We start from the raw sequence: 144179 nt of genomic DNA, 5'->3' as shown, positions 1-144179 counted from the left end.
GTGTCATGATCCCACCCATACCTGTCCCTGTTTGAGGCGTCAGTGGAGGTAGAACATCAGATCTCCTCCTCTAAGAAGGTCACATGTCATCCTCTATACCACCCACCGATGCTAGCACTGCACCTATCCTACCAACCCCACCAACACAAAGAACAAGTCCTCCTCCTCTCCCTCCATCTCCCCCTTGTCCTCTATCTAATCCGCCACCTCCTCTATCTCCTCCTCTCCTTCTATCTCCTCCTCTCCTTCTCCCTCTATCACCTCCTACACCACCTCCTCCACCACCTCCTCCACCACCTCCTCCATCATCTCCACCTCCATCTCCTACCTCCTCTCCCTCCTCATCTCTTTGTTTGACTCTCCCTCGCCTCTCTGGCTTCTCATCCTCACCATCATCAAATTCAGGTAGCATCTCTGCCAGATCCGATATCTGTGCCATCGCATGTGCCATGAAGTATGTTGCAAATTCCTCTGTCATCCCAGCATCAACGACCCCACTTCCATAATCCCAGATCTGGCTTGCCAGTGTCATATACTCCTCTACCATTGTTACACTATCTGCAATGGGTCCCCACTCTGGCACATCCTGTCTTCGGTGAGCATACAAGTATGCTCCTTGTGGCATCCCCTGTTGTCTCCCATACTATTGTTGAACACGACTGTGCAAGAATCGATCAATGATAAAGGGCATCTACCCAATCGGGCATCTTTAGTCCGTCCTCAACCCACACCTCACAATCCATATACAGTTTCCAAATGACTGTATCGATGTCATCCAATACCCTCTGCCAATGCTCTAGTGTTTCCAACTTTCACTGGACAACAATACTTGTATAACCATAAGCATACGCTCCCCCAACTGGCTTATCCATTTCTATAAGTGGCCTCGTTGCAGGAATATGCTCCCATGCCCACACCTGTAGTAATGTTACCCCAGCTGATAAACTCGTGTATCCTCGATACACCACCTGGTGAAGCTCTCTGTAAAGGTGGGCTAACATACAAGACCCCCAAACCTGCATCCCTACGTGACCATATCCTCCAACACCAATCCCCATCCCACGACTAGTCCCTTCCACCTACGGTCGGGACACAAAAATCCACCAATGAAACCTGCTAGTACTGAGGGAAACGAAGCATAATCAAAATCCACAAACTCCTACCAGGGGATCTCATATCCACTGATATGATCATCCTGGAAGATTCGATGGAGAGCCTCTATCCCACCCTCCTCAGTCTGCTTGTATGGAAATAAGGCCCCAACAATAGGAATCCGTAGAATGCGATAACAGTCCTCTAATGTGAGTGTTATCTCGCCTGTAGCCAAGTGGAAGGTGTTTGTGTCACTGTGCCACCTCTCCGCCAAAGCTGTCAGCAAACCCTGGTTAATAATATACCGAGGCATGTCCAATAAAGATGATAAATCACATCTCTATCAGCCTATAATAAGCGAGGAATCAATGACCATGGTCTCGGAAACCTCTCTCAAGAATAAAGCACGCCAAGCTATGCCTGCAAAACAATAAATGTCCATCATCAGTTCCCACATCTATCTGATATATCCAATCAAAAAAAAATCAACTTGAAACAATGAATTATCTCAAGCACACAACATCAATCAAAGACCCATATCAAAAATCAGGACCCATATCGAAAATCTGACCCATATAAAAAATCAGGAACCATATCACAAATCAAGAACCATATCAAAAATCAAATACTCATAACACAATCATCAAATCAGGACCCATATCAAAAATCAAAGACTCATAATGCAAGCATCAAATTAGGACCCATATCAAAAATCAGGAACCATATCAAAACTCAAAGACCCATAACGCAAGCATCAAATCAGGACCCATATCGAAAATTAAAAGACCCATATCACAAGCATCAAATCAAGAATCATATCGAAAATCAAGAATTGGAACTCATATCAGACATCAAATTCATATCGCAAGGCCAAAATCACAGATCCACATTAAAAGAAAATCAGGATCCTCATCACAATAATCAATTAGCTTGGCACTCCATATCGAAAGCGATTTCAACAACAGACTCCAAAAATCATCATATCAGAAATTGGACATCATCACAGCAGGAAAAACCATTAGCTCAAGACCCATCTCAAAACACTCAGTAGGTGCATATCAACCCCTAAGCCACCTATCTAATCTATTCAACTCACGATGATTTCTTCCAAGCCTTTTTTCCCCATTTTGGACCCTGCGTGCTAAACCATGACTCCTACGCGCTAAGCTACTACTTATGCGTTATCCTTTTCCTCCAATGCGCTAGAAACTTTACCCTATGCGCTAAAACTCCCGATGTGCTAACTGGTTCCACCACTGCGCTACCCTGCTAACCGTATGCGCTAATCTACTCGACACGCTACTCTATCTACCCCATGCGCCAACCTATCAACAATCTATGCGCTAACCTAACCTACTGATGCACTGCAGAAAGCTACTTGGACGCTAACCTGCCTAGGTTTACCCTACGCACTATCTTGTCTATTGTATGTGCTATGCAAATACATCTACGCGCTAAAACAACAAATTTTAAACCAAAAAATCCAAAACGTGATCAAAACAAGCAAAATTAATCAAAAACATGGAAAGTTTTGGATCACTTATAGGTGGGCCATACGCGGCGGGCAATGAACGCGCTCAAATCGGTGTGAAGTATATGGAACCGACATCTTCATCAGATCTCAAATGTCACAATCACAAGGAGACAAATGTGCAAATGATAAGAATCAAATCACTTTTTACCTTTTTATAGGGTAAAAGTCAACAAGGTTAATAAGTGGGGGCATGTATTTTCCTCACTTTTTCATTTTTTAATCTTATCAACATCATTTTCGAGAGATGAATCAATTAAAATGCATTCAACACAGTCAAAATATTTAAAATGCAATTAATTTTAAAATGCTCATCAAATCAACAAATTTTTCAAATCCTTGATTCATCTCCCGAGGGGGCATCATCAATATCGTTCATCAAATCTAGGGCATCATATCAACATCTCGACACACGACATCATATCAATCAAAATTTTGACAGCATATCCGACAATTTTTCTTTGTACCAACATGTGCACGCACGTCACTTTAAAGAGGGCAAAATATAGACGTATAAATCTGACCACTTTTCTAACTGAATATTTAATATTCATTTTAACCTCATTCCTCTATTTAATTAATTTCTCTGCATTCATCTATTTGATTAAATAAGTTACTCAATTTATTTTATTAAGTTCACCTAAGCCTTTTCTAACCTTTAATTAAATAAATCACTTTATTTAATTAATTCCCCTTCCTCCCCTTTTGATTAAATTTACATTTAATTAAAATTGATCCTTGCAAATAAATAAATCTAATTTAATTAGTTGAATCCCCCAGTTGTATTTATGCAAGTTGCATCTATTTGATTGAAATAAAGTAATTTCATTTTAATTAAATTCCTTTTCCCTCCACTTGCATTCCCCTACATCTCCCACTTGCCTCCTTAACCCCCTTCTAGATTCTTCTAATCAATTATAATTTAGCCTAATCCATCTCCTAAATATTGTCACATCCCTAAGCAAAGAGAGGTCACTTCTCAAAGCCTCCAAATTCTTTGAAATCCATTAAAAGCTTTATGTCTTCAACAAGTTAACCCTCAAAGTCTTCTAAACCATTTAAGGCTCTTACATAACCATTAATGGTTAACTCAACCTTCTTGCATGATTAGAGACTTTCTCTCTAACTCAACCCTCATCTAACCCAAGAGTCTCATCAAGCATTCATGGCTTTAACCTTGGTTATCCCTTTAACCTTTGCACAAGAGTTTATCCCTTGGATAAAAGCTTTATCCAATGGATGACCCTAACCTAACCTTAACCCTTACCTCCTAAGGTAACCTTCATGTCTTCTCAAGCATTTAATGCTTCTTACATCTCATCTCAAGCAGTCTCTTGTTGACAATTGTCACCATTTAATTGGTGAGAATTGTAAATATGGATTGATTAACTTTCAATCCTGGCCCTTGATAAGATTATCCAATCTTGACCATCCATTGCCCTATTTTCCCTATAAATAGAGCTCTTATTCTTCATTTTGGAGAATCCAAGTTTCATGCATCTAATTTATAGTCATTTTACTAAGCATCAAGCCTCTCTTTGTTAAAACACATTAAACATTTAGAAGCATTTTTAATATCATAGCATATCCATGTTAGACTAGTATATCTTGTTAGGATAGGATTACTAATCTTTATCATGGCATCATATTCATACTAGTTTAAATCACTCTAGTTTCAATATTATGCATGTTATAGGAATGTATTCATACTTATAAGCAAACATCACTCATTCTTGGAGTTGTCATTCCTAAGTCACTTTGCTCAGTGATCTGAGAGCAAAGACATTGACTTCAAGGATCCTGTGAGATAGAGAACAATGGAACACCCCTTGGGAAGTTGAGTTATTCAATATAGCTCCTATAACTTGCACCAAGAGTCTCATTAGTGTGTGGACACTTTGAAACTATACTTTTATGTTTATGTTGCCCGCATTTCCCGCACACATATGTATGTATATGTATATGCATATATGTATGCACATGTATATGCATGCACATATGTACATGTATATATGTAGAAGTTTTTAGAGGTGACTACGGGAGAGGAGTCAGGACGTGCACACCCTAACTTCGATCCAAGTGGCATGCCACGTGGATGCAAAAACCAACTTTTGGAGATCCCCATGTAAACCGTTGAGTTGGTTGCCCCAATTCAAAACCCTTTGACAATAAAAGCGAAATTGAAACCCTAAATCAAGTGAAACCCTCAAACCCATTGGACGATAAAAGTGAAAATGTGAACCCTTCTCCTTCCTTATCACTTATGTATATAAATCAGGATGCCACAATATGCATATATATATTTATGTATATGTTTGGTATGTATAAATAATGTGTATGCGGGAAAAGTGGGCGAATAAAACTTAATATGTGAAAATATGTGATAATACTAGTCCACACACACACACAAGACTTCTTGATGCAAGCTATGGAGTAATAACGTATTACTCAGCTTCCCAAGGAGGGTCCCATGGTTCTCTATCTCACAATGTCCCTCAAACCAACATTTTTGCTCTCAGATCACTGAGCAAAATGGTTTAGGGATGGCAAATGTAAGAACGAGGGATGCACTGATAGTTTTTAGAATGAGATGTGTTAAGCTATGTATGATCTTAGAAATGCAATAAACTAAATGATAAGATGACGAGGTTAGTATGAATACTATCCTAGCATACTATATTTAGTCTATGATTGAGCTAAAATGATAAAGAAATTATTCTAAACATGCATATTTAGTCTAATTCCTGATCTAAAAGAGGCTAAATGATGAATATAAAGATGATATGAAAGCTTGAAAGTATTTGAGCATAAGTATGATGCTTCAAATTTGAAAGATGATTGTTGAAAATGGAGGAATGAGAGATCTATTTATAGCATAAATAGGGCAATGGATGGTCAAGATTGAATGGTTCAATCAAGGGTTGAGTTTGAAAGTTGGGGATCCATGTTTGCAATTGGCACCAATGAAATGGTGACAATTGTCAACATAAGACTGGGTTGAGAGAAGGGGTTGGAGACATTGAATGCCTGAGAAGACCTCATAGTTATCTAAAGGCTAAGGGTCAAGTCTAAGTTAAGATTACCTACTGAATTAAGAGTTAATCCAAGGATAAACCTTTGTGCAAATGATTAAGAGATAATCATGGTCAAAGCATTAATGGCCTGATGAGACCCTTGGGTTGGATAGAGGTTGAGTCAAAAAAAATGTTTTAACCATGTAGGAGGGTTTGAGTTAACCATTAATGGTTATTGGAGACTTTGGGGATTAAGTGGTTGAAGGTTGGAAGCCTTCAATGGTTTTCAAATACTTTGAGCCATTTAGTGGTTGAAGGTTGAAAACCTTTAATGGTTATCAAAGACTTTGAGGTTTTGAGAAGTGACTTCCCTCTGCTTAGGGATGTGACAAAGTTTAGAGGAGGGGTTAGGTTAATTAGAAGTGTTTAGAAGATTCTAGAAGGGATTAGAAAGGGGTTTGGGATTTTGCAAGTGGATGGAGAGATAATAGGATTTAATTGAAATAAAGTAATTTAATTCAATTTGGTTGCAATTAAATAAATTAGATTTATTCAATTTAGGATAACTTTTTAATTAAATTTGAATTTAATTAAAAGTGGATAGGGGGGATTTAATTGAATAAAATGATTTATTCATTAAATGGGTATAGTGAATTTTATTTAAATAAATTGAGTAATTTACTTAATAAAATAGAGGAATGTAGATAATTTAATTAAATTGGATTTAATTAAATAGAGAAATGAACATAAAATATTCATTTAGGAATATGGTCATTTTTATACGTCTTCATAATGTATATGCATATAAGTATGTACATTTATATGCATATATGTATAAACATTTGTGTATGTAGATATTTTTGGTCCATGTTGTTTAGAAGGGCAGAATATTAGTAAAAATGTGAACCCTTCTCCTTCCTTATCACTTCTGTATATAAATCAGGATGCCACAATATGCATATATATGTTTATGTATATATTTGGTATGTATAAATCATATGTGTACGTGTATATGCATATTTGTATGTACATGTATATGCATATATGTATAAACATCTATGTATGTACATATTTTTGGTCCACATTGTTCGGGAGGGTAGAACTAGTAGTAATCAAAAAACATGTATAAGTAGCACATCCAAAATTGAAAGGTCCACAAACTAGTTTATGAGAGGACTCTTATGTTAGATTCAATCCAATTCACATGTAATGTGATTATTGGGCCAAGGTCTCAACAATTGGAACAACTACATTAACTCGCATGATAAGAAAATGTCATCCTCATAATTATACACAACGAGGACATGTTATCATTTGAAATCTTTGTAGTTGTGATTTATGTTGCACTTAAACGTTCACATTGAATGGTATGTGTATCACAATTCACAAGTACAGAGGTATTCAAACATTTATGTGTCCTCGTTGTAGTCGATTATGGAGGTGCAAGTAAGGAGAGGTGATGCATAGTTAATGCCTTTGTAGATGGAATTTGAATGTGGCAGTAGGAGTATTGGGCGGAGTAGATGGTCGGTAAGTTGTGCAAGTGATTGATCACCACAAGGCCACCCCGTTTGATGCAGATGGCAAGCATGACAGGTTTTGGGCGTGGGCCCGCTAACGTTCCGGTCGATGCTCCGCAATGGCATTTTTTCTACCACTTGGAGGACAAGTCAACGTTCACCTGGCAAAAATCCAAGTTGGCATGTCAACTTTTGATTATGGGTTGCCAACTTGGTTGTAGTTGTAATATTTTTTCACTTATCCCATTACATCTTCTGAATTGCACTGACATATAAAATTTTCATCTTTGCTCATTCATCCCATTACATGTATGTAATTGGAGACAAAAAAACATGCAATTGCTGACATTTTTGCTCAATCATCTCATTACATTAACTAAATTGCAAAATCATAGAAAAAAATTTGAAATGGACATAATTGTAAACTAAAGTTCACAACTTCCTCAATCATCTTTTCTCAATCATCCCATTACAAGTTCTCAATTGCATTGACATGTAAAAAAAATGAAATATAGAACAACTTCCTCAATCATCCCATTAATTGTTATGTATTGCATCAACATACAAAAAATATACCATATGAGCATAATTTGAAACAAAAATCATGTCAAATTCTTGTCTTCAAAAGACATTTTCGCAATTCTGGTTTGTCCTGATAAATATGAAAGACAAAAAACTAAGCATATATGTTCATGTAGAGGTCAGTTAAACCAAGAGGAAGTGAACTTCTTCTAACTTCAGGTGCAATGCCTGAGCCTACCACAAGTGTCGTGTTCTCCTCACCTTCTCTTGGGCTGCAATACCCAGGGCTACTTGTAACCCCTTGCATGTGAGTTGAAGGAATATAAAAGGTCACGGTTGGGGAAGTTGGTTGACAAACTGAAGGTGGTCAAAATTTAGGGATCATTGTGTTCAACAATTCTCGCATTATGGGATGGCATTCAGGCAACAGACTTGATGGAGTGGATGGACTGTTTAGCATCCTCTTTCTTGCCAAAGTCATTCTCTTCTCCTCAAGGGACCTTTCCTCTTCCTCTTGCATCTTCAATGCCTTCACTCAGTTCTGTCTTTCCCCCTTCTCCTTCTTCTCTATCTCTTTTAGTCTTTCCTTTTCCTTACGCAATATCTCTTTTTCTTCTTTTTCTCCCAATCCTTCTTCTGCTTTGCCAATATGCTTGATGCTTTTTTATCTTTGGCCTTCTCTTTCTTTCTTTCTTTAGTCTCCTCTACTTCCATCTTCTTCACCTCTCAAACCATTACTTGTTCCATGAACTCATCAGATGTAATCAACTGTGCATCATGGCACAACCAGAGTCCATTATCTACATCTTTCCCTTTTATCTTGTTCACAATGTGAACAAACAACTTTAAAAATCTCGATTGTTGAGAGGTGGGTGTCTTACTGACTTGTGATGTCTTATTTCAATTCAACATTAGGTTGGCTATTTGATATGCCACAATCGACATAGTAATCCACCACATCATCCATGGTAGTTAAGGGTGGTGAAGGGAAAGTGAATGTGGAGTCTTCTTGTTGCCCTTCCAAGTCAAATCCTAGAGCCATTGCCCCATCAACCACCCATGTCGGTGCTATTAATTGTGATGGAAGAGCAAGACTGTCTTCCACACTCTCACTCACTCTTTCAGCAATGTTTTCTGCAACAACTTCACTTGAAACATCCACCGGATAGGTTAAGCATGTTTTGCAATATTGAAACATCCTCGCCATTGTGAATGTTGAATGTGGTGTTGGGCTGCATGTCCTCCATGAGGGTATCAGGATTGATGGGCCATATCCATGTCCTTTTGAAGCTTGCTATGATGTTATAAACTATCAATGCCTTCATCAAAGACTTGCTTCTTATTTCTGTCAGTTTTGCCCTCCTGATCTCCACATTTGCAAACCTTGCCAACCACGATGCTCTTTTTTATTTGAAGTATGTTTTGAATGGAAAGAAGACACTCACATCCAGTAGTTGTAGTTTGTGAGAGGTGTGAGCCAAAAATGTGAGTAAGTCTATACCCAACATCCGTGCCTCTTGGATGGTTGTCACTAAAACATGGTTTTTCATGACCGTCAAATATAAACAAGTGCATGTTGGTGGGAAATACACCCCTTGGAACAAATCGCACAAAGTGGTGCAACCAATTAAGGAATAGTTCCTTTGTCATCCATGCATGTTTTTGTGCTGCCATGCAAGCACCCGGTTCGCATTTGGTGATGTAGTTTTGTAGGTGCTTCTTCCCTTTGAACAAGTAGAAGCCTAGAATGCTTTGCCCGAAAGTGTTCACACAACACAGAATGGTAATCCATTCACAGCTCTTTGGGATTATGTATGAGACATTGCAACTTACTCTCCTAGAGAGCACCCTCATAGCACCATTTATGTCTGCCATAACCCCAGTTCCATATCCAAGAAGGACCATACGGATTTGTTGCATAGGCCTTTGATAATGTCTCGTAGAAAGCAGCAACAACGACAGGTCTCAGATTGAGTGTCGTGTCTTTTTCAAGGCCTTCAATTGTCCGCAAGGTGAGTTCTAGATGTCGAGCTTTAAAACCAGCCCACCATGACTTCTCGGGCATGCCATCCTTGAAAGGGTTGGGTCTACCCTCACAATTTTGTGCCACAACTGCCTTCAAGTTCACGATCTCCATGACATGACCAATCACTACCATTTGTTGGCACCACTCAACAATCTCTTCTTCCTCTTTAGTAGTGAGGATGGTTAGGGGACCTTTCTTCGACATGGTTGTTAGACCACCCAACCATTTTATCACTATTGCAGCTAGGATGCCCCACTTCTTTGATGCAGACTTGATAGACATGTCATTTTCCTCTACATCATTTATTGCACCCTCCATGGCGGAAGCCAACCACAACTTTTGTGGCCTTGTAAAATTCCTTCCAGTTGAAGGAGCAGTTCATCCACTGTGGGTGGCAGGACAGGTTCTGGTTCTTGATCCTCCAGTGATGGGGGTATAGGCTCTACTTCGGCCACATTAGGAGGCGGGGTCTGTGGATCAACTAGGAACTTCACACCTCTTTTATGTGATGGAAAACTTGTTGACACTTTGTTCTTTGCACCATGGGTAGTCATCTTATTTGTCTTTCTCATTTATAAAGAATAGTAATAAATTGTGCGTTAGTTGTATTTCCATGAAAAATATACCGATCAATATGAATTGTATAGTACATATGAAATATTTTTGTAATTTTAAATGTAACATACAAACATATATACAGTACAACATGGGTTACATTGAGATGGAACCAACTAACCAAGTGATTTTGTAAATCGATACATGCTTAATGATATTAACTTTGATGCTTGACATGGAACCATTGTGCAAGTAAGGAGCGAATGAAAAGATTGTGTAAGATGACAGTAATGCTTGAACAGTAGAAGTATGGTTCCCTATGTAAAGTGCTATCTTTTTTGGGCATTTGTGCTTGGAGATGCTTTTCTTTATTGGAGACTTATATAGTAGGGGCTTAGAGCTACTTGTGGAAACTTACATTGGCAAGGATTCATTATCAAAACCTTTTGGGTCAACTAGATGTGGTAGTGTAGCTAGAATGGCTTCCTTCCAAACAATTTGTTGACTATATAGTCGACAAGGTAGATTAGAATGCAACCCAGTTTGACCATGATGCGGTTGAATGTATACTATGGTAAAAATCCATGATTGGATGTGTTCATTGACTACTCTTTAAAGTGTCTGTTGCCATGAAAAATTTATGGAGCTTTGACGAACTTATGGATCGTAGTTTTCTAAGAAAAATCTATTGAGATAGTTGGTTTTCTATGATTCCTGATTGACCTTGAATAATTTTGAATATAAAGACAATTTGGTTGGAAAGCGATGATCATCACAGGGGTATGGATAGACAAAGAGCTCATGAACAATATGAGCATGCTTCACAATCCACTCTAGTTGTGCTCGAACACATGGAAATGGGATGTGAACTGGCCATTCCGTGGGTGAAATTTCTTTGTGCAAGGAGGGGTAAGATTCACAAAGGTAAGTTAGAATTTCATCATCTGCATCATTTGGAGGGAGGGTTGCAACAACACCCTGGTTTGTAAGGGTTTCATGGACCTTCAAATAGTTTTCCCTATCGTGTTCATAATTTTGAACTATCTGATAGCGTTCATCTTTGTTTGAGACATACATGCTCATTTGTGTCCATGTCCAATGTTTGGAATGTATCATTGTGACTTCTCCATTGTAATCTTCATCATGGTATAGATTACAAATATATCATGTGACCTGAAAGTTGAAGTATGGAATATAGTAATGAGTGCACTACTATATGGTGCAACAATGAGTGGTGATTTACAAACTGGGACATAACAATAACCATTAGTAAGACGGTTAAAGGATAATAAGGTTTTATGTGGAGGTAGTGAAACAAACAGGGTATAGAGTTTGATCCAAAATGCTTTAAACAACAATCAAATTCATGTAGAAACATACACATTTGTATATACATATATGTACATATAGGTAGATACCAAAATTTCCATACATGAATGCACGTATATGTATGTAGAAATATTGTATGTAGAGATATGTAGATATTTGTATATACATTTGTGTACAACACCTGTATAGGTACATTTTTTTATATGCATTTATGTACATTAGCTATGTATGTACATATATGGCAATACAAATATGTACAACCGTTGTGGGTGTATATGTATGTATGTATAGATATGTATTTCCAATTGCCAATTAATTCAATTATGTTTGTAGATACGACCGTGTAGACTCAATGTTTGGATTTTGATGTTTTGTTGTCAATTGAATTGAGTTACTATTTTATTGATTGTTTCATTGGTTGTTTGAGCCCACGATTGAATGTCTGATCGAATTGGCATGAAGGCACTGATTTTCATTGATGGAGGGTTCATTTTCAGTCATGTACACTTATATGTTTGTTCAATTGTGCATTTCAATCTGGATTTCGATGTTTCAATTGGTCTTATATGTATGTTGAATTGGTTGTTTAAAAATAGATTTTTTTGAAAGTTCAATGCATATATATATTGGAGAGAATGTGTGTGTGTGTGTGTGTGTGTGTGGTGCAGGAGCACCTAGAACTTAGACTATTTAGCTTTCTCATTTTTGGCTTGTACTGACCCTAGCCAAGTCAGTAGTGAATAAGGACTCCAGGAGGTTCCAAGTGTTATTTTTTTGAGTCAATGTAGGCCTAGGTTGAGTTCATTCTTCGTAGGTTTGCATTTTTGTGTAAATAGTGGGTTTGAGTAGGTAGTTGACCTTCTTGATGGTCAAAAGTGTCAAAACTTGGTATACGCATTAGGGAGGGTTAAATTAGTCTTAGACATGTTTTAAAATTCATGTGTGATGACTTAGAATAGGTCTTATAGGTTGAGAAGACCAAAAAGTGAAAAAGTGCAAAGTTGCAAAAAGTTGCATGACAACTTTTGAAAGTTGTCATGACAACTTTTGTCCTAAATTGGTTAGCGATGGAGTTAGGGATTGTCCAACGCCCTAGGATGACTCCACGCGTGGTAAATTCTATAAGTACCCTCTCTTGCATTGTTACCAAGGTTGGAGAATGTGTTTTGTAAGTTCAACAATCTGAAACCACTCATTTTTTAGACTAGTTGACAACATTTTGGCTTGTTTTTACTCATTTTGCAAATGAAAATGGATTGAATCCACTTATCCAGAAATGGATTGAGTTTCTTTAGTGTGTTATAGATTTTTTTAGTTCCATTTCAATCTTTGTAGATAGTTTTCATTTGTATTTTCTTGTTTTGGTTTGCAAACAACCTGTTTTGGTTTGCAAACAACCAGTTTTGGCTTGTATATAGCAGTTTTATGTAAAATGGTTGCCCCATGAATTCCACACATGCTACCATCACGGTCTATTGGGAAATGAATGGAAACCACTTTTACAATGTACATATGTAGGGAAAAGTGTTGGAGGTGAGTTTCAATATGACTGTCAACTTGTTTTAGGTGAGTCCCGGAGCAACCCGACTAGAGGAAATAAGGTGAAATTGATGTGCAAAGTGCAGGGGTGAATTCCAAACCACCATCTAAGATTTTGGAGGGGTCCATGAATTTGGGACAGAGTTTCCAATGCAAGGAGGAGCCTTGACTAAGTCATTTATTGCCCAAACCCCAACTTGACCTGTCACTGTTGGCTAGAAGGCCTAAAAACCCTTCATAACCCTTATTTTAGGGTTAGCATATTGTACGGTGGAGTAAGGAGCCAAAACCTCAAAAATCACTTGAGTTTAGATGAACCATTGAAGGAAATCCAAATTTGTTAGGGGGTCTTTTGGACCGTTTTCACTCAAGCCCTAAAAAACCGGATTTTGGAGGCCTAATTTGGGCTCATTCCTTATAGCCCTTTGCTAGGCAAAATATTGAATTCAGTAAGAAAACAAATGGTTGAAAACCTCAAATGGAACCTAAATACATTCAAAACATATTAGAAGACACCTCCACACCTCTGCATCAACTCATAATAGTAGGAGGTCAATTTGACAAATTGAAGCCAAGACAACCATAATGAGCACATGGGAAGCATTGCAAATGGGTAGGGTTCCTAGCTAAAACACCTGAAGAAAACACCTTGGATTGGTCAAGAATCAATCCCTAGGAAAGTATGAGGACTTGGAGGTCTAGAGAGAAACTAGGCCTGGTGAGTTGGTGGAATTGAGCAACACCAACTAGGTGAGGTGGTGAGCAAACTAGGTGAACCCCATCAATATGTATATATACAAAGTGAAATATATGTATATATGTATATATACATATATACATATACATATATATATATATAAATATACATACATATACATACATATATCTATATACATGTATATATGTATATATGTATATATGTATGTATATATATGTATATACATCTACATATACATACATACATACATATGTATACATCTACATATATATGTATGTATATATATGTATATACATCTACATATACATACATACATATGTATACATCTACATATATGTGTGTGTGTGTGTGTGTGTGTGTGTGTGTGTGTGTGTGTGTGTGTGTGTGTGTGTGTGTGTGTGTGTGTGTATACATATATACATACATATGTACATATGTACATGTATACACACACACACACACACACACACACACACACACATATATATATACATACACACACACACACATATACATATGTATATAGATATGTATACATATGTATATATGTATGTGTGTGTGTGTGCACGCACACACATATACATATGTATATATACATGTATATACATATGTATATATATATATACATATGTATATGTGTGTGTGTGCTATACATATATATACATATACATATACACACATATATGTATATATACATACATGTATGTATATGTGTGTGTGTGTGTGTTGCCTCACACGTTTTGCATTAAATGTTGACAAAGTGAGAATTGAAAATGGACAACCTTTTTTATTGCCAAAGCATTTAGCACCAAATTGTTGGCATTATGTGAACCAATATGAGGACATAATGACATTGTGTGTTGTCATTGATGTTAATATGGTGAAGAGAAGAGAAGCGGTATAACACTGTGAACCAAAATTTGTGTCAAAGTGAAGCGGTGTGTTTGTTCAAGGTGAACCGGCATATGGTTATGGGAACTGGCACATGGAAGCATTGTATGACTACCGGTTGGTAGTCTCAACTTCAAGGTTTCCGGTTGAAGTGCTTCAAGCCTGTGTGGCTCAACCGGTGACTTTGTGTGATGAATTAGCATGATAACAAAAAACAGATCATGTTGCCACGTATGCCTTGTGTGCGTGAAGGATCTTGCATGAAGGAGATTGTTCCTATCTACCTTGGGAATGTGCGAAGTCTGTAAAATGGTGATAACGTGTGATGGGTTATCAGCCGCCATGAAATCTGTGGAAAACGAACGATGGAGAATGTCTTGAGATTGGATCAAAACTGTTGCATTTAATGCAGTGTGCTCAACGGTCAGGATTGAACCGTTTGAATTCCTTAACCTAACAAGTTTAGGGTTTAGGGTTTATGCTACCGACCTATCTATTTTCCTATAAGGTCGATGTTGTGTCTCTGTCTAAGGTTGTTGGCAAAAGTTGTGTGTGTGTATCCAAGAGAAGAGATACGTGATTCTTGCCAGACCAAAGGAGAGAAGTGATACCTGCAGAGTGTAAGTGCAGAAGGTGAAGAGGAGCTTAAGCGGATCTGCATTAGCATTGAGTGTTGTTACCAGATCATTGTAATACCTGTTGATCTCTAACCACTTCAACAGTTGAGAAATCCCTTAAAAAGGAAGCTTTAACCGGCTTGCTGTAAATCCTTTAACAGGGTGACTCAAAACCATTGAGTTCTTAAAAACCTCTAACAAGGTTTAACCCTTAATCAGGTATTCTAACCATCCCTTAACCGGGCGATCCCTAACAGGATCAGTTCCTAACAAAACCTATTGTATCAGTCTTTAACTGGACAAGGCTCCTAACAGAGCGGACTTCTAAAGAGTTCAAAACAAGCTTGTGGGTATTCATTCCCACCGTGGTTTTACCCAATTGGGTTTCCACGTGAAAAATATGTGTGTCATGTGTGATGTCTTCTTCATGTGATGCTTTGTTGTTTTTTGTCAAGCGGTGAATCATGTTGATCTAGTTGCTTATATGTATATCTTTGATGGTATATTCCCTGTTCATGCATAAGGTGAAATGGAAATGAAGTATTAGATTGTATGAGAAGATAAGTGTCAACCGGTTTATGCTTGTCTCAGTTATTCTGGGTTTTGCAAGTTGTACTCTGTTTAAGGACCGGTGTTACTGTTTGTCTTTCAGTGCATAGTGTCTACTGACAAACTGGTTTAAGAGTGTGTTTTTGTCTGTACTGATTCACCCCCCCCCCCTCTCAGTACCGGTTTGGTACTATTCTTTCATCATTGAGTTATCACAAATGACATTATTTTTGGTAATATAAGGTGGCAGTTTTTTAATGAGAAGGGAATGTTGCCAAAATCTTAGAAGATATTTCGGTGACCATAATTTGTAGTTGGCATTTATGAGGATATATTAAATAACCTTCATATGGTTCTATTTATATGGGTGAAGTAAGCAATGCGTGAAGAATTTAGTTTATTTTAGTTAGTGTGTAGGTGAAGGGAAGTAGTTGGGAGGTGGAAGTAACTGTGGAAGCTACTTTCACTCTCTTCACAACAAGGCAGCAACTCGCATTTGTTGGGAAAATATCTAACAAGAGATTGAAGTCAATTTTCAAGTACAATGATGAATAATTTATTACGACATTGAAGGTTCATCTTGGTGATTGTTTCATGAAAACAAAACACAGGTACTGCACCAATGTAGATATTGTGAGTATGGCAGCGACATGGGGGCAGGAGATTGGGAAGAAACCATAAAAAAAATACATGGTTGTATGTCATGTAGTCTTTGCTCAATAGGGCCATCCCTAGAATGGGTTTTGATCTTCGGAATGAGGTCAAATAGGGAGGAGTGAGTACCATATTCCCATTCATTAGGTGGAGAGTAGGGGAGGACTGAGAAACCAAAATTTTTGAAGCGGCTATGGGATGGATATTGTTGGATCAATATGTGAGTGAGAAAGAAGGTGGTGCAAAGGTTGGAGGTGGGGGTGGGGGTGGGGATGAAGACAACGAGCAATGGCCACCGAAGCCAAAGTATGAGTTGGCAAACATCTGATGTAACGGGCCCATGGGGGTCCCCAAGAAATAGGAATTGTATGCCAAATGTTTTTTGAATTCAATTTTGGTAAGGTTTTGTTTTGTTTTTTGTTTTAAAATAGACAAGATATTTGAAAACAAAATTTTTGTTTGTTGAAGATGTATAATACCTGGAATAGTCAATTTCTTTGCCTGATTTTGTGTCTTCTTGTACCTTTGCAACGTGTTCTATATTCTTGCTCGTCTTCGCTTCTTTGCGCTCTGTCTTCTTGCTCCACTGAATGAAATAGGATGATTGAATGTATAAGTGTTTATATATGAGAATTTGAATTTGAACTGATGTTCTTTAATATCTTTACCAACTGCATTGCATTTGGAATTTGAATCTCCATTTTTTTTCATTTATGGTTGAGTTGATTGTTTTTGTTGTTAAATTTATGGCCTTACACAATCGATGTAATGGATGTAGGTGATATGACTAGTGACGACACTCAAGTGATCATTTACGACTCGCTCGAATTGGACAGATGGGATGGCGGGTGAGGAAAGGTGGTGAAAGGGTCCCATGATAATATGCATATGTGGACATACCATGACCATCAAGAGACCTTTGTATGGCCACATCACTCTGAATGGGTTCTCGTGCAACATGGGGTTGTTATCTTGTTAATCGTTTTTGGTGGAACGTGGTTGTCTGAAGGGTCGAAATGTTATCGTCTTAATGTTTAATGCAAACACTTAATGCTTTTATTTTGGTCCCATTATTGGGCACATATTGTTTAATGTCTAAACACAAAACCATTATTTTGACAGACTATGTGATGTTTTAATGTTTTATTATGTACTTAAAGTTTTATGTTTGGAATACGAATGAAAATTTGGGTTTAAAACATGTCTATTTTTTATGGTGTTATTATTTGGCTATGTATTGTAAATATGTTGGGACACGTGTTCACATGTACTAGGGTAAAGCAGTCACTTGTGAGCCCCTAATCGCCTGGACGCAGCTATTGTGGCTCCAAAACGTTAGCATTGTACTGATGGCATGCATACCCATGTCCAGTTGCAGGTAGGCCCCTGCACGGGCTGTGACAATGTGGACATAGCAGAACATCGCATGGGTCGGGGTTGCGACGACATGGAATCACTGGAAAGGACATCCACAAAGCACGTCATGTCACCGGCTTTGGAGGGGCATATAACACGCAATCGAACAAATCGCCAGGAGACCGCAGAGTGCTTTGTTGGGCGGGCAGGAAAGTAGTGGGAGACAGTTGTCTCCCACGACTGATATCGTTCTATGACACACGGTTAATTAACTTAGAGAGTTGCATCAGGTCAATAACAATGCATTTAATATATCTCTTCATATGTTGTGGTCAATAACATGCCAAGCCATTAGCTTGGAAGGCAAGAAAGAGAAGTCATATATTTGTGGTCAATAACATGCAAAGCCATTAACTTGCAAGGCAAGGAAGAGAAAAACAGGAGCAGAGAAGATATATGGGAAGGTTAAACACGCGTTATATGATCATGATCAGCAGCAGCAGCGTGCGTGAGGGCTTGGATGTTGTCGAAGCTACCAGGTATGCTAAGAGAATTATTCATAGGATTTTCCTTTTCCTTAGGTGTTCATACGATTTTTCTTTGCAATTTTTGTTCATACATTTTTCCTTTGGCTTTTTCTTGCAGAGGGTTGGAAATCGAAGACTAGATGTGCGTTATAGGAGTGGTGGGAGCAGCGGGGGGATGGTTTGAAGAGGAAGTTAAAAAAAGCTGATTATAGGAGTGGCGGTAGCAGCACGGGCTAGGGTTATGTTGGATCTGTGAAAGGTATGCGTTCTCATGGTCAGCTCTAGTTTTTATTGATGCATATGTTAAAACCCACGAGTTTTTATTTATGCATTTATTTAAATACACATTTTGGATGTATTTGTGGGTCTGTATTTGTGTGTGTCATTCTACAAATCAGGTCATCACGTTTGGATCATTGAAACAAACGAATGACTTAAATAATTGTTGTGATTAAAGGCCAATTTTTTAATCTGTCTAAATCAACTATTTGGTTAATTGGTCTCTGCGATTAACATGCATTGTTTATTCCGTGTACAACTTGGATTAAATAGTGTGTATTTTGATGTATTTATCTTAAAATCTATTAAAATTAAGTTAATAGGTTGGTATTAACATAAAAGAATTGAATGATCATTGATTTCAAAAGCTAGTCATCACACAATACTTGCAAGGAATGCATTTGGATCATTGAAACAAATGAACAACTACCAAAACTAGAGCACCGGTTGCCATTAACCAAATTCTCGTCTTCCATTTGGTTAATGGCATTATTGAAAAAAAATAAGATGTCAACAAAGAAACGAATGCAATAACACGAAATACACGCAACATCAATAACATGCAAAGTCAATAACACGAAATACATGCAAAGTGGCTCCAAAAAGGTATGTCAATAACACACACAGTCTATAACACGAAATAACATGCAAAGTGGCTCCAAAAAGGTATGTCAATAACATGCAAAGTCAATAAGCAGATATTTTTCTAAGATTATAGATCGTGATCAAAATCAAAGCCACAACTAAATCTGATGGCCATGATCAACGATCTCTAATTTTTGAAATTTTTTGTGTTATTGACTTTGCGTGTTATTGACACACCTTTTGGGAACCACTTTAGCTACAACCCAGATTTAGCTGTGGATGTGATTTTTTTATTTTTTTGGGAAAACTCAATAACACGCGTTTTATAACACCTTTTTGGACTACATGTTATTGACCAAAATTGAAGCGAACTACTTGTCGTGATTATTGATTATAATGTTTTTTATACCCAACATTAGCGTCTGCATTTTGATATGTTAATGTTTGTTTGTTATCACCGATTATACAATATTGATAGTATTTTCTTTTCGGTTCGTTCATTTATATTCAAGTCGATTCATGAACAACTAAATATGATTTGTTAATATCAGTTATGAAACTAATTGTATTAATCATCGATTATTATGGCATGATTGATTTAGTTTATCAGTTCTACATAACCGATCATATTATTTTCATTTTGCTTATAATACAATTTGTGTTATGAATCGGTTTGTGATTGATTAAGGTTATAAGACACCTTTTAGTTCTCTAGAGTCACGTTGTATACTTTGCTATCGCTTGTTGTATATTAGTAATGTACATTTCCCTTGGAAGGTTGATAAGTAATAGTGATAATATAGAAAAAATTATATATAGAAATTTGTGTATAAGCAATCCATAATTATTATGAACTGGGAAGGATTGGCAAGTATATATAGCAGTCGGCAGATATAATAAGATAGAGAAAAATATACTACAGTCCATGCACATATAGCAGCTAGTTGATTACCATGAACTTGGAGGAAGTCAATTAAATACAATGATTTATCTTAATGAAGAATTTGTGGACATACATAAACTCTACGGATTGGATCATCTATGTATTTTGTGGCATACTGAATAAACATACAACAGTTCATATTCGTACAATAATTCATTATATAGACTCACCGTGAATTCAATATACACACTGCAGATTGAATTCATACCTCTCATAATTGAATTAATATCTAACTTATATCTAAGTGCAAATAGTGAAATAAAAAATTTAAATTATATGTGTACCCTAATCTGATCCTAAAATTCAACAAATTCCAATTATCTCATTCAGAGTTATGTTGATAAAAGCATAAATCAGGAGAAAATTGTGCTTTTTAACTATATTGTCCATCGTGCTTTATCCCCCAAGCCTCTTATAAATTGAAAGACTTTTCATGAATTATTCATGTATAAATGGTTTGTGATTAGTCACAAACACAATGATGTTGACATCAAAATTCAATATTATTTTGAGAGGTTTTTGTTTACATTGTATGTGCATCCCTGTTGTATGTTTCCATGGACCGAATTTGGCTCTTTACAGTTGTTACGGTGTCTATGAATCTGAGTACGAACCGACTATTTTTATGCTCTGTGTACTTGCAATTGTTTGGCAATTGGTGTGTAATTCAACGATATTGGCTAATGTGTAGTTCACTAGGATGTCAATTCACTGAAAATGGCAGCAGATGTTGGGATTGGAAGTGCAAGATGGTGGTGAAGGTCTCCATCACTTCTCTACACGGGATATTTGGTGGACCAAAATTTGCATTGACGATGATTCGATTAAAGACTTATGTGCGGCAATTCCACTTGCTAGATTGGATGCATTCCTCAAGGGAGAATCTTTGGTTGAAGATTTTGAAACCAATTTTGTCCGAAAGAGGCATACTGAAGATGATAATAGTAGTGTGCATGACAACCATACGACAAAAATGTACAACCTGTTAGTAGTCACATTCTTTGGTATGCTTTGTCTATGTTTAATGACATATCGACTCTTGCTAAAAATACAACAGTTTTTATGTTTAAGGTATTGGTGTTCTTATGAACCAAAAGATAATAGGAATAAGTCGTCGCCTCCGAAGTGGAATCGTGTGTATCAGAAAAAATGAGGTTGTACGTGCCATTTCATTGTCAAGGTGTTATAGGGTAGGGCAGACGTGGCCATCTTGATATACAAGCAATTGTTGTATGTAGACAACAATGGTGCATTTTGTCATGGTGTGCATGATACCAGCAACGAGTTGCGCTCGCAATTTGCACCAAATCTGTTTGACGAATGGAAAGCATATATAGAGAGCTTGTTGGCGATGGACGTCAGTGTTGATGCTGTAATGGAGAGACACCTTGATGATCCTATTTTTTGTAGCATGTTAAGGATGCAAGATTCATTCCTAACACTAAAGGACATTATGAATGAGACAGCAAGAGTCCGCTCCATTTCATCACGAAAGCATGTGAACGATGCTACAAGCATCTTAAAATGGAAAAAATAAGATGAGGGTAATTTCTTTTGTTTCCAACAGCCAGAAGGTACCGACACCCCCTTCATTATGGGAATACAAATGCCTTGGATGCTCAACATGATGGTTTGACACTCACATGAGTCAATCATCTCGATGGATTCCACATTTGCAATGAATAAATATGGGGCAAGTCTCCTTAAAATCCTTGTAATGAATCTTCCACATATTTTGAAGTTGCCCATTGCATTTAATTGTAGATGGAAATAATTATCGTGTTTGTTGCTAAAAATAGTACCAATTGTATTTGTTTCTTGTGTTTGACGAGGAGCAATCAGAGGTGCCTGTTGCATGGGCAGTGACATCGAGGAACAAGATTGAGGACCTTGAGTTGTGGTTGGTGGAGTTGTAGAGACGAGCAAAGGAAAAGAGGCATGATTGGAGGATCAATGCAGTCATCACAAATGATGCGAGTGCAGAGATTCAAGCAATACAGTACGTGCATGTTTCAATTGTTAGTCTACTTCAAATCAAATAGTAAGATATTTTGCTCTACCATTTTTTGTATATTGATCAGGCATGATTAATCATTGACTTCGAAATAGGACCATTTTTCAATGTCATGTGATACTTTGTATCTAGCATGTGCGACGAGCATGGTTGAAGAATGTCTACAAGTATGTGACAAAGGAAAGAGAAATGGACTTTTTTTGTCATTTAGGGTAGATAATGATGGCAATGCATGAAAGTGAAGAGTGCACTACTCAGCAAATGCACAATTTCTTTATTGAATTCACTAATCAGCAATGTTTTCTAGAGTACTTCTACAACACATGGTGTCAAGATGGTTGTATTAATGAGTTTTGTGCTACCCTAGATTTGCCCTCCCTAACTTGTTAACTCTTTCATTGTGACAATTGTCGCATTCATTTGTTCATTGACATCTTCCTTTTTTTCGTCTTTTGGGTAGCAATGTGGGCGAAAATCTTTAGGAATTTCCCTCATGCTAACCAGGACACAAATAATGCCATTGAATCATACCATGGAAAATTGAAGATGCTACACCTAAGAGACAATAAGAAGATGTGCATAAGGAGGATGGACAATCTGTATCACAAGCTTGCGTGGAACCATTCTACAAGAAAAAGTGATTGTTACAATATTATGGATTCATTAAAAACTATAGGTTGTCACATTTGCAAACTAGCATGGAGAGGGCAAAGGAAATTCTTGGTGCCAATTTTATTCCAGATGACACGAATCTTGGTTCGTACCAGGTGAAAAGTCAGTCCTCTTGCAATTGGTATGTGTTTACAAAATGTGGTGATCACTTTGTACATATGTGATTGTATGTGGAGTTTGCAAGCATACTTTGAAGGTTGTTGTAAGGGTGGACAACTCATTTAATGATTCGTGTCTCCCAAGTAAGTCGATGTCAAGTGCAACTCAACTCGTTTGGTTCGTCAATGCTTATGTATGGTGATTTAAAAGATCTGCACTTCACCCTAAGATATTATTTGGTGCAGACCCTATTCCTATGTCAACTCCAACATCTAATAACGTTAATGAACATGCAACACCTCTGTTGGTTGTCGATACCATTTCCAGTGTAGAAGCACATATAGAGGATACTGACATCATGATGTGGAATGAAGCGAGCACAAAGTTGAAGATGGTGTCGCGAACAATTCCACAATCACACAAAAAAATAATGGCATTTGTAGGTTGTGTGTAGAGGTTCATGGTTGGTCTTGATAATTCGGGTGCCATGGCATTTGATTTCAGTCCCCATATCGATCCAGCCACTACAAGCACCGTTCGAATGCGACCTTGGTTCAATGCAAGTAGGGATTGTGGTCGGATTTGGAGGCAACCTAGGCAGAATATGAGCACTGAGATCTTTGATGATGTTATGCACCTTGAGGCCTTTGAGTTCCCCTTAGAGACTACTAGGAGGCGGAAGGGCAAGAGGCTATTGGACGAAGCACCGAAATTGCACGTCCTTGCCACAAGTTTTGTTGTAGTATCTAATACAAGTTGGTACACAATTGTGTCATGTTTAAGTGGTTTCCAAACATGTCAATAATCTATCATGTGTAAGACAAAATGGTCAATAATTTGCCATGTTAAACACAAAATGGTAAATAATCTACCACAAAATGGTCAATAATCTGTCATGATTAAGACGAAAAAGTTCAATAATCTGTTATGTTAAAGACAAAATGGTTAATAATCTGCCATGTTAAGACAAAATGGTTAATACAGGTTGGTACACAAGTGTGTCATGTTTAAGTGGTTTCCAAACGTGTCAATGGTGCGCATGCTTACTTAGTAGTTCCATTTCGTAGTTGGTGAAAGTGGACCACAAACAGGCGTGACAATATTCAGTACACCCTCAACATCTGGGCAGAGGAGTCCTAGTTGATTATTGGCTTTTGACTTTGCTCAATCTGGACAAGTATCACAGAATGTCCCTCGCTAACACAACATTGGTATTATTGGTTTAGATTTGGATATGCGTTGTTTATGTATACCTTCCATATATGCGGATGACTACGTGATGTTTTCATATTCGTGTCAACAATTAAGATGTGCTATAGAGGTCACTTGGTACATTTTTTTGCAACGAATAATGTCCCGTTATGCTGTTTTGACTATGAAACTTTTTTGTTTTGCTTTGTGTGGGAGGTGGTGATCGCTATTTTATCTGTATCGTATTTTAAACCATGTGTCAGTCATTATCTTCGTACATTTTTCTTAGCTCCATGTTTAGATTTTTATCTTTTAACATGTTTAGTAATATGGACTGGATTTGTTTGTTGTAATATTGTTGTAATATTGTTGTAATATTGTTGTAATACTTTGTATTATTGTCCCTAATATTTTAACACATCGTATCTTTCTCAGCACATGTCATTTTAGATATTTGTTCACCTTCTACAAAGCAATGACAAACAGGTACACCAACGGCGATAGGAGGAGGTTGTAATTTTGATTCTGCCACTTTATTTTTCAGTATTGCGCCTTTATGTATCACATTTATTGAATTCTGTGGTTAAATAAGTAATACTCTTACTGTATGAATATGCCTTACAGTTATTGAATGGTTTAGTTAAATAACTGACACGCTTATTGTAGGAATATTTGTTGTATATATTGAATGTCATTGTTAAATAATAAGAACTCTTGTTGGATGAATGTGCAGGTTACACCGAGATATGGAAGAGTGTAGCCAAGAGGCTGCACGACTGAGGATGCATCCTCGCCTTAGCATTGGATGGTGGGTCGATGTACATGAACATGACAATGGCCAGACATACTATAATGCCCATATAACAAACCTCTTCTTTTTGTTTTGTCTTTAGAGATGGAGTGAAACATATAGGGTGTTATGGCACATTTTCAGACCCTTTCTCAACCGGCCCATGGATCTCCTGAGGGTGCACATAATGTGCACCGTCAGCTGAGATTCAGATCCACAGAGGGGGTGAGTCTGACTGCCACACCCAGATGATGACTTTGTTGCCGCTAGTGCCCTTTTTCCCACCAATCTGGTGGTTCTAGATTATACGCACCTCTTCACGAGACAAAATAGTCCCCGCCCACCAATGAGGTTTGCAAGGATTGAAAGAAGATTATCATCACGGAGGAGGTATCTCCCATAAAATTGTATTATCTTTCTTGGTTGTATAACTATGGTTTTTAATAAAACCATTTAAATTTATGTTTATAGAGGGACATGATGGTATATTTTCGTGGACAAAATTTATATTTTTGGTATTTTCCTACAGTTTCTGTGAATGAATATTTATTTATAGTGAGATTGGTCCATTTTTATTTTGTTTTCTTGCATGTGCAACCTACATGTCAAACTTCAATGTATCCTACATTATTAATATGAATTTAAAAATCACTCCATGTATATCAAAAATAATATCAATAGAGAGACCACACCACTGGTCCCTATATTGCATACATCAGAGTAACACGATACGCTATACTACATACATTACACTAACATGATACATTAAATTACATAAATCACAATAACGCGACATGTTATATTATTTCTTTCTATCTTTCCTTTACAACAACATGTTATAATGAAAATTTTGATGAAGTGTGGTGTCATTAACAAACTCGATGTGACATTGATATCCTTGAAATAAGATTTTATGTATGTGATACAATGCCATTACTAATGCATATAAATAGATAAAAATGTGGATGTCCTCTTCTTAAAAATTTGAATACCCACTGACTTGCAAAGTACATTCATTGTAACCATAACAAAACTCATTGAAAAGGGCAGATGTTACATGTATGAATACATAAGACCATGACTTCTTCTCAAGAGGATATTGGGTTTCAGACAAAGGAGCATTAAACTCATACACAGAGAAGGAAAAGTTAATTAAATATAGAAGTAATAATCATTTTCTTATACAATTGATATTGCAACAACAATTAAGTGTTAAAACAATTTAATTTATCAATAGAATGATCAATTAACTCATACACATTATGTTACATTTATTCATACGCATTATGTTACTATGTTATTAACATAATTTAGTTCATTTGTTGCAAATGAAACCCATCAACACACATACATTTTGATTTGAAAAGACAAGTTGAAAATGTTGTAAGAATATGAAACTCATATAATAGATGGACAACCAAATGAGATCAGAACAGAAATGACATTTTTTATTGATCTTCAAAAAATTGAGTTTTGGTACTCAAATCTACAGATTCCCACACTCTAGAGAAATAGCCACTGACTCATGGTTAAGTGGTAGGACTATATTTGGCCAATGAACAAAGTGTAGCACCCTGACTACAACTTTCTACTCTTTAGGATCTACAAAACCTAGGTGGGTATCCCTATAACAACGTCACTTTGATATTCTTACTTGCTTGACAAGACACTATACTTTAGCATATGTTTCAATGAAAATATACCAAGGAAAGACTGAAAAAACTTTGTACTCTTTGGCTCAGACATTATTTTATGTCACCTTTTAGTACATTCAAACTTGTTCTAATCTATGCTATTCCTAAACTTAATTCTAGTGCTGAAAACAAATAAATTTTAATGATTGATTGATTCTAAAATTTGGAAAACATGACCAGTGCTTACTTTCTAGGGAATATAGAGTCAAAACAAGACCATGACACTTACAACAATGTGGATTTAGGTTTTAATCCCGCAGAGATCTTTGAACATAAATGCCTTGCATATAAACATTCAATTCAAGAAACAAAACCTTAACTCGATCTCACACTAGTTCATCCTATGTTGCAGTATTTTTTGATAGAATTTAATTCATTTGTTTCAAATGTAACCCATCAAATCATACACATAATCATTTAGAATAGACAAGTTTAGAACACTCTAAGCATTTGAAACTCATACAACGCATGAACACAATAGGAAACCAGAAGAGAGAATGTATTCTTTATTGATCTTAAAGTTGAAACAAGTATATTCGAAGAATTGTGGTGCAATACTCTTGTAAAACTATGTCCTTCTATTACTTGTAAGCCTTTATTTAGTACATATGATCACAAAATTTTCAGAACAGTACTCAAGGCCCTAAATTCCCTTTTATGACACAAGGGAGAGAAACAAGCTTCAGGCCAATGAGCATAAATGTCAAAAGACCCTAACTAGGAAGAAGTACATCAAAAGGTATCCTTGCTGATAGTGTGGTACCCTCCTTGTTAGTCATTCATTCATTCCTTGTTGCTTGAGAAGTCACTGTCTGGTGTAGCAAGCGTGCAAGGAAGGGAGACAAAAATGGCAAAAACAGAGACTAGTCCTCTTCTTCTTCTTCTTCCAAGACTTGTTGGAGGAAAGCACAATACTTGTTGTACCACCCCTCCATCTTGTCAATTGGCCATTCAAAAGTTTTTAGGCCTTCAATGTGTGTGAAAAGTGGTAACCTGTAAGTTGTAAGGCACAAACACTCCAATAAATCATTGCATGCATGATTAGACAGATATAATCAATGAATATAAAAACCATAACAAATTGATCTATTGCCTTCTAAAAGATGCGAGTATAGGCTTGCTCTCAGATTTATCTAAGCAACACCAGTGACTAGACTACACCAAAATGAAGGATTTAATCTATATGAGCACAAAATTGAGCTAAATGGATGCAAGATTAAGATAGATATGCAAGATTAAGCTATGAATGATTAAACTAAATATGCAAAAAGCTAAGATACAATAATATTCAAAGCACAATATTCTTAATTACTCAAGAGCAAAAATAGTACAATAACAATAAATCTCCAAGGTTTTTGAATGAGAGATGAAAGGTTGGATTTATAGAGAATCCAAAGAGAGACCAACGGTCGAGATCAATTAATGATGAGCGGTTGAGATTCCTTAAGAAAAATCACAATCTAGGTGAATTGAAATAATTGGATGCTTTGATTCAGTTTCAGAGAAGATTAGATTGAGTTAATCTTGAGATAAATTCCAATTAAAGCTTGATTGAATGCATTGAGATTATAAGTCTGAGTTTGCATTGGAGATAAAATTAGTTGATTCCATGCACATTCCTCTTATTTGCTCAAGATTTTTATTACAAAAAGCCTCTTCAATGCAACTAAACTTCTTTCCTCGAGATTTTCTTTGAGTTTTAATTTTAGAGAAAATGATTTTTTCAATTTAATTGATTTTCTTGCTTTTCTAAGATTTCTCTAGTTATCTCAAATTTAGAAAACTAAATATCTCAAGTTGACTTTTTTTCTCAATTTAATTCCTTTTTGTTTTTCCAATTAATTTCTTTTTTTAATTAATTCATTTTTGAGGATTTAATGGCAAATTGATTTATTAATTAAATATACTAGGATATTTAATTGAATAAATAGGATAATTGATTAAAATGATTTAATTGGAATGATTAATTAATAAAATGAATATTTAATTAATTTAAGATGATTTATTTGCCATGTGACATTGATGATTGAAAAATTAATTAATTAGGTGCTCAAGATTGATTTAGTTGCCTTTGGTTAGGACCTTGGTGATGTAGTCGAGATTAGGGGCTCATGGTTTAGATGACCATTTTTAGGGTATTACATTTGCCCCTCTTTGAATTGATGTGCGAACAAGACATTGATTCAAAAAATAGTTGATGTTAAATAGATATCAGTTTTGAACTTGATGGACCACAAATTGATGAAGAGCGAGATGTTCAGCTTGATTTGAAGTGATGAAACTGAACAAATTGATCAAAGCAATATCAATCCTGAACTTGATTGAACTAGGACCGATGAAGAGCGAGATACCAATCTTGAACTTGTTGGATCAAGAAACGAGCACTGATCTAGAACTTGATTGAACTAGAATCGATTGAGCAAAGAGATAAAATTGATTCCAAACTTGATTGAACAAGAACCGATTAGCGAAACAGAATGTCTAGCTTGATTTGATGTGATGAAACTAAATACCTATTTGAGGTTTGATTCAGATGAGGACAAAATTGATATGCCCCTAGAGATTGATTGAAGTTCGATTATGCTTTGATTTGAAAATATTTGTTGCTTGGCTTTTGATGAAGATTTGAATAAAAAATCTTGACTTTTCGATGATGTAATCACTAATAATGATGATGTAATGAGTATGCCCCCTCGGGAGCGAAATCGAAAGATAGTGAGATCGTAGTGATTTTAGGCAATTTTGATAAAATGATTTAGCGATGATAATCTAAGAACGAAGATTGATGTAAGAATTAATTTGAGATCAGAGTTGATTCAGAAAATATTTGAGCACATAATGGTGTAAAGATTGATGCGAAGATGAAACTGTCAAGTGGTCAACATTATAAGAATTTGACTAGAAAATTGATGTTAGATTTTGATTTTGATCCCGAAATTAGCGAAGAAATGATGATTGTTTCAAATTCAGGCTCTTATTCAAAGGATGAAGAGAATAATGTTATCATGCAAAAATCAATTGAAATGCACAAAGATTAGTATGAATGCAACCTAAAACTTAATCACTAGATTTGGTATACTTATTTATCATCACTGAGCATTTTACAATGTCAGAGATAGAAATAAGCACCAAGGCATGAAGAGCCAGGATGTTCTGAATGTCACGTCCTTTTGATCTAGAAAGCGAACATAAGTGCCAAGGCATGAAGAGCCAGGATGACCTGAATGTTCCTTGCGTGCAAACACACTAGATAAAGTAGAGTTCCTTCCTTTTCATATACAATACTGATTATCTTGTCTGCAATGACCCTTTTATCGTTCATATCCTAGGACAGATTAAGCATTCATCTGGATTGCATAATAAATAAATTTACTCAAAAAGATAAGGAAATGATTCCAACCTCCCTGTAACATACAAATAGATGAAGTCGAGGTATGTGTGGAGATCTCACCTTGATGTGACGACACTTATCACAAACACCCAGCTTATGAGATATTTTCAGATCATCAAAATTATTCCTACAAGCAGAAAACAAAGAAAAGTATTATGCCCCTAGTCCTTGCTCCTCTTAGTCAAGATAGACTTCCTTGAGTTACTCAGAGGGAATAATAAATGAAAACCAATTTAAATGATAGCACACAAATAAAATTTCAATCATATCTCAAACAGGTTTCAGCGATTGTTTTTAGTGTTCTTGTTTTGTCTGGTTACTCAGCGGTAAAACTTTGCGATAGTTTGGAGACAGGTGACTGACTCAGATTGGATGACCTGGTACTACCGACAGAAATATGACTTGGTTAAACTGCTTAGGACATTTAGATTGATCAGTCGATTACCCTAAGACTAGGACATTGATCGGTTTTAAGCCATGAGGGTTCTAAGAAGAATTAAGGTCCCACGAAAGCAACTGAAGAATGTGTACAAGCTAAAGCAAAGATGCAGGAAAGTGGGAAATAAAACAAGGAATGCCAAATTTGCATTGATAGATGGGGCACATCAGTATAGGAAATAAGACTAACCTAGACAAAATCCAATAGCCATACTGATCTGTCATTGTTTTGATTTGTGTGATCATTGATAGGAATGTCTAGTTTCAAAGAGTAAGTACCCCATATAAGACCAATCTATCTGGTTTCGAGTGTAGCCTTCCTTGTATAAGACATGTTAATGTTTGATAGATTGATTAACAAGACATGCGATAAGTTTGATTGCAGACATTGAGAGTTTTTATGTTGTTGATTTGGTTTGATGGATGGTCTATGCTTTCTTGCTTTGATTTTTTTGATTTTTTTTTTAAAGGGTTTTTTTTTTAGGGTTTTTTTTTCAGGACATTTTAGGATTTTTAGGATTTTTTCAGCTATGCCCCTAGTATGCAGACCTATATGACATGATGATCTACAAAATACATGTGGAGACAATGAATTTTTTATATGACCTATGTTAATGCAATATGCATGATGAAGATGCATTTCCTATTCGAACAAGGATGACTGTGTTTGTTTAACATTTAATACACCAATTGAATTGGAGGTACAAAACATTTCATAGATAAGTGGTCAATCGATCTTTAAGGTCCCTCGGAAAATCCAAATTAACACACTTAGTGACTACGATTTACAAATGGAGATGCGGAAAACTTCCCCATTTGTTCTTGAAACTTTGATCTTCTTTTGCCCATGTGCATGCAAATGAGTTAATTCATGCTCTTGTGTTCACTAAAGATCCTTAACATCCTATATGATTATCTACATGTATTATCCTAGCTTCAAAAGCATACCGAATAGAGCCTCGTTGCCAGCAAGCTTTTAGAGCTCTGATGAGGTTATAGACTGTAATTTCTCAAATATTGCTCCATTGCCAGCAAGCATTCATAGAACTGATGGAGTTACTTGCATGTTCCCATAGTCAAGATTTTTGTCGCACTTGTATGTGTGATATTTCAGTTATATATCATTGCTCTTTTGCCTTGAGATGAATATTTGGCATATCACTTTTTTCTTTTTTCTTTTTCTTGCCTTGACTTGTAAGTAATGAAACCTACTTGGGTGTGACAATTACAACTGTGCTGAAGTAGAATTTTAGGTTTTTCACTAGTCATATGATCAACTAGGTGTCTAAAATGAATTAGAGATTTTGTTAATGTGTTTGAGATATAGCAATTGATAGATTGTGGGTTAACAAGTCTCAAATAGTGAAATCGCTACCCAACCATAAGTAAAGCATCATCACTGGGTGATCTTGAAAATGAATGACCTTGGGATCTTAAATATCTCATGTCTAAATATCTAAGAAAGGAGACGACCCTTTTTTGTCTTGAATACAAACAAATGATAAACTTGGACAATTGCCTTGTTTTATTAATGTTGCTATATGCAAATGCATCATAAATTTTGTGAATGTGATGCATTAAAAAAAGAAACTATATGTGATGCAGTGCTTTGAATAAAATGATATGCAATGCAAAAATAAAAACCAAAACTAACCCATCCCTTAGATGTAATATCATTTAAGGTGCATGTTGTTCATAGGGTCAGGGAGTTTTGTGCAGGTAGTTTATTGGTCTTTGTTTGAAGAGTCGGATAAAGATGTCTTTTCCAATAGGATATAAGGACTCAGCTAAGTGTACATGTTCAACATCTCCAATGTTGATTTCCTTAGTTTTTGGATTTTATGGATCATCAAAGGGAAATCCAACTCTGGAACCATGAATTCAGCTATAGCCTTATCATTTTCAAAAAAATCCAACAGTGGTAGATTCTCTTGCCCCCAATCTATCTCTTTTCATTTTTTCTGATTTTTTTTTTTTGAAGATAATGGATGCACGAAAGGAGATGGAAGAAGGACTCCAGTGTCTCGCTTCTTTGGATGATACCCTTGGAATATGTTTTATAGTAGACCATGGCTATGAAGGTATACTCAAAGATGTTGGTAGGGTTATGAAATGAAACTAGGGTAAATTCTTATGCAAAGGACTGGATAAGGGGGATGGAAGGGTGAAAAATAGTTGTTGGATAATGGATCAGATATTGAAAGGTTGGTGCATGAGTGAATGGAAATGTTGGCAGGATCAACATTGGCATACATCTTGAGGTGTGGTGTGATGAAGGAAAAGTGGATCTCAAATTTTGACATTTGGATGGAGGCACAACAATTTTGGATGCCAATTTGGATTTTTCTTTAGATTGTTGTGCTTCAAGGAGATGCTTAGGGATCCACATGGTTTTTGATTTTTCATGCCTTTGTAGTTCCTTGGAATGCATTGCTTCTATAAGTGCCTTAGGAACCCATATAACTTTTGATTTTTCTTTTTTTTGCTCAGTGGGCCTTTATGTCCTTTTAGATTTTTCTTCTTCTTTTTGGATCATATTTTGCTTTGTTTTGGCATGTCGATTAGATGGGACATGTTGCTATTTGAATACATGTGGATTACTTGACTTATGACTTTTATGCTTACCATCCAAATTGCTTGGAGAATGAAAAGAATGAGTAAATTAATAGGAATGATATGGAGGTATTTTGGATGGATGGAAGGTGCATGAAGGTATATCCCTTTGTTGATCCTACATAAGGGATGGAGGGATATAGGGTCCTAAAATGGATAGAAAAAATGAAGGGGAAGGCATGTATTTGGATTTTGGTTTAGTATGGATACCAACATCTTGAGGAATGTCACTGAGGCCATGACCCTTAATATTTTATTTAATATGGAGGGGTTCTTGCTTGTGAAGGTCTACCCTTTTGCCTTTATAAATATTTTGACTTGTAGGATACACTTTGCTTTGGGAAGAAGACACGAGTCCATTATGAGGTAGAGATAGAATGAAGGGAATGATAGGATCATGAGAGGGCTTTGTAGGCACGATGGATCCTTGATGTGAACATGGAGGATTATGAAAAGGAAATGAAGATATACTTTGATCTTGACATGTAAGAGGACCATTCGATAGAGTAGGAAGGGTGTTTGACTCTTTATTTTGAATAGGATCATTTGAAAAGGTGGAAGAGGCATCATGATCTTGCTTAGGAAGTGGGTTAGGAATGGGATTTGGAAGTATGATTTTCTCTTGAGATGGAAGGGGTTCATCATGGGATTCTAGGGAGGTAGGACCTTTTTCAACCATTGGATGGGGTGGCCCTTGAGATAGCCCTTGAGGGTAAACACGAGAAGTTTCATCATTAGATTCATTATTTGTGGGATATGGTATGGATTGTTGTTGAGAAGCATTAGGAGATGGAGGCATCATGGAAGATATGGAGGCTACACGTGGGCCATTGCTAGACACAGGTTCATAATTTTGATCATGCTTGGTAATGACATATGATTTCTCCTTAGGTGAATAATTAGGATCTTCAATTTCAATAACACCATCATCAAGGAGGTCTTGAATTTTAGGTTTTAATTCCATACACACTGAAGTCTTATGTTTGTTATTCTTATGATATGCACAATAATTACTCAAAAATTCACATCCCCATGTGGTCTTGTTAGGCAATATGATAAGATTGTGCTCAAGAAGCTCTTCCAAAGCTGACTCAATAGATTGCCCCAAAGGTGTAAACTGTCTATCTAGGGGATAGATGGCTTTTTGTCTTGGTGAAGGTGTCTTGAGATCTTGTATGAGATTTGGCTTTTGATTTTCAGTTACTTTTTGTTCCACCTTATATAATTGTTTTAACATTTCTTGAAGTCTGGTGTTCTTGATATCATGACATTTATCTCAAGGGGGGTCATTGAATCTTTTTGTTGGGCTTGAATGCCATATATTTCTCTCTTGAGATCTTGAATTTGTTGGGCCAAGGTAGCCATCAAGATTTATGACAGTTTTGATTTGCAAGAATGGATTAGTTTGTAATGAGTAAGATTGTCCTTAATTTTGTCAGCTTTCTTATGAGAACTTCTAGTTTGAACATGCATTTACAATTAATGTAACCGAGAGCTAGAAGTGATACAAAAGTCAAGATCAAATCAAAGCTATTTGTTTGTTTGAGGTAATTATTGAGTAAAGTGATTGAGACCAAGTCTGGTTTCAGCAATGATCTATCTTGTATAGGACATGATCCAAGCAGATTAGGTTGATCAGATTGATGTAGGATCGATTGAACTAGTTGAGATATAATTGACAAAATCCTATAACACAACAAAAGGGGTACACTATCAAGATTGTTTATGCTCATGATGAAAAATAAAATATATATTATCATTGTAGACTGATTAGGCAAGTATGACAGATACGAAAAGGCACACAAAAAGACAGGTTTCTGGGCTAATGAAAACATAGGCTTGTACGATAAAATAATATGATTCGGACGGTAATCTTATGATCATGAGACGACAAATTGGGTATTTCATACGAGTTTTTGCCTTAAGTTGTTTAGACTCATACGACAATTTAACACTTCTTAGATGACAATTAGTATTAACTAGTATGACAAACTGTCAAAGGTGAACCCTAGGTATTAAGACTCGTACGATAGTATACCACTTATCAAATGAAAATTCTTGGTAGGTGATATGACAAACTGGCAATGATGAATCCCTAAGGTTATGACTTGTATGACAATTTTTTGTTAACCAAACGATAATTCTCACAGACCAGGACGATAAAGTAGAAGACTCGTACGCAACAGGACTGGACAGGGATGAGTTTCTGACAAGGACAAAGTTTTGACCACTGAGTTTTTTGATGTTTTGATTGTTTTCCAGTTTCAAGGTTTCAGTTTATATTTCTAGGACAAAGACACAACAAACACATAAGATATAAAGAGACTTCAAGCACAACACACTAATCCTAAGGAAGTTGGCTGAGAGAGAAAACCTTTGCTTGTAGACTCAGGTACATACCCAATACCTAATCAGAATACGGCCACTGAGTCTCACGCAATGGATTCTCAATATCGTATTAGCCGACTCCAAACTTTAATGGGGGCATGATATGACAAGTATCTTGGGAGAGTTACTATCTCTCTTGCACAAAAATTATCCCCCCTTCAGAGGTGAACCAGGTAGCTTCTATCTTAGAGTTCTTAGTAAGGATTTATGTTCAAAATTACCCCTTGAAGTCGTGCAAGCGCAATTGAGCACTATAGCCTGACAAGGTACCAAAACAAGATGTAGTCACGCAAGCATGATTGAGACCGCGAGGCCCTACAAAATGTCTAATATGAGAGATCTCAAAGAGAAAACTCAAATAATATCGTCCTCCGAGACTTTAATCCTGAAAGGCCTATTTATTATAGTGAGTTGAAATGATTGGGTGTAGTTGTACTCACTTGGGTTGTTCTCACAGGGTGATTACTTTTTTCCCACTATGAGGGGCCCACTAAAGGAACACAAATCTCAAACTAGAAAAGCTTCAAGGGTCTAGATTTATGATTGTCTATACAGACAAGAGTATTCTCTCCTACCTTTTAGACTTTTCTCAAACGTGAAAAACATATTTGTTCATTAACCATATCACAATTTAAGTGCCTATAAATGAATTAAAGAATACACAATGTTTACTTGAATCTCCTCAGGAAGCCTGCAAAAACAACAAATCAGTAGTCACATTATTTTTTAGCGACAGACGTGTTCTTCGATAAATGTTCTGCAAAAACTAGTTAGGCTGTGAAAAAAAATCTCTCAGGCAGATAGAAAACAAGCCAGGGTTAGCATTAGTACCATCAAAATTCAATGAGAAAACCCTAAAAATCACTCTGCCTTTTGATACAAGAAAACAAAATGTCGTATGAGTATTCAGGTGAACTCACAAAGTTGGTTCCCACTTTTTGGTACGTCCTGATTTTTGTTGAAATCATACATTTATTAAAAAATATAATGATTTAAGCTTTAAGAGGTCCCATTTTAAGTAGTTAATTGACGAGAGTTAAATCAAAGGCTCTTAGATCAAAATTTCTTGGATAGAAGCTCTCTACTTCTAAATCATACTTGCAATGGAGTCTCCTTTGCATCTATCAAATGCTGATAAAAAACCAATTTTACATTAGCTTTTGGGAGGTCAAATTAATTCATTTAAATTTTTTGTTTTTTTAAGTATTTAGTCCTTATTATAAGATTTCCAAATACTATAACAATTAATATATTTAATTTCATTAATATATTTTTATTTTATTTCTTATGAATGTAGGTTTTTCACCGAACATGAACTTCTTTGTTCAATGCATTGGGAAAAATAGTAAACTAATTCAAAAAAAATTTGAAAAATATCAATGCACTAGGTATTGATGTTTTCTTTCCAACAAAAAAAAGAAAATTGAATTTTGATATATATAGAACAAGTTATTTGTTCAAACGTACACCTATATCTAAATTATAATTAGTCGAACTTCAAAACTTAATAAAATGAAAAATATTCAACATATCACTATCAAACCAACTGCATGCCCTGGGTATTGATGTTACAAACCAAAATTCAAAAGAATTAAGTTTTTATCATTTATAGAAAAAAAAATTATGCATTTCGGGATACACATCACTCTTAAAAAATGTTGTTTGGTGTAAAAAACTACTTTTTGAGGGAGATGGAAAAGGCAATAAAATTTTATTCAAAAAAAATTGAAAAAAATATATTTAGAATCTACAAACAAGATGTAAAAAATCACTATTTTATATCATCTTCAAATTCTTAACAGTTTAAAAGTTATAGGTGACGGAAAGTGAAGGTTTTTTTCAAAATATTCATATAAGTGTCAAAGTTGGTCAAAAAGTGGGAACCAGTATTGTGAGTTCACCCATTCTCACTGAACAATACGACAATTTACCACTGACCGTACGAGAAGCCACAAATTATCATGCTACCCCTGTAAAAAATCATACGAGCTTTAGTAGCAATTGTACGAACAAAATCCAAAAAATATAAATGAGCTGATATGCGAGGCCGAAAATTGTAATCTCGAGCCCCACGGTGGGTGCCAAAAATATTTACGTGAAAAGTGGTAACCTGTAAGTTGTAAGGCACAAACACTTCAATAAATCATTGCATGCATGGTTAAACAGATATAATCAATGAATATGAAAACCATAACAAATCGATCCATTTCCTTCTAAAAGATGTGAGTATAGGCTTGCTCTCAGATTTATCTAAGCAATACCAGTGACTAGACTACACCAAGATAAATGATTTAATCTATATGAGCAAAAAATTGAGCTAAATGGATGCAAGATTAAGCTAGACATGCATGATTAAACTAGATATGCAAGATTAAGCTATGAATGATTAAACTAAATATGCAAAAAGCTAAGATACAATAATCTTCAAAGCACAATATTCTTAATGACTCTAGAGAAAAATTAGTATAATAACAATAAATCTCCAGGGTTTTTGAATGAGAGATGAAAGGCTGAATTTATAGAGAATCCAAAGAGAGACCAACGATCGAGATTGATTAATAATGAGTAGTTGAGATTCCTCAAGAAAAAGTACAATCCAGGTGAATTGAAATAATTGGATGCTTTGATTCAGTTTCAGAGAAGATTAGATTGAGTTAATCTTGAGATAAATTCCAATTAAAGCTTGATTGAATGCATTGAGATTATAAGTCTGAGTTTGCATTGGAGATAAAATTATTTGATTCCATGCACTTGAGATAAAAATTAGTTGATTCCATGCACATTCCTCTTATTTGCTCAAGAATTTTATTAGAAAAAGCCTCGTCAATGCAACTAAACTTCTTTCCTCAAGATTTGCTTTGAGTTTTAATTTTAGAGAAAATGATTTATTCAATTTAATTGTTTTTCTTGCTTTTCTGAGATTTCTCAAGTTATCTCAAATTTAGAAAAAGAAATATCTCAAGTTGATTTCTTTTCTCAATTTAATTCCTTTTTGTTTTTCAAATTAATTCATTTTTGAGGATTTAATGGAAAATTGATTTATTAATTAAATATGCTAGGATATTTAATTGAAATAAATAGGATAATTGATTAAAATGATTTACTTGGAATGATTAATTAATAAAATGAATATTTAATTAATTTAAGATGATTTATTTGTCATGTGACATTGATGAGTGAGGAACTAATTAATTAGGTGCTCAAGATTGATTTAGTTGCGTTTGGTTAGGACCTTGGTGATGTAGTCGAGATTAGGGGCCCATGGTTTAGATGACCATTTTTAGGGTATTACACCAGCCTATTCATAGTTGTCCTAGTCGCCTGTACTGGTACCCCTGCTGCTTTCACAACAAACTTGTGGTAAAACCCCTCAACATCCATGATTCTATCCAAAACTATACTATATGAGGCCTCCTAGTCTGGGTCTAATTCAAAGGCTTCTGGAACCCCTGAAATAGCCTTTTCAAATTTTGTACGCCAAGAGACCAAGTTTTTAATGTGTTGCATGGGTGTCAAAATTGAAGGGATATCTCATCGTTGCAATCCTTTGAATGATTCAAATTTATCATTCATTGATTGCTTCTCTTTCTCAATGACAAGGAGATCTTTGATTAATGTATTATAATTCTTCCATGTCACTTCTATCTCTTTAGCTTCACTTCCTTTCCTTTGTGAAGTAGCTAGGAGAACCTCCTTTAGTTGCTGCCCTTTAAGAGTCCAAGTAGCTTTAATGGGAAAAAAGAATGAAAGAACGGAATCTAAATCAATGTCAATTTTTACTAGGGAGGAATAACTGGCATGGATCTCCTCTAATCTATCCATGACTTTGCCAGATAGCTTCAAAATTGTATCTCTCTTGATTTTAAAATATGTGTTGGAGGCTTCTTCCTTAGCCTCTTGAAGCTCTATGGTAGCCCTTTCCAATTCCTCAGGCCTTATTCCCCCCGGGGTCCCCGCCTCTACTTTATTCAATTTCTCCTTTAGTTTACAATTCTCAACGAATAACAAATTATAATCATGATACTACTTGGCCAAAGTATCCCTCAAAATAATATGTTTTGCTTCTAAGTCCTTAACTACCAACTGAGCAAATAGTGTTGCATGGGAAGTCAGAGAAACAACCTCTCCTGTTGTGGTGTCACTGGTTGTCATTAGGATTGCTTCTCCCTGTTGCTTCTCTAGCCCAAAAGAAACAATTGGCCTATTTACACTTGATCCCTTGGACCAAACTGCAAAGGCTTTGATATTTATCTTAACTCCGGACCCATAGTTTTCATATTCTTTCACATACCTTGGGTCATTCTGCCTAACAAATTGGTCTAACAAAAATAGTTTCACGTGATCCCATCCAAGAAATAGAATCATGCCACTGTTGGCCACCATTTCTCTGGCTTCCTCGATGGTGCATTGAATTTTTTTGGGGTCAATATTTGCTTCTTCCCTCGGAGCTGCATTTCTTGGTTTTTATTTAAGCCAAAAAGACATAAACTCTGGGGAATTCACAAAATTGTCATCTGACATGAATTCCCTTGCAGCGACAGCCCTTTCATCATCCACTTCCTCAGCCAGAATAACACTTGGGACCAGAACTCTATCATTTTCATCCAATTGCTCGGCGGGTGCCTCTTCGCGGAAAAAATCCTTTGGAGGGGAAGGAGGGGGCACATTTGGATCATCGGTCTCAGAGATATCAACAAAATCTGAGATCCTAGTTTTACCTTTCTCCACCCTTTTGATCTCTCCCACCACCGGTCCTTTACCCTTGGCACTTAACCTTGAAGCCTCTAGCTACGCCTCTCCTTTGATGACAACTCCCTCCTTGTAAAATGTAGGGATGTCGATGATAGGACGTTCCTCTAGCTTTTTGTCCCTGTTCTCCCACCACCGACCCTTTACCCTTAGTTGTTGTCTTTGAAGACTCAGGCCGCACCTCTTCCTTGATGACCACCCCCTTCTTGGAAAATGTGGGGATGTCTGCAATAGGATGCTCTTCAAATTTTTGTCCTTTTGCTTTGGTCTCTCTCCTTTCGATTTCATCTTCGATGATCTTATCTGTAGACCAGAGAAGCATAATCATCCTTGCAATACCATATTGGAACTTTGTTCTGAGTAGCCCTGTGTAGTTCTTATCTTATTCCATCCTCTCCCTTTCAATTTTCTTCAGCGTGTCCTATTTTTTCTTTCTTTGGACGACTTCCTTGGGCAGAGCATTCCTCAACAAATCTTCAATTTCATATAATTGATGATGATAGTTCATCTCCTTGAACTTATTTAGCCTTAAGTCCCCTATATACCCCTTAGGGTCATAATTCCTGGCAATTCTCACCTTGAATCTGTAGTTTGTGACCAAAAAATCTTGGATCTTTTCCAAGTTACCACAACCAATTTCAATTTCTCTGAATACAATGGCTTTAGGGAGATGCCTCCCCTTCCTCTTTAGGATTTGATCCTTGTCAACCCACATCATTTGCCATGTGAATTCTAAGAATGTAACCCTAGGAGAAACAAAAATGGGCAACCTGTGGGGAGCCTTTTCAAAACCATAACACATAATGATAGTGCAATCCTAATAGAAAAAGAAGTATCCAAAATTGTGGCTAAAAGACTTCTTTGCATATTGTACATTTGGACCTCTGCATGCCTGAATTCTCAACACTTTAACTATATGTCTGGGCAGCCTTCGCAATTCAACACTCAACATATCCAAAATATTCTTGACAAAATAATCAGAGAATAAACAATAATCTCCAAACTGAGATCCCTTGTCCCACATTTGTGTCCATCTTTGAACCGACCATGGCAACCTTGTTTGTGGATCCAACATCCTGATATTCAACTTTGGGGACCAAACTGACCTAGTCTGATACAAAAGGAGATGGCACACCAAAGAATGGTGCTTGAAATTTAGTTCAGTCTTTTCATCTTTTTCTTTAACCAGGCTCTCACATAACTTGGTCTGAACAATTGTTGCAAAGTCATAAAGCACATTGGTAGTCGGATGCTGAATAAATACTGCTAGCATCATGTAATCTGTTGGCATCAATGTGAGTTTGCAATCCTCTCCCAAGACCTGACATAGGGCATAATATGTTCTTATAAAATATGTTTCAAATTTGTCCAGTACAAATGGCTCTGTCTCAGATGGCAAAATGTAGCTGGGGGTGAACTTGGAGAGCTTTCTTAAAAACATTGGCATATATTCTCTTCTTATCCTTCCCTTGTTCTTTTCATACATTTTCAACAAGGCCTGCTTGTTGATCCCCTTGATGGATGTCCCATCCAGCCCAAAACATTATGTGATAGCTTTCTGAGATATGTCAAAAATAACCTACCATTGGAGGTTTCTGATAGAGAGGCTTAGGGTGTCAAACTTCTTGGCCAATTCCCTGATCATCATTGGCTCCACAAACACATTTGGGATCACTATGTTTAGCTTCCATGGGTTGCAGATTGGGCTTGGTTGGTCTCTATTTTCATAGAAGGCGTGAAAAACATCCCACCCCCGTGCCCTATGATGGCATCTCTGCACCTAACCTCCCTGTCTCCCCATCTTATCTTTGTCAACTTTAATGTGCTCGAGTCGAGGAACAACTCCAAATCTTGGCTTAGGACCCGAGTTGCTCTGGTTTTCTTTCAGGCTAATTCCTCTAATCTTATCACGGTGTCCCTCTCAACCTCAACAGTTGTTTTGGGAGGCTCAGCTGAGGCAATTGTTTCTTCATGGGATTGTGGGGTTTCTTCTGCAATGGAGGTAGACTCAGCCTTTTTTTTGGGGGGGGGAGGGGTCTTCTTCTTCACCTCCTTTCTCTTTGGTGTTTCTTTTGCCTTCTTCGCCACCTCATTTGGCTTCTCTGCAACTTCCTCAATCTCAGTCACTAGAGGGGTCTGTTGTACGGGTGCTTCCTCTGCGGAAGCCTTTGCCTCACCATCTTTATTTGATTTTCTCTTCTTGGGACTTTCTTGCCTTTGGGTCTAGGGTTTCCTCTACAACAGAGGTAGACTCTGCCTTCTTTTGGGGAGGGGTCTTCTTTTTCACATCCTTTTTCTTGGGTGTTTCCTCCTCTGATCCCTTCGACACCTCAATTATCACCTTCCTCGAACCCCTCTTCCTTTTGGCTTGCTTTGGGGGAGAACTAGCCTCACCCTCCTCAGTTTGGATAGGAGTTGCTTCAGGATTGGGCTCAGGGTTTGATTCTATAGTGGGGGTATCTTTCAGCTCTTACAATGGGGCAACCATGCTTATAGGAATGACCGCGGTAATTTTTGGGTCACTAGAACTCGCTTCAGCCTCTTGGGCTTTATCAGTAATGGGGCTAGCGGATTTCTCAATTGAGGAGGCCATGACTAAACTTGTAGAGAGCAGAAAATAAAACTTAGGGCTCTAAAAACACTTGTAATTCCTACGGTACTTCAACTAAAAACACACAGAGAAAATTATTGAATTGCACTTATTGGTTTTCTGCTTGTGATTAGACGCCTTTGAACTGGTTGAATTCTCCCTCTACTCGCTCTACAAATGCTCTCTGATCGCCTAAATTATTCATGAAGATGAATGTGACAGAGTTCTTTCTTTTATTGCGACGCCATTTAATTCCTTTGTGTGAAGCAAAGTGGTCATTAGCTCAGAAGTTCAAATTTCCACCATTGATGATCAATCGATCATCCCTTGACTCCCTCTTCATGTCATGTCAATCACCACGTGGGGCAATAAAAGCCTTGAAATTGTCGTGTTTACTTATCTTGCGTGATCTTTTGCAACTTTACTCACTGCTCCGGGATAAAATTTCACTATCTCTGGCTTTGTTTTTTATCCTAGGGCTCTTCTCTCTGTCTTTATCATCTCTTCAAGATAAAATTTACATTAAGTTTCATTCTTTTCTTATTCCGGAGCAGAGCTTTGTCTTTCTTTTCTTATTCTCATTGAAACCCAAAATCCAATCGCCACTACACCTTGTGCCTCCTGGGATAACTTTTCACTTCGCCTTCGTTTGTTATTTTTATCCTGGAGCTTCTCAGGATGCCTTTCTCTACCCCCAGGGATAAGCCTTCTTTTGTATTTCTCTTCACTTCTTTATCCCAGACCATCTTTATTTTATCTACACTACCCTCTGGGATAAATATTTCACTGCTTATTTACTATCTCTCTTATCTCAGAGCCCCAATTACCATATGCATATTCTCACTGAAATCCAAAGTCTGGCTCTGTGTATTCTCACTTCCTCCGGGATAAATTTTTCTTAGTTTTCCTTTATTATTATCCCGGGTCCACCAGAAATGCTTTGCTAACCGCTCTGAGATAAAATTCTCTTTGTCTCTCACTTTACATTTTTTTACCGCGGGCCCCGCTTTCTTTTCCTATGGAACCTTCCTGGATAACCTTTTCCCTTTATATTTTCTTATCCCGAGGCATAGTCTTTAACCTTGAAAAGTCGCCCGGGGCAAGGAATGCACTCCACATCTCTTTGTAAAACTATTACAGGGCCTTTTGGAACCAACTTGAAATCTCCCCATGGCAAATTTTGTTCGCTAACTTAATTCTTAGGAAATTCCACTCTCCGAGGCAAGAAATAAGATAAGCAGAAGTGCATTGCTTATCCCTGGGGACTAGAATGGTTAAAGAAATGGGGCCCGGGATAATAAAGCAGAGTAAAACAAAGAGAAAAAACTTATCCCATGGGGATCATAATGCATGACGAGTCAATAACAAATGGTGTCAATAACATGACGTGTCAATAACATGATGAGTCAATGACACGATGGGTCAATAACATGACGAGTCAATAACATGACGTGTCAATAAGGGTCTCCAGTATGTTGCCTAGGATAAGAAAATAGTGGAGCAGAGAAGGAAAAGTTATCCCAAGGAGTGAAGAACGACATCCAAAGGTCATCTGGGATAAATCTTACTGAGGGATAACAAAGAAGGAAAGTTGCCTGGGGAAGTCTCTAGCCAGTCCCCATAGACCCCGGGATAATTTTACATGACGAGTCAATAACATGACGGGTCAATAACATGACAGGTCAATAACATGACGTGTCAATAACTCGATGAGTCAATAACATGATGGGTCAATAACATGACGTGTCAATAACTCGATGAGTCAATAACATGATGGGTCAATAACATGATGCGTCAATAACTCGATGAGTTAATAACAAGACGAGTCAATAACATGACGGGTCAATAACATGACGTGTCAATAACATGATGTGTCAATAACATGATGGGTCAATAACATGACGTGTCAATAACATGACGTGTCATTAACTCAATGATTCAATAACATGATGTGTCATAAGGGTCTTCAGTATGTTGCTCGAGATAAGAAAATAGTGGAGCGAAGAATGAAAATTTATCCTGTGGAGAGAAGAATGACATCCAAAGGTCATCTGGGATAAATCTTACTAAGGGATCACGAAGAAGGAAAGTTGCCCCGGGGAAGTCTCTAGCCAGTCCCCATAGGCCCTGAGATAATTTTACAAAGGAACGAGGAATGCTTTCCTTTCCCCGGGCAGCTTTTCAAAGTCAAAGATTGTGCTCTGGGATAAGAAAATACAAAGGAAAGGGTTATCCCGCAGGGTTCAAAGAGAAGGGAAAGAAGAGCCTGGGATAAAAATATAAAGCCATTGGCACATACATAAATACCCCGGATCGGGTAGCGAAGTATTTTAAAATGATCCCAGGATAATGGTAAAAAAGAAATCTAAGCAGAGAATTATCCCGGAGGAAGAAAATATACACGAAGTTAGCTTCAATATGCTTACGTTCGGGATAAGGAAAAAGAATAATAAACAGAGAAAGTCTTATCCCGGAAGGCTGTGAAGACTAAAAGCAAATAGCCCAGGATAAGGAAGCGAAGGAAATACAAAGGAAAGCTTATCCCAGGGAGCTAAGAGGAGCATCATTTGAGGCTCCATGGTAAAAATAACGAAGAAAGACAAGGTGAGAGTTATCCCAGGGGATGAAGGGCGTAGTGTTCAATAAATATAAGTGACAAAGATGAAAGCAATGCTTTGGCATAAAAGAACAGTGATTTCCAAAGTAATTCTTATCCCGAAAGGATGCAATAGATAGAGAGGAGGGGCCCAGGATAAGAAGCTAAGCTAGAAATGATGAAAAGTTATCCTATAGCAATGAGCAAAGGTAAAAAGCTAGTAGACATGGAATAAACAAACACAAGTCGAGGCATGTGGATGCCGACTAATTCTCAAAAGGCTGATTTAGGAGGTGTTTTGTTGGGTCGAGTCGTATTAGTGGACAAAGCTGGCAGTACCAGAGGTGGCAATATCAACAAGTTTTCATTGCCACCACAAAAAGAAATTGAGATCTTCAGAGGGATGAAAGGGATAAGGATGACTTATGAGATGGAAGCGAAGTGATCAAGGACCTGTCAACAAGATCATAGGACGCGTACTATCAGAGATTCTCACAGTAAGGCAGAAAATCAAGAAACTATTACCAAGAAACTTTCAAAAGATAAGGACTCAATATCCAAAAAAGGGAGATTCTGAAGCAGAAATTTTGTAGTCAAGAAATCAAGAACAAAATCGTTCACGTAAGGTGAACTTGGTCAGAAGGCAGTGAATTGGCAGTTTGAGTCTGACAATGTTTTTGATTCGATGGATATGATTTCTTGAATCCATTTGCTGGCAAGATGAGTAGAAAAAGCATTGGAATGATGATTTTTCCCATGCATTAACACCACCGAGAAAGGTATTTTCATTATAAATACCATTGGGTGGTGTCTTCAATTGGTAGAAAGAACAAAATATTCATTATCTTCTCAGAAGGCTTTGAAATGGCGAAAATGATTTTTGAGCAGTATCGTGCTAGGAGTTACACTGAGCTCTGTGATATCGAATGGAATTCCTTTGGGAGTGAGTATGCTTATAGTCGATGGAGTCTTGAAAGTAGGGAGGATAGTCGATGGAGGATTGAAATCAATTTCTTATAAGAACAAGCCCTGTAGGACTCATCCTTCATCTCTCCTATGTCACTCGTTGGCAGAGGGTTAAAGGAGATTTACAAAGGAAAAGGAGAAGAACAAGGTTGGGATTGGGGCGGCAGCCAATCATCTCAGCAGAGGCATGGAATCTGCAATGTCTTCCCATCACTTTATGTTCCTCTGCAAGCTCCTCTTTCCACTTTCTCTGATCCTAGGCATGAAAGTTGGAGGTCCTCCTCTAGTTTAGGGGCGACTTTACTTCTTGTTAGGATCTAATTTCCCTTCTCGAAGGGAAATGCTCTATATAACAAAGATGATGCATCTAACGATACATTTGGAAGCATCTACAGTGATAGTGGCACGACTCAAAATGTTTTGTTTCTACCAAAATGTAGTTATGAATTTTGGTTCTACTTCATCATGAACGCTAGCATGGATAGTTTCTTTTGGGAGACTATGAAGAATATTTTGTAACATAATCGCAAGTGACCTTATGAGCTTGTGACAGGTGTCTCCTATGGCCTAAATCTTGTATGCTCCCTTGCTTCTATAAAAGGGAATTCGGGGCCATGAGACAGAGGTCGAGAAATTTGGTCCAGAAGTTTGGATCCAAATGCTTGGTCATGTATAGTAAGTCTAGATGAAGTGAGTAGGTTGTAATAGGAATTTGCAGAGAAAATAAAATGGGTCTTGTGTCTTATTTTATTGCGAGTTCTTGAAGGAGTTATATGTAAGATAATTTGTAACAGAAAATAGCTTATTAAATGAATGAAAGCATAGTTCAAATTCATTTTCTCCAGTGTCTAACTCTGTTATGTTTTGAATGAGTAAGATCAAGGGTTTTGCTCATTCGTTGCATTGTTATGATGTATGTGTTTTTTGTCTTATGCTCTGACCTAAGGGGTCGATTAAATTGCTTAGATAGGATTTGCAGACTGATAGAGCTTATATAGGGATTCTGATAAGTATTTTGGGTTGGGACATATAGATGAGATACATTGTAAGACAATGTTATCTTAAGATCTTCAGTTATTAGATTAATGTTTTGTTACATTTTCATCTTATGTCTTACAATTTCAGTCGCCCAATGGATAAGACACTGGTCATGGCTTGTAGTTATTTCATGTAACAATTCTTTACTCATAACTCATTGACAACTTGTTGCAAATTGCTAATATCAGAATATCTTTTCATTTTTGTATATGTTGCTCCTTGTCAAAAGTCAACTCACGCTCCAAAGCAGGTCAAGGATCACTGAGAGCTAGCCACTATGTAGCATTCTCCCTCTTTGTTGAGTCCCTTCTTAGGAGTGAGACCATCTGCTTTGTTTTAATATCGTCTGCAAGTGTGGTGTAGAGATTACAGAGCCACTAAGGGAACACCCTCCCGGGTTTTGCAGAGCTCGAAGTGTAGAAGGATTAGCAAAAAATCCTTGTCATATGTTAGTCCAAGTCCCTGAGTATTCTAAACAGTCTGGAGGTTGACCTCTCCACGCATGATTCGAGGGGCTGACCTGGTTTTTGTCCCTGAGGCAGTGTAAAACACCACCATGTGCATTCTGGGGAACCAACAGTTCCCTCGTAACAGTTTGATCTCAGCCTTCAAATCATATTGATTCCTCATTCTTTTGTTGTGCAAATCAATTTGGAATGATACATTGAAGAGTTCTTTGCCATTTTCTATTCATTTCCTGTGATTTGGTTTTAAATTGAAGGAGATCAATTTTTGTCAAAACTATTAAAACCCTGATTTAGGGTAAACATCGACATTTAAAATCTGTATCTTTCATGTTTTTTAGCTAATAAGACCACCAATGGGCACAAACCTATATTATGTTGTGTTATATCATTGTCTTGAAATTGCAGAGGTATTACAAACAAATTGCACGTGGGTTTGAAGAGATTTGATGATTGTTCTGCCTCTCAGTCAGAGAAAGAGCAGCGTTGAGAGGGTTTGGTGTCAATGTGTGTGTCAGATGATCATTGTGTGTGGATGATCTGTATCATGATGTAATATAAAAATTCAGTAAAAATATCCATGAAAGATGTTTAAATTCCCTAAATACGATAAAACATTCAAAATGTATAAATCAACTCAATCCGATGCATTGCATATTGTAACCGTTCAAGGTGTTTAAATGAACTCAATCATATTTGTAACTAGTGAAGATGTGTAAATGTAATCTATCATATTTGTTTTTAACAACAACTGAAAATGTTCAAATCAAAACAATCTGTTTTATTGAAAATAGCATACAGAAAACTAGTTAAGGTGTTCAAAAGAACTCAATATGATTTATTCAAAATTACCGTTGAATATGTTTAAATGAAATCAATCTGTTATGTTGAAAATAACCATTCAATTTGTTTAAATTAACTTCAATGTGATTTACATAGAATAACCATACATGACACAATAAACATGGGATTCATTGAAATATAACATTCCCATATCAATTCAAAATGTCTTTTTATTTTTTGGCAAATAGTCTACATCATTTCTGACGTCTTAATGAAGAGAAGCCAACCATATAATCTAGAAAAGTTTTATAGCAGAACAAGCCTCTTATGAAGGAAAATGACAACTAATTAATAATTTTTTTTAGTCCCCCACTCCTCATGGTAACGGGAGGCACACCCTTTTCATCAACTTCATCGTTTGCCAGACCAACTGCCTCCTTGAACCTCCATTTCCAGTGTTCAATGTTTGTCTCACATGCATCCAACATGTTATTAAACTGGTCAGCTAATTTTTTTTTGTTCTATTTCATTATTGCCTCACGTGCTACCTCCACTTTCTCAGTCACCATCTAGTGTTTACGCACTAACATCTCCAACTCAACATTCTTATCGGTCAACTCCATGATATTCTTTGTGAGTTCACTGCATCTCCTTTCTAAATTAGTAACGTTCTCCTCCGGCCTTTCGCTTTCAGCCTCGGTAATTTGAACCTTGTCCATTAGCAGTTGTACATGCAGGGCGTCAAACTTCAGATTGGCCATGCAATGAGGGCTCTAACGATCCTTCAACTTTGGCAAGGGGGGTGTTTCTTTTGTTATCGTCTTCCCTAAACTGTGAGAGGTTAGAACATTGGAGGCCCCATGCTTGGGTGTTTCTTTTGTTGTCGTCTTCCCTTTCCCGTCAAAGGTGCAAACATCCAAGGCCTCGAGATTGGATGAACTCTTTGCAGGCTTTCCATCCACCTCAAGATAGTCTTCAACGACCTTTCTTTTGCCTGCCCCTGCTTTTCCCATTGTCGTCCCTACAAACATTAACAAAAGAAGGCATATTAGTAGACAACAAAGAAAGAAAATGTAAAATACAATGAAAGATGCATGAAATAAAAGTGTAGACGAACATGAAATGACCAAGTTTGTCTTCCATTTTTGTCTAAAAATGAGAAACTACAATTCTGAACTAAAGATGTAATGCTCAGTGGCCCAACAATTGAGGTTGCATCTACTCCGTCTCCAAAATCTTAAAATCGTACATCGTGTTATTGACATTAACATGCAAAAAGTTCAATAACACAATGTACGATTTTAACATTTTGGGTGCTAAATAACTGTCGGGGGGAGGGGGCAGTGGGTGCCATGTTACCTTGCAATTGGGAATGCACTTCTGTGGAAACTGACTCCAACACTCACTATTCCTCCACCTGTTGTTTTCAATCGGCTCATTAAACATCTTTTTCACGAAAGTTTTGTGTTGGTCTCGTAATTTTGTGTATTTATATTGTTAATTTAAATTATTAATTCGTTTCAGATGGTATGTTTAAAAAACAGTTAATAAGAAAAGTTTATTCAACTGTCATAACTTACAATGGAAACAGGACATGTTCGACAATTACAACAAACAAATTCAACATACACTTGGACAAAAGAAGAGACATGGAAAACATGGCAGTAACATATATGAAAACAAATTATAGCAACACGGATCAATTTGTGAAGTACGATAAATTGAGAAAAAGGATATGTTGTATTATATTACAAGGCAGATTAGGATGCCGCACCACGTTATCCCCTAGGATGCATTACAATATACACACAAACAATGAAAAAATGCACAAATAATTATTCACATGTACGCACAAACAAAGAATAAATGCATAAATAATTGTTCACAGATACACATAATGTTTAAACAAATTTTAGCTTCCAAGTAGCTGAGATAGGGTGCAAATGGTTTATGAAGAGTATTCTTCCACTAGAGTATCTAGCTATAATTATTATTGTCTACTTTCAGAGCTTTCAAGCTTCTATTTTGAGTCCCATAAGGGGGACAAACGCAACAAAAATATATTTATTGTCTCCTTTGCCTATTTTGCGCAACAGAGTTGACACTACAGTAGAAGACTTGATGCTTCTTCGGGTTCTTATGTAACTCAAGAGGGGCGATGCCAAGTGTTTTTAGCCTCACACTTGTCCATCTAATCGCAACATTGCATTTAATATCCTGATTTTCTGGCTCATCAGTTTCGACAACTATAACCTACCACATAAAAAGCGACATCAAATGACTGCTACCAATATTGTTGCATTCAAAAAAAGTTAAATGGTCGCATGAGAGAACTGAGGAAATGATCTTGCAATCTTACTGCAAATGGGACACGGACGAGATCTTTAATATCCCATACCTCCCACGACTTAAGGGAGTCTGATAATGACTTGGAGAAGGAATGCAGATAAGGCAGCGAGGCATTGCCATCAAAGACATCCACGATTCGGACTTTAGCACAACCTCGTTGGAATGGATTGTCGTGACATCACACACCCCTCCCAAACCCATCAACAATACCTTTACCAACAACTTTCCCATCGAGTTGAAGGTGCACTTCATCTCCAACACCAAGAGTGTGCCAGTCTTCATCGATATAGTCTTCCTCGTATTGCACAGTTGGTTGTATGAGTAACGTATCCATGTGCTAATGTAAATAACATTTTTGTATACCTGGCCATCAACATAACTAAATTAATTCATGTCAACGCAATAGAACAATACCGAATTAGGTGGTTGACACACATTATCCCCTTCATCCCCATCGCGGTCTGTAGTTGCAAAGTCACTGTCGTTTCCCATGGAACGTTTCTTCCCATCAACATTTCCTTTTGCGACAGTATGCTGCAAAAGAGCGCACATTCAAAAGGAGTGTAACTACAAAATTAAACCATATGAAACCATATGAGGGAAAACTGGCTGCAAAACTGCCCATCAAGAACACGAAAAATATCCAAAAACACAATTTTTTTAAAAAAATAGAGATCCTTGATCGAGATGGGCAGATTTAGCAGTGGCTTTTTTTTTTGGAAAATTTTTGGAAACATTGAATAACAAGAGATTTATAACTCCTTTTGCAACCGGTTTAGCTGCATAAAATTGCATGTTTTACCTGTTGATGTTTGCTTGTATCCTCCAACGTCAACCCCAAATTAGGAGATTGCCCTGCATTCTTCTAGTCTCTGGGTGCACTCAACTTTGCGTTCATCATCTCCTTCTATCGCTTCGTCCTAATGGACATCCAAGGTTTGTGGGATACTTTTTCTCGCCCTCTACATACAGTATCAGCTAGAGCTTCGGACAACTGTGGACTCCCTCCACTAACCCCGTCAACATCAGTCTAACATCATAGGGATGGAACAATCAATGTAGAAGCCTATGGAGTACAAAGAATAATATGCAATGCAAACACATATATGAACAAACAATCACCTTTGATGACAAATTTTTGACCTCACCTGAAGTCAACCTTTTTTTCGTGGCAACCTTCGTCTTCTTTTGCCTCCCCAACGAAGAAGGCGCACAGTTGTTGAATTGCACATTTGTTGCAATCAATGCATACAATCCCATATTCACTTCAATATCGCCTCCGCTATTACAAACCCCACCTACCCAGTAGCCTAGGATAGCTCAATTATGTGTACTTTGGAAAATTACATCCATTATAGTGAAGTATAAAATAAAACAATCACTAGGAATTACCTCTCTTCCAAGTTTCTTTCTTTCCATTAATTGTAAAACCGTCTTCAATCTCTCCTCCCTCAATGGACTGCTATTGTACACCCGCATTGCTTCGTTTATCTCTTCCTTCCCTTTGACAGGAAGCTCATCAAATGTTTCAGTCCCATAATCTCTGCACACTCGATCAGTGAAACACTTTTTTTGCATATTGTATCATACTGTCATATGGTACTTGACATCACCCACCTTCTTATTCACGTATCTTTGTGTTGTCTCTATGCGGCATTGGCTGCGTTTATTGGTAGTGCGCGGTGCATGACCGTGTCTTAGGGCCTCCAATAATGAGAGGTTGTGCACTGACAATCTATGCAGGTTCAACCTCCCCAGATCCCAAAATCTACGACCTTCATTATACGAACATTCGTCGAAGAGACAAAAGTAGAACAACCTGCCATCAACATATTCTCTTTTGTGGTTGGAATTTTGTTGCACATATCGTACATGACAAAATATCATGTTACGAAATATAATAACAAATAGTACACCTCAATACTGCCCCCTCGTTGTCCCTATTCATGACCATCAACACCTTGCCCTTCGTTGTCCTCGATCGTAGCCTCGTAATCACTATGGATGTCCTCTTTTTCGCTATCACCATGATCCTCAACCATATTCTCACACTCCTCTACATTCCCAATGGCCTCATCTTTCCCACCAATAGACACATTATCATGTTGTTGTTGAATAAAAAAACAAACATCAACAGTGCTTTTAACTCCATAAAGTAGTCTATTTTTCCACTTATGAAGCCCTACTTCTAGTAATCACAACACACACACATGTGGAAAATAAATTGTAATACAAACATCAAACATGATTATTGATATGGCTGTGCAATTAGTTTGAAGATCACCTGTCGATGGCTTCAAAATCAAACGGCCAACTGGCGCCTGCTTCAGATTTGAAGCCCCAGCTCCCTCCCAATCTCAAGACTTAAAAAGGATGACAAAATCAAGAAAAAGTACATGTTGTCTCGTCGATTGAATCTCTTGCACTTACATGCAAGCAAGTGTCATATGGCACAACAAATCGGGAAACATGACCAACTCTTGATGTGTCATCCGGTTCAGAGAGAGGTGAAGCATTAGTAGTAACTTCTTTGAACATAGCTTTGAACGCATGTGACATCTTTGATCTGAAAAAGGAACAAAGATCCAATTTATATCAAAAGACACTATCAATTGTAGATGGCTAATAATATCATGTTCATATAAATAAATATTTTATTTATTTAATTATTATATCCCGAGTATTGTAGAAATCATAAATTTTAAATGGCTTGTCCTTTCCAACAATGTGACTTTTATCTATTTTAAAGAAACGAGGTTGCATTTATTGATCTGTCTTGTCAGAGCTAAGTTGACAACACAAAGATGGTTCTAAATATGTTGTCATTCTAAGCCCAACTCACATAGAAGATTGTAATCGAGTGCTTTAGATTTGGGATTAGATTTTTAGAGCTTTGGACAAAGAGTTGCAGAGATTTTTCTTGGATTCTCGGTATGTTCTAGATGTTCATCGACTTTATATAGAGAACAGGTTGGAGAGGACGGGAGCATACAAGTTTTTTATAGTGTAGAAGTCAAAGAGAGCGCATAGAAGATGGTGAACTTTGTAGGGCTCAGTTGCCAGAATTGTGAGGAGCTTCTGGAAGTCCAGATCAGAGACCTTTTTGTCACAGAAGAATATATATATGATGCAATCCGTGGCATGGTGGAAGTCTCTTTGAACATAGATAGGCACTGGTGCGATGGGTTTATATATGAGGTTGTGTTGGTTCCTCTGGTGGATATATTAGAATCAAGGGAAAGGCGTGTTGAGCTAATGGAGGGATTTGTGAAAGGAGTTAACGAAGATGTTGTGGCGGATGCCATTTTTGAGTTGCAGGAAGGGGTTAAAGAGAGTGTCCTGAAAGTATACTTTAACCTTGAAAATTATTTCTCTTTGGATTCAGATGAACATAGTGAATCATGTGGGTTTGAAGAAGGCAATGAGGAGCATTCAAAGGATAGTGAGAAAGAGAGGGTAAGAAGAGAGAAGAGGGAAAGGGAGGCTGAGAGGGAGAGGATAATAAATTTTGGGGAGGAGGCGTGGGAAGTGTTAAGATGTGCAGTGATTCATGAATGACAACCTGGCTCCTTTTCGTAGGTTCAGGAACTCAGAGGATTGGTGAATTTTGGAGGCATCTACAGAAAAATCTCTTCAATTTGGGTGAGTATGCAATGCTGATCCTCCAGTTCATGAGAGGTTAGGAATTGTTTGAATGTAGACGTTCATGTGGGCTTTAAAATGTAGTGGCTAAGGCCTGAATGCAAAGTATTGATGATATGATTTGTAAATCGTGTTATGTAAGTGTGTCTTAGAAGGTTGTGTAGCGAATGATAGTGAGGTTGATTGTGTGTTAAATATGCTTGTGTCTGGTTAGGGAAGGATGACAGGTATTTCAAACTACTAGTATGAGTCAAGTTGAAATATGTAATCTCTTTTTTGAAGCAATATAGGGAGCTATCCCCATTATAGTTAGCACTTATCTCAAAAAATAAAAAAATAAAAAATATTATAAATTTTAATTTATATAATTAATTCATTTTTCCCCTTCTAAGCCTTTCATCATTCAAATAAATATTTTATTTTATTTCAATCATCATTTCCGTAAATGAAATAAATATTTTATTTATTACATTGCTCCCACTTCCTCTATTAAATAAATAAACTTTTATTTGGACAATTAAATCATTTAATTTTCAGTCTATGACACGTAACATTTATCTCTTAATCTTCGTCTGCCCAACCCCTTCATTATTTTATTATTTCTTCTACATGCCAGCTTATTATTTAATCATTTTGTATACGTACCCTTTAATCCTAGCCAACCATCTTAATTCTATCCCTCCATTTTCTAAAAGGTCTTGTATATAATAAGATTCTTTCATCTTCATCCATCCTAATACGCAATTTAGCAATATGGCATTCTAGCATTGGAGCCTACTCTATGCATTCTAGCATATATTTTTTGCATCCACCATATTTCATAGATTCATTGACCATGGATTCTTGTGCATGTGCTTTTCAGAGCATCATTTTTTGAACACAAGGTCTTTGGTGATATAAGTGCAATGGAGTAGATTTTACTATATGCGTGTATTGCTTAGTTCATTTGGCTTTGCATTGTGTGGGTATTGCAGGTTCTCTATTGATGATGATTAAGTAAGTCCATATCTTGTCTCCTAAATTTTTAGATATATTTTTCTCTATACACCTCAATAACACTGCATGTTGAAGACAAAGGTCGGAATGGCAACACAATCGGTTATTCACACATTGCGAATGAGGCCCGCAGATGCCTATGTTATATACGACCAACAAGTAGTGACCCTCCTAAGTATTCGTATGCTTGCCACTCAAGATCATCGTTAACAATAATATTGGATTGTGATCCATCAGACATCTTCTAAAAAAGGGTGCATGTGATGTCCCCATCCAAATTATAATATAGTCACTATACTTCATTAATGATCGATTAAAAAGCATACAGAACACTGATAATCATTCCATCACAACCTACTGCATAGCAATTCAGTTCCTCCCTCTTTGACGCTAATTTTTTTTAGTCAATAAATAGCTGGATAGGCCAACACCTTGTATTGTTGTGTAGGAAAAATTTACAGGAATCAGAGGTGTCTATATGTTGTTAAAACCTCTGTCAAAGCAAAAATGCCCATAGACTCGTCATGCAGGCTGTATCCTGTAGATTAAAAACTTTTAGCAGAGGTGTCTATGTACTGTTATCCCTGTCACATACATGATAAAATAAACAACAAGAAACCATAGCATTTCGCCTGCTCAAAGTGAGCATAGGGAACAAAAAGAGAGCCAGTATGCTCCATATCTACTATTAACTGCTAAAAGTCCAAAGATTACAAAAAACTTTCTAAAACCAAACAACAAGAAACAATAATAGATCTAAACATTGGGAAAGAGAGGGCCAACATCATTCCTTGCTGCTGGAGGAGTTAGATATAGCTTCATGCACCATCTGTCCAGTACGAGCTTCTGCGATCATCGGACAATCCATTTCGCAGTTCACATGGGCCAAATCAACAACAATTTCTTCAATGAGCCTCGTGTCCTCCGGTATCCGCATTTCACCTGGGGCCAAACCCCAATTGTTTCCCTCCTCAATCTGACCATCCTTGGTCACACCAATATCTTGCCTCCCCTGAAGATTTTCATCACGAACAAACTACCCCATATCAAAGAAATCCGGGTGCATCATACAGTCTACCACATAAAGCAGGAAATTCAAATTGCGTTGTCTTTCCATCCTGTTCCGATTGAAATCCTCCAGTTCCATGCTCTAAATTAACCAGAACTTCCTAGCTTCATTTGCTCCCTCACGCAACATGTAATACTGATTAGCCACGGGGATACGTTTCTAATCATTACTGTTGTCCAACATTGAGTCAATTTTCTCCAAAAAACAATGGTGAAAAAGCTTCGGGCACAATAGCTTCGTTTTGGGTTCTCCATCCCCATTTCGATGCACAGAGCCAAAAACATAGAGGTGATATTCGTGTTCACTCGATATCTATGCTTAGCACGGAGAAATTCCTGCCCTAGCACCTTTTTGACGGCATGAAGAACCAGAGGATGATTTGATGCCAGAACCATCAACAAACGCCTGTCCGAAATATTCGCAAGAAAAGATATTTGCTACTTTGTGGATTCCAGCAGAACAAGAGTGTCTATCGCGACAACGTCCAAACTCAGAAAACACTCTTTGACGCTAATTAATGTCAGTAAAGAGCACCAATTCATTATTGGAAATACATGTCTCTTTCGAAATAAGTATCTATTCTAAAGATTCTACCTCTTACTTGCTATGGGGATATTATTAATAATCTGGTATGATTGATTCAATGTAGAAAAATGGAGAACAAGGATGATAGACAGATGAGGAGGGCTCGATCACGAATCTCCACCACTGCAACAAGATGCATATGATATCCCCTCATCTCCCACTGCACTCCACATATCATTTCAAATCAGTATTGGAATGTCAAAAACACATGGTACTCTTCTGTTGAGGAAGATTGCTAATCTATATTTACGCAAACAGCCGGATGAATGTAAACTCTCTTATCTAGATGAATATCATATATACGAAACAACTGAGGTGGAATTCAGATATAAGGTTCATGTAACTAACATTGGTTTCATGAGGCCAATTTCCATAAATAACATTTCTACGGATTTCAAAATGGGGAATAATATCTTATTATCTAAGATGCACATGTACAAAAAAGACTATAAGACAACACACAACTACATTGATCATTTTCTTCATTCACTAACATGTTAAACTAAGGACCATCAATATTACTTGATAAAATACATGAATTTTATTCAAACATTTCTACTGAATGAAAGAATAATATGCATCAATATATATAAAAAATGACCTCTTATAAGAAATTACATAAGCCCTGAACATTATTAATAGGGAGACAGTACAGTGCAAGTAATATCAAAGCACATAGAGAGAGCAAAAACCTGGAAATTTTGGACGTTTCAGTGGACTTCTCAATCGTCCTTCGAAATGAACAACCTGCATGGATAACTAGTGTTAGTGGTAGTCTATAGTGGGAAGTAAATGCAATTCAAGACACATAGAATGAACCTACATGATCAAATCTGAAATTGCATTTAACATTCAATATAAACTAACCCTAAGTAATGCATATTGCCAAAATTATGTGTCAGTTAGCCATAGTGCCAGAGCTATGACGAAGATAGTGTAAAAATATGTTTGTTATAAGTGCTTAAAACATAATACAAATCTAATGTGTCCTAATAAGCTAGCAGTGAAAAAGACAAATATTATTAGTCCATGAACAATGAATACAACAAATAATAAAAAAAGTAAACTCAAACATAACAAGACCACAACTGTCTCTATGCAACCCATCTTGGAATTTCCTTCCCCACTTGCAATGCAGCTAGTTCTTTGCCCCTACAATCATGCAAGCTTGTGCATTGACAATCTATCCACATTCAGCTTCACCAGATCCCATAATTTATAGGCTCCTCAATTTCTAGTCGCAACCCTGATGGTTTGCAAAAGACCGATTGCGTGTTATACACACCCAAAAATCCGATGCCTTGACATATGGTGTGAATTTTTTTTATGCTGACTCCACGTCATTAGGGCCCACGCAATGTCCACATCGTCACTACCCATGTGATGGACATTCTTGCCTTCCAAGTTAATGGCTTTGCATGTTATTGACCACACAACACGAAGAGATAAACATTAAATGCGTTGTTATTGAACTAACCCTAACAAAGTCACGTCTCCAAGTTATTGTCCCCAATTACTTGTGTGTTATAGTACAATATTAGCCGTGGGAGATAACTGTCTCCCACTACTTTCCCGCCCGCCCAACAAAGCACTCTGCAGTCTCCTGGCGGTTTGATCAATTGCGTGTTATACGCCCCTCCAAACCAAGCAACATGATGTGTTGTGTGGACGTCCTTTCCGACGAGACCACGTCATCACAACTCGTGCATGGGCCCACCTGCAACTGGGCATGGGTATGCATGTATGTTATGCATGCCATCGGTACGACACTAATGTTTTGGAGCCCGGATAGCTACGTCGTCCGGGGCTAAAGTGGCTCCAAAACCGCACGTCAATAACACAAACAAATTAATAGTGCACAAAATTTGAAAAAGTACAAATCGTTAATTGTGATCGGCAGAATTAGCTGTGACTTTGATTTTTAAAATAATTTTGAAAAACTCAATAACATGAGTTTTATAACACCATTTTTGACCTAATTCTGCTGATCACAATCAACCATCTCAAATCTTTTGACAAATTTCGGGTTATTGACTCTTCTTGCCTTTTTCGAGCCAATTTAGTCAGGGAGTGCCTGGAATAAGTGGTATGAAACTTCGTGTTACTGACTTTTCCAGAAATCATAGATAGTTGTTTGTGATAGGCAGAACAAGATATTTTTAATGTTCCTAGTCATCCAATGATGCATATGTCGGTGTCTATGTGTTTGTGTTTGTGTCTGTGCCATTCTCCGTATATATAACATGCAACATATAATTGCCTATGTATATATGTACGTTAATGTCTGTGCGTGTCCATGTGCATGACATATAGAGAGAGAATGACATATGCATAACTGGTTGAGTAGAGAAATGAAGCACTAAAAATACGAGTATCAATGGATTGAACATGAAGGTTAGTCAGTTGTTTTGGAGCACACAGGCAATGACAAACACACATTATACGAGCAACGACGACAATAAGGGCAAACATGCATTATACGAGCGACAACGACAACAAGGGCAGACACAGGTGTGTGCATGATATATATAGACAGAGACTGAAAGACATACAATCACACAAATATACACACATACATATGCATAATTGTATGACTATAAAAATAGAACACTAAAAACCATGACACATTTCAACAAGGTTACTAGGTAGACTGAATCATTTTTCGTGTCAAGCTTTAGGGTTTACTAAGTAGGCTGTTAATATGAGAGTTACTTGTCTGTACCGACGAGGGATTATGTTGTATAGGTGAGGAAGAGGTCAGAAAGTTTGATATTTATGTGTATATATGCATGTTTATGTGTGTGTGAGTGCATGATATATAGAGAGAAAGAATGACAGACACATAAACACATATACACACAGACATATGCATCAACACAATTTTTTTGTGGCATTTTGTTTCTTAAGTAGCAAAAATTAAAGAACATAACTTTCGTAACCAGCACAGGGATTGAAGAGGAATGTTTCATTTGTGTATATATGTATGTTTATGTGTGTGTGCATGATATATAGAGAGAGAATAACAGACACAAACACACAAACATATGCATAGTTGGCTGGCTAGAGGAACATAACACTTATAAAAATGAGGCATTGCAACAATTTCAAAGTTATACAAAGCCAATATAACAAATAAAACAACATGTTGGGCCCTATCATCTAACCTTTTGACAAATAAAACAACATTGTTCTGTTTGGTTGGTACAAGGAAACAACAAACATTTAAAAAAAAATTCAAAATTTTAACATACAAAAAACGAAAAAAATGGCATTTCATCTTTCACAGCTCCGCTCACTATGGAAAACTGGCACATGTGATTAGGCAAATATACACACCTTTTATACTCTTCTTCACCCAGACACCAGAGAAACATGCACGCTTGGCTTCCTCACACCTCCACTTCAATGCTGCAAATTACAAACAAAATTCACAGTGAACAAAGTAAATGCTAGAAAACAAAAGAATGTCATGTTATCCATTAGGGTTTCAACTACTTTCACAAAACATGAAATTCACTGTGAACACGGTAAGGCAAATGTTAAAAAATAAAAAAAATGTCGTGTTATGTGTTATGGTTTAAACTATTTTCGCACAACTTAACTGTTACTTGGAAATATTTCGCACAATTTGAATAATACTCTTGTTATCTGTTAGGGTTTGAACTTACCGCCGTCACCAAACCCAAATCGCCGATCTCGACACCTCGTATCCAGACCTACGTTACAATACCTCCTCCTTGCACATGAAAAACAGGCGTGTTAGCAGGTAATAACAATAATCGCACACAACTCGCATTATTATTGTGGCCAACTTTGTCCTCACCTTCCCAATTACCTCCACCAGATACACAGGTCCCTCACTCTGTCAACTTCCTGATTCAATCAAGGACATTCAACTTGTACGAAAATAATCCGAAAATTTCAAATGACTGTGTTATTGACTCTTTCTACCGGTTGGACATTATATTTTTGAAAATATAAATTTTTAGTATACGTGATGCAACGCCCGTAACCGAGAGCGGCGAGGTTCAAATTTTAGCTGCGTACCTGTAACCACGAGAAAGGCCAGCGAAGTAGTACCTGCGTTGAAGCTTTTCCATCGAAACAAAAACGACAACATCGTCCACATCATGGGACCTCAAGTTCCATTCACATCAACGATGAGTCTCGAGTATTAGGCTTATGAGATTCTGTCCGGACAACTGCGATGCACTGTTGTATCATGAAGGGAGCCCAAATAGCTACTGGCCTCAGTAGATCCCCCACACGTTTTGGCTTCTCGTTTAGGTCCCCGTACACGTTCTGTCTCCTTTGGACGCGTCTATTCTGACTCCAAAATGGCAGTACAGATTGACTAACACGCGTGCATTTTACACTGTCGATTTTGCAATAAACCGCTGCGATTGACTAACCTATCGCTAACACGCTGTACGAAAAATCTGTTTTGGAACCAAAATAGCTTCAGCCGCCTCCTCTCCCCTGCTGTTCATCGTCACTAAAATCAATCTTCCATTCATTCATTTATACCGCGGAAAGTCGCATAAAACCCTGACACAGTAAATATGCTTTCATGGCATTGAGTGATGCTTGGTTAGAGAGTAGAAAATTAGAAAACTGAGAATGGAGATAACAATGAATGGAGAAGAAGGGGAGAAGGGAGATGCAATGAGCAGAATCTTTATTGGGGGGCTAGGAGCTTCAGTTACAGGCGACGAACTGGAGAGGATCTTTTCTTCATTTGGTCGAATCCATGGCTTGGACATTATTCGAACAAATAATCGCAGCTTTGCTTACGTGAATCTTCAACCAGCCGACGAGAAGTCTCTCTCTAAACTTTTCAGCTTGGTAGGTTTTCGTGAATGCTTATTCTTTGTTTAGATTCTTTATTTTCTGCTTCCCTAATTTTCTGCGCCAGAATCAATATTTGCAAAACGGAGTAGAGAAGTGTGAGCTTTCTTTTTGGTTGTTATTAATGCATTCATCTTAATGGAATTTAGTAATTTGGTTTACCGTGATACGTTTCTTTTACTAGACGACATATGAGCTATAAATCTCTTATATCGAAGTTTTAAAAATTAAAGCAATAGTATGGGATTGGGCAGACCTGTATCATTTTAATTTTGGATAGTGGAGCTAGGAAGCCGCACTGCGTGTAACCAGGGCAGGCTGGATGTTTTATTCCCTGGATATCACATGAAAGGAAATACAAAAGGGTACATTAATTTATGATCTGGGCATAGTTACTTTGCACTAAAATTCAGCATAGAAGATGTGCATTCGTGAACTTACAAAGTAATTATTGGAAGAAGCCAATCTATACCTTGAAACAACAAAGGCACTGTAAACTTAAGAGGTAGAGCATCTAAGAATGCCAATTATAGTTCTGAGAAGTTTCCAAGTTCATGTCCTAGCTAGTCACAGATTTGGAAACCAAACTCAGAAATGTAGATTGAGTTGAGGTCTGGAAGAAAACAAGTCACACCCTGAACCACAAAGGGGACGTTAGTTGAAGTAGTAGATTATCTCAGCGTGCTTAACATATTTCTAGGAAACTACAAAGTTTGTGCCCTAGCTGGTCCATGGAAAATAACAAGAGTTTCATGTGAGCGGTGTTTCTACAGTGCATCAAATTATATGATATGACAGTGTATTTTCGAGTTAATGGACTTGGACCAAAAGGTTAAGATTTTTTTCAAAATTCAAAAATTTTAACTGAGAAAAAATAAGATTTAAAAAAAAAGAGAGAAAAATCTACTGATTCAAAAATTAAAAGGCACTTCTTCAGGAACTTCGGAAAAAAAGGAACAGAAGAATATTTCAAGGAACAGAAATGCCGGTAGAGTTAATGGTTTCCAAAATCGAGAATGCAATAACAGAAGTAGTTGACAATGCTGCAATAAATCAGAAGTTGAAGTATTCCTTCACTGCTTGTGACTGCGACATGAGGAAATCTTTGTCTGGCTTGGTGGTGCTCCCTGTTTATGGGACCCTGCGAGTTCATCTGTCTGCCAATCCGAGGGCTGAAACACTGTCGATCCATCCCAATGATGGATGGATTAAAACAAATTTATATGGAGCTTCCCATGGGACTTGAGGGAGTTCTGGTGTTGGCTTTGTAGTTAGAGACCACAAAGGTAAATTCTTGGCAGTAGTTGGAAGAGGAAACGGACAATGAAGCCAAATTCCAAGCAGCCCTTCTTAGTGTGAAGCTTTGCAGCAAGTTCAAATTTCGAAAGTTTCACTTGGAGGGAGATTTTTTAATTACTATCAATGCCATTAGATGTAGTAATACCCCAAATTGGAAATTAAAAAATTTCCTAGCACCCATCTGAAATTTCCTTGATGGCTTTGAAGGCTTTGAAATATCCCATGTATACAGGGAAGAAAACAAAGTGGCCAATAAGTTGGCCAACTGGGCAATTAACATGATAGAAAATGAATGTCACTTGGATCTGATTGATGCCTGGCACAAGTTCCCCACCAATTGAGTTGCATTAGAAGGCAAATGAGAACAATGATATCATTTACTGAGTGATTGGTGATGCATAGAAGATTGAGACGGATTTATGACGAATTGGCAGAGAGGCAGAACTTCCATGCTTGGTTGTATTCTGTGCCTCCCCTTTAGTGTGGAGGCCGAGGATGAGGTTGTGAATGGTAGTTTGGAGGCCTCTGTTTCTAAGTTTCGTTGCTTTATTGGCAGGTCTCTTTAATTTCTGTTTGTTATGGTGGGGCTATGTCTGGATTTTCCCTTGCCTATTGTTTTGGGGGCTTTTTGCTTGTTCTGGCCTCTGTATATGTTGGACCTTTTGATAAGTTGGCGCCCTTGACCATGGCACCTGTTGGGAGCATTTTGAGGGCTTTGACTCTAGCTACTGTTTTCGGGTGTGGCCACTTAGCCATTTTCACATATCAAAAAAATAAAATAAATTGTTTAAGGCATTTCAATAGCATAGAGATATCGAGAGCAAATCAAATTGAGATTATAGCCCATGAATTGCACTACATAGATTTTCTCATTTATGTTCATATCTTTGATCACATTGTATTGCACAAAGCGTATTGTATAGTGCATAGATAATAACTACATGTTAATAGTTTTTAAATTTTTAGTTGCAATCTACATTGTAAAGTCACCTACAAACTAAGTACAAATTCAAAAAAATTAGATGTAGCCAATGACTCTTGCTGCTATTACGATAGCGACATTAGAGGGCTGTAGGTCTTGATAATGATGGTCCTAGGTTAGAATTACTCCTAAGTTGTTCAACTAGATTATTATCAAGGTTGGTCTTTGTTAGGATATCAAACTCATTAGGATTGAGAAGGACATTATCATTTGCGATCCACATAGAACCTAGATTGATTTTGTCAAGGCCAATTGGCTGGTCTTCCCCAATGTTACTTGATTTTTTCCATATAAAAATTAGATTGGGCAACTGAAAGTGAAACAAAAACAATGATTACAATTTATAATTACAATTGCAAGTATTTCAAAACTCTATCTTTGAACTCTCTTTAGTTTTGGGTAGAGCTTGTGGTGAATGAACACCAAGTCCTTCATTCTTTGTTGCATTATATGGTTGCATTTTTTTTGGAATGTATGTATTAAAAAACACTCCAAGTATTTTTACAAAGTAGATCAATTGCATGATTGACTTGAAATGCGCATCACCATCCATTGAAATTTTTTGGCATCTTGGCTACAAAAATGCTACCATCGTGTTGAAAACCACAAATTGTTTTGAGATGATATTATGTAAGATCTATGAAAAGCCTAACACCTCTAATGTGCATGTCTACATATAGAGTCTACTTGGTTTGAAGGTTGTCTTGCCTTGCACACTAAGCATGCTTGAAAAAAACCCATAACATGCTTGTATATTGGTAGTTCTACCCGAATTGTATCCAATGCTACTGGGGTAGGGAACATTTTCTCCATGCACATGAGTAGGCCCTATGTTACTTTTGTTAATTTTAGAATCAGACTGTTAAATTTAGATAGCAATGACAGAAAATCAACACAAAGAACACATAGAACACAAGGGTACCCTGGGAAAACCTCCCTCTTGGAGGTGAAAAACCCAGCAATCAAAATCTCAGATTGTATTAGACCAAATCGGTATGATTCTTACAAGTTTTGCTTCAACACTTGAAGCAATATATCAGCACAGTATAATCCAAACTAGGGCATACAGCAGTATGACAGTGCTAGGGCAAACTTATCTGAATATCCTTGCTGTAGATGGTTAGCTAATCAGGTAAAGCAATCTGCTGGTCTGAATCATCCACTTGACAGCGCGCTGACTGAGAAGATGATTTGCTACCCCAAAAGCACCTTCATTGTCCCTGAAAGTGAGTTCGCTGCCCCTTGGATCAGGTCACTTGCTGAAGGTATAAATTCGCTGCTTTGCTGAAGGAATTCGCTTGAATATGTGCAGAGATAATTTGCAGAATAGTGGAGACAATTCGCTGGATCAGTGTGTCCATTTGATGTAAGAATGATCTGTATATATAGGTGACTTGTCCGCCTAGATTGACTTAGGTCAGCCTTGTATACATTCATAATTTTGGCGCCCAAAATTACAAGTTACAACTATAGGGTTGGACCAATATAAATTCCGAGTTACATGTGATAGGGTCTGCCATATTTCCATTTGCAAGTTACAATGCCCATTATAGGGTTAGACTCATTTACAAGTTACATTAGTCATTATAGGGTTAGCCCTATTCACAAGTTACATCGCCCATTATAGGGCCAAACCAAATTACAAGTTACATAATGCGTTTGGGTTCAGCCCAATACAAGTAATACTTATATTTGATCCGAACTAGCTATTATTTCAACAACTTTAGCATCATCTTTGAATGAAGGGCAATAGAATAACGATGGATTCAATTAGTATCTAGCAATATGGGGAGGGGAGTACATTTGTCAATTCCATCTCCTATCAGTTATGTCCCACAATGACATGTACATGTCCTTGTTATTTTCCATTCTACACACCTCCTTAGCTCTATCCATGGCCTCATACAAATAGCCAATGGGATTTCTCCCCATCCACCAATCTTGAAACTTTTATTAGTGGTTTTGAAAATTTGACTAGTTATATTGCATCCCAAAAATTTGTAGGAAAAATGTACTTGCCACTATTCTTCTATCCTTTTGATTGATGAAGCTAGACTCTAACCATTCATTTGAAGCAAATATTTGCTTCAGATTCATTTTTGTTGGCAAAGAGTTTGCAATGCAAAGAAGTACGTAGCCAATTCTTGTCACCCATAGTAGAACTAGCTTCTTGTCCTTTGCAAAGGATCTCATCATTCACAACACCCTCATGTGATTGTAGATGAACTTGGTAATAGTGCAAGCTTTTTGCAGTACCTCCTTAACCCATTCAAGTTAACAATGTACTTTTGGGTTAGATCAAGGTAGTGTGCCATGCATGGGTAAAAACATAGAGGGATACTTGTCCATTAGGAGTTTCCTAGCAACAATACAAGCAACAACATTTTTTGTAATAAATTGAACCACATTTGGTAGCCTTGTGTCCATGATCACCTTGTCAAATAATTTGATCGCGCAGCTGAGATTTTATCCTATTTAATGCAGCCACGGATTTTAAAAAGGTTTTATTAAATATCACAAGAGACAAGGAAGTTGATGAGAGTTTGATTCCTTCTAGTTTTCCATCCATTCTTTGTTCACTCTAATCAATATTTGTTAAGATCTTTAATGTCTTGTATTGTGTCATTGAGCATATCAACCCTCAACATATAATGGCGCTTTTAACCTAGTACCTATAGGGGCAATAGCATCTACTATACCTTGCCAGTATGGAGATTTGGGCAACATGGAGGGAAAAGCTAGGGTAGAATAAAAAATTTGCAATTGCCTTCTTTTCCCATTCATGGACATACCCTCCAATGTGGTTTGTGATCTTAGTAAAGTACAAATGCAAAGAAAGAATTAATATTTCTTCCACTTGTGTTTGGGTTGTTTGTTGTAAAAGTTGATGTTGATTTAGACCCCCTCAAAGATTGTTGTGCACCAATCACCTCATCCAAAGGATTGCCCCTACCTTCTATAGAACTAGAAGCCACTTCTATCCTAGTTATTGCCTTTCTAGCCTTACCATTAGAGATTGCCTAAAGAAATTGTTGTGCTTGATATGTAATATCTACAATGCACTTTGGGAAAGTAGTGGTGTGATGTCTTGATTCTTTTGTTAAATGCCATTTGTAGTGATATAAGCCTCCATCAATATTAGTCAAACAAAAATTGCATTTAACCTTTTTTGTACCTAAGATTGATGCGCAATATGCCTATGCAAAGTCTTTCTAATGTTGCAAGATGACCAAATTTGCTAAAAAAATCTAAATTCAGTTTTTCATATGTTTTGAGTTTATGAATTTTATCTTATCACTCCAAGAGGAAACCCTTATTGCTTCAACCTTATCATGTACTAGAAAAAACTCTTATCACTCCAATCTTATCACTTTTGATATACCTAGAATGACAAATTGCTCATTATATCAATGTGATGGAATGGAAGAGTAGATCTTTCAATAAACCAAACCTCTCAATGTACCAAGCCCTTTAATATACCTCACTTTCTTATATAGCCGAAGTTATGTGGAAGTATGTGGGAGGGAGATATACATGAGAGTAGAGTGGTATGGGAGATTACAGTGGCACCATAAGAAATAGCACGTGAAGGGTCCTGTGGCTGTCTAATTGCGTACCTGCTCAAAAGGGGTAGTCCGAAGCATGTAGGCACAGTTACTCATTTGACATGGTAATCCCCCTTGCATTGGGTAAATGATCAAACGACATATCATCAAAAGAAGAAAGAGAGCTAAGAAGAGAAGAAATGTAAGAGAAGACAATTGCAGGGAAAAATATTTCCAGTCTCCTTGCCACTCGAACATCGTTAGCCCTCAAATGTAGCTTTGGGGCATCACTTCCTAGGGTACAAGAGGGTAATATTGCTGAATGTTGTGTTCAATGCACTATAGAGGGGCATAAGGACAATTTTTTTTAGCTGAGCATATTGGATTCCCTACAAACGTCAGTACATTACAATAAAAAGTCAAGCATGTACAAGTTAAATAGGTCTGCAATAACTTGACAACAATGTAAATTTGATAAAGAGCTTAAAATCAAATTTGTTTTAATTAATTGCTTGAGCATAGATTTCATCTAAAGTGTCCCATTTAGAGGCTCAGTATACAAAAATGTTAATATATTATTTTTTACTGTCACGTTTAACCATGAAAAAGTTATAAGGCACCAAATTGTTAAATTCGTGCCCTAGATTAGTAATCAGATTTGTAATATTTAATCATGCCCTAGTTTATTAATCAGATTTGTAATTTAGTAAACTATAATCAAGTAGATTCAAGAATGAAACAAGGAATCAAGAGACAAACATAAATACCCTGGGAAAATCTCCAAGGAGGAAAAACCCAGCATTAAGGACCCATAGGTCAGATTATGTATTCACTCTTATTGCACAAATACAATACTTAGCTTGCTTTTCTGAATCTGATCTTTATGTATCAGATCTGCCCTTTTTTGCATACTTCAAGTCTGCACCAAAATGCCCTATATCCTCTTGAAAAGTTCAGCCAATCCTTGGACAAGTTCGCACAATCTTCTTTGGTGATTTCGCACCTCTTGTTTGCAGAGCTAATTCGCTGATCTCATGGATGATTGAATTGTATTTGCATGTTCACTTAATTTATATGAGTCCTTAACCTTTATTAACTCCAAGTCGGCCTTCCTCCTTTTGGCACCAATTTATTTATTGTGGTGTGGAGTGTTTAGGGTGGCGTGTAGGTATAGGGCTGGGCTCAACTTGGGGGCACGTTACCCCTTTAGGATAGGATCCAGTCCTATATGGGTTCGGATGTTGCCTTAAGGCAATCCGAACGCATCTTACCTAGTTACAAACAACACTCCCTCTTAACTAGGGAAGAAGAGAATACATAATCTGAACCTTTAGAGTTCCATCTAGCACACAAGCATAGAATGGATCTAGCACACAAGCATAGAATTACATCTCCCACCTAGCACACAAGCATAGGATGGTTCTAGCACACAAGCATAGACGGTGTAATACAAGTAGGTCTTTACAATTTTCCATCTAGCACACAAGCATAGATTGGATACTTTTCATTCTTGCACACAAACAAAGAATGATCAAAGCACAGCAGATAGAGTCACTGAGATTGGAGCTCCCTCTCAATTAGGGTTTCATTTTCCACAATACCAAGTCTGTCTCTGAAGTATTCAAACTTCACCCTGGATAAGGGTTTGGTAAGAATGTCCGCAACCTGATCATCTGTGCTAATGTACTTTAGTTGAATGCCGCCTCTTTGCACCATATCCCAAATGAAGTGATAGTGCGTTTCCACATGTTTGGACCGGTCATGGAACACAGGATTTACTGACCTTTTTATACAACTTTGATTATCACAATGAATGGTGGTAGGACCACTAGCGTGACCAAATGATCCAACAAGGAGTTTGTGAAGCCACACTGCTTCTCTGGATGCAGCAGATGCTGCAATGTACTCAGTTTCTGCAGTGCTCAATGCTACGGAAGATTGCTTTCTACATGCCCAAGAGATCATTGCAGAGCTCAAGTTGAAGCAGATGCCCGAAGTACTTTTCCTGATACATTCATTGTGCAATCTGTAATCTGAACTCAGCCAGCACTCCTTAGAGAGGAACACAACAAGTAGCTAGTAACCATAAGTAATAAGTAACCAAATCACATAATGGTAACTCATCATGGATCCTTTTTTTTATAATATTCATCTTGCCTTGCCTGTAGAGGATGAATCCAGAACTTTATCATGTACATCTGCAAGACATGAATACAAACACAAGTATATATATGCACATCATGGACTCTTTCCATTATATCTATCATGCATATACACCATTCATTGCCTGCTAAGAATGATGAAGAGCTTCCATTTCAATCTTCTCTCAGAGAAGATTGCAGCACCAACTTTATTTGCACACGAGTATTCTCCTTAATCTTCTCCCAGAGAAGAATGTAACATCAGAAAATCATAATCTTTCATCTTGCTCACAAGCATAGAATGAAGTTACATAAACCATAGTCCTCCATTTTGCACACAAGCAAGGAATGAATAAACATAATCTTCTATCTAGTACACTGTCCATCCAGCACACAAGCATAGGATGAAATTCCATCTTACATTGCCCGTAGAGGATGGTAACAATTACTCTTCTCCCTGAGAAGATTACACTACCACCTTACATTACCCGCAGAGGGTGGTTGATGAAGCACAATGTATCACTGAGGTTGAGACTCTTTCTCAATCAAGGCGGTGATCTCCACAACTCCAGGTCTATCTTCTGAAGTACTCAAGCTTCAAAAGACTTGGTGAGAACATTTGCAACACAAGATTATCCTGCCATAAGACATTGATTTTCAGGTATCTCTATATGACTCCGATAATAAATAATTATAAGAAACCATTCAACAAGAATTTGAAAAACCACACAATTTCCTTGATACAGTTCATGCTCCAATGAATTCAGCTTCACCAGTACTCAGTGTCACTGAGGACTGTTTGCTGTAGTCCTAAGAGATCATAGGGTATCCAAGTTACAACAAGAGTTTGAAGTGACTTCCCTTATCTGAGACACTTCAGAATCTGAGTTAGCCTTTTGGGGTGATTACAGTCTTCTGTTCACAATCATTTGAGATTTCAAAATGCAACAAGATATGCTTGGCAGCAACAACATGCTTCAACCTTGATCATGAATTAGCTGAGACATCCACCAATCAGCTGCTTGTCTTCAGATGGATCTGCAAAATCAGACTTTGCTACAGACATCCTCAATCTTTATGTTAGTTTTTATAAAGGTTTACAATCCTTTATTCTAAATATCAAAAGTATACTTGACTTGGAATAATTTGGTTAGATCCTTGACATATTTCTAATCCTAGATCCTTGCGCTAATTATTCCTTATATTCCAATGATGAGAATAGAGTTAAATCATCACATCAAAAACCAAAATACCCTAGACTTAACAAATGATCTTTAATACTAAGTCTTTATTGAAGATAGGGCTCCCTCTTAATCCTTAATCAAATAAGAATCAATAAAGGAACCAGAAATCATATAACACTGAAGATGCTACTTGCTTTTCTCTTACTTTCACCTTCTGCAAGGTGAATTTTCAGAAAACCTTCATCTTTAACCTCGAGAGGCTGAGATACAACCATGCCTGAAAGGATCAGATTTAAGCAAGCAAAATACATAAGCCAAATCATATTTCAAACTGAACAACTGAAATTGAGATTTCTTAGAAACCCAATCACAAGATATAGTCTAACTACATACATATGATTGATAAATATCAATTTGAACAGAATCTTCATACTTTACTGAACAAGATCCTAATTATATTCAGCTTTGGTGGAAGTAGAAGAAATTAACGAGTAAAATGCTTACCTCATCCTGAAGAGATCTCAATGCTAATCACTGACTTGTTCATCTTTCACTCTTCCTACATATGCTATTTACAACAATACATTCTAACTTCTACTATGTAAGAAAGAGCATCATCATAACCAATTAACTGAAAGCAACCTGTCATGCAGTTAACAGATGACTGACACATAATAAAACTGCATTTGTCACAACATTTAATGACATGAGCTCGAATGCAATAGGGATGATATAAGGATGGTAATTCGGGATAACACAGGCACAAACTTGCTTGTAGACCTACAAGGATAAACACCTGTCACAGGGAACCTCAAAACATGATTGGCCCAACACAGGTTAATTCAAAGAGAATATCATTTTCCTTTCACACAACCCAACAGGGGTTTTACAAAACTAAGTAAGCACAAACCCATAAAATATTGATAATGAAACCCTTATTATTACATCTTGATAAAGAAACCCCATATAAACAAATTGACAAAGTTATTCAACAGGAATACTTAACCTTTAATTATCATAAAGTCTCTCATCACAAGGTTTAATAAAGAATTAAGAAAAATACACCTGTTGATGTTTAGATAACACTGACACTGGAACCGAAAGCTTCCCCAAAAGAAACTATCTTTGCAGTCTATCTTCAAAAGCCATTTTTTCGCAATCTCCTCTTGATGTGCCTTAGCACAATCAGCTAGGGTTTGAAGATTGGTGGGAATACAACTGATTTTTGTTAGCAATACAAAATAGTAGTTGCATGTCTAATAAATCTACCATACCATCAAAGATTCAATCATTATTAAAATTAGATCGGATCACATCAAGGGTTAAGAATCATGAAATATATACCTATCTAGGATTTAGACCAATTTTGAAAATCAACAACTCTGAAAGTCTGAATAAGGTAATAATTCCACAGTATACACTTTGCATTCTAGAGATCTGAAAATAAGGTATGTAACAGAAGGAAAGTATTACTGGAAATGGCAACCAGAATTTTAACTACTCAGATTTTCCCAGCCTAATAACCCAATATGAAGTATGCCAATAATATATTTTGCCCCTTTATCTTCCCACCGCAGTGATGCTCAAGAAAGGAATCAATGAACACCTGAATGGAATGTTGCCGCTGCCAGGTTCAAATGAGGTAATCAATTAGTGCTTGCGTTGTGAGGTGCCAGGCACATATAAGTAGCTACAAATAACACACCGGTATCTCACTCTCGTTGCCACTGGACTGAAAGATTTAGATATCCTGTAACCGCTGCGACCATGAAGCAACCGTGCCAATCAAGGAATTGACGACTTCAAGAGAACCCACGAACAGATAAACTATGAGCGCTTCAGCACACATGAATAGTCGATAATGTTAATACTCCTTGTTCACGCTGTGCAAAATCATGACCTTCGATGCCAAATATTGAGAATAATATTTCGTGCAAATCAATTGCAATGAAATCTGAGGGTTAGTATAACCTTAGCTCTGATACTATGTTAAATTCGTGCCCTAGATCAGTAATCAGATTTGTAATATTTAATCATGCCCTAGTTTATTAATCAGATTTGTAATTTAGTAAACTATAATCAAGTAGATTCAAGAATGAAACAAGGAATCAAGAGACAAACATAAATACCCTGGGAAAATCTCCAAGGAGGAAAAACCCAGCATTAAAGACCCACAGGTCAGATTATGCATTCACTCTTATTGCACAAATACAATACTTAGCTTGCTTTTCTGAATCTGATATTTATGTATCAGATCTGCCCTTTTTTGCATACTTCAAGTCTGCACCAAAATGCCCTATATCCTCTTGAAAAGTTCAGCCAATCCTTGGACAAGTTCGCACAATCTTCTTTGGTGATTTCGCACCTCTTGTTTGCAGAGCTAATTCGCTGATCTCATGGATGATTGAATTGTATTTGCAAGTTCACTTAATTTATATGAGTCCTTAACCTTTATTAACTCCAAGTCGGCCTTCCTCCTTTTGGCACCAATTTATTTATTGTGGTGTGGAGTGTTTAGGGTGGCGTGTAGGTATAGGGCTGGGCTCAACTTGGGGGCACGTTACCCCTTTAGGATAGGACCCAGTCCTATATGGGTTCGGATGTTGCCTTAAGGCAATCCGAACCCATCTTACCTAGTTACAAACAACACAAATTAATATTGATATTGAGTTCCTTTAAAGGTTCAATTATTTTAGAAAAAACTCAACAAAGCCCTTTCCATCTAATAAAAGGAATTCCAATTTAGTTTAATAGATTGAGATGGCACTTTGAAGTTTGGATAGTCAATGTTGCATAATTTTTTTATTTTATTTTATTAAAGAGCACCGTGTTGATAGAGGTAAAGGGTATTCCAAAAATGGCTAGAGGCTAGCTGGTGTTAGGGCAGCTGCAAGGAGAACTAAAAGAAAACCATCCCTAATAGTAATTGAAAAAGCAGGTAAGATAGCAAACCGGGCACTTATACTAGGAGTTAGACAAACATAACATGCAAGCTACACTAAAGAAATAACTATCTCTGGTTTAACAAATCGATCTTTGAAAAACTGGAGATGGCATTATGTAGAAGAAGTGCAGGCAACTCCAGCATGTATTTTCATAGAAGTGGAGACATCTCCAATATGATAGATGAGTAAGGAGAAGAAGATGTTTCTTGCCCATTGTGCCAAGATACATCCATCCAATTACGTTTTGTGGTAACAAGAAGGCTATTATGTGATTATCTATGGTTTTCTACTATGTTATTAGGTTCTCCTAAATTGGTTCTCATTCCTGTATCAAACAGAAGTAACCCAAGGCAGCAGGTGTGCTACCTGCCCACTCCCGAGCACTCCCAAACACTCCAATGGGCAGTAAATAGTTTAAACGCCCAAAACACTATTAAAAAATGAATTCTTTAAACAACAATTTGAAAAAAAAAACTATAAAAAGCACCCAAAACCCTAAATGCACACTTATGTTGGTTGTTTGACAAACACAACTCTATTTCACACAAACTCATTCTTCATATGCCACTTTTGCATTTTGAAAGGTAGCTTATTTTTTTTAAAGTAAAACAATTGCAAACTACTTAATTTTGCAAGTGATAAAATTGTGAAAATGGCCTGCACCTTGAAGATTTGTGTGGTTTCAAAGGCCTTAGTTTGGGCTTGGTGGTGGGGACTTTGCCCCGCAACCCAGCCTTGTGTCATGACAGGGGATGCGCTAGGTGTGCTGCCCTCAAACTTCGTGAGGGGTGTTGCCCCCAAACCCCCATGAGGGGTGTTGCCCATCAATTCCATTAGGGTTTTCACTCCCAGCCGCTACTTGTTATTGGGATCCCTTGTCACATAAGAAACTTGATTACAATAAGGGGGTCTGGGATTGGAGACCAAAGCTGACATCTTAGACAATTATCTTTATGAGGATCATAATCATTAATCGATTTGTCACATAAGAAACTTGATTACATTAAGGGGGTTTGGGAATAGAGTCCAAAACTGAAATCTTAGACAATTATCTTTATGATGATCATGATATCATTGATCAGTGATGAAATATCATACTATCAAAGATTTGAATGTCATTATTATTATTAAAAAATATAATATATATGTTATATCAAATTTTGCAATTTTGTATAGTTTTAAATTTGTTTGTATATCTATCTATCTATCTATCTATCTATCTATATATATGTTTCACATCTGGACCCATGAAGTATGAGATTGTAGCCCTTACTACACATTTGACTTACACTCATAAGGTTATGTCTTAGGCCCTTAACATAATAAATATCATCAGTCTTATGCTTACCGTCAATGAAAATATTAACTTTGCTACAAATAGGTGCAACTTCCTCACCTACAAATTTTACAGGTCCACCAACATACTGTTCAAAATCAATGAAAATTCTTTCATCACCTGTCATATGATTTGAACATCCAAAATCAATTATCCACGCTTTAGGCTCTACATTTGCATGCAGTGCATTCTTCACACACAGGTTTTTCATTGATCTTCACATCTTCTGGATTGTCGGACCTTTCATTATTCTTCTATTCTATAACTAAAAATAATGATTCTTCATCTAAGTCATCACCATCTTCTTATTAGGATGAATAGGTATCCATTAAATAGAAATTCTTCTTATATATATATATATATATATATATATATTAAACAGCTGTACCCAAACGTACAGTACCCAAGGAATTTTTTTTGTTGTACCAGCATACCAAAACCCCATACTCAATCCTGCCCTATAACCAGCAACTTAGGTTTTCTAAATTGTGCAACATAGCAAACTATTCATCCCAAAGCATTTACATAATTTTAACTTTCACTTTCTAGTTTTAGGGTTTTGGATTTTTTGCAGTAAGAAAAGAAAATGATAGCAAAAACAAGTCTATATGTTAATTTTTTTTTGGTTTTTCTTTCTTTTAAAATATGTTTCATAAACTGTTTTGTTTGTTATCTGTATAAGTTGTAATTTTATAAACTTATATAATGTGATTTAACAAGCCTCTCCTAAGCTAATTAGGCTTATTCAGCTGGGTAAGTGTTCACACCAATTTTTGGGCTTGTTTTGTAGCAGGATTGGGTTTTATTTTGTTCTATAGTGCATTGTTTGATGGAGCTGGAAAGAACTTAATATTATGGACTGTTTTTTGAACCTATGTCATGAGTTTTGGTAAGCAACAATAAAAAGTGTAACTGTGAACATAAGCAGTTACTGAAAGAGGTCTGTGACTATTTTATCCTTTCTGATTAGCAGTGGTGAAAATGCGAATGCAGATATATGCAAATTCATTGTCTGTTGTCACATTTGTAACTTGAAGTCACAATGAATTTTGAAGATCAGGTTTGCAATATAAAATGTCCTAGCCGTGTCTTCCAAAACGTGCCTTGGAAATGCAAGAAAAACAATACAAAATTCCTTCAAATGTGTGAGTATATTGCTTGGAAAACCCTAGTGAAAAAAATCTCTGCCAGGTGGAAAAAGCATTGAAAATCAGTCATATTTGTAGTCTGGTGTATTAGATGGTTTTGTCACAGTTAAATTCCAAAAAATCAGCCGAACTTAAGGTCAACGATATTTTCAAAAAAACATGGCTTTTAGAGGAAACATTGTGATTGACAGTGATTCTTGACCAGTAGCAATTTCCAAATAATTGCGATTAATCACGATTTATTGCTCCTATGCAAGATCCCATTTCTCATGAATGTATAGTTCTCCAGGCAGTCATTGCATCTTTGAGCATCATCGAGATGCAATGAGTATTGGGATGTATGAACTTGGAAATCTTGGTCCTTCACTATTGTGAGCATCACGAAGATGCAACAAGTGACAAGTGAACCATTTGTGCTCATGAGAGATGAGTTCTTGTTAGCCAATGCTCTTGAAATATGGGTCAGTGTAGTTTGACTAAACATGCAGTTAAATTGAGCCTTTACCAAGGATCAATTTAAGGAATGCAAAGTATACAATGGGAGGTGAATGATCTCAATTCAAAACTGTATTGCATGTATTATTGGTAAATTTTGTGAATGTTCATGGATTTTAGTATTTTACAACAAATACTTATATTTGTTGGCAATTCAACAAGTTTATGTAAATCTGATAGGAAAATTTGGTGAATATTATACTAAAAAAAATTGCTAATTGGTGAATATAATTTTTTTGAAAATTTGTGATGAATCAGCCAATTGACAAAAAAATAGCCCATAAAAAATACTTCGGGGTCTAGTACTCATAAAAATACATTGAGGTCCAATACACGTGAATTAAAAGTCAATGTAATTTTGAGTAGAAAGTATGCAAGTGAACTTAAAAAAATCATATCATATGATATGATCCATTGTGAAAGCATTATATCTATAAAATTAAATGAGCTAGGAGCTTCATGATGAATGGTTCATAAGTTACAACACTTGATGAAGGTTTTACAAATGGGGTGGCAAAAGCTATGTGGGCTTTATTGTGGGGACAGTTTTTGATTTAGGATCAAACAGGTTTTGAAGGGACTTGAAACCCTTACAAAACGCTGCCATCAGCAAAAAAACAGAGAAAGGACAGCCAACCAACAACAAGAGAACTAATTAAGATTCTTTAAGGCCTCAGCAGCTTCAGCTTCAAGCTTGGGACATATTTAAAGCCGTTTTCTTGATATCTTGAATGTCCTGGATTGCTTGATCAGCAACCCTCTTCAAATTGTTACTAGCGCCTTTGCAAGGACCCTTCTCCTCATCAGGCAGTTGTTTTCCTTTGTCCATCACCTGTATCTTGTTCTGGAGCATTTTCTCAAATCTGTCAGCCATGGTGTTTATGCCGTCCGCACTACTCTTGATAACCTTATGGCTGAAAGAAACCAAAGTGGTGGGATTATCATTGATGTGCTTCATTTTAGACTCTAGGCCCTTAATTCTTCCTTCATAATCTAGTTTCATAGTCTCAACATCTTTGACGGCCTTCTACAGAGAAGCAACAAGATTTCTCCCTCATTCTCATCCCAAGGAGCCTCCATTCTATTCTCCTAAGTGCTGGTGATAGCTTGCAACTTAAGGTGGATACCCTTGATTTCTTGAAAACCCCACTTATTCATTTTGAAATAATCCACCACCACATTCCTTGCAATGCCCAAATGATCATTAGGGCTCCCCTGCTCCAGATTAAGAAGGGGGAAATCAACATTCAAGTCTCGAGGGAAAGGGGTTCTTCCTTCTCTATCGGTAGTAGGCATAGAATTCCCAGAATCACTGTGAATAGAGGGATCAAAATCCTCCTTCCTAACAGAGATAGGGGAGACCTTTTTCTTCTTGTTAGCCTTCTTCCTGACTTTAGGAAGTTTTCCCTCTTGCACCAAAGAATTAGGTTCAGAATCAGCATCAATGCTCCAACCATTCTCCTTCGAGAACAAGCTGTCCAACCCCTCATCATTAGAACCCATGGCTTCCTTAGAAGAAGCAGGGGAAATTCTACATTTTGATTTTGAAGGGGTGGTCAAAGATTCATAAATAAGCAACAAAAGCCCCTCATGTAAAGCAAGGTTATTAGGGTTCATCTTGTGATCCTTTATGCTGGCATTCAACGAGGACGAAAGATAGAACATGAAAGAAATTCTAATCTTGTGCCTAAAATGGTTTAGTAGAACAAAATGGTGGCCATAAATTTTAGTAAAGCGACCATCTAGGGACAAATATTGTATTAGTACCTTCAAAACCACCGCTCAAATTGACTTGATGGAATCACAATCGTACCCACCATTGTGATGCTTCACCAGCCTTTCCTTTTCCTTACCCTTGGGAAATTTCTTGATGGCCACCTTAGTTGCGTCCTATCCTTGTAAGCTTTGTCACCATTCATCGACATACTCATAACCTGGGCAATTGGCCTCCTCAGTTTTGTCGAAATTTTGGCCGAAGAGGGTAATGTGGCCGTTCTTCCAGCCCTTAGCAAACAAGGCTGTGACCTTAGGGTCGAAGCCATGGAGTCTCTCCAGAAAAGGCGTAACACCCCCTTTGTCCAGAATCCTCCATAGAGTCACATCCTTCTTCACCTCAAAGCAGTTTATGGGTTTCAAGTGCTTTCTGTCTCTTCCCATGGTTTGAACCCTACTCAACACCTCCGCTGGTCTCTAAAAAAACAGAGGCACAACAGTAAAGGCCAGAATGAAAATAGCCCAGAAAGCGTGTGAGTAAATGGGCAAATTATTACAACACACCTCCAAACACTTCCACCTCATCATATTTAAGAATATCTGCAGGATCAACATATAAATTGATGACATTAGCCTCATCGGAATTTAATAAGATTTGGATTTCACGCGTGTATCCTATCATAGACAATCAATTGTCCAACACCCTCCGGCAAACGGTCATCCTCTTTCCAATACATAATATTATCACTCAATACCCCATAGTTTGCAAAAAAATCGGCAACCCCATTCCCTTCTCTATAGACATGGGAAATATAAAATTTTACAAAAGATTTTATGATTGCCATGGAATCCTTAATCCAATTACATATGATCCAAGAAGGTTTTTGAACACCCTTAAGACATTGGATAATATTGTTTGAACCCCTTCTCTATAGTTAAGTGTGTTTAAACTGGAGTAGTATGGGGATGGATGACCTTCGGTAAGTTACGGTGCTTTGCCTTTGGGAGCATCAACTAGATGCAGTGAGTACCAAATGGACCATTCATGCTCATGAGAGAGTTTTTGTGAACAACTACTCGTAAAATGAGTCGGTGTATATTAATTTGAAACCATGCAGCCAAATCCCCAAAAATAGCAAGCAACAGAAGTATTGGGTAGATTTATCCATTTGGTATTGCACTATCCCATCTGCACATATGTTTTAAAAAATGAGAAATGGGAAATATGGTGATGAGTATGACAACTTGATGGGAAATGAGGACTGGAGAGGGTTGCACATAAGAAATGATCTGGAAATGGTTTCTTTATGCATATATATAATATATTGATGATTTTTTCTTTTTATTTTCTAATTTTTAGCTGTAATATGCAGGAAACATTATATGGACACATGGAATCAAAAGAACAATATTGTTACATATTTTTCAATATGAAACAAGGAACAGCTTCTTTATGTATCAAAAACTTATGGAGTGATGTATGTTGCAAGAATATGGTTCAATTAGTATAGCTCTGAATATTGTTTTTAATGTGTTTATTGTCTGTAGAGTTATTTCAATTTTAATTAAAGAACAAGTTATGAACTATGAATGCTATATATGTATATGAGGAGTTATGTCAATGTCTAATAATTCTGATTTTTATCTGCAGGTCTGAAGGAGAGAGATCATTTAATATTTTCTATGTCTTCTCCAAATGAATTCAATTGGCATATATATTATTTAGGCAACCGGTGTATTGACCGGTCATGCCTTTTAGGCATGACCGATCAATGCACCCATTGATCGGTGCCTTTACAATTATACCATTAACACAATGCTGATTATCGGTTCAAAAACCCCAGATAGCATATTGTAATATCATAATATAATGACTGATCAATTTAATGAATCGGTTCATATAAACACCGATGATTCAAAGTGCACGATGAATATAATCCAACCGGTGCATTTGTTAACCAATGTTAATTCCAAATGAAGCGGTCTATTCATTAAACCCGATAACAAATATGCTCGATATAATTAAGCCCGATAACAGATGTGAATCGGTGCCAATGTTTATGCATCCGATAGCAAGTATGTATCGGCGAATTTAACCCGATAACTTATAGCATTTAATATGCTATTGGGTTAATACCCCGATAGCATATTAATGCCAATTAACAATTGACATTAATATGCTATCGGGTTGTTAGCCCGATAGCATAATGATAAGCAATGTTTGTACAATCCGATAATCATATGCAATATAAATCAGACATGAAGCATGTAGATAAATAACAGAAGAAGGAAGGTTAGGAAGATCTTATCTTGCATAAGCTACCATGCATTAACATTGTCTCGTATCGATCAAATTCAGCCAGTATTGTCAGTCTGTTCTGTTTTTTAATTTTCCAATCTGATTTTTAGAGTCAAAGCTAAACTCTGGACACCAGTTGCTTCACCTTGCAATTCTATTTAGTGACTTGACTGATTTCTTACAATAAATTTTACAATCCTGATGTCACAATTTTTAGTGAGGCTTTTCAAACTAATACCACGTTTGTTGTACCTCTTCAAGGCATTCAATGTGATAACGTATGGTTTTTTACCTCTGATGAATAGCTCAGCAATTGGAAATTTGAATTTTATTCAAGCTAATTTCTCTAGGTCATCTTCTTAAATATTAGCCCCACTTTAGAGTAGAATGATTGAAGCTTGTCTTAAATTAATGTATCTTTGGATTGATCCATCAAGTTTCTATACAATATTCATTGGTCAATGGTAAGTAAGCTATTTTCAATGTATGTTTATGTTTTATTATAAGGGGCTGTGCATGCCTCAGTGAGGCACAATGGTCCAGCTTCTGCTGGTCACAGTGGGTTTGCAGCATTGGGAGATGGCTTGCAACTGTACCCAAAATAGAGCCATTGTGATTCTAGTTACAATAATGTTTCGGTACAGCCAAGAAACAGCCTGACCTGTTGCAATGACCCTTTCTCATTGCAGGTAGGTTGTAGGCCTGGAAAATGTGAAACAGGCCTCTCCTGTTGTGTTTCTTGTTTCAGAGCTATTTACATAAGGACTAATGGGGATTTAGGTGTAGATTCTTGCTTCCGCATTTAGATTATTCCTGTTGACATGATCATTTCAGCTGCTGCATTGTAATTTTCTTGCTGTAATTTGTTCCAAGTAACATTATCAGTGTTAAGAACAATGATTTACATGTAACTATTCGGATGGAAATGCAGTATAATGGATGCGCATGGAAAGGTGGGCGCCTGAGACTGGAGAAAGCCAAAGAACACTATCTAGTTCGGTTGCGCCGTGAATGGGCTACAGATGCTGCACAAATGGTAACTGATTTTGTTGATGCCAACACATCAGTAAAAGTGCAGGAAGAAACAAGTACGGCATCAGAAAAAAATGGATTAAAGATCTTCTTTCCAAGGCAGAAAAAGGTAATGCACAAAAATGTGCAAGTTCACCAGGATATTGACATGAAATTAATTATCAAATTCTTCTTTGAGGGGAATGGATTGGCAGAATTTGAGTCCATAAATATTAAAAAACTCACCTGTCTTGTTTTGTTTTAATGAAAAGAATGCAAGTACCATTTCCATCTTGTTGTCTTAATGATTTCATGTACCGGACAAACTACCTTCAGTTTACAGCAACAGAAGGGCTCCATATAGGCATACATCTACCCAGCACAATTTGCCACTACATACTTTTCATCACAGTACATATGTATGAATGATCAGATGTGACTGTCATCGAAAATTTTGCATTGAATTAACTTAGATTATAATTTTTTTTGGAGAAATGCATCACACTTTCAAACGGAAGTAATATCTTGATTATCTTTGCTTTGATATATCTTTAAGACTTTATCTTCCATTATGTTCTCCATGATCATATAGTAATTGCTTCTAGTAAGTTTTCTGCGTGGTCCAACTCAAGGGGTATTATTCATTAGGCTTATACTCATGAAACACACAAAACTTGACTCTATAACTAATAAAAGTGAGCTGACTTAACTAGCAGTCAACTTGTTGAACATGCCAACGTATAAGATATAACTGATTCTTGATCCTGATTATGGATCTGGGGCATTTTACAAACAGTGTTTTGTCATGATACGTTAATAACTATAAGTCTATAAGCAAGATATAAAGCATGCCGATTTCAGAGAAATGCAACTTGTTAAAATAATTTGTTGGCAATGAGGCCTCCTTGGAGTGCATTTAGACAACTTTGTGATACACATTCCAACCCTAGTTGTCCTTTGCATCGGTTCTTGTTTCACAATGTGATAGTAAGGGTCAAACTTCCAATGGGAATTGATTTGAAGAAAATTGAGGTGGTTGTAATTCAAAGGAAGATAATGTTTTGATGTACAAATTTAAAAAAAATAATGTTTTTGTGGAACAAAATCATCATTGAAAATTGAAACAATATGGACATTAGGAGACGATTTGGTTAATTGATTTTATACCGGATTATGAATTTGGACTTCTAAATTGTCTCCCATAACCACAAATTTAAGTGGTGTCCACTAGTAACATCTACACAACACTTAATGTTAACCCCTTAAATCGGATCATTCTTCATAAACTCCTCAAGCACTGCCCTCACCCTTTCGTCCACTTTACCCAGCTTGACTGGCCACTATAGCAAGTTTTTGCAATGGGCAAAACAAATTTGGCCAAGCAGTCAGCAATCTTAATTATTTTCTCTCAGGTGACAGGTTACTATAGGCATAGCTGATCGGAAGGGTTTGTAGCAGATAGCATGCCTTTGACTAGTCTTCCAAGCTGCCAATTCTTCATATCCTTGCCCAATCTGTTATCAAGATTATTAGCAAGCCTTCCCAAAACAGTTCCAATAACAATTTTTTCTGATTGATGGCTTGAGGTAATACTAAGGCTGTATCAAATGCCAAAAGCTTCTGCAAAGTTACTGGTGCTCACTCCTGAGCAATAGGAAAACCAGAGTACTGGCAGTACAGGTGTTTATGATCATCACGACCTTAGCGCTGAACCCTTCCACCCTGAAACTGATGCACAAAGGGAGTTTGTTAATAAATTTCTTGAGGAATATTTTGTTATGGCAAGGCGGCAAGCTTCTTTACCAAATTAGTAAAATACAGCCCATAGCATTGATTGGAATTTTACAAATTAAATACCCTTACAATTATGGCCCACTTCTGATTGATTTTAAAATTGAAGACTTGAGAAAGAAGAAACTCAAGTTGACTTCAAGTTGGAGTCGGGTCTTCTTCAGATTAAACCTTATAAGAATTTTTTTTTTGAAGGAGAATGTATGAAGAAAATTGGGCTCAGATAAATGTGCCTTATAAAGTTTTTGCAAAAGTGGGACAAGAAGTATTTAGTCTTTTATTGCTAGCAGTATCACGTGTGCATAACACTTTTAACGTTTCATGCTGAAGGAAATGACATGGCAAAATATTAAAATTTTAAATGGACATAAATAGCCGATTCTAGAATGTTGGTCGTTTGAGAGAACTTGAAGACTAAGTTACTGCTGGAATATCTCATTCGGTAGAAGGTTTTGCAGTTGGAGGTGCCATGAAATATTGAAACTTCGATCACTAGATTTGCTGTTTGTCAAAGTATTTCAGAAGGATGGATTGTTAGGATGACAAAAGATAGCTCACTTCTGTATTAGTTATTAGTACTTTATGTAGCTAGTTAGATTTTTATGTGGTAATAGTGATTGTTTGTTTTTGTCCCCAATCAAAATTATTGGCTGTTTGTGATTGGATGTGTTTGTCTCTAGTCACACTTGTTGGGTGTTACGATTTGATGAGTTTCTGCCCAATCATAATTGAGCATAATTGTGTCTTTGTTCATAACTTTGATGTTGGATAGATGTGTTTGTACCTATCTAAACTTGTTGACCTCATTTAGATGTTTTAGTCCTTATCCTTGGATAAAGTCCAGTAAGGTCAATCCTGTTGAAGAATCTTAGTGAGATGAGTAAGGTCAATCCTGTTGAATAATCTTAGAGAGATGAGTTCCACTATTGTTTATCCTGAGTAGATGTGTATGTCCCTACTCATACGTTGTGTTGTTGATGAACTTCTAAATGTGTTCATCAAGTATTGTTGGTCCATTGGTGGTGTTAGGAATATTACACCATAAGGTGTCCTGGTTATGGTTTGTTAGTTTGTTTAGAGTTTGCTTATTACTGTGAATATTTATTATACCATAATTGTTTTCCCAAGTAAGCGAGTTGTTTTAGGAAGTTTCCAATAATATAGGATATGAAAATCCTATAAATATGTAATGTTTTATAAAATGAAAATGTGTGGAATATAGAAGCACTTCTGTGTATAAAAGTTTGCAAATTTCTATAATTCTACCTGAATATCTGATAAATAAACCATGGGCCCAAAAAACACCTATAATGACCTAAACGCACACAACCCCTCATATTTGCTAGCTGGGGCACAGCCCTGAGCTCTAGCTGGCATGGCAGGCTGTAGCACATGCAAAGTATACATGTATCCAACAGATTTTTATTTGTGTTTCCTAAAGTAATCAGCACATAGAACTAGGGGTGGAATTTATAATTCAAAGGTAGAAAGGACAAGAACTTTACAGAAATAATGAATTTCAATGTAACAGGGGCCAAGATGAAGCACATAGGGTGAGACTATTTTGAAACAAAAGAAATTTTCAAGTTAGTAGAGCACCTGGATAACAACAATCGAATAAATCATGATCAGGAATGGTTCAAATTCATTCGTGGTTAAGTTTTGCAAACTGCCAAAACAATTTGTGAAGCCAATAGAACATAAAGCTCAGTAGAATTAAGTGTTTGGAGGTAACAAATGCTACATTAAATTTAATTAAGAAGGGAGCATTTTTCTATATGGATTAGTGTCATTTTAGTTATGGTATAAATACATTGGCAGAATTGTCGATATGCTCTGGTAAAGAGAAGAGTGGATACAGATATTAGAAACACCTATCCTATAAGACCACACATGTTAAAAAGAAAAACATCAATAATAGATGAAGTTAGGCTCAAATTTGATGGGTCCTCTCATGGTGCCATAGGAATGGCAAATAATGAAGGCATCTTTCAAGATCATGTGTGGCCTCAAATATCTGTTTATTTTTTCTGTATAAAAAATCTTAAAAAACAATGAAATTGAAATCAAAACCATGATCTATGGACTCAAATTTGATTTGGAGAAGGAATACCCTATCAAAGAAGTTGAGGGTTTTTTTCATCATTATCAACATGATTTATAGGGACTCTTGTCATTTGGTGTCTTCATGCCTTGCTTTTGAGGCTAGGATCTTTCACTATGCTTTTTGGAAGATTTTCTTTTGTCCATTCCCATAGGTATGTCAACAAGCACGATGATTAGATAACCAATAAGATGATTTCCTTAAAGGGCAGCCTATATCATAACTGTCATGTGGGACAGTATGTAGCAGGACAAATATAGTCAGTATAAAGACTTAATTAATGATAACCCATCCACAGAGAGGCGAATGGGGTTGTAGGCTAAAGTCTTAAGGTTGTTAGGGACCTAATGTCGATAATTTTTCTATTAAGGTGTGGTTGGAGTCTTCATCGTGCGCCCTGAACCCTTAGTGGTTAATGACATTGCATTGATTGAAACGTGGAAGATTAATCGATGATGGAATGGTTGATCCTATTATTTATATCAAATATATTGGGGCTTAAATATCTTTTGGATTGTCGTTTAAGATTTTTTAGCTTGTGTACAAGTGATGCAGAGACAGGTATTCCCCTCCAGCTCTGAACTCACAAAATTTACAAGCACACGATTGCAACAAAACAAAAACAATTTATTTCATTCATCAAATACATTCAAACACTGAATTCTTCTATTGCAGAATTCTATTGCAAATTACAAATAATCAATGTTACCCCGAGTTTCCGGGACGGGGACGGCGGGGGACGGCGGGACGCGTTTCCGGGACGGCAAATTTTTTTGCCAAATTTGGGGACGGCGGGGGACGGCAAAGGGGACGGCTATTAAAATATAGGAAATATTTAAAATATATAGGAAAATTTCAAAATTCTAAATGTTCATATGAAAACATGGATAAAGCATGCATACATACATTATATTCATATGAAAACAATAAAACATGGAAATGGCATGTGTATGATACTATGAAAAGTTGAAGACATTTTAGAATGTAAATTCTGAACATACAACATTGTTAATACTCAATAGACAATATGCAATTATGCATTCATAAATCAGAATTTCAATTCATTCACATTGTCAATATGCATATCATAATAGATATTAAAGAAATAACATACAAAATGTCAAAACAAAGAGGTTAAATTTTCCCTACTTCTATTGACGCGGTTTCCCCCCATATTTTTCAACGGGGGTTTGGGGGCAGCGCCCCCAAGGTGGGGTCAAGGGGCATCGCCCCTTGCGGGGTCAAGGGGTAGCGCCCCTTGCGCGCTCCCTGTCGCGATACAGGGCGGGGTCGAGGGGCAGCGCCCCGCGAGGCCAAAAAAACTTATTCTTTCATAAAGGTGTTGGGTGTTATTTTTCTATTAACTCGCCGAGTTTGGCGATTTTTGGGTGATTTTCTAATCTCTGTGTCAAAATGCCCAAAGGCTACACTACTGCCATATAGTTTCATTGTCAAAATTATGAATTAAATTAATGTTATCTTTTAATTTTTTTATTTTTACTAACAATTTGAATTAATAAGGGGCCTATATTAGAAAATTTTAAAAAAAAATTGAAAATACAACTTTTTTTAGTTTTTTAATATTTTTTAATGGCCTTAGATAAGGGGGACGTCTAGCCGTCCCCGGGACGGATTGGGGACGTCCCAGCCGTCCCCAGCCGTCCCCGGGACGTACGGACGTCCCCCAAGGCTAGGGCAGGCGTCCCCCCGTTTCGGGGACGTCCCCTAAAAATATAGGGCAATTTGGGGACGGGGGGAAACGTCCCCTGGCCGTCCCCAAGTCCCCGAAACGTCCCCGAGACGGGGACGGGGGTTTTCAGGTCGGGGACGCGTCCCCGGGTAACTCTGCAAATAATGGATTCATATCTGCAAAACTAGTGCTATATTGTTTTTAAGATTTTACTCTTTCTCAGAGTCCTCTGCCTAGTTTGCACTCTATTATGTCCGCACCATCCTTTTGTTTCTGCACATATTATCCACTATACACACAATCTCATATTCATGCAGCTCTCCTTGTCTTCCATGCATCAGATTATGCCTCCTCTGTTTCTATGCTTGCGCAGGTCTTCTCTTCTATTCCCACGTAGCACACACACTCACCTGCCAAAAGATGATGCCTTCTCACACTTTCTCTTTTGGCAATGACTACACACTCTGCCTTTGGCCGATTCCTCTACTCTTTCTCGGCCTCCTCAAGTCGAGACCTCCTTCCTAGACAGATCCACACTTAGCTCCCTGGGCCGATGCCAAACTCTATTGCACACATCCCTCATTATGCAACCTCTCTTTTTTGACTTCTATTGTATCTTCTAGATTCTGCAGTGCGAGGCCGTTTCCTATTCTTTTTGGTTGAATCTACACTTGAATGGATGTTTCATCTGTGGTGTTTTGTCTTCCATCCTCGGAACTCTTTTTTATTTTTTCTTCCATTCACAACTTTTTTCCCAACGACTCTATCCTTACTCAGCTGGCTGCGTAGCTTCTTGGTCTTTTCAGCTTACGTGGCCTGTTCTATCTTCTCTCTCTTTGCAAAACAATTTACATCATCTGCAAATGATTCTTCCATTTTTGGGGGCTTCTTTTCAATTTTCTAACTTCCATTGGCTTTTGTTTTATCCTTCATATGACAAAGACCGTGGCAACAACAGTTGTGATGTCAAGTCTGCTGAGTCAAATAAGAAGACAAAGTCAACTTTCTACATCACAAAGCATTGATTCCTTTCGCATCCAGCTGATTAGGCCGATTTTCTTCTCATTCTTTTAACCAATGTCACCTTCTGCAGTTCGATTCACATTTCTCATCGATGCCTTTCACATTCTTTCCATTTGATGTCTCTATATATTTTCTGGAGTTTACTTATTCTGTAAGCTGTTTGTTTCCAAAAACCTTTTCTTTCCCGATGCATCTTCATTCCTTTCATTGTTTCAATTCATGGTAAAAGAAATCTTGAATGGTGGCTATACTTGTGTTTGTTCAAAAGTTTCCATTTCCCTCACATAAGCTGCAATCTCCAACAGACCATGAGAATGCTGGCAAAGGTCACAGAATTTGGCTTTATGCCTGCCAGTTTGATTTGCTTGAAAATATTTAAAGCCTATTTGACGAATCCATTTTGTGCATATCTGCAAAGCTGAGAAGCCAACAAAAATGGAAAACCAAAATTTTGAAGCAAACGAACTGACAGTCTTTCTGGGTGATGCCAATCGCCATTTAGTCCGGGATGCTCCTGCATCAACAAGTTATGGTCAACATGCTATCTGATATACAAAATGTTGAGTAAGCTCAGGGTAAGTTTTCTTTCGCGAATGACATTTTGCTTTCAACCTAAATTATCAGAGATGTCTTAAAGCATAGTTGTTCCATCTGTTTGATGTGTCATAGTGGGATACAGATACACCTATGCCCCTGATATGTATCTGATTTGGTGCTGCATGATATGGAAGATCCAAAGATGACAATGTGGCATCTGGATCATACTCAGATGCAAAGGGTACCTTTGGTTTTCTCCAAACATATCTGTGTTCATGGATATGGCTGCATATATGGCTGGGCAGGATATGGATTATAGTATAATTATGAAAATTATTATGTCTAAACTCCTTATACTTAAATTCACACACTAACCTGACTCCTAACTCAACATCGAAACAAAGAACCCTAAATTTTGTCATTCAATTCAAATTTTCATTGTTGTTGGAATTCTTGTGGCAGGCTGAAAAAGTTAATTCACAGGTTGGAGTGGCACTGAAAATGTTGAAGGGTAGTTTCTCACCAATTATCAGTGGTTAGGAGTGATGGACTTGTAAAGCACTGTTAGGGGGGGGTGAATCAGTGACACCAAGAATAGTACTACTTTAAACATTGATTGGTAGATAAACTTAACAAGTTTGTTAAACAATATGCATGCAATCGAAAAATGATATAACAGAATCCACAATAAGTAAAACATCCACCATAACACAAGTGTTTATACGTGGAAAACCCAAATAGGTAAAAACCACGGTGAGATGGGACTCACAAGTTAACTATCTGCAGTAATAGATAATTGACCGGTTAGGGTCTACAAATGCTCTGCTAGGAGCGAATCTTGTTAAAGATCCCAAAGCTTAGTCAAAAGCTATACCCTGTAAAAGGTAGTACCCTGTAAAGAGTAACCTCGGTGGAGGATTTCTAAATCCAAACTAATGGATCACTCGGTTAGAGGATTTGAACAATGAAGCTTGTTAGAGCTTATCTGGTTAGGGGATTTGACTGTTGCAGTGATTAGAAAACAACAGGTGATGTGATCTAGTGATAGCACAAATTGGTTGTATAGATCCTCTTTTGCGCACTTAACTCCTCTTTACCAACATACTCTGTAACTTAACACTTCTGCCTTTACACATAGCATATCACTTTCGCTTATACAAAAATAATTCATTGTGATGTCAATATATAGACATTTTAGATTTCATGTCGGCCTCTAGAAATCATAACACAATTACCTAGGTGCAGTGTATCTGGTCAAGTGATCATAACTCATCACAAAAAATACCACCAAATCTTGTCGGTGAGGATAACTCATCACGACTTGTGATAACTCATCACATAATCAGCAAATACCAGTTGGAACAATTAATACCGGTTGGAGTTAAACATATAAACCGTTATCCTTGATGCTCCTGTGATAATCTCCGCTGGATCTCCATGTTGCTGCCGAGTTATGTTGATCCACTGGTTGTCTCCTATGCATACACCGGTTGTCACCAAGTATTGGTTAGTAATAAACCTCTAGCATACCGGTTGTAGTATAAACAACTTTGAAGTTATACCGGTAGACAATATGAATATATGTGTGTGTGTGTGTTTCATCAATGACAACATATGATGAATTCATTACAATCATCATCAAGCCAACAATCTCCCCCTTTGGCATTGATGGCAACACTTAGAAAATTTTACAATAATACTGCTAAGTGTGCTTACAAAAAAAATATACACATATACACATACTCCCCCTTACTACATACATCATACAAAATTTTCAAAAAGACATACATATTTCTACTCCCCCTTTGACAACAATGCCAACTTGAAAAGATATATATATATATATATATATATATATATATATATATATATATATATATATATATATATATATATATATATATATATATAAGTTTGTATCAAAATGTTTTACATATACAAAAAAAACTTGAAAAACTAAATCAAGATTCATGCATTCGCAAGTCTCATGAAAATAACATTAAAGTTCCTCTTCAACTGTGATAGGGCATGTTTCCATGTTTCCAGCACGTTCTTAGTGTACTCAAGTGTAGACATAATCTGTGTATGGAACTCTTCCATGGAATCAAGTGTACAGGTTTCTGGAGTAGCTAAAATAGCTTCTGCATTCTTGTAGGCTCTTTGCAGTATGTCCACTTGGGATGTGAGTAGACTCTTCAATTCCTTCAGTGACCAGAGTCTTTTTGCTTTCTCAAGATCATAGGTATCCAACCTGTTGTGCAAATCATCCACAGATTTGCTAAAAGCAAAAATAGAGTCTTGGAGTGGTACATATGCATTGCATATCTTTTCTAGCTCTTGCTCTGTTTCAGTTTACCTTTTAGTGATATCAAAATAAAAGAATGAAACATTAGAAGTAGAAGCAAGATATTTGCCTCCTGTTTCATTAGCTTTACTTCACAAATCTTTATTCAAAGATAGAGCAAGTTTCCCTATATCAATTGCTTTCATAAGTTGCTCTCCATGCCTCTTCCTGTAACCCTTTTTAGCATAAGTTTGTGTTGCTTCTTCAAGTGACTTATTTGGTTAGATGCATCAACAACCAATCGACCAAGTTTGCTAATAGGGGTTGTCAAATGTCTTGTAGAAGTTTCTGGTAGTAGACTTGATAAAATATCTACTACATTCTGAATTGTTTCAGCTTCCATTCTTTGCTCTTTGAGTCTTGTTGTCCTCATTTTTGTTTCCAAAAATGAAGGACCACTACATGAAATTTTTGTAAAAAAATGGAAATTTTTACTCTATGGCACGCTTCTCGAGGCAGAATTTTGACTAATCCTTGGACTGGCTTAATCCTCAGTCCATCCTCGAATTGCGTTTCGAATTTCGTCAAATTCTGGGTTCGTTTGCTATGTCTTTCCTTCAATTTTGGGTTTTAAAATCCCGACTGCAGGTGGAGAATTTTCTTCAAACTGCAAGTTTTAATGATATTCATTGTTTTGATTGTTGTAGGGGAATTTCTAGCTTATTACATGTGCACTTTTATTAAAAGATGTTACTTACAATTTGTTTTAAATTTCCCTTTCTTGTTTTTGTCTTTTTTATTGTTTTTTGGTCTTGTTTAGTTAAAATAGGGATTTTTTGGTTCAATTACAAATTAACTTGTAGTTTGGTCAAAAAACCCCTACTTTAATGGTTTTTGCATGTAATAGGGATTTTAAATCCCCATTACATATGTGCAAGTATTTCTAACTTGTTGTAGGGATTTTATTTCCCTTTTACAAGTAATTAAAACTTGTATTCCTCTCCAAAAAACCTGATTTTGCCTTGCAAGTGCATTTTTGACAATTTTAAACTTGTCATTTATCTAAATAAACCCGATTTTGGCTTGGCAAGTGAAAAAGTAAAAATAAAACTTGTATTTGTCATCTAAAAACCCGATTTTCATTCCCTTATGCAAAATCGAACTTGTCTTTTATTCCAAGAAACCCGAAATGCAAGAAAAAACGGTTTTTGACCATTTCAAGGCAATTTTTGTGGAGAAATTGTTGGAGGAGGAAGGCGTTTTGGCTTGCATCCTATTTTCATGCATTCTTGGACACCTTTCATGACATTTGGAGGTTGCATTGACTGGTTTTTTGCCCTAAATCAGTCATCACGTTTTTCTTTAATGGCACATTTTGGTTGATTAAATCTTCAACAAACTGCAATCTCCTAAATTGGTTTGCCCTCTCTCACCTAGGCATGGAGTTTGGGAGGAGTTTCAAGCTATTTAATGATGCCATCCAAGATGCAATAGTTGCCACGTTTTTTTCCTCCACGTGAAGCATTTTGGCTGCATATTGGAAGTGTTTAACACCATGAATCTTCAAGGACATGAATCGTTTTGGCTTGGAGTACCAAGGCGTTGAGGGCTAAGAAGTATTCAAACATTTTCTATGACATTTTACTCTTGTTTGCTGCTAGGTTTTTCCATATAAGACGTTTTTTGCAAAAACGTGTTAAGGGTTTGGCATTGCGGATTGCTTCTATTTATTGGTTTTCCTTGTTCTTTCCAAGAATTGGTTGCATTTCTTGAAGAGGCATTTTCAGTTTGAAGAAAGGTATGTTCTCTTTCCTTTCTTTCCTTCATTTTGTTATTTTCTTGTTTTCTTAGTTTCCTTTCTTAGTTGCATTTTTGGAATGTGTTGTTCTTCCCCCAAAAATCGGTTTTTGTGAGAGAAATCTTCCCCTTGGTATGCAATTTTCGAATTGCATTGTTTTTCCAAAAATTCCCTCTTTACTTGTATTCGGGATTTTTAATCTCAAATTACAAGTTCGCTGGAAATTCTTTTTCTTCCCCTATGGTTAAGGAATTTAACCATTTTTGGTTGAAATCCCAAGTCGAAAAGTGTGAAATACCCCTCCCTTGCAAATTCAGGTTTTGAAAACCGGATTACATGTTGAAGAGTTCTTCCCATTTTCATGAAAATGACTTTCCCGAATTTTCCCATTTCTATCCATCCATGTTCGCCATATCCGTACTTTCCATTTCCGTCATTTTCTGAAAGTCAAAATCTCATTTTTTCGTCCATTCCTCCATTTGCGAATTTACAAGTGTACTTGTATTCGGGTTTTAAAACCCCGATTGCATGTATGTCCTTTCCAACTTGTATACTTGCGAAAATTTTCCCAAGATCCGAAATTGGTCAAAGTCAAGATTTTCCCATTTCTACATATTTCCCTTCTTCCTCTCACAAAATCATAAAGTTCAAGAATCAAAGTTTTACCCATTTGGAGAAGGAAGAATGATATTTGCAGCTGACTATGATGTTGCCTTAACTCTTTTAAGTCTTCATCACAGTATCCTAGGTTCACAATCAATGTCAGATTTGTCGGCATCTCCAACTCCAAAGAAGATGAAATACAAATATGACAAATACCAGAACGAGGTTGCACCTTCCCAGGTTTCTTCTCCTTTGGATCGCATCAGAGACACGGAGATAGGGCACGTTGATATGTCAGAATTCGTCAAGAGGGTAGAAGATCCACAGGATAATAACTTGCAGCGGCTGTTGGACAGCCATATCCATCATGCATCTTCTTTCCTGGTGGCTGCCCTAGAACCCGAGTTCGTTCTTGCCTGCGCCCATCATTTTGACAAAGAGTCAAGAGTCATCAAAAATGATGATGGCGAATCTATAATTCGTCTCGATGCAGATACAATCGAGAAGGTCGTCAGAATACCTCCTGCACTTGTTTATATGGAAATCTCCAAAGAAAGTGCAGCGGAGTACTATGTGAAGAGGGAAAAAGATTGCAAGTGACACATCAATAGGTGGATCCAAGAGCCATGAGCCTCCTTCTCAAGGTGGGCGAAGTTGTACCGCTGCGATTTCAAATGGGAGATTGGAGACACCATAACCCTTCTCAGCAGGATGATGGGCCTTGAGCATTCCAATGTCTTTGAGCCATGGATGTACCAGTTTATCATGTTCATATGGCAGTCACATCACATTTCATGGAGGGAAGTCATCAGTGATGCCTTGTGCGAACAACTTGCAGTAGTTCTTACCACCATGACCTTCTTCATGAATTCTTATTTGGTATATTTAGCAGCATCACTTAGACACTTTCCAGGTCTTTCTACCAAGGGTGATCGCTCACTTATACCAGTTTGGGAATATTATGACCAGATGCCATTGAGACCCAACAAACTGCATTTCAGAAGGTCCAAGATGCATTCTTTGGATATTTCATGTGTCAGTTTGACAGAAATCTCAAGAACAAGAGAGTATCAGATGAGGCATGGGACAAGGTGTGCGAGTATGGATGTTTGTTTCTGCAGTTTCCCACCTTCACCTATATAAGGATCGGATGCTATGATGGTCAGCCATACATGCTTCCCAGATACCCAACCGATAAGATAATTCTTATGGAGTTGGGAAGATAGATCATGGCTGTTCACACTTTTCAGTCTGCTAAACACAAGGTTGGAATGGGGATCTCTACCACAAACCCATTGAAAATTGGCCGATACTCCCTTGTCACATTTGTGAAGGCTAAGACCATGGAAACTGAATTGCAGGAAATCAAGCTCAAAAGGTTTAAACCTAGAGCTGATTTCGATTATAGGGGTATGAAGGAGAAGATCAAGAAATCCTTTGTGCATGTTCATCGCATTGAAGACATTTGGGTAGATCTCCGCACCGAAGCCGAAGTTCTGAAAATGGATTACTGCAGGCTCACTGTTGAGCAAATTGTTGATTTGAACTTGGCGGATATCCCACAAGGGATGATTGATCCTGAATACACTTCACGGAGAGTGGAGGAAGCTCCACTTCCTTTGATCCAATGGTCACACAAGGAGTGCATCTCCATCCTTGACAGATTTCAGCCTATTTTGGCCAACACCAACGCATGGCTGAAAAGTAATGCTGTTAGACTTATAAAAATCAAGGTTGGTAAAGAAGATGATTCCACGGGGTCTCTTGGACGGAAGTTTGAGATTCAGATTGACAACAAGGAGGGTGCTTCATCTTCAGGCACAAGGATCAAGTTACGAGTCAGTCGTGCAGTAGTGCTTCCTCCTGAGGAGACGACTGTCCGTGACAAGGAAAAATCACGATTCCATTTTCATGTGATTGATCTGGATAATCTGGATGAGGGGCAGCAATCTGATGATGCTCCCAAGTCTCCAGTTTCAGACTCGCCTCCTGAGATCATTCCTTCAGTTTCCATTGAGACGCCTCTTTCTCCTCCTGATTTGCTTGGAGATGAGTCTCCTCAGAATGCAATTCCTATTTCAGCATACGAGCCATCTCCTGGTCATCAACAAGAGACTATGTTGAAAGTTCTTGAGGATAATCCTGCTTGCATTCAGTTGTCAGAAATTGATACTTCCACTTCTGGTTTTGAAGAGTTCATGAGGCAATCTTCATGTCCATTGGTAACTGAGCAAACCGTGGTCACTATCCAAACAGATGTTCCTCCCAGGATGACCACGGTAATTCAAACAGAAACAGCTTTTCCATTGCCTACGACTGCTACTGGAAGAGAGTTGATGACTTTGCCTCCATGGCTTAGTTCTTTCACCCCGAAAAGGAAGAAGCAAGAAATCTCACCTGATGCCTTTGACTATCAGCAACTGAAACGGTCCAAATCTAAAGTTGCTAAGAAGGCCAAGACTATCTTCAGAGTAACTGTTGATAGCAATAAGATGAAGGTAGCTGAAATTGTGGAACCTATTGCAGATAAGCCACTTGATGAAATGTCAACTGCTGATTATAAGGTTACAAGGATAGAGTTGGGCAAACAAACGCATGAGGTCATTAAACATGATGCTCAGTTTTCTGTTGCTTCATTGGTGCAAAGGTGTGTTGAGCTTCTAGCGAAGAAAGACAAGCTAGAAGAGGAAAACCGACAGCTTATGGCAACCATTCATAAAATCACAAAACCTGCTGCTGAAGGGAGTAACTCCATAGGTTCTTCTGGTTCCCAAGAATCAATTCGTGAAGTGGAGAGGGCTGCTCAGAAAGTGCAAGCACTGGATTCCTGGGTTGATCAACTTCATGATCAATGTGTACAGGTAATGAAAGACATTTTTCAAATAATGTCTAAGTTAGAGACCATTGAGGAGAAACTGGATCAGACTTCTAATACTTTCAAAAAGAATCTGGAAAGTGTTGAAGAAAGTTTGACAATTTGGCATACCATGCCCCAACAACAACTGAGTGTTACAGGAGCACGCCATCTTCTCTTCCAGGGTCATGTACTTGGAATTTGAAGAACTCCTGGAAAACAAGACCCTTGTTCTTAAATCTCTCATTGAGGAGATCGGTGATGCAAAGAGATTTCGAGGCGAAGTTTACCGAGATATTATCTCACATTGTGAAAGGGCCTCTTGCAACATAGTAAGTCAGGATGGAGAGCTGATTCCAAAGGAAGAAGTTTTTGCTGATTTACAGATGAGGATTCATAATGAATGGAGGAGCGAACAATTCTCGGCAGCTTCGATTCAAGCATTGATGAAACACCAAGCCTTTCTGCATGAAATCCAGTCTATCTTGGATAAAAACAATTCTGCTCTCCTCCGCTGTCACGACACTATTGTGAAGACTATGGTTGTTGCCAAGAACACCCATGAACGGAATCCCGATGAACTACAAGCGAGCATCCAAAAATTTCAAGGATTTGTGTCTTCACAAAATGCAATTTAAGTGTGTTTCAACACTTAGTTGAATTTTCCCTCTTTTGTAATCTTTAGTTGTAATTTAGTTTTGACAAGTTACATGTAAAAGTATTTTTTGTAAAAAGCAAGTTACACATTACTTGCACTTTTGTAATTACATGTAAGGCAACTACAAGTTGTGTCCGATTAGGATTGTAGTTGGAATAAGTCTTAGTTAGTTGGAGTAACTCTTAGTTAGTTAATGAAGTTTCAGTTAGTTATTGAATGAGTCTTGGTGGTTGAGAGAATCTCTCAAGTTAGTTAGGATCCTCCCACCTTTTTCTCAAGGCTCCTCTTCTATAAATACTTGAGGGCTCTATTGTAATATCTATCTTTTTGAAAGCTAGCAAAAACTTTGCCAAATTTACAGCAAGAAGTCTTTGAGCTTATGTATGTGAATTGAAGGTTTTGAAGAATAATAAAGAAGGATTACTCAAGTTTTGAGTCTTTGAGCTACATGTTTGAGTTTGAATCTTTTTATTTCTTCCACGCAAAGTGTTTCTAAAGGAGCTTAGTCCAATCTGATTTGAAGTCTTTGAGTTGCAAGTAGAGAAGATTAATTAAAATAGGAAAATCTCTAGAAGGAGCAGCAAGTCTTTGAGCTTGCATCTATTCTTGAGGAAAAATTACTGTTTGATAAGAAATAGCAGCAAGTCTTTGAATTTGCATTAGTTCTTGTCTTTGTGTTGAAAGAATAGATTATTCCAGTCTTTGAGCTGTTATCTTTTAGTATAGCAAAGGGTAGATAGGACTTCACATAATAAAGTCTTTGAGCTTGATATTGCTGTCCCGTCCCGAAGGAAGTGATGGAAGTCTTTGTGTTTTCAGGAAACTTCATTTCCTTTCTTTCATTTCACTTGAAAGTGGTTACTGCTGTTCATATTCAATCGCTATCCTTTTTCTTTGAAGAGAAAATGATATTGCCTTTCTTGAAAAAAGAAGAAAGATTGCTGTCCCATCCTATTTTATTTCCAAAGTTGTAGTTAGATGGGGGGAGCCTTCCCTTAATTAGGAGAGTTTTTACTCGTGTGTTGTGGTTGAAATCACAATTTTGTATATTTCCCCAAGTGTACAAAATTTTCAACCAACAAGTCTCTTCTTGTGAGCTCTAGATTGCATGACAGTTGCAATCTTCATCATTTCAGATGCACTCATATTATCAACAATTATAGGCCCTGATATGCCTAATGAGTCATCATCATCTTCATAAGTCTGCTAAATGACTAATGCTTTTGCCGGTTCAAAAGATGTTACCTTAACAATTTCTTTTTCTTGTCCTTTCTCCATTTCTTGTTCAGAAGTTTGTGTGTCAACATTTTCATTAGATTCCTTCTGAATGCTCTGTGAAACCGGTGGGGATTGGGGTTTCTCAGGTTGTTCCTTTGCAGGTGGAATATCCACTCTTGGTTGAGTTGCCGGTTTCTCAACTGAAGTAACTTGTAAAACAGTGATTTCAGGTGGCTGCATATCTGGTACAATGATGTCTCCAGATAGATCGATTGTATCCTGAATATCATCAACAACTTGGATGATAGTGTCATCCTTCTTGATAGGATAGACCACGTTAGCTTGCACAATTTCTTCTTCATCCATTTCAGGTCTATCAACAGTATCTTGTTCATCCTTAGAAGAATGTATAAGATCTTCTGAGTGTTTGATACTACAAGCAATCTGATGAGTCTCAGTCTCAACAGTTTGCACTTTTCCATTGATCAACTTCAATCTTCTTGATTTGTAAGGAAAATGAACTTTATACTTATCAACCAACTCATTCAACTCATCTTTTGATAATTCGGGAAAATATTGTACAAATATATCATCAATGATTCCTTTTTCTTTCTTTATTGCTTCCTCCCATTTATTTAAAAGAATAGTATACAAGGAATTAGAGATGTCTTTTTCAAGATCATGTGGTAATCTACTGTAATGGCACAAATGATTGATTACCTATTGAATGATTTGCTCCTTTTCTTCTTCAGTGAAAGAATCAAAATGTTCTTTGACATTGTCAAATCTGTTTCTCCCTGATGTTTTTATTGTCCTCTCAAAGGTAGTCTCAGGCTTGTAAGTTGAAATATCAAAAGGCACAGTTGCCTTCGACACTTCCTTCATTTGCTTTGCTACTCTACCGGTAGCTTTCATCTTCTTGGGTTCTTCCTTAGTGTCAGTGCCTTCAGATTTTGCTTGGAGGATTAGTTTCCGACCTCTTTTCTTAGATACGTTCTCCTTCTTTGCATAAACTTTAGGTGTCGGTTCCTTTTTGGTTTGGGCACTTCGTGTCACTCTTGTATTTTTCATCACAGGAGGTGCTTGCTCAGCCTTCTTTTTCTTACCTTTACCACTCATGGTAGGAACAATATTGGTTCCGGCTTGTGCAGTCTGATCTTCAACAACATTCAATTTTGCCTTCTTTTTATCCTTTGGAGATGCTAACAGGTTATTAGCATAACCAATTAGTAAGTCATAGTTGACCTCATAACTCATATCTTCCATTTCTTCTTCTCTAGTCTCAATTGCCTCCATTAAACAAAAATCAGTGGTAACTGTAAAAACAATGTCCTTAGCAAAATGTTTTACCACATCCTCAGGCAATCTTAATCTCATGCTCATTTTCTTCTGAAACTCATTGAAGTATTTGTTCGTTGCAGCAGAAAAGGTGTTATTCACAGCCTTGATACTGTTCTTAATCTGGGCAGATACCGGTAGATCCTTATACCATTCAAGATCACCTATTCTCGGTAGGAGATTTTGGAAATAAAAGAATAGACCGATCAATAACTGTCCAAATTTAAACTTTAGACTGTTGTCCTTCTTGATAGACTGAAGATTTAACATTAATTGGCTCCTTATGGCCTCACATAGGTCATACTTAGCATTTTCAGTTATCATCTTGTAAGCAGTATGCATCGTTGCTGATGGAACACTATTTAATCTGCTAGAATAAAATACCCGATAGCTTATAACCATAGCTGCCAACTTTACCGCTGGGTCCCTAATGTTTTTGACAGAAAAAACACGCTTATCAGATGTTGATCCGGTTAGAGTGTATATTGTCTCTTTTGAAATACGCCTCAGCACAGGTACTTCACCGGTTGCGTAAAAACCAGTTACAGCTTGAATAGCTTCCTTGGTTATAGTATGAGTCCTTTCTAGATACATGTTTTCTCCATGAACTCGACTCAAAATAATTCGGATATGTTCTTCAAAATCTTCAAGAAAGTAAGCTGCGTTATGAAAACTTTTTTCATAAACCCTAATATATTCTGTTTGAATCTTCCCATTCTCATCGCAAAGGGATTTTAATTGAGAATATATTGACAATGATCCTAAATCCTCAATCTTGCAGTCAATGTAGCTGGACATATCTCCTTTCACTACAACACCACTCGGAACTTTTGATAAAGCATTATAAGACACAATTTGTTCCGCTTCAACAACTTCCATAGGTTCAGATGTAATCATTAATCTCTCTACTGGTTTAGAAGATGATGCCATTCCAGATAAACTAGATTCGAAGCAGGATTTTTCAAAGAAATACCTTATTTCACGCATGTTGCCTCTTTAACCGGTTGAATGCTGAAAGATCCCTAAATAGGTCTTTTGCTGCCCTGTTTAAATTTTAATTTAATAAACTATATTTTGGGGCTTTTTTGGTGTTCTTAGAGACTAGACAGAAGATGCAGAAGAGTTTGTTTCTTTTGTGTTGTTTATTTGGTGATGGGGTTTGCAACATATGACAAGAAACAACATAAAAATGAACTGTAATCAAGAGATCAACTTCTGATTTTTATATGACAGCAGATTACAATCATCTAGAAGTGAAATAACATTCACATGTACAAGCAGAAAACATACCAAGGATCCAGTGCTAGGGTTTGAGGCTGGTTTGCTATCCAGAAAATGGATACAAGCTGAGAAGGATGGTGTAGGAGCAGATCAGTGGATCCAATCTTCTTATTCTGCCATAAGATGAATTACCAATAACAAATTGGGCAAGAACCCAATTACCAGCTGGAAATCCAACTTTTGCCAGGCAAAATTATACAATTTTGACCTTCTTTTCCCATTGTTTTGCTCACCCTGATCACAAATATTTCTAGTCAGTTGACTGTGATTTCTTCCACACTACCCTTTCTAATCCCAACAATGAGATCAAGCACAAGAAATGGAGTTGGAACCCTCCATTTAATTTTAAATTGATGCACATCCTTCTAGAATGGTACGGCTCTGCCTGGAATGGTACGACTGCAATTACGAAACCCACACTTGCTGCAATTTCAAGACAAACTGCTCTAAACTGATGTATCATATCTAATGGTGATTGTTGGGCTGGTTTTGTTGCTAAATTGACCCCCAATGGGTCTAGACAAGGCACATCCTTGTCCCACGTGGGCAAATTAGTGGGTACACCTCCACTACCAATGCAGATTTGAGGGTTTACGTCCTCCAAACACCTGCAATTTCTACTGCTAATGCAGAGCAGAGAAAATCAGAAATAAAATAATAACATAATACCAATTCCCTCCTCCAAAATGTCTAATAACCTTTTCCAAAGAGTGGTGTAACCCTAAATGGAATATCCCATTGGAATCCAACTAAAAAAACATCTTCCTTGGTATCTTTTGGGTCCACGTAGTTTAAAGGCTTAAAGGCTTTTAAAGAATGACAAGGGTCCCACCATGCCATGTCATTTAAGTGATTTGAGCAAAGGGGTGGCGTTGACATTAAAGGGGCCACTTTATTAAAAGGTACGCATAGCACTTTATTCAAACATAAGCGCCTTTATTTAAAAAAAAATTAGGCTTATAAAGTAACTTTATAAAAGTTACTTTTTCCTTATTAACTTTTGACACTTAGAAATTTTTAAGTGTCTTTATTCATCAAATGCAATGTGGGAATTGCATCAAAAAGATGGGGACATGACAAATGCTCAAGTGCACACCAATTTAGTCTTCTCCAACCTTCAAATTTACTTGATTACTCAAATCACAATGCAGCTTCGACAAATATCAGCCAACAATCCTTTCTCAACTCTGCAAGCACTCAAATTCTTTTTCAAATGCGTTAGGGTAAAAATAACAAAGTGAAAACTCGCTTTTATCCTTTTTACCTACTGCATTAAATGCTCGCCCGTTAGGGTTACAAACCCTAATTACACCGCTTAATGATACATAGATGTAAAACCTGTTGTTAGCCGATTGACAAAAAGTTATCAAAATATCATGCATACAAATTCTCTTACCGCTCATTCATTTTCAGGGGTCCGGAGGTGGATTTACCGTTAAGTTCCCCTTAGTCATATTAAAAGGCTTATATCACCGGTGCAGGATTTTTCACATTTGGTGAAGGAACAGTTTCTTCTCCAGGTGAGTCATCACTCTTCTTTTTCCATATTCGATTCATTTCTTCTCTGGTTTCTTCAACATTAACTTTCTGCTTTCCTTTCTGATCTTTAGAAGGGCTGACCGGTTTGCTCTTTCTAGATCTACAAAATTTTGCCAAGTGTCCTGGTTTGTGACATTGATAGCAGGCCATACCAGATGATTTCCAAGGTCCTGCATTACCTCTCCCGGTTCTTCTTCTGCAATTCATAGCCACATGACCAAAGTTGTTACAGATGGTGCAAATGACATTTGTTACCTTTTCCATCTCAAATGGACTAAACCGATTGCCGTAGGGTCTTTGCCAGTTCATGTTGACCCAGTTGTCAAAATTTCTCATCCCAGTTGCCATTTGGTCTTGAATGCATATGTGGTACAAGATTATTCGCTCCATATTTGCATTCAACTGATCTATGTCCATACATTCTACATGTGAAGCAATGACCTTCAAATTTCTTGGACACATACCTAGCATTAGTATTGTAGCTTGCATTTCTATTAGGTTTGTCTCTACAAACATTTGCAGTGTGACCAGGTTTATGGCAAACAAAACAAACAGGTTTAAAGACCTTACCTGTAGGCTTTTTGACCTTAGGAGCAGATTTATTCTTAAGAGTGTTGCTCTTGGTACCGGAGGATTCACCTTTTTCAGATGTGTGAAAACCAAGTCCAGAGGTATCACCATTCATCCTTTGTGATTGAATTTGTTCTTCCAACAAGATTGACCTTCTGTTGAACTTCTCCAATTTCCCATTTGCTTCAGTGAGCTGTCTGGTGAGATCTTCATTATGTTTTGACAGGTTCTCTCTTAGAGATGATGCTAATTCAGTGACTTTTGAGCTCATCAGTGACTTTTGAGCTGTTTAGAATGTAATCAAACACCCCAATTGCAATAGATTAATCCTTGATGATGACTGGTAGGTGAGGTGGAATGCCTTGTTAGTAGTGTATAGCCCATTATGTAAATGATCTATTTTGTAGATATAGAGAAGTCCAACATGGGCAATAGTTATCTCTGTGTTGTTTGGAGGTAGTTAAGCTTAAAGAAATCCCAAAAGATCAGAAGAAATATTTTTGATGATGTTTGAGAATTTTGAACCTATTCTAATTTCTATCAATGATCCAATTTACTGATACAAACGAGCCCACCTTGGGCAATATTTATGCTGGAATCAACTCTACTGGAAATGCAAAAGAGGAAGATCTCAAAGAAACATTTTAAGATGAAGCAACTAATATTTCAATGGATAAGATACTTACTCCTCGTAGCAATGCTCGAGAAATGTCTGTGGTTGAATGGGCACTGATTCTTCCTGGCAAGCACAAACAGGCTATAACAGAAGGGACCATTGATGAATGTGGTGAATTTGAGAGTTCAGATCAGTTAAGTTCAAAAGAAACACTCCACAAGGACCAGATTGAGCCTGGGATGGAAAACCTCTCATTGACAGAAAAGTTAAAGCTCATTTGCAAAAGGAAGAGTTGCATGTGGAACAAAATGATCGCCTACATCTATTTCCTAGCATCTTTTCCTTGTTGCTGACATAAGTGTTGCCTTGTCCGGAGGAAGTTCCTCCCTTGGCCTTTTCTTCTTTCCTCGGAACCCTGAGGTTCCGAGGTTCTTTCCCTTTGCCTTCTCTCGCTTTTCCTTCTCCGGAAGTTCCCTCTTCGTTTTCTTCTTTCTCCGGAACCCCGAGGTTTCGAAGTTACTTCCCTTTGCTGCCTCTCTTTTCTTTTCTTGGAACTCCGGAAACCCGAGTTTCCGAAGTTCCTCTCTTTCTTTCTCTTTCTCTTCTGTTCTCCGGAACTCCGAAACCTCGAGGTTCCGAAGTTCCTTTCTTTTCTTCTTCCCTTCCCCAGAACTCCGGAACCCCAAGGTTCCGAAGTTCCTTTCTTTTCTTCTTCCCTTCCTCGGAACTCCGGAACCTCGAGGTTCCGAAGTTCCTTTGCGCAGTTCCGCCTTTTCCTTTTCTTTCCTTCTCAGTTCCTCGGAACCCGGAGGTTCCAAAGTTCCTTTCCCTTGCCTTCTCTGGAACCCCGGAACCTTGAGGTTCCGAAGTTCCTTCCTAGCCTTCTTCCTTCCTTTCTCCGGAACTCCGAAACCCCGAGGTTCCGAAGTTCTCTTCCTTTGCTTCCCTTTCTTCCTTCTCGGAACTTCGGAGGTTCCGAAGTTCCTTCCTTAGCCTTCCCTTTCTTCTCTCTGGAATTCCGAAACCCTGAGGTTTCGAAGTTCCTCCCCTCCTTGCCTTTTCTCTCTAGTTCCCTCGGAACTCCGGAACCTTGAGGTTCTGAAGTTCCCGGACTTTTTTCTGACTGGCGACACTTCTGGATGGCGTGATCGACACTCAAAGCTTTAAATGCTTCGACAACTTTGTGACTTGTGTACCTTCTTTTGTGGAGCCACAGGGGTGCATTTAATGTTTTTGGCAGGATTTCCATCAAGGGAGGTACGGGGCCATGCTTGTTGTGGTGACTTATGTCATGTCTGCATACTTTGACTTTGGAAGGACAGTCAATCCACCTTCTCAGGGTTGCCTTTTGTGGGTATGGCTAGGTTGCTTGCATGTACAGAAATCAAGTGCATGCACTTCCTTGCACTCCCAGATCGACATACAGGGGTTATGATCATTCTTGTAACCATTTTTCTATATAAAGGTTGTTAAGCCTCATTGTAAGGGGTTCTCTCCCTACTGGCTTGAGCTATTCTATGCTCTCCCACTTCTCTTGTATTATTCTGTATTTTGCAACTGTAAGTTGGCCATTGGCCTTATAATTAATTGAAATCACCATTCTTGCCTTCTTTCAACTTATGCATGTTGTGTATGTTTCTTACCTTCATCATAGGTGTATGTTTTGTGGTTCTTCTTTCATATATGCTGTGTTAAATTTATTTCTGAGTGTGACTTGTGGGAAACCTTCTCCCCGCTTGACATTCAACGAATTCTAACCTCCATACATGCATCGGGGTCACTCATACAACTGAAGTTTGTGCATCTCATGGGTGTTTCAATTGATTCTTTGTGTCATTTCGGGTAGGGAGAGAAACAATCTCTTCTTGGTGCATCACCTCCTTTTGTTTTAAGCATCTCTCTTCCCTTTATCTTTGCAATTTTTTAGGATAGGCCTAGGAGTTAGTTTTGAAGTGTTGAGTTGGTTCAACACCTGCACCTGGATTGAAAAGGAAGCCGGCCTTCTCCGGAGATTCAACCCCCTTGTGCAAGGTCCCACACTTCGGGGTTGTTTCCATGTTTCACAAGGTGGCTGAGTTGATAGCTCAGCAAGGGTGCGAGCTTTTGTGATAACAGGCACCGACCCACCAAATCTTTCAGTATAAGAGCAACAACTCTTAGGGCACCAACCCACCAAAACTTTCAGTATAAGAGCAACAACTCAAATTTTTTGTGGCATCGACCATACAATACAGTACAGAAGTTCAACTTCAGTATTGTTGCAGATTACAAATAATAATCTTTGAAGCTTTCAACAATATAGATATTGCATGAAAATAACAACTTTTGAACTTCTGAGTTTCTGTAGTTTAGAAAGCATCCAATAGATAATGACACTCTGAAATCAATATTCCATGTATAAATCTGTTCGACTTTGTTCCTAATCAATACATGGCCTTTGTTTTTCTTCTCCCTGTGATTCACCTTGGAGCAGAAGTTAGACAAACTTCATTTCATTTATGAACAGAAAATGTGTGATCTGACTGAAAAGAAATGTATATTTTTCCAATCAAATCTGTGTACAATCCATCAAGCAGACCTTCTCAACGGTATAACAATCTGAATTGCTTATCGTCTGTGAGAAATACAAAATACCTTGATCAAAAATTTGAATAATACTTACTGCACTATTACCAATCTCAGATTTGGACTTGGTATTCACAAATTTGAACACAGCCTTTAAATAATATTTACTGTGTATATCTAGACACAGAAATCCAAATTCTTGGTCACGGCATGATTTCTCTGTATAAACAACTCAGTATTCTTCCTTTTGAATTTAGTAAGTACTTTGAAGAAAAATATTTTCTATCTGAGCCATCCACACATTATCATTCTCAACATCTCTTAATTATCGACTATGTCTAAGCTTTTTAAAACAAAGCTTTGTGGTGGTTCTAACTTATTCAAGTAGTTACAACCGAAGTCCAACTACTTCAACCAAGTCACCTAATCTTCTCAATAAAAATAAAAAAAACATTATAACCAATCAACCGATGAGAAAGATTATGAATAAGGCAAACCATATCAATGAAGACTTTCATGCTGGAAACCAATATGTATCTCCTCTTCAAGCATTTCCAAATCTGAAAATGACTGAACATTAAGGCAGCAATGCAGGTCTGAGTATATTAGTTCTTTCAATCATCTATTATTATCATTTTCTTAATGCTGTATCATATTTGTGGGAATAATATCTTCCATTCATATTTATGTACAGCCAGAAGAATATACAGATCTAGAATCATAAGAATGATGTGTCTGTGTGCAGCCAAAGAGAACGTTGAAGATATGTAATGCATGAAGTTTGCTTGACCATTATCTACACAAACCATTAGTCATTCTTCATTCCAATATCATTGCATCCGCACTATAGTCACATGAAAACAAAATCATTACTGCTGTTACTGTGTTCCTGTGTATAAGAAGAAATGCTGAACTAGACAGTATGACTGAATGTTAATATCTTTTGCCTTCTCTTTCATTAGAAACGATTCACAATATCAAAGGCATGTGTAATAAAGGTGTGTTCTCCAACGCCAAACAACCTGGATTTTCAGAGTAGGATATTTGTGTCGTACTGGATCTTTTGATACATTTTGACATCAATGACAAATAGTCTAACACCTTTGTGCATTTGGTTAAACAGAATTAAATTGGAGTGAGGAAGGAAGAGGACTGAGTGTTTGTACATTCCAACTGTGCCTCTTAATGTACGAGACCAATGATTCCCAAAAGTTCTATCCATACCTTGGGAAGTTGGGACTCTCATTCAGAGTTGCCCGACTTTGATGTGTCCTTCACTTCATCTTCTGGACAGTCGAGTATGACATCAGGTAGTGATATAGGCATTGCTGAGAGAGTTCCATCCAGTTCCAATGTTATTGGAGAGCCTGGGGACCTCAATGATGCAGAGCATTAAATTAGGATTCCATCTGACAATATGTACTACAATATTGTAGGCAGTTAGGGTTTCAACTTTCAAGTAAAAGAGTAAGATCCTAAAGAACAATTTTAATGAAGAGGAGCATTGTCATGATTAGGTGGAATAAAATGATAGCCCCATTACACTCATTGTATATGTTGTAAGTGCCAGCTATTATCATGCTGGTATGGTTGACTTTCTGAACTGGCAGCCACCCTTCAGGGCTGTTTAAGTTTCAGATGGATATAAAAAAGTACTCAAATAAAATGTTTACAAATATGGAAATATCACCTAGGTTCTGTTCACAGCTCATGAAACGGGTTTTTGGAGATTATCATGTGGAGGAGATTGAGGCTATTTATGACAGAAACCTAAAACTGCATTTATGGTGGTCCTATCATGGGAAGGTTGCCACATGTATGCAGCCTGTTGCCATTTCAGTGGTAACATAGAATGTGATAACATTAATAATTCTAAAATCAAAGTTTGTTCTATTTCCAAATTATTTATAGCAGTTTTATTTTGTACAGAACTAATTTAACATTTCTAAGTTCTACAAAGTTACAAACCATCCTCCCATGAGCCTCCAATTGTTCACCAGATGGGGATAATTGGAGTACATACTCTTTTATACATGTGGCAAAAGCTGTTAAACACCAATCTACTTGGAGGAAAGGTGGAGGACTTGGTGTTTGTACATTCCAACTTGTGCCTCTTGACATTCAAGAGCAATGATTACCAGCAAGGTCCATATGCTTTTGGGATGTTCACTCAGAATCACTTGACAAATGTTTCCTTGTGTAGCACGATTAAATCAGGACATGACTTCATAATGATAGAATGATAATGTACTGATATGTACTAGATTGTCAGCTGTTAAGGAATCCATTCGGTGAAGTATTATATAAATCTTAATCACCTAATCTTATGATTTTGAAGCTTTAAATTTATATAAATGGCTTTGCCTATTTTGAAATTTATGAATTTATCGTGCTAAAAACGTTTTTTTGGAAAAAATGCTGTAATTTTAGAATTTTAAATGGATTTATCTACCCCTTATAGTGTCTGGGGGTTCCCCCAAATTCAGCTTTCATTCTTAGAAGTACTGTTTAGAAGAATGAATTAAATCTAGAAATATATATTGATTAAGCTCTCTCCAATTGTTTATTCGATTGTATCATAGTTCTCGGTAGATATTTGTCAGAAATTTTTGCAGGGTGACAAACTGTACTAAAATGATTTTATAATTCATTTACATTATAGATTGTGGGACTGAGTACAATTACTCATGTTGACGTTTGGAAGTTTAAAGATTCAACAGTTCATTAATCTATACATTCTTTTGAGAAAGACTTTAAAAATTAAAATGACAACAATGATTCTAATAGTATGTATTTATTATCTGATAAGACTTTGGAATGGCTTCAAAGTTATGGGTAGATTTGGTATTTTCATTGATTTAGATTTATGGATGGGCAGGTTCATGCATACATTATCAGGTCAATATGAAGAAAAATTTACTTATTTATACTTACATTTGTTGTTCCTTATATGGTTGATGGTTGCATGATGTAAGCAGGTCAAAGTTTTGCCAGGCAAGGGAACGGGAAAGCATAAATACAGTTTTCAGCGAGTTGAAAGTGTGCCAGTGACCCAACTCCTTTTCTGTGGCTGTGAGGAACAAAAAATACATATTGAACGAGATGAAAATAATGAAATTGATGTAGACATGAATAATGCTATGCCTGAAACACGAGGTGTAACTGAGAAGGAACTAAATATTATGAAGAGGGTTATGGACAAGCTGATTGGGAATGAGGAGCAAATGCAGAGTTCAACAGAACTTGGCAGTAGGACTGAGATAGGACATGCTCACATACCTGCAAAGTGGACAAAAGGCAAAGCCAGAATAGGCATGGAAAGGTTTGATGATGAGGGTAATATTGAAAGGGTAGGTGATGGGGAAACTGCGTTTAAAAGTTCAGATACACTTGCTGCAAGTATAAAAACTAAAGAAAGTTCCACAGAGAAGGAACTGGAGAATATAGAGGTAGTCAAAGACAAATTGAAGCTAAACGTTAAGGCATGCTCTAGTTGCCCTCCTTGCTCATCCTATCTTTCTGAAATTTTCTTGCAGTACTTTTATTATATATTTTTCTCAATATGGGGTTCATGAACATGCGAGTCTTGATTGGAGTAAGATTGTTTCTGGATCTATGCTTTAAATTAGAACTTTAGGTGATTGTTTATGGTCATGCTAAGTTTACAACGAGCATAACTAATGCTTTTTACATTTTTTTAAAAATTTTAGTTAATGACTGATTTGTGAGATTTAGTTTGGAAAGACTAACATTTTTTGGCTTATTCTTTTTACTTCTTCAGATTTAGAGCTTCTGTCTAAAGTTACAAATAAAAAAGGACTGCCCTTTTTTATTTTCCTCACAGTACAGTTTTTGTTTCTTTAAGTACGTGGCAGATGTTTTTAAGATTCTATATCTTGCAAAGCTATTTGCTATGATATCCTTTATTTTCTTTCCAAATTTGTGGTATGAAAGGTGATTTAGTGAAAGCAAATTTTTTGAAACCCTAATTCTCATAGAGTTTACCAATTTTAATAAAACTGATAGTGTATTAGAGTGGTGGCTAAAATTCAAAAAGGCTTACGGTCATAGTAAAGTATGGAACTTAGATATTATTTTCTTGTATGGAAGGTGCAACTCTTAAATGGTATTCTCTGTGTGTATTCTCTTGATGAAATGGAACAACTTTTCTTAGATAGATAGGCACCAAGAGAAATAGTGGTTGATGATGATAAGAATGAAGCAAATGATAAGAAGGGATGATGATAGGGAATAGTATGATGAAAAGAAGATGAAGTACAACAATACATGCATTTCAGCTCCAAAGAAGGGACATTCAATTTTTCAATTTCATGAAAGAATTTAAAATAAGAAAATTAGGTCATTGTATCTATGAATCCTAGTAGTAGTTATAATTTCATTAGCATTGTTCTAGCCAAGAAAATACAAGTACAAGCAAAGCATATAGTCAAAAATAGTTTAAGGTATTCAAACTTTTAAAGATTTGAAGCTGTCCGTGGGCAATATGTTTTGCATTTAAATTTTATGTTTTGGATATGGATGTGATAGATGTGGCATTTGGATATCCTTGTTTAGTTACTTTGGAAACAATCAACATTAATGTGTAAAAGAAGTTTGTGAAGCTTTGGTATAGAAAAAAAAAATAATATTGTAGGATATTGCATGTAATGCAGACAATAGCAAGGCCAAGGTAGAGGAAGTGAATGGAGTTGAAAAAGAATCTATAGAAGGATCCGATGAAGAACAAGAGGAAAATGAAGAAAAGAAAAAAGAGTAAATGATTATTTCCTTTCCAGTGCCAAAACAAAAAGTGGCAAAAAGGAATGAAACGTCAAAGAAGTTACTCCATAATACCATATAGACATTTGCATCATTGTGAGAGGCAATCATCATGGAGGCATGGTACTACATAGAATCGAAGGGCCACTCACTATGAATCTACATCATCAAAGGAGCAGCTATGATATTCAATGGCATCAAAGGAGTAGTGGCTATTCAATGCAGAAAAAGGCTTACCATGGAGAAGAATGGAATCAAAGTGGCACAACAAGATGTGAATCAAGGATGGGATCTAGGTATCGACAAGCACAAGCCATCATGAAGATTGCATATGGATTGTTGGATAGTTGAGCATGGCATCATATTTTTACCAATTTACAATGATTCTATTTTCTGACTTATCTTATGTTTTGAGGATTAAACATTTTAAAGGGGGATGGAATGTAATATACCTAGGATTATGATATTATAGTGTATTGGGTAGTAATAAATAAAGGTGTGGTGCATATGCTTTGCAAATCATCCCACTTGTTAGTTAGAATACATGTATTTATCTCACATGTGGGGGTAAGTGTTTGTAGTAGGTAGTTGAGTAGTACATAATGTAGGCAAGAGACTCATGTGAGGGATGTGTATATTATTATGCTTTTGGATCCCATATTAAGGTATGATGTGGAGTGGCTTTCTTCCAATAAGGAGAATTGTATGGTGTTGCCCTATTGCCCTATCTCAATAAATATATTGGAGCATTTCTATTATTTTTTGTAAGGTACTTAATATATAATGTGTTTTGGTAACAAAATTGGTACCCACTATGAAACTTTGCTTACAGTCAAAGTTATTGTCAATAACTATGTCATCCCTCTAATATTGTCAATACCAACTAAAGTTTTCATCTTTGTCGAATCACTAAGTCATCGAGTGTTGGTCTATTCTTGTTAGCTAATGGTGCTTGCAGGTCACTCATGGACAAGGAATGTTGACGAAAGAGAATGATTTTTCAAATGGTTTGGGAGATCCAACAGTCAGGAAGAAGGATAAAATGTTTGAATGTAAAGTTGGGAACAAAACTCCAATACTCAAAGTGTTAAATTGACACAAGACAGAAAATTATAAGGATAAAGGAACGAGACAAGAATAAGGTCATTTGATTTCATCTTGTGGAAAGTGGCAAAATTGCTAAGGAGAAAAGGCTTAATGGAAAGGAGGCTGATTATCAAGGATGTTGCACATCTTTGGATTGTACCAACCAGCAAGAAGTCTATTTCGAAAATGGCAAGAACAGGTCAGGACTCAGCTGGAGAATTGAAAGCCAAAATGACAACTTGTACCTATTAGGTGGTCAAACCAGTCCAAAATGGCAAAAAAATGGTTTAGAAAGGCATGTGTAAAGGGAAATGCATTCAGTTAAGTGTAAAAGTTACACTTTATAAGTGTTTGAATCAGTTTAAAGTTTCAATCAGAAGTTGTAGGAATAATCTAAAATCATGAGAATTAGAAATGAAGTCTAAAGGTAAAGATTGGTGCATAATTTAGATGGCGACTGCAATAAAACAGCAACCAGTGTAACAGCAAACACAGTTAAGTGAAGTTCCCAGTTTTTGGATAGTTACATCAGGCCAGAGCTCTGATTAAGTGGCAAAATAAGCTACTTGTTCCTGTCACTAAGTTTACTTATGTTGAATTGGAGCAGAGAGATCTGCTATGAAGCAGATGACCAAATGTGTTGATGGCGAATAACTTCGCAAAAACCTAGGATTTTTGCAGTCTCATCTTCTTATAGAGGCATGAAGGAAGAAGCCTTGTGATTTGTCTGAGTTATTATCTTCTCCTTCTGATGTAGATTGGTAATTGATGAGGATGCTTGAGATGATGAAATTCAAGACAATTAATGTGGAGAGGAGGCATACCTGCAAACTAGAAATGGCTGAATCCTATAAATTATAGGTACTAAATCCAGTTTGGTCTGGACACTTTGGACTAGCCATATTTGTCTGACTAGTCTGGATTTTTCAATTAGTATATACTTCTACCATTTTTTTTTTAAAATTCCGCACATCTGATTTCTTTTACCTGAATGAATCAAATATTTCAAACCTGGTAATTCTATAAACCATGCAAGCAATTTTATGACTTGGCTTTTGCTAGAATTATGGTGAAGGATTCACACATTATTTTAAAGACATATGGGGACAAGGAATGTCTTTGCTTAAAAACAAAGTCCTACATGGATCCTAAGGGTCAACATCAACTCAGTTGCTTCAGTGAAAAGCTTTTGACGCATCTAATGTTATCAGGAGAACCGATCTTTTATGGTGCTACAATAATATCTTGAACAGCTATGATTCTGTCAGCAATTTGTCACCTTTGGTGAACCTGATGCGAGGCTACTATCATCTTACAAAGTAGAGGCTGAGGCTAGTCTGTGAGGACCTTTGAGATTATATTGTATGCTATATACATAAGGAAATGCCCTAAAAAGCATCTAGTGTATTTGCTTCACTATATTGTATGCTATATTTGTGTATCACATAAGATCTAACTTATTTCTTCCCAAAAATATAAATTATCTGCTGAAGCCATGTGGACTAGAGCTTTTAACCCTTGCAAAGGAGAGGGCTGCCTTCTCCGACTCATCCTTCATAATCAGGGCTCTGGGTTTTTTTTGCCTTATGCAATTATCACCGATGGCATGACTGCTACCAACCTTTCTTGAGCTGCAGATACATCTACGGTAGGCTCAGTGAGCAGGTCCTGAAAGTGAACAGAGATTTAATGTTCTTTATGTTTAGAACTATACTGCCATCAGTAAGCTTTAAACAATGGACACTGTTTAATTACTTCCTCCCATTACTGATTTTTGATGCCACATATGATACCTCCTCCTTTTGAAGATGAGCAAGTTCACCAATTAACTGGTTTTCCTTCTTCTCCTTCAGGGAGCAAAAGAAAAATACTTGATTTATGATTGTAAGGATTGCAATTACTTATTATTGAAAATATTATTCAATTGAAAGATATTACATATTTCCGAAAACTTATGGGCATAGTTTCCAACAAATCAATACATTACATGCCCTTGAATATCTCTTCCTTTTGCCCACCATTCATGGCTATCTTTTTATGGTTACAAACTTACGATGCATCTCCAAGTTTTCAAAAGGAAAAACTGAGGATGTTGTGTTCAATATTTGCTGACAATGTCCATCCCAATGGCCCAATGGTCAGGGAGGATTTTATTATTAATTAGAAGATGACTAATTTCATTGCCATGCACCTAGGCCTCTTTCCTCTTTGCACCTTGTGGATATGCCTCTGGGTAAAGTCCCATATATGAGGGAAATTTTATTCATCAAACTTCAACTTTTGAGCTTGATTGAGACTTACACTGACCTCTCATCTTATCTGCTACCAATTTCACAACTTGAATTTTCCAGGAAAAATTGTGAATTTGTGACTTTCAAGAGTTAGCGAATCATTCATACTTGAAATCACTTTCTACTTTATTGCACTAAGTGGATGAATGTAATAATGAATCTAAAATAAATTTAAGGTGAAGTCATCTGCTAGCTCTACAAAGGACGGGGGAGATGTCACTGCCAGTTTTTCAGATTCCAGAAGATAACCATTTCTCGTCTTGTTAGTAGGATCCACGCTAATGCTTGCAGTAGGTCTTCATTGTATAATGGCTAGCTTGCCTATATGTATCGTCTTGACATTCTGGTTTCCTGAATAAGTACAGAATCAGATTTTTTGGGTCTAGTTGTATCTTTATGACAACTGCATTTATTCCCTAAATAATTCCACTTATATTCCAAGAGAGTAGTTTCATGATAAGATTCCGGTTTTGGTGTGATCTAAAAGATTTTATGTGGCATTTAATCTCTTCCTATGTTTTATTAGACTAGTCGAATTAGTTGAATCTTTTCCTTATCTGAATGAATGAAGCTGTATCTTAAGTAGAAGATTTGTATATCTTTTCATGCTTCTTAGGAGCTATAGAAGAACACTTTCCAGTAGGGCTTTGCTTGGGGGCTGATTTCCTCGTGCCTTCCTGTTGGCCTTTCTGGCATAAGGGTATCCTTTTTATGTCTTCTGAATTATGCTCATCAGATATATATTGTTCTCCCCAGACTTTTTATTAGAGCCAGATTGTAGTATTTAACAGTTTCTTTTCCTTTTCCTGCTGCTAGAAGCTCTTCTGAAGTAGCCAATTTTCATCTGAAGAATCCAAAGCATTTAAAGAATCTGAAAGTTCAAGACTTGTATATGCTTGTTGGGCTTTGATTTTATAGCATAACCTCTACTTGACTACTACTGCCTCAAACTAGGATCTCACTTGAGTATTTGCCTGATTATTAGGTGTTGCTGGTTTCTGCTCTTGCCTTCCCCTGGATGATGAATTGTGGACCCCATTGTTCTTTGGTTGTAGATGGGTCCTCAGCTATCTTAGCCTCTGATATGTGTTAAGGAAATGAGATCAGATTATAATACCTTTCTTCTTTGATGTATGCACTCCTTGATTCAATATTGATTCAGATTTACTCCTGTTGTGAACAGGTAAGTTCGATTTGTATGCTTGTAAGAATGCGATTTAAAACAATGAAGGATCGTAGCACTTGTAATAGCGAGATGGATGCACTTGTAGTGGCACTGGTTTTATGTACGTTATGTGTTTTCCAAATGCAGGCCGAAAAGGATATAAATATGCGGACGGAGAGGCATGTCCATGTAGGGACATGTCTCTATGTGGACTAAGTCCACATAGAGGCATGCCTCTACATGAGACATGTCCGTTCGATGATAATATAACAATCGATAACAACGATAATATAACAACGATAACAATGCATGATCAATGTTTGATTTATCGCTGTGGTTAATATCGATTTCTCTAATCGATAATGATTATCGGGTTAATGAAGCTTTCGAAGCATAGTTAATTTATTTTATTCAATTAGCATAAATCGCTTATAACATAATGATCTTCGTATACTGATTAGACAATTGTTTCTTGATCAATTTAATCTGACCGAAGCTACAACATTAACACTCCCTCTTAGCTAGGGAGGATTGTGGTATGATCAATATACTGTATTCTCAAGTTATGAGAGAGGAAATAATCATCTCAATATGATAACGTAAAATAATAAAGGATAGCAATATCTATCCATCATTTAAATGTTACCTTACGGTATCATCAAGGTATGGTACATTCAGGAATATCAACCATAGGATATTCACCATACTTATATCTTCCTTGATATGTGCACTGGCATCAAGTCTCATGATGCCCTATCAAGGAGGATATTTGCACATGATGTCTCCATTGATACTAAATCTCATACTATCCATCATGCCATATCTTAGTAACTCAGTTACATAAGATATGTACACTATCATGATCTCCATAGACATTATTCATATAATATCCATCATGACAGCAGGTTAAACTATTTATAAGATCGTCACCTTAGAATAGTAACCATAATCAGACATCAGTGAACGATCGTCACCTTCCATGATGTCTCTACAAAATCATGTAGTAACTCACATGACAAAATAACATAGATATCTTTTAACATTAAAACATTACTGAGACTCAACCTCAAAAAATATAATTACATTCTTACCATACCAAGTTTACCTCTGAAGTGATTCACTTTTAATTTGGAGAGGGGCTTGGTTAAGATGTCTGCAGTTTGTTCATCCGTGTTGATATATTTCAATTGTATGACATTTCTTTCCACCATATCCCTGATGTAATGGTAGGGGATCTCAATATGTTTTGATCTGTTATGAAATACCGGATTCACAGAAAGTTTAATACAACTTTGATTATCACAGTGTATAATAGTGGGGTTCATGGATTGTCCAAACAATCCTACCAATAGTTTCCTCAACCATACTGCTTCTCGAGCTCCCATTGATGCTGCAATGTACTCAACGTCCGTGGAGCTCTGTGCAACTGAAGATTGCTTTCTATTGAACCAGGATATCATGGTAGATCCCAAGCTAAAACAACATCCTGAAGTACTTTTACGATCAACAACACTACCAGCCCAATCTGAGTCAAAATATCCGTGTAGACATATCTCTACATTATCATATTTTAGTCCCAGTCCAATAGTTCCACGTAGATACCTCATGATGTGTTTTGCTGCTACAAGGTGTATTTTCATGCGTTCACACATGAATTGACTGAGAGCGTTTGTTGCATAACAAATGTCTGGCCTAGTATTTACCAAGTACATCAATGATCCAATTATCTGTCGATAGAGAGTAGGATTGACTAATTTTGACTCAGAGGCTGCATCTTTTAGTTTATGTAGATTCGTTTCCATGGGTGTAGACATAGGTTTGCTGTCCATCATTCCAAATCTGTTTAGAATATCAATAGTGTATTCACCTTGATTGAGAATGATATGATATAATTGTCTTCTTGCCATACTTCTAGTCCCGGAAAGTAATGCAGGAGACCCAAGTCTTTCATATCAAATTCAGAAGCCAGATCTTGTTTGCATTTTATGATGAGATGATCTTCACCTGTGATTAATAAATCATCAACATAAAGAACGAGAATTAACATGTTACCATTTGTTACTTTGAAGTAGAGGTTAGGATCTGCTTCATTCTTGGAGAATCCTAACTTGATGAGGTAACTATCTATTCTCTCATACCAGGCTCTAGGGGCTTGTTTGAGCCCATAGAGAGCCTTCTTCAATTTGCAAACATGAGAAGTACTATTATGAATAGTGAAACCTTCAGGTTGCTCTAGGTATACTTCTTCCATGATACCGTTCAGAAATGTAGTCTTTACATCCATCTGGTGTATTTTCCATCCTTTTGAGGCAGCAATAGCAATTATGGTCCTTACTGAAGTGTACCGAGCGACTAGGTCAAATTTTTCTTCATAATCAATTCCGACCTTTTGAGAGAACCCTCTAGCAACAAATCTAGCTTTGTGTTTTTCAATACTTCCATCTGCTGCATGTTTGATTTTAAATAGCCATCTGGATGTAACAACTGATTTTCCTTTAGGTCTAGGCACAATATCCCAGACATCATTCTTCAGAATGGATTGGTACTCTTCGATTATGGCATCCTTCCAAACTTGATTTTTTAAGGCTTCTTCAACATTTGAAGTTTCGGATTTAATGAGTTCACTCATAAGAGCAACATAGTTTAAATAACCTCTTGGTTTCTTGCTTTCTCTAAATGTCCCCTTGGGTGCAGCATAGATCTTTGCTTCTTCAATTGTTTTCCTTGCCCAGAGTGGTCTTTTTTTGTTAGTAGCAGGTTCAAAAGGTTCAGGAGTAGAATTCATAGGTTCATTATCTTCTACAAGTATCTCCCTTTGAATCTCAGTGCTACGATCCTCGGTCATGTCTTGAGAAGACTCATCATCTGCTTCATTAGTGTTTTTAGAAATTTTGAATGCAATGTCTTCTCCAAAAGTTACATCTCTGCTAAGCTCAATTATATTCTGACCGGGAACATATATCCTGTAGGCTTTGGATGTTTCACTATAACCAACAAATATCGCTTTCTTTCCCGATGGCTCTAGTTTGGATCTTTTCTCCTTGGGAATGTGGATGCAGACTAGACAACCAAATATTCTTAAGTGACTTAAGTTAGGCTTATTTCCTGTGAATGCTTCTTCAGGAGTTATATTGTCAAGAATAGAATGAGGACATTTGTTTTGTATGTAAACAGCGGTGTTAGAGGCTTCAGCCCAAAATGAGGTGTGAAGGTTTTGATCATGCATCATAGCCTTGGCTGCTTCTACTATGGTCTTGTTTTTCCTTTTAGCTACCCCATTTTGTTGAGGGTTGTAAGGAACAGTGTACTCCCTCTTAATCTTGGTTGTACTACAAAATTCTTTAAAGTTTTCAGAGACATATTCTCCCCCATTATCTGGCCTTAGAGTTTTATTTCTTTTTCCAGTCATGTTTTCAACTAAGGCCTTAAATTTCTTAAATTTTGATAGTACTTCATTAGATTCTTTAAGTTTTAGGAAGTAAATCCAGGTTTTCCTGGAGTAGTCATCAACAAAAATAACATAGTACAAAAATCCCCCTAAGGAGGGTACTATCATTGGACCACATAAGTCAGTGTGAATAAGTTCAAGTATATTTTTGGATTTGTTCTCACTACAATAAAAGGTCCCCTTAGAGTTCTTACCTAAAACACAACCCTTGCATATCCCTTTGTGTTCTTGATTTAATTTAGGTAGTCCTGTAACAAGTTTTTCTATGGAAGGTAGGGCATGGAAGTGAAGATGTCCTAACCTTCTATGCCATATTTCATTAGTAGTGGAAACATCATGAGTTAAGGCTTGGGTTTGAACATTGCAAAGTTTGTATAAACATCCATCTCGAATTCCTATTGTGTATGCCGTCTTTATGTTTGAGTTCTTAGGCCAGGTTAGAATTTTTCCATCCAAGAAGGTGATTCGATACCCTTTGTCTTCAAGGGCTGAAATAGAAACCAGATTTCTTTTGATGCCTGGTACAAATAGTACTCCTGTTAGTTGAAGAGAAACTCTAGATTTTAGATGAACTGTACAAGCCCCGATTCCTTTCACAGGGTAGGTGGAGTTATCTCCTATGGTAACTTCCTCATTTGAGTTTTCTTCAAAACTATCTAATTGTTCTATGAATCCCGTTATATGACGAGATGCTCCGCTGTCAATGACCCAAGTATTCCTATTAGTTGTTAATTCACTTGATAGGGCTGAAAAGAATATCATTTTCTCTATATCTTTGTCTTTACCGATTTCAGCTAATGAGGCTTGATTCTTGAGTCTTTCTGGGCACTTCACGGCAAGGTGTCCATATTGGTCACATCTATAGCATTGTACCTTAGACATGTCCTTCCTTCTTTTGAATGAATGTTTATTGTTGTCTCTTCCCCTTTTTCATTTGAAGTTTCCTTTCTTCCCTTTCTTGTGAGAATTTGTGTTCAGTACTTGAAGCTCTCCATTAGTATTGTTTAGCCCAATACCTCTGGTTGTTAGTCTGGACTCTTCTTGAATACAGTCGGTTTTTAGTCGATCGAACTTTGGAAGTTTGGATTGTGCGCTTATCCCTTGAATAAATGCTTCCCAAGATGTAGGAAATCCGTTGAGTGCCAGCGTCGTTAATTCTTTGTCATCAATTGTATGTCCAACTGTAGATAATTGATCCCGTAACTCAGTAATTCTTATGAAATAAGATGTAATAGATTCACCCTTATTCATTTTTACATGATGCAATTGTTGTTTTAGTGAGATAGCTCGGCTGGTGTTGTTAATCTCATACATGTCTCCTAGGAAGGTAAGCATGGCATGTGCAGTGTCCAACTTTGATATAGCAGGAACTATATGATCTTTTACTGCATCTACTATGATCTTCATGGCTTTGTTGTTGCTCTTTTTCCATTGGTTTTTCTCATCTTCATCGTCTGGTATTGATACGGTATTTTCCACAAATGTATCTAATTCTTGTTCTCTAAGTGTCATCATTAATCTGAGTTTCCATGAGACGAAATTTGTGGCACCCTCAAGTCTGTCTTCAAATCTAAGTCCATTCACCATGATTGCTATTTTCTTCTTGATGGTGTTTTGGGTTTTATGTAATTATATTTGCTCTTGGTATTATTTTCAACGTGGCTCTGATACCATGTTAAGGAAATGAGATCAGATTATAATACCTTTCTTCTTTGATGTATGCACTCCTTGATTCAATACTGATTCCGATTTACTGCTGTTGTGAACAGGTAAGCTCGATTTTGTATGCTTGTAAGAATGCGATTTAAAACAATGAAGGATCGTAGCACTTGTAATAGCGAGATGGCTGCACTTGTAGTGGCACTGGTTTTATGTATGTTACGTGTTTTCGAAATGCAGGCCAAAAAGGATATAAATATGCGGACGGAGAGGCATGTCCATGTAGGGACATGTCTCTATGTGGACTAAGTCCACGTAGAGGCATGCCTCTACATGATACATGTCCGTTCGATGATAATATAACAATCGATAACAACGATAATAAAAACAACGATAACAATGCATGATCAATGTTTGGTTTATCGCTGTGGTTAATATCGATTTCTCTAATCGATAATGATTATCAGGTTAATAAAGGTTTCGGAGCATAGTTAATTTATTTTATTCAATTAGCATAAATCACTTATAACATAATGATCTTCATATACTGATTAGACAGTTGTTTCTTGATCAATTTAATCTGACCGAAGCTACAATATGGGACAAATTCTTACAAAGTAGTTGTGTCGACTGCAGAGTCTGCTCCTGAATAGTTTGCTTGCATAATATATCCCCAACTCAATCTAGATATTCTCTGTTATAGAGGCTTTTCTAGGTCCGCGTACAGATTCTGACCTACTTGAGAACTCCTGGCTGCATAGTGAATTTGTAGGCAGTTATTTATTCACTTGTAGCATTGTCAATTCTTTCTTTGTTAGCCAATCTGGTGGTAATCTTGGTTTTTCCATTGTTCCTTTAACTCACTCGTTGGCCAGAATGTTCAAGTTGCAATCTCCTTGGTGAACATCAGCTTTGTGTTTTTTACCTTCTAGTCTTCTAAAACATCAGGAAGAATAAGGTTACCTTTAAGAATTTGAGTGAAATTTGAAAATTGAGTGCTTATTCCATTTCCCTGTAGAATTTTTACATTGGTTGTATGTATTTTATCAATCACAGATTCATTTGCTTTCATAGTTTTAAATGATATAAGTTTTGACTTTCGAGATGGAAATTAATCGTGTCCATGTGGCTAGAAAATATTATCCAACTATCAAAGAAATATGTTGTTTTGCAATTAAAAAATTACGAAGTACAAGTAAAAAATTATGGATTTACTATCTTCAGTCGAGTCTCAACTCTCTATATGTCTTGATTTATCTCTTCTAATTTTACAGGATTCAGAGGATGAAAAAAGCTTACCCGGAGGAATGACAGAAAATATGGCAAGTGAAAATGCATACAAGCCACCATCTACCAAAGTTAAATTTCGTATGGCAAAACTGGGGCAAAAAGATTCCAAACAAGAAATTCATAGTCAAGTCAATAATATGAAATCTTCCCCCAAGGAAGGCAACAATCGCCAACCTGGAGTTCTTGAACTAAAAGAGAGCAAAAGGTTGAAATTTGAAGATGGTGCGTGCAGTTCAATCCAGCAAAATGAGGCAAGGGACAACTTAAGCATTGACGTTGGACTAGAAATCAATGGCAACACCTTCTCTAAAGATCATGGCAATGACACTGTAACTGAAGTACAAGATGGCAGTCGTTCTAGGGTACAGAAGGCTTCTTGGAAAGAATTGGTCGGTGAGACTGGCAGAGTTTCTTTTTCTCTTTCTAGCATTATTGGAGGTGCTGGTTCTCCATATTTGGTGAAAGATAGAGAGAGTCAAACTCTTGAAGGTCTGGAGAATTCTTCAAATCATTCTCGTAAAGAAATAAGCAGAAATCTTCCAGATAGGAATCGAAAGCATGTGATGGAGAAAGGACACAAAAGCTCAAGTGACTATTCACACTCATTCTTGAGTGGGCTAGTTGTGAAACCTAAGGATTCTGAGTCACAGAAGTCTGAACCAATTGCTGAGATGAAAAATGAAGATGATACAATAAAAGGAGAGGAGGTGCCTAAGGTTAATTTTACAGAAATGGAAGTTGAGGATAAAAATTGCCATGATCAAGTGGATAAGGATTTAAATTTGTCTGGACAAGAGACAGGCTCTCCTGCACTGTGCATGTTCATGAGGTCTGAAAATGCAGAAGCTGAATGGCTCAAATCCAAAGCAGCTGTTCAACGTTATACAAAGTTCCGCAAGAAAATAGCACCAAAAAGTACAAAGAGATAAGGAGTGACTCTTGCCGGACTGTCTTGATATATGGATGTATGCAAATCACTCAAATAATGAGGAATCTCCAAATGCTACCAAAAACTTTAAAGCAGTTTGAATGAATTTTATGGCTAAGCAGATTGGCCCATGTTGTCCAGATTAGATTCAGTGATATTGTCTTCATTGTTGATATTCGTGCAATGTTTTATATATGGAACCAGAATATTTACTAGAAGCCATAGCCATATAAATGAAATATGTGGCTAACAATAATATTCGCAAGAAATTAACTTTGTTAGTTATTCAATTTAAGTCTCTTTTTATTATAATAAACCATCGAGTAATTATTAAATCAATCCTGTCATGGTCACGGAATGGTTTTTGTTTGTAATCAATGTAGCTTATCAATTATTTATGGTATATTCTGCTATTTGACTATGAAATGGAGAAAATCTGGGAGAGCTTCTAAATGATAAAATGTTACACATATTAACCAGCAGGAATATAATGAATTTTATCAAACCAAGGTTACATTGAATGAGTCAACAATTATGGGCCATTTTACAAAGAGATCACCTCTCTCGGAGATTTTTGGTGCATGGAACTATGAACTCTATAGGCCCTTTGGCTTAACTTGGATTTGATCCAATAATTATTTTGAATGCTACTTTTATCCTCCCCTCCATGGAGAATCAAGATTCGTTCAGCTTAAACACATGAAATCCTAGGAAACACTTCATAAATCAAATTGGGAAATTTATGTTATTTATATTGTCTATTTTATGGATATTTGATATGGAGCACACGCCTGTGATTATAAATATGTTATAAGAGCTTCATTCCAAATTGAATAATATGAGTAGTGTGGAGCACATACTCTCTACATTTGTCTATTTTTCATTGGCGAGGCCTGTATTTGTCTTTGTAGTATTTTATCTGCTATCATTGGCCAGAATAATATTTGTCACTATTTATCTGATACACATATCTCTATATCATTTAAGCTAGGGATTGTTGCAGCGACTAACTGTAGTGTCCTATATTTTACTAGCTTACAATTTTGTCGTCACTTGGACCTCACTTTGGGTCTTTGGCTTTCAAGGTTTTATTGAAGTGCTGATTCTGCTCACATAATTTATCAAACATGTTTTTTCACTATCTCCATAGTCTCCCCCCTAACTTGGAGCCCTAATTTCTAGGACCATGGCACCCAACGCCATGGACCTCTCAAAAAGGGCCCAATTTGGAACCTCATAACGGTCACATAATTTTAGGGGGGACCTAGATCTCGTGTCATCTTGTGTCGGAAATTCAATTTATTTGTCAACAAGCAAGTATAAAAGGAGGTCTACCCCCCTCAATTTAAACCTAAAGAACCTCCTTCAAGATCTCAATTACACTAGCAAGTTCAAGTGAACAAGTAATCAGTCTTTCATGAAGCATTGAAGAAGAAGTGAAGTCATGTTTCAGACTTTGAAGATGGCATCCATGATCTATGTTTTGTGAAGACAACATACATGAAACCTTAATTACTTTGTGAAGGTCAAACAAAACTTCATTGAGGTATAACATTAGTGTTTCAATTATTTTCAACCTTTCCCTCAAAAGGATAGTATTTTATTGCAGTCTTTCATTACATTTATCAATTCAATTTCATGGTTAATTCCAAAATCGGGTTTTGAACTTTTGCAAACCTTCATTTCCAATAATTTTCCCTTTCTCTGTGTGTGCAGATACAGGTACGGAGCTGTACACGAGGATTGACAGAGTTCACAGTGACAAATAGGTTCAACTTTCAATGACACAAAATTCAGAGGACCATGATGAATTAATACTACTTGGTCTCGAAAAATTAAGCCAAATTTTTGAGAGCAGATTTCAGTATACTTTAATTATTACCTATTTTGCCCTAATTGTCAAACAATCAAATCAATTCAATTTTAGGAGAAAGGCCTTGCCCAATAGACTTGGAATTTGATCAGAATCTCAGTCTTCTAAGGATAGATCTTGATGCAAGAAGAAAAAACACTCCTTTGCCTAACTCAGAAACTAAAGAATACTTAATACAAATACAGAGATTCTGCACAAACTTAATCAACAAAATATTTATTCAAATCTGCAATTAACAATTACAAAGATCCTCACAATGACATCTCTCTTCACATTAATCCTCTCTACAATACCTCTATCTCTCTCGGCCAGTCTTGGTCGATGCCCACACTATTTGCGCAATTCACCCTCAAAACTCTTGGGCTCGTTCACTCTAGCGTGCCCCTTTCTTTTATATTACTTTGTATATTTGTATCGATTCATTTTTGGCCACTTTGTTTCTCCCAAAACAGTTTAATGAGAATACTTGTCGTTCATGTCATTGTTGGCTATTTTGATTTGGCAGATTATAAACTAAAGAATGTTAGCTATTCAATGGAGGAAAATTGTGCTTCTAACCGATGCCTCATTTATTTCTTCTTTCACCGCTTTTGGAACACTGAACGGTGCCAATGCCTATCAATTGCAAAAACTTTGAATATACATGGAATGCCCAAATCATTTACTTTTAGCATGTTGAGAAGATAGCTTGATTTGCATTCGATGTCTCTTCTTCTTGGACCGTTACTACTCATCGCTTTGAATGGAAGTGGAATGGTTTGTAAACACCTGTAAATTTCATTTGTTTGAAAGTTTCTAAAGTCTTGTAACAAATGCATGTCAACATTCAAAAACATTTCATTGATTGCAATTTGTCAAGACAGTTTATAATATTAAGAAAACCGATTCCATTCCCTCATGATGTTGGTAAAAGGTTGGGGAATTTGGCTTCACACCACCAATTAGATTTTCTTAAACATTTATGAAACCTTATCAATAAATACATTTCATCCATAACCAACAATTAGTGCAGTCCATATGACGCCATTCATTGAGGCATTTTGTCAAACATTTCCACGTGCCTGTGTATGCTTCAACATTTGCATACATGTCAAACTAACAACCTTAAAGTGTGAAGCCTATAATGCTTTGTGTATGTATATAGTTGTTATCGACCATAAGTGTTGAAAATAATACAATTGAGAACAAAACCAAAACTGAACAAAAGAAATTGAAAATGTTTTTTGTCAATGCTGATCATTTGTAGATCCGTGTGCTCCTGCACTAGACACACCGGGTAAGAAAATTTAAATGGAGTGGAGTAGTTGGACTACTCTTTCAAGTTGTTGGCAACTTGCAGCGAACTCCATCACTGATGTAGATAGAGATAGCTTCTTCCTCTACCTCTTCTAGCACATAGTTGGGACACTTATCGACCTTCTCTAGCAAGTGTGTCCTCTTCTCCTCTTCCCTCTCATGGACTCTTGTCCATCATAGACCGTCCTCCTTTGCCAAAGGCTCTCACCACTCTTCTCTGCTTCTATGGGTTTTGACCCACCACAAATCGACCACCTCCACCAAATTTCATCAGTACCATCCTCTATTGCTTCCACACGCAAACATGCCACATCTCCATACAAATCTAAAACTTGACAACTCTTCGTATCCACTAGTTTATGCAAATCAACCTATTGATTACACAAGTCAAAATTTACCTCCACTTCTGCAACATCCTCTTTGTTACCTCTCATTGCAACTACAACCTCTTCAAGTAGCTCATCTTCTTTCTTGTTCTCTTCACTCAGAATGATTTCTTCCACAAGCAAAGCATCAAGTTCTTGATTTACCTTTGTTGTGACCTCCGAGACCATGTTCTCAACTTCATCACATTCACGACTTTCACTCACAAGTTGATGGTCCACCATAACCATGTTCTCCTCTCTTTTGTCTTCATTTGTGTGGGTTGCTCTCATCTTCAGGTTGCAATTATTCTTCTTCAACATGAATCTCCACATCCCATATCTCTTATCCCAATTTCGTTCCACAAATGCAATCAACACGACCCTCCTCATGACCCATCTTGTCCTCTTCTTTAGACTCATCATTTCATTTGCTAAATCATTTCTCACACATCACACTCTTCTTCATAGCTTCAAGCTCTCAATCGATTAGGACTTCACACCCCTCCAACGATCGTTTTGAGCTCTCCACAACTGCTTCACACAACTGTGAGTCACGATCGACGATCTGTTCACACAACTTCTACTCTTCACCCACAAGTCTTGGTGTAGATTGCCTCACATTTGGCGATCTATCTATACACTCAAGATCTGATACCATTTGATGCAAGAAGAAAAAACACACCTCTAACTAACTCAGAAACTAAAGAATACTTAACACAAATGTAGAGATTCTGCACACAAACTTAATCAACAATATATTTATTCAAATATGCAATTAACAATTACAAAGATGTCCTCACAATGACATCTCTCTTCGCATTAATCCTCTCTACAGTACCTCTATCTCTCTCGGCTAATCTTGGTCGATGCCCACACTATCAACACAACCCACCCTCAAAACTCTTGGGCTCATTCACTCTATCATGCCCCTTTCTTTTATATTACTTTGTATATTTGCATCGATTCATTTTCTAGCCGCTTCATTTCTCCCAAAACGGTTTAATGAGAACACTTGTCGTTCATGTCATTGCTAGTTGTTTTGATTTGGCAGATTATAAACTAAAGAATGTTAGCTATTCGATGGAGAAAAGTTGTGCTTCTAACCAATGCCTCCTTTATTTCTTCTTTCATTGCTTTTGGAACATTGAACAATGCTAATGCCTATCAATTGCAAAATTAAAACTTTGAATACATATGGAATGCCCAAATCATTTAGTTTTAGCATGTTGAGAAGATAGCTCAATTTGCATTCAATGTCTCCTCTTCTTGGACCGTTAGTACTCATCGCTTTGAATGGAAGCATAATGGTTTGAAAACACCTATAAATTTCATTTGTTTGAAAGTTTTTAGTCTTGTAACAAATGGATATCAACATTCAAAAACATTTCACAGATTGCAATATGTCAAAACAGTTATAATATTAAGAAAATTGATTCCATTCCCTCATTATGTTGGTAAAAGGTTGGGGATTTTGGCTTCACACCGCCAATTAGATTTTCTTAAACGTTTATGAAACCTTATCAACAAATACATTTCATCCATAACCAACAATCAGTGCAGTCCATAAGACGTCATTCATTAAGGCATTTGTCAAACATTTACACTTCCCTGTCTATGCTTCAACATTTGCATACACGTCAAAAAAACAACCTTAAAGTGTGAATGCCTATAATACTTTGTGTATGTATATAGTTGTTATCAACCATAAGTGTTGAAAAAAATACAATTGAGATCAAAACCAAAACTAAAACAAAAGAAATCAAAATGATCCCATGTGCTCCTGCACAAGATCTATTAGATTCCTTCTTCTCTTAATATATTGGTTAATTAGGTCATTTAGTGGTTTTATTATCTTAATTTAACCCTAACCCTAATTTTCCAACCAATACATTTTTAGTGAGCTCGACTCTTAGACCTTAATTTCCGATTTGTGATCTCGGATATGATTGTTAATGCATTTTCAAATCCAAACTTGTACTCATAAGTTTTATTTTCAATTGAATTACATAAATTTAGAGGTTGGATTCACAAAACCCCTAATTTATAATTCTAAAATTAAACGTGTGGGTTGTGTAATTTTGATTTATTGTCTCATATCTGATTGCTTATGCATTTTAAAATTCAATTTTGTACTCATGGATTTCATTTTCAGTTGAATTACATAAATTTAGAGGTTACATTCACATAAACCCTAATTTATAATTATAAAATTAACTTGTGGGTTGCATAATTTTTCAAGTTTATTTTCAAATCTGATCTTTATGACATGTTATGGTATTTATCATTCAAAATCACAATTCAAATTTCTTAATTGGTTAATCAATCATTGTTACAACAAATTGCATTGCTTAATCATAATTTTCAATTTTTGCATTCAAGTTTCGCTCTTTTGTGCATGAGTTTTGTTACCATTAGTCCTACATACAATATTCCCATGAGAAGTTGTAGAATTAAGACTTTCCAAGGTTTAATTACTAAGGATATGGAGCCTAATTTGGATAACTTATTTCATGAGAAGGTTGGTTCTTCCTCCAATCTAACAAATGATATCATTTATTCTCATTCTCTTCATAATTCTCATGATGTGGATGAATCACTAACTAGGGTTATCACTAACCAATTGGAGAAGATTGACAATCAATTTGAAAATCTTCAACAATGGATGAGTCAATAATACCTGGAAAGTGAGGCAATCCCATTGATTGAAGGATTAAAAAGAATGGTGCAAAGTGATAAAATTGGTGTTGATTTGTTGCCTAGCCTTACTCATATTGTTGACATTGATATCTTGTCAATTAGAAGTTGTATCGAAGTCTTTGGTTACTCTCAACCCACTAGCAAAGCTAATCATTCTATTCTTATTCCTACATCCTTGCCTAAAGTGCCCACATTTACATCTTCTATCATGGCTACTTCCACACAAAATGTTAATCCTACACATGTTAGTCATGGGGGCAATACTATTAATCAATATTCTTATATCCCTCCTTTTGTGAGTCTTCCATTTGTATCTCAATCATCTCCCATACCTGCATACCATAATGTTCCACCTTATTCTCAACCTCCATGTACATGCAACAACATTACTCCTCCATCACAATCCAACATGTCCAATTTTAATACTTCCACCAAAGCAACCATTAACAACTTAGCCCAAACTATTACATCCCTCCAACATCAATTGGCTTCCATTACTAAATCCAAGTTCAATGTCCCTACATTTGATGTAGCGAACCCATTATCCGATGACATTATTTGTGATGTCCCTCCTAAGCATATGGAAGTCCCTTGATTCGAGTTGTACAATGGAAAAGGTGACCCCTTGATTCATGTGAAAACATTTCAAAATTTGTGTAGTGATTTTGCTCATTACCAAAGACTTATGGCTAAATTGTTTACTAGAACACTTAGGGGTAAAGCTTTGCAATTGTATTGTTCTTTGTCTCCTTATTCTATCACTTCTTTTCAACAATTGGCTAATACTTTTATTCAACAATTTCAAAATAATATTGGTCCTAAGATTACTTTGACTGATTTGATTCATTGTAAGTAAGGAGCTAAAAGAAAAAGTGACTAATTTTATTGGTAGATATAAATATTTGTATTCTCAAATTATTGATCTTATGTCTAATCATGATGTTCAAAGAATTTTTATTGTTAATTTACAAAAAGACATTAGAGATAAGCTTCTATTTTCTGAGTTTACTTCCTTTACGCAATTGTGCACATTGCTTCATCACTATTCACTTCAAGTGATTCAATTTGAATCATCTCCTTCAATGGCTCCGATTGATAAGAATGAGAGTGCTCAACAATCTTTTGTGAAGTTTAAACATAACAAAGGATATATCAAGATAAATGACAACATTAATACTCAAGTGGTAGTCACGATATCAAGTGTTGCCCCTTTCCAAATACTTTAGGAAAGGGTTAACTCCTCTTTCCAAGTCTTTGCATGGTATAATGTTAAAGTTGATAAATGTTAATGTGTTGAAACTTCCTCCCATTAGGCAAATTGACTCTTCTAAACCATTGCCACCCTATCATGATCCCAAATACTTTTGTCAATATCACCATCAACCTGACCATGATATTGAGAAATGTTATACTTTGAGGATTGAGATTCAAGACTTCATTGATAATAATAATAATATCCCCTTAGCTGGTGTGAATGACAAAGGAAACAAATCCATAACACCTCCTAATCAAAATCTCCAAATATTCACCAATCCTTTGCCTTCTCACTCTACTAATGTTGTTGAGTCAGACTCTTGTCTTTTCTCCCAACAACCTTGGTGTAGAATCTAATAATGTTGTAAATTTTGTTGACAAACCTACACCTCCTAAGGACCTATGCATTAATTTCGATCCTAGTGAGACTATTGTTGCACCTGATGGCCCATTGTATATCATTGCGAAGATAAAAGACAAACTCTCATGAGGAGTGCTCATTGATCCACTGTGTATGGTGAATGTGATTATTGAAGAATATCTTTACATTTTACAATTGTATCAAGTAACTATGATAAATATGATGTTATGGTCAAGGTGTATGATGGTTTCTCTTTCCTTAATATTGGTTCTATTACCCTTCCTATTGAGGTTTGTACCAAGTACTTAGATGTGACTTTTTCTATCATTTTTACATTTGATCAATTTCGTGTGAACTTGGAACATCCTTGGCTCTCTTCCATTAAAGCTATCCCTTCTACAATCCATAAATGTTTGAAACTCCCTCATAAATGACACTATCATAACAATTAATCATTAGCCTTTACCAACCCACGGTGAAGCATAGAAATTTAACCTTTGATTATTTTTGTCCTAAATTACTTGAGCCTCTTAATCCTAGAAGTGACACCCTTTTTCTATCTTATGAAAAGTGAAAAAATGAGATGATTTTATCTTTGTGTAAGCCAAGAGACCCTAAACCTATTCCTCCTCCTCGTGATGGACTTGACATCCTTCCTACACCTTATATTCCTCCCATATGTGTTGTAGTCCCACCTCCAACATCTTACAATGGAAAGCGCTTGGCATCTCCTATTTCTCAACCTAGTAGAGCTTCTCCCTTTTCTCCTCCTTTAAAGGAAGACAAGAAGCCTATGTTCATTGATCTTCAACCTTCACAAATCTCAGCTAAAACTAAAAGGAATCATTGTGCGAGAAAATGCCAACGAAGATGTCATGCTAAGGTTCGTGAACTTGCTTCCCGAACCATTTCCTGCCCAAAGACACCAAATGTTGATGTGATCCCATGTGTCTAGCTTTTGCCTAGCCCTAGGGAGGAAGTTCAATCTAAATCACCAAGATTAAAAATGCTTAAGAAAAATGATGGTTCATGCTCTTTTCATGTTGGAGATCCTATTTTTATTAATCTAGATGATGAAATGGATGATGATGTTTTTCATGCTAATAATATTGATTCTAATGATTCTGATGATACATATGATCTTGTTAATGTTAATCATCATCTATCTTCACATTTTTTAAAAGCATTGACCCTAGCTCCTAGTGACAAACAAAGTGGCTCATCAATAGAGCATGGTCCTTGTTTGGAACTTGTAGTAGCTCCATCTACCATGCTCGAAGTAGCTCCTCTTGCATCTTGTCCAACTCCACAAAATAATGTTTAGCAAGATTGGGAGGCAAATGATTTTCTTGATTAGCTGCATTTATGTCATAGATCCTCTCTTGTTTGTTTGCTTGTTCGCAATGTATTTCCTTTGTGATGTGTTTTTGTGTTATGTTAGGTTCTCTTTAGATGACCCTTGTTACTTCGTTGGTACAAGGTAATAAAGAGGTCAAATCTATTGTGACATTCTTCTATTTGTATCTTAATTCTTCTATATGTTGTTCATTCAATTATTTACTTGGGGATGATGCAGAGTGTTGAGATCTCTTTGTAAGGAAGTTAAGTAGTAAAACAACTTCCTACACTAACTTTGAGAGGAGGGTAATACAAATTTTTTTACAGATCATCACAATAGTTACAAAAAACAGAAATAGATATAATAACATTCAAACCATAACTCAATGATTTACATGGGGAAAACCCTTTCGGGAGAAAAACCCCACACTCCAAAAGCCACCCAATATATTATTCCACAATCAAAACAAATTATGATATACTTGAAGAGCAAGATCTTTGTAGGAGTACCACTAATATGAGATTTAGAGGTAACTCAATAACTATAAGACTCCTACCCCCAACCTCTATCTCACACACCTCATATATAGGAGATCTAATACAAGAAACTGTCAAACGGTATTACAAACCCATGGGCTAAAACCACCCAATAAGGTGTAGCCAAGCTTATCTCCCTTCTAGATGCCCTATGATGTGTCCCTCCCTTTTTACAGCTCATTTATGTGTCCGATGTATTTTATATTTCCTATTTTAGGAGTACAAACTTCTGGAGGCCATAACTTGAGAACCGTGTGTCTGATTGACGAACCGTTTGAAGCGTTAGAAACCTCGTGAAGTGCTTTATTGCCTCATAAACCTCTATTCCATTTACACCCACTTTTTAGGGCATTTAGGGGCCTCTAAATTCCTCAAAATCAAATTTAAACCTTTCATTGGACCCTCCAAAACGAAAAATTTAATATCTTCAAAACTAGTTATGATCTTGCGACATAACTTTACCAGAATGCTTATCTAGCCAACTAGAAGATTCGAGGAGAATTTCACACCATTTTGTGATCAAATGAAAATTTACTATAAATAGTAACCTCATGTAAATGCAAGATTGAGACACTGTTTTCCCAACACTCTTTTGGTCTCTTCCATGTTGACTCAAAAGACACATGTTCTCTTGTTCCATTGTGTTTGCAGTGTTGGATGTTTGGGTGATTGTTGCAAATATGTGCTTTAATGATATATGAGAGGTGGGTTGTCATTGTTGTCAACATATGTTCTTTGTCTAGTGCAGTGTTGCAGTAAAGTTCATTTAGTTGGTTTATGTTGTGTATTGATGATCAATGTTTGCAGATTAAAGGGTTTATAGACAATTATCTCTAGTTGATTCAGTGTATGATTTAGAGGTCCACATGAATATTTGAGTGAGTTATGAGTATCAGTGTTGTGACTAGTTTTTTTGTTATTCAATTCTACCAGTGTTCAATATTTTGATCTGCATTTCTCCGCATTGTAATATCTTGTTTTGCAGATTTGGGATTATGTTTGAGATGTTGATGTGTGTCCATAATTCAAGTGGTTCATGATTTGGTGCTTCGCAAGTGATTTTTCCAAGTTGATAGTCAATTCGGTTAATGTTCTTAATGTTGAGTATGATGATAACGACGATTCTAGCAATTTGAGTTGGTGCAGATGTTGTGGTAATTCTTGATGCTTGTGGATGTTTCTAGATTGTGTGCTATTCGTTTTGGTGGTCCACATTTATCGACGAGCGTGTTATTCATGATTTTTATTTGATTCGATGATATTCTTCATGTTCTTGGCCGACATGGTGATTGTAGCATGTTGTGGATGTTTGATGCATAATTCTTGGAGGTGTTTCATATTTGTGGAGGTGTTTCATATTTGAGGTGGTGATTTAGGTCCATGTTATGTCTTAGCCGACATTGTTTTGGTCCGCATGTGATGTTGTAGCATGTATGGATATGTTTTGTAATTAGGTGATGTGTGTTGAGCCGACCTTGATGATATTGTTTCAATGTCGATATCATATATAAATAAATGCAATAATCATTGTAAGTGGAATGTGAGAATAATGTATTAATCATTTGAAAGCAGAGCAGAAATGTGAGAGATGTTATGTGCTTAACTGGAACTGTAACCAAGCATTAAGGATACTATTTCTCAGTTCATGATTTTCCAGAAGTGGTTTGAATCTGTTTGTAAGGCTTTGAGCCTTCCCAGGGTTTTTTCCCTTTGTTGTTTTTGAGCAGTAAGCTCTAGGCAGTGTGCCTAAATGCATGTGCATTCCCCATTGTAGTATTTCATATACTTCTAACAGGGTATCATCATATTGTGGGTAGGTTCCCACTGTGGTTTTTCTCTTGACTGGGTTTTCCACATAAAAAATCTTGGTGTTATGTGTGTTCATGTTGTGTTGTTGATTTATGCTTTCACTGTTAATTATCAGATTTGAGATTAAAGTAAGTTGTTGCAAGTTTTGGAGACAACTGATTCACCCCCCCCCCCCCCCCCCTCCTCTCTTAGTTGTTTGGCCTATTTTCATCAATTGGTATCAGAGCTAGTTCCTTCGGAGAAGTTTAACAACTTGAGGTGATCCGGGATGGCAACTTACAAAAAGGAGAGTTTGAGATTTGATGGAACAAATTATTCTCTTTGGAAGAATCGAATGGAGTGTCACTTGAGATGCATTGGTAAAGATTAGTGGAAAGTTACTAAAGACAAATATACTATTCTTGTGGTCCTTCAACTCCGAATGCGGTTAAAGAAGTTGAATACAATATCAGGGCTAAGGAAGCATTGTTGAGTGCTCAGACTGATTCTGAAATGACAAATGTGATGGAATTGCAGACTGCTCATGAGATCTAGAAGAAATTGAAAACCCTATATGAAGGAAACAACTATGTGAAGATTGCTAAATTGCAAAGCCAGAAGGAAAGTACGAGATGTTGAGGATGTGCGAAGATGAGAATATTACTTCTTTTATGTAGAAGGTGAATGAATTAGTGTGCAATTGTCGGTGGGAAGTTGGAAGAGTAAGAGATTGTTGCTAAAGTGCTTAGATCCCTACCCACATCCTACAAAGATAAAGTTGTTGCTATTGAGGAGATCCCGACTGTGACTAATGTAACCAGAGACATGTTGATTGGTAAGCTTTCAGCCTTTGAATTGAGTGAATTTGGTGATTTTCTTCCTAAGATAGAATCTGCATTCAAAGCCATTGTTTTCAGGAAGGATAAATAAAGATTTGATCCAGGTGAAAGTTCTTCAAGGAGGATATCTAGATATGAGAAAGAGATGAAGGACATTGAAGAAGAGCGAGAGATTGAGGAGCTTGAAGCATTGATTGCTAGGAGATTGCCTAAGGGGGTCGATAAGTATGAAGGAAAATTGCCTCTTAAATGTTTTTCATGCAATAAGATAGGACATTTTGCTTCAAGGTGTCCAGAAAGAGTTTCTAAGAAACCCTTTAAGCCTAAATTTCAGAAGAGATGTTATTATGTTGCTTATGAAGGTGTGTTTGATGATGAAACTGACAAAGGGAATTCAAGTGATAATGAATGGGTGTTCATTGCTATCAAGGAATATGGTCCAAAACCTACTGATTTCGCTAGTTGCATTAATGAAGAAAGAGCTTTGGGTACACAAGTTCAAGAGAAAGATGAATGGGTGATTGACAACGGATGCTCTCATCATATGACAGGTGATAAGAAAAAGTTTGTGAGCTTGGAAAAGTATGATGGTGGTGTTGTTAGGTTTTATGGTGATAAAGCTGGTATAATTTGTGATAGAGGTTCTATTTCTCTTAATGGTAAGCACAATACTGATGATGTCTTGTACGCAGAAATCCTAAAGCATAATATTCTTAGTGTTGGATAGATGGTTGACAAGGGATATGATCTTCAATTTAAGAATGGGAAGTGTAAAATCTTGAGTAGTTTCGGAAATGAGATTGCATCAGGTACAAAGATAAAAGGTAATATCTTTCACTTGAATGTTGCTAGTAAAAGTTGCTCGATTGCTCAGATTGATGAAAGTTGGTTGTGGCATAGAAGGATGTGTCATGTAAAATTTAATAGCATGATTAAGATAATTTCTACTTAGGCAGTAAGAGATCTTCCTAAACTAATGAAGCTTACTAACTCTATATGCAAATAATATCAATTGAGGAAGAAAACTAAAGTTTCTTTCAAAGTAAAAAGCATTTTTCTAATGGATAGTTGGATCTTGTGCATATTGATTTGTGTGGTCCCTCTAGAGTCAAAAGTTTGCAAGGAGATAGACATTTCATGTTGTTGATTGATGATTATTCTAGGATGACGTGGGTTACTTTCTTAAGGGAGAAGTCTGAAGCTTTAGAGAAATTCAAGATTTTCAAAGCAATGGTTGAGATAGAGACAGGATTGAAGCTATAATGTCTAAGATCTAACAGAGGTGGTGAATTCATCTCTAGTGAATTCAATACATTCTGTGAAGAGCATGGGATAAAGAGACAATTATCTTCTCTTAGAACTCCTCAATAAAATAGAGTTGTGGAAAGGAAGAATAGAACCATTCAGGAAGCTGCTAGGACAATGATGATTCAAAGATATGTTGTGCATGTCTATTGGAGAGAAGTTGTGAGTACTGCAATGTAAACTCTTAACTGAGTGCATATCAAAGGTCATATTGGTTAGACTCCTTATAAATTATGGTTTGGTCATACTCCTACTGTTAGATATTTTAGAATTTTTGGAAGTAAATGCTATATCAAAAGAGATGAAGATTTAGAAAATTTTGATGGTAGATGTGATGAAGGAATATTTCTTAGTTACTCTACTAAAAGAAAGGCCTACCGGTCTATAATAAGAGATTTAAGAAGATAGTTGAGAGTGCTAATGTCAAAGTTGATGAAGGTATGGAAAGACAACCCAGATCCTCCGGATATGATTCAGGTGATCAGAATGATAGTTCTGATAAAGGTAAGAAAGTTCAGACCTAGAAGAGTGATCCCATAATACTGGGTTACACTTTTTGGCCAACTTTGACACTGGAATCAATATTTTTCATAAGTTCTTTACTTTCTAAAACCTATAGCAGCTAAACCATTGAGAATTTAAAGATGAAGCAAACTACTAATTTGTGAGATTTTTCATATAGATTCTATATATATTTTTAAAAAAATAATTAGAAATTAATTGTTCATATTGTTATGTAACTTTTAATAACTCAGTATCTGCAATAATCAACATTTTTCAGAAGTGACATTTATTTGGTAATGCATAACATTTTTTATAGCAAGAAGGAAATTCTAATTTTAGAAATATAGAATTGTCACATAAATATCTAGTGAATGGATTTTTTTTCATTATTTTTTGTTACATATATATTTTTTAGTTAATTTTAAAAGACAGAGTAATTGTAATTTGGATAAAGGTGTATTCCTTAATGCATAAATTTTTTGTATGCATTTGAATTAACTTATTCTTTTTGTGTTGAAATGATGATATCAATACTTAGGGAAAAGATATTTTTAACAATTGTTTTTATCTATTTTTTAAAATTTCCACATGTGAAACACAATCCTTAATGTTCGATGAAAAACCTACATTCATAAGAACTAAAATATTAATATATTAATAAAATTAAATATATTAAAATTTATATTATTTGGAAAGCTTATAATTAGGACTAAATACAAAAAATAAAACTTCTAAATGAATTCATTTGACCTCCCAAAAGCTAATGTAAAAGTTGTTTTTTATCAGCATTTTGATAGGTGCGAAGGAGACTCCATTGTACATATGATTTAAAAGTAGAGAGGTTCTATCCAAGAAGTTTTGATCTAAGAGTCTTTGATCTAACTCTCCTCAATTAGTTACTTCAAATGGGACCTCTTAAAGATTAAATCATTATATTTTTAAAAAAATGTATGATTTCAACAAAAATCAGGATGTACCAAAAAGTGTAACCCACTATTGTGGGATCACCCAAAACCAAGTTCAGATTGCTCCGGTAAATCTAGTGACTCAAGGTGAAGAAAATAGTGCAAGTGCAGAAGAAAGAATACAACAGTTTGAAAATCAAGAAAATCCTAAGACTTCCAGGTATGTAAGATCGAATCATTCAAAAAATCAGATTATAGGAGATAAAAATAAAAGTGTTCAAACTACGAGAACAATTGCACAAGATCAGGTTGAGTATTGTTTGATTTCTAATATTGAACCTAAGGATGTGAGTGAAGCATGTAAAGATGAACATTGGGTGAAAACGATGGAAAAAGAATTGAATCAGAATGAAAAAAACAATACATGGATTCTGGTACCCAGACTGAAAGACAAAAATGCAATTGGAACTAAATGGGTTTTCCAAAATAAATTGAATGAGAAAGGTGAAGTTGTTAGGAATAAAGAAAGACTTGTTTGTAAAGGATATTCACAAATGGAAGGAATTGATTTTGAGGAGACTTTTGCTTCGTGGAAAGAATTGAAGTTGTGAGATTATTTCTTGTTTATGCTGCTTACAGGGATTTCAAAGTCTATCAAATGGATGTCAAGTCAATATTTCTAAATGGTGAGTTGGAAGAAGTGTACATTGAGCAACTAGATGGATTTCAATTGACTGATGAAAAATATATGGTTTATCGATTGAGGAAAGTTGTGTATGGATTGAAGCAATCCCCCAAAGCTTGGTATGCTAGATTGGATAAGTATCTGCTGAAGCTAGGATTCAACAATGTACCGTTGATAGTAATCTATATTTCAAGATTGATCATGATAACATTTTGATTGTTGAAGCTTTTGTTGATGACATTATTTTTGGAGCGAATGATAGTTTGTGTAAGAAGTTTGTTGATGATATGTAAAATGAATTTGAGATGTCTATGATTGGTGAAATGAAATTATTTTTGGGATTGCAAATTACTTAGTTAGATAAAGGTATATTCATATCTCAGTCAAAGTATGTGAATGAATTATTGAAGAAGTTTAGATTAGATGATTCAAAGCTAGTTGGAACCCCTATGTTGAACGGATGTAAGTTGACTAAGGATGATGATTCCCCTAAAGAAAATTAGACTAGATACAAATCTATGACTAGTGGACTGCTATATTTGACTTAGGTTGGACCAGATATCATGAATATTGTTTGTCTTGTTGCTAGATTTCAAGTTGATCTTAAGGAATCTCATGTTGTTGTTTAAAGAATATTTATATATCTAAAAGAAATTGTTGATTTGGTTTATGGTACCATAAAGATAATGATTTTACTTTGAGTGCTTTTACAGATGTCGATTGGGAATGTGATGTTGATGATCAAAAGAGTACTAGTGGTGGTGCATTTTTCTTGGGTAAGAGATTGGTTTCATGGTTGAGTAAGAAGTAGAATTCCATTTCTTTATCTACTGCAAAAGCAAAATATATTGCTATTGCTAACAATTGTACTCAGGTTATTTGGATGAAGTAGATGTTGAAAGATATCAAAGTTGTGTATGATGAGCCTATTGCTATTTACTGTGATAATTAGAGTGCTATTAACATTTCTAAGAATCTAGTGTTGCATTCAAAGACTAAGCATATATCTATCAAGTTTCATTTTCTGAGAGAGAAGGTAAATGAGAAAGAAATCAAGTTGGAATATGTGTCTACAAAGGAACAAATTGTAGATATTTTCACGAAGCCTTTTCCTAAGGATACTTTTGTGTATCTCATAGATAAGTTAGGGGTGATTTCCCCTCCTGATCTGAACTAAGGTGCATTGGTATGCATCGGTCAGGTGCATTTCATAGTCATATCTTGTGATCCGAATTGATAAGGTGGTTGATACTCAGGGGGAGTATTCAGATGTTCATATTTGTGGGATTCTATGTTTGCAAATATTTATTTTTATTATTGATGTCAAAGGGGGAGAGATTCATGTGAAAAATTGTGTAATGATTTCTGTGGGTGAGAATATTGATATTTGTATAGTGGTGAGAATTTTCTAAGAGAGTTGTTGATTTCTTTGTCTTTGACATTGATTATTTTTCACAGCATATGTTGCCATCAATGCCAAAGGGGGAGATTGTTGGATGTTTGGATGATTGCTGCAAATATGTGCTTTAATGATATCTGAGACATGTGTTGTCATTGTTGTCAACATAATTTTTGTCTAGTGTAATGTTGCAGTGAAGTTTAGTTAGTTGGTTTATGTTGTGTATTGATGATCAATGTTTGTGGATTAAAGGGTTTATAGACAATTATCCATAGTTGATTTAGTGCAAGATTTTAGAGGTCCGCATGAAGATTGAGTGAGTTATGAGAATCTGTGTTGTGGCCATTTTTTCTGTTGTTCAGTTTTGCTAATGTTTAGTATTTTGATCTGCATTGCTTCACATTGTAATATCTTGTTTTGCAGATTGAATATTATGTTTGGGACATTGATGTGTGTTCACAATTCAAGTGGTTCGTGATTTGGTTCTTTGCAAGTGATTTTTCTAGGTTGATAATCAGTTCAGTTAATATTCTTGAAGTTCGGTATGATGATAATGATGATTCTAGTAATTTGAGTTGGTGTGGATGTTGTTGTGGTAATTCTTGATTCTTGTGGATGTTTCTAGATCGTGTGTTATTTGTGTTAGTGGTTACCGTTGTTGGCATATGATGAACTTGTATGATGATAATGTATGTTGTCATTGATGTCAATAAGTGCAGGTGAACCGGTATGAAGATTGGAAGAAGTTGTTATTGATATTCAAGTAGGAGAACCGGTATGAAGGGATGAAGTGGACCGATGTCAGGGTTTCACTAAGTGTGACTACTGGTTGGTAGTCTCAGCTCTAGGGTTTCTAGTTTAGCAATCTAGCTTGTGCGATGCAACTGGTGACATTTTATGATGAGTTAGCTAAGAGATAAGGATGAGATCAAGATGCCACGTCAGTTTTTGTGCATGTGAGGGATTTTCTTAAGGATCTTGCATGTGAAGATCGATTGCATTAAATGTCTACCTCGGGAATGAACATTTTTCTGAGCGGTGTATGAGGAGGGTGTGATGGGTTATCGTTTTCCAGATGCGATGAAGATCGGATGATGCAGAGTGACTTGAGATCTGTTTAGATCGTTTCATTCTATGTAATGTATTTGGACGGTCAGATTTGGACTGCTTGAAATTGTAAACCTAAAATGTTTAGGGTTTAGGGTTTATGTTACCGACCTAATTTTTGTCTAGAAGGTCGATGAGTTTTGATGTTGTGTGTGTTGGCAAATGTTGTGTTTGCATCTGAGTGATGAGATACTTGCCAGACTAGTGAGTGGAAAATTGCAGAGTGTGATTGCATAGTAGAGGAGCTAAAAAGGATCTACCTTAGCATGTAGTGTTGTTATCAGATCAGAGCTTTACCTGTTGTCTTCTAACCATTTCAATAGTAGGAAAATCCCTTTACTGGGTAGCTTTAACAGGCTTATTGCAAATCCTCTAACCAAGTGACTCAAGATCATTGAGTTCTTCAAATCCTCTAGCAAGGTAACCTTTAACAGGGTATATAGCCATCCCTTAACCGGGTGATCTTTAACAGGATCGGTACCTAACAGAACCTTATTGTAAAGTCTTTAACCGGACTAGGCTCCTAATAGAGCGAGCTTCAAAAGAGTTCAAAAACAAGCTTGTGGGTATTCATCCCCATCGTGGTTTTTCCCATTTGGGTTTCCACGTGAAAAATCTGTGTGTCATGAGTTGTGCATTTTTCATGTGATGATTGAGCAATCTTTGTTTAGGTGAATATGCATGCAAAGCTAACGGTTGTGGTATTACTGATACAACACATGAATGAGTATATTGGTGAAGTGGTTATCAAGTGTTGAATGTTATTTGAAGTATTCAGTTTTACTAGTTTTGTTGTCTGAAGTCTTATTGTGTTTAACCGATATTGCCATGGTTAAGTTCAGTGATGAAGACAACCGGTTAGCATTGTTTTAACTTGATAAGTTGTTGAGAATTTTTTGTATTTACTGATTCACCCCCCCTCTCAGTATCGATTAGGGTATTTGTTGTTCATCATTATTCATCAACCGCATTGATCAGTGAGTGCATTATTGATGATTTTTTTTGATCTGGTGATATTCTTCATGTTCTTGGACGACATGGTGATTGTAGCATGTTGTAGATGTTTGATGCATAATTCTTGGAGGTGTTTCATAATAGAGGTGGTGATTTAGTTCCATGCTATGTCTTAGCCAACATTGTTTTGGTCTGCATGTGATGTTGTAGCGTGTATAGTTGTATTTTCTAATTAGGTGATGTGTGTTGAGTCGACCTTGATGATATTGTTTCAAGGTTGATGCCATGTATAAATAAATGTAATAATCATTTTAAGAGGTGTGTGAAATGTGTGAATAATGTATTAATTATTCAAAAGCAGAGAAAAAGTGTGAAGAAGTGTGAGAGATGTTATGTGCTTAACTGAAATTGTAAGCATGCATTAAGGATGCTATTTATCGATTCATGATTTGTTGGAAGTGATCTGAATTTGTTTGTAAGGCGGTGAGCCTTCCCAGGTTTGTTGCCCTTTGTTTTTTTTGAGAAGTGAGCTCTAAACAATGTTCTTGAATGCATGTGCATTCCCCATTGTAATATTTCATATACTTCTAACAGGGTATTATCATATTGTGGGTAGGTTCCCACCGTGGTTTTTCCCTTGATCGGGTTTTCCATGTTAAAAATCTTGGTGTTATGTGTGTTCATGCTATGTTGCTAATTTATGCTTTCATTGTTAATTATTAAATCTGAGATTAAATTAAGTTGCTACAAGTTTTGGTGACAACTGATTCACCCCCCTCTCAGTTGTCTACCTTATTTTCATCATTTAGTTCCATAACCTTTGGGGGATGAGTTCAATTCAATACGAATATTCATGATATATATTATTTATCATAAGAACAAACTGACCCCAAAATTAGTGGATCCCTTATGTGCTTATATGTGTTGTGACCATTATCCTTTGACTTGTTCATTCTTGGGGGCATGTCATTATGATAACGTGCTTGTCTTTTGGATGCATGGTACTTGAAAGCAATTCCTCCTGATAAGGCATATGCAATTGATTTAGAGTGGGGGCATACACTCTGATCAATGTTACACTTTATGCACACACCATGACATTTTCATACTCAAGTTACTTTGCAAATTGAGCCTTTTGCTTTGTAATTTGGTATTTTTATTTTTCATGACTCATAGTAAGAAAATCTTATAGGGCTAGTAGTCATGATCTCTCTCTTTTCTTTTTTCTTATGATGTTATTTTTATCTTGATATTAGAGTAGTAAGATCCTAAAGTCCTTAGGGGATTAGTGTGTCTTGTCTCTTTGATATCTTGTGTAGCATCCTAAAATTGCACCCTTTGCAATTTTGACTGTATTTGGGGCCCTCACCTTAGTGTTCTCATCCTCATGCTTGATATAGACCAATTTATAACTCTACCATGAAATAAATGTCATATTATCACATTCCACCTTTCTGGGACCCTTAACCTTGGCCCAAATATGGATAGGACTAGGGTGTGGTGCTTTGGTCCTCCCTAATTAGTCCCCAATTTAAACCCTTTTCCCT

The 144179-nt window shown here is 36.7% G+C and overlaps 1 protein-coding gene across 2 annotated transcripts; it reads left to right on the top strand.

Annotated features, from left to right (window-relative positions):
- The first annotated feature begins 61698 nt into the window (after positions 1–61698).
- On the top strand, positions 61699–123764 carry LOC131070228 (protein REPRESSOR OF SILENCING 3). 2 transcript variants are annotated; one of them, XM_058005734.2, is made up of 4 exons: positions 61699–62209; positions 82231–82440; positions 109758–110228; positions 122482–123764. In XM_058005734.2, the coding sequence occupies exons 1-4, from the start codon at positions 61985–61987 to the stop codon at positions 123424–123426; spliced, it is 1851 nt and encodes a 616-aa protein (XP_057861717.1). In that variant the 5' UTR covers positions 61699–61984; the 3' UTR covers positions 123427–123764. The 2 variants fall into 2 exon arrangements, with proteins under 2 accessions (XP_057861717.1, XP_057861716.1); XM_058005733.2 differs by having other exon boundaries at positions 61705–62209; positions 109758–110261.
- The last annotated feature ends 20415 nt before the right edge of the window (positions 123765–144179 follow it).

This window comes from Cryptomeria japonica, chromosome 2 (assembly GCF_030272615.1).
Source record: "Cryptomeria japonica chromosome 2, Sugi_1.0, whole genome shotgun sequence".
NCBI classification, from domain to species: Eukaryota; Viridiplantae; Streptophyta; class Pinopsida; order Cupressales; family Cupressaceae; genus Cryptomeria; species Cryptomeria japonica.
The sequence above is the reverse complement of the archived record's forward strand: the minus strand, read 5'-3'. Positions and strand labels throughout refer to the sequence as shown.

Bases quoted from the DNA above. Each gene is read 5' to 3' on its own strand.
- LOC131070228 (XM_058005733.2), top strand. From the start codon at position 61,985: ATGGAGATAACAATGAATGGAGAAGAAGGGGAGAAGGGAGATGCAATG. The intron at 62,210-82,230 runs GTAGGTTTTCGT...ATGGAAATGCAG, and splicing joins TCTCTAAACTTTTCAGCTTG to TATAATGGATGCGCATGGAA. The intron at 82,441-109,757 runs GTAATGCACAAA...TGATGTAAGCAG, and splicing joins TCTTTCCAAGGCAGAAAAAG to GTCAAAGTTTTGCCAGGCAA.